Here is a 137192-nt window from a genome sequence, read left to right as displayed (position 1 = left end):
GCCACCAGTACCTCAAAGGATGATCAAACTCAAATGCAAGAGAGCTTGGTCTAACCCAAATCTGCATCCAAAGCGGATTTGTAGTAAAAATGGGTTTTGTACATTTGTGCAAACCATAATTTACAAACCCACGATCAAACAAAACTACTCCACTCCTTTCAACTCCCCTTCAGTTTTCTTTTGGTACGCAACTCTCAGTTCAATTTCCAGCATCCCACTCTACTTGTCTCCATGAGAAATTCGTCTCCTAGTGATTAACATAGAAGTATTAACTGATTAAGCTTCTCAAAATTCTCCCATCCCTACAATATAGTTGTTTCCCATTGTTCCATTTCTTTACAAGGACATGATTGTACATTTTAAAACTACAAAGACGAAATTGTAAACTCAAACAAACTGCAGAAACCAAAATGTATCTCTTCCTAAACGAAATTGGGGCATCCTTTGCGAAATCAATCTCTTCCTAAACGAAATTGGGGCATCCTTTGCAAAATCAATCGAGCCTAAATATCAATTTGCAGCATAGACTCTTTAACACAAAATAACTGCATCAATGTGTAAAAATATACCGGTAGAGAGAACCATACATGGAAGAAGAAAGGGTCATTTACAACATTCTAATGGAAAGCTACATGGTGTGAGATTGATAGCTACAGAGGAGGGTAAATATTCAGGCAAAGAGCAGATGAGGTGGTTTCTCACGCCCGAGTTCTCACGAAATGTATATGTATCTTTTGCTCAATATTAAAATTGTCAGTTTTTCCAATGAGTGGGTTACAACAAGCAACACATTAGAGGATTCTAGATTCTCATACCCAGTATCTTCATCAACAACACAGAAAGGTACAAAGGATATACTATGAGAGGCATCAAGAACCGTGGGTCTGAGAGAAGCTGAAATTCAGGATACAAAGAGGAGATGTCTGCTCCCTAATAGGCTTAAATTATTTTCCTATGGCCTCCAAACGCCCATATCTGCAACGTAAACACAAAGCAAAGTCATATTTCATAAAATGAACGACACATGTGGACTGATTGAGAATATAAAGAAGAAACCCAACATAACTACCATAAAAAGGGACCTATAGACATAACAAATAAGACCATACTGATCCAAGAATATTAATGGTCTTACAACGAATGGCAGAGTCTATCAACCCAACAAACAAACATTTATTATAGTCAGATACTCCAATGAATCTAACCCAGAGAAAATTATAGTACTGAAAGAAATTAACTTGTTTTGTAAGGAAATTTATTCCAATTTTCAAGATCAACAAAACTATTTGTTCCATATTTATTGACCACAGCGCTGACCATATCTCTTGCACAGATGACACCCATGGGGGATTGACTTGTATTCTCATGAGAGACGTAATCAACAATGTGGTCCTTAAATGTGGTATTAATCTACCAAAGATTAGATACAATGAACGAAAGATACTGAGTAAACAGATGCAAAGAAAGACACAACCTTAAATGTGGAATTAATCTACCAAGATTAGATACAATGAACGAAAGATACTGAGTAAACAGATGCAAAGAAAGACACAACCCGATAAGAAGGCAAAATTCCAATAACTATAAGCGCTTCAGCTCTATAAAGCATCTTAAAATGCCACACAGAAGTTACTAGTTACTACAACCTCTTCAAGGTTTATGGATCTCAGAGTTCTAGAATAAACTAGAAATTTTTTGGCCCAAGTTACCAAAAGCATTATACATCATAAGTACATCATACACAGAAAAATATTTTTGCAGGTCAATGTGTCTAAAAAGGGTGCTGCTTGCAACAGAAACATCACATTACACTGCCTTACTTTTTCTCTACTTCTGATTGCAGAAAAAAACACATTAAGAAGAAAAAATCAACAAATATTAGTAATTGTTTCCCATGCAGGCAGGCCTTAGGAAAATAACCTTTAAATTTGTATCCCAACTTCCTGTACACAAGGCACTTCCATCAGCTGACAAACCCAAACAGCTAATCTGGGCCTCATGTGAGTTTTGGAGGGATCCCAAGTTCAAAACCACCTGCCACAAAATGAAAGAGCAATTAGAGCCATTCCATTCAACGACATCCCTGACACAAATCCGTAAATATTGATAAAAGGATGGTAGAAAAACAAAATGCAGGATTGATAGGATCAATTTATGACATAGACATTCTAAAAGTATTACACGCATTGGAAGTATGACATTTCATATGGCAGGATTAATTTATGACTTTCGACATTTTAGAAGTATTCCACATTTATTTTTTTTAAATTCGATGCATGACATTTCATATGACGCATCATGGACAATCATAACCGTTCAAGGTGGAAGCCAACCGCTACTCTTTCTACTTTTCACCCTCTAAGGTATTGAAGTACGTTTGCTGAACTAATTTTTTTCTTCAAACTGCATGCAAGGCTATATGTAATTTAGACATTATGATATCTCACAGTATTCTTTTTTTTTTTTTGGACAAAATGATATCTCACAGTATATAGGCAGGGCATGTGGCAATAAACTTAACCCAGAAAATATTGACAAATCTGAGATGTAACTTTTTTAAAGAATAACTATTACAGACAAAAATCTTAACAGTATTTTCACACAAGTAAGAATTATATTCAGATGATCTCAAGTGCTAGAATCTACGAGAAACAGAAATCAAGGGAGAAATAAGAGCTACAGAATATCCTCTACTAAATGGAACCAGTTGAGTAGGTTGACTTATTTCATGAACAGAACACTCTGCTGTGTTTCAGTGTCAACAGAAAAATATGCCCTCGGTCACCCAGCCAACCTTTGATCCTAACTCCAAACTTATTTATCTTTTGTGACCAGAATTCATGTTATGCTTTTATTTACAAGAAATATTTTAGAAATAGAAATTAGTTTATATAACTCAAGTCTAACTTAATATACGAAGAAAATTAATTATAAATCAATTGCATGTAAATGTAAAGTACTGCCCGTTCAAGTAGTTGCCTATATACATGCTGAAGAAAATCCTTATATACTAAACTAGAATATAAAGTACAAGACAACATGATCTAAAAGGCATCAGCAGTAATAATTTCTTAGGAAACAAAGTGCGCTCAATTGATCATGCAAAAGCATATGTAGACATGTGAATCCAACTTTCTTTATATTACAAATACCTTTGCCAATAAAGTATCCCATACATAGCAATCACCGTTTGTGTATCCAGCAAAAAGAAGCCTTCCTGATATTGAGAATGCAATGGTTTTCACAGGCGGGTAGTCATTATCACCATGTTGCTGATGATACACTTGGAGTTGGTGCCCAGTCCTGATGTCAAATAACCTGCAAGTTCCATCATCTGAGCCGGTTCCAAATCTATTTCCATCTGGAAAGAACTTCACCACATTCACATCTCCTTCATGACCAGGAAACGTCCGCACTGCTCGACTTGCAACACGAGTGTCCCACAATCGGGCAGTTGCATCACAAGAACCAGAGACAAACAATCTTGAGTTGCTTTGATTGATGGATACACTGAAAGAATGCAAACAGTGAGGTGAGTGTTACATTTAGAGTACTCATGATAGGAAAGCAAAACCAAAAGGTACGGAGGCAAAATTATGGTTTGTTAAAGATTCTTTTAAACTTATTTATACAGAATAAAAAACCTTCTGTCGGGATTAACTAATGTGCAGATGTACAGGGTCCAATCCTATAATAAACAACAAGAGCTACAAATAAAGGGAAAACCACACTAGCAGCCTTCAATAACGACAATAAAAAAAACTGTACACACAGTTTCTCTCAGTACTAAATAAATTAGAGCAAACAGTTCCATTACATGGTAAAATCAATGGACATGAAAATGGACTGCCCATAACGAACCAGATAATTGCTAAATCACAGAATTTCAGAGCAGATCAATTAAAAGAACAAGTTTTTATGAGTTATAGTTTACAAGTTATTAAGTAGTTTTAATCTCTACTGTTCAGATGCACCAACTTGAAAGACCTTTTTTTTTTTTTGCCTTTTCCATTTGCCTAACAACTCAAGGCTGAAAAGTAAAATATGCAGGTATTCATTGAACACGAACACCCTGATGCAATAGATGTTATATATACAGCCATTTAAAACCACCCGATATACCTCAGTACATCTGCAGTGTGTCCAGACTGAAATTCACCTCCAAAAACTGAAGTCCTGAGTCCAGTAGTAATATCCCACAAAACACATGTTTGATCACCAGATCCAGTAATCAGGTGAGTGTCCTCATCTGGAACATATTGACAGGAGGAAACATAACCCTTATGTCCACTAAGTGTTCTTGATACAGGTAGATTCCCATCCTTGTCACAAAGGGAATTCAGGTTGAAAATAGAGCAAACACTATCAAGACCACCACAAGCAACGGATTGTCCGGTCGGTGAGAAAGCACAAGTCATGACCCATGCACAAGGCAGCTTTATGGCATGAGTCTTCTGGCTTGTTAGTGCATTCCATACTATCAAACGTCCATCTTGAGATGCACTGACAATTCGATTCTTTTCAGAGGTCCAATCTAATGAATAGACCTGCAACAGTAAGTCTTAGTGAGCATAAATCCTATTTAACCTCATCCTCTTAGACGTGGAATCATAGTTATGGTAACTAAATGTAACCTTGGTTTTATTACTTCGGAAGTCCAAAAGTAAAACAAATAAGATTGATTAGCAATTGATAGTCTGTAGTGGTTTAGGACTAGACAAGCACAACACAAGACAGCCATAACTCATAAGCAAAAGCAAAGAGCACAAGAAGTAAATAGAAAATCATATGGATTTTAACACTTCTACTCTGCAGTCTTCAGCTCAATATTTATACAGAGAGTTTCATATCATATTTGCTAATCTGTCAATAGAGAAGTAAATAAATAAATAAAAAGCAATTTTAGAATTAAGGCTTTGTAACTTTGCTGTCTATCGAACTATGATAACTGTCAGAAGGGTTTAATGAAATTATGATACCAAAAACGTGGCAACAAACCTCATCAAATTGACTGAAATCTAAGTAAACTTCCTATTCTATAATCACAATTCTTTATTTGGAAGATTGCAATGACATACACACTTTCTTTCCCATCATCAATAAGATGCATTACAACAAAGAATGGAATAAATTCTAATGCGTTCCTCCATCTTTATAGTTTCTTTAGAAGTATCAAAACAATGCCATCAATAGTCATTATACACCATGGAATGGGATATTGTCTTGCATATTCGTTGTTATACCATCCAACATTATTACATAAGGTCCCAAAATATGGAACCCTAAAAAGAGTTTGGCCCGACTTAAATGGGAAAGTGATGAGCATCTGGTGTAAACTTAAGGATCGTTATGAACAAAAGATTACACAAACAGGGAAAGTAGTTGGAAAGTAGAAGCTGCTTTTTTTACTTGGTGTGACGCAGAAACAGCGGGATAGGGTTTTCCTACTTGCATCCTACAGAAGAAGATTAGAGGAGAGGAAGTGCAGAAGAAAGAGAAAAAACGAACCATACACAGACATAATGTAACATATATTAACTTATTTCCATATCCTTGCTGTATCAGAATCCTAATTTCGGAGATTTGTTCGTATCTTCTTCGGTATCTGATATCTGTATCCGAGCAAAATAGAATCAAAAGTGGTTACCAAATCTACTTGACATAAATCGAAATTGGTGGGTTCTTTCTTAATCTTTCTTCTTCTTTTTTTCCAATAATTTCAAAGTGGGAATCATTAATTTAATTCCTGTATAATTTCCCAAGTTTCGTATATCCAATTTAATTTTATAAATCAAAGTGCCACACTGATTTTTCTCCACTCATTTTCCGTTTCTCTTTCAATCAAAATTTATTAAATAACTTAGTTAGCCACTCAACTCCAGAAAACTATAAAGTAACTTTATCTTTTTGCACCCAAAGAGTTGCTCTCTTACAACTTTAGTTTTCTTAAAGGGGAAATGTTACCCTGCAGCCATGATTTCAAAAGAAAATGAAAGAAGACATGGCTAAATCCAAACGCAACCGGCCATGGGTTCTATTTGAAAGAATTCTTTTTCTTAATTATCTTTTGGAAATGTGGGTGTAGAATGATAAAGTTCTTCGGTTAAGAAATGATGGACGTAGAGAGCTACTCTTTCGGTGTAAATCGAGCTACCCTTTATATAGGCCGTGCAACTTGATTCTTCCTGATCATTATAAGTAATCCTCTTACCTTTGGTCCATTGGTTGGACTTGTCCATCCATAGATTTGGTATATTGTTTTCACTTTCGTTCCTAAGGTATTCCAGACTTAATAATCCTGGAAAATAATTTTTATATTTACCTAAAGTGTCACTGCCTATTAATAATACTTTTGACCACTGTCTTCAATACATTTAACTTACTCCATATCCCTAATCAACCTATCCCCTTTTTTGTTTTGCAAACTTGTAAATGTCTTTTCCCCTCTTTTGTACTTAACTTGCTAAATAAAGCATCTAGTGCTTTTGTGGACATTTTGTTAGGCATGATTTCCCTCTCAAAAAATAGTCGACACTCTCCAAACTTGTCAAACCCCACTAGTACGAAGTTCACATACTCAAAATCTAAAAAAATTAGCTTTTTATTCTGAATAGCACACTTCAAACTACCAATGCCCAACAATTCCATTAACCCATATGAATGTGCATTCAAAAGAAGCTCATTTTTACAACAAACCACACAAGCACAGAAAGCATATGATGTATATGTATTGCGTATATGTATGTGTAAGTATCTTACCTTTCCTGTATGACCTTGCAAGGTTCTACAGCAAACGAGATCGGTGGGGCCAAAAGTGAGTGGAGTCTTCCCCTGAGACTTTGCATACCCAGCGACTGCAAGAATTCACCATCAAAAACCAATTAGATCTCAAACCCCAAAAAGACCAATATAATAATAATATCCATTGATAATTTAGGAAACCACAAACCCACACACCATACCATCTGTGTCGAGCAACGAGGCTCGCTTCTGCTTCAAGCGCTCCCTGAGCGAGTTGACGGTCTCGCTCGCCGCCACGTGGCGCTCTTTGAGCTCCGCGACTGACATTGCTCGGAATTCGAGCTTAGAAGCTGGTCATGGAGCGGAAGTGAAAGAGCTCCTCCGATTCAAAGCGAAATTAGGGTTTTCATTTCTTCTTCTTCTTCAATTTGAGTACGGAGCTCGAACTTGCGAGGAAGTACAGGAAGCTCTCCGTACGTGTAGGTGTGAAAGGTTAAAAGGGAGAAGGTGATGGTTTTGTTGTCTCGCCTCTGAACGAGTCTCTGAGATTGGCAGAGAGAGAGAGTGAGAGCCGTGATGTTAAGAGTTTGGTGACTTGGGCATGGGTCGTGAGGGTAGAAGCGTAATTTCGACTGGCGGCTCGGGGCCCACGTCGGTCCACTTGGCTTTCTTTTTTTGGGGAGGTGTGCTGATGGGAGACACCGTGTGAGTCTCATAGTTCCACAAGTCACAACTCACATGTGAATGCTACTATTATACTTGGATGACGTGTACATTTTTGTTGGGCTGCGCTTAATTTTGGTGTATGAACACTTTTTATTAAAACAAACTTAATCATGAGTTAAGTTTTTTTTAATATATACAAAGCGATATTGAGGGAAGAATGAATCCAACTTTAGAACCTCGGGTGACATTGGTGTGGGATTGAATTGGATTATTTCAATTAAAATGGACATGAGTCTTAATTGCTATTTAGTGCGTTGGGGACTAAACTTATTTAAATTGACAATAATCTAACATATTGTGTTTCACAAATCACACCTAGAGGGATGAGACTCACATGACTGACTTGAATTCAACTCCAATTCAATCAAAGTTTGACCACTAAACAAAGGCCTAATCACTTGAACTATAAGCTCAATGCATCACGAGGTAAGTTTTAGTATTTAGGCCAACGGAGTCTAGCCTGGTGGAAAAGGTTTTTGACTTGCAAACCAGTGATCTTATATTCGAACTCCAATGGCACTTTGACAATATGTGCGTGAGAAAACCCTCCTCCCCTAATATCACTTGGATCAAAAAAAAAAAAAAAGTTTTTGTATTTAGTTCGTGGCAAAAACAACACATTTAGTGTGTGCGCATGAAAGTCAAATGATTTTTTTTTTTCTTTTCATAATTTGGATGTGGGTATTTTTGTTATTTGGGTTCTAATAAAGAGTTTATATGCGGAGCTCCCTTTCTCTTTCCTTTTTGGTCTGTTTTATTTCTCTATTTCTTTTTCCTTTTTTTTATAAATTGCTTTGTCTCATTCTGTTCTGTCCTCATCATGTCAAATTGTTTTCCTTTGATTTCTTTTCAAACATGATTATTTTATTTCCACATTTTACTCTTAAATAAAAAAGAAAAACTAAATATATATATTTAAAAGGATGCATGTGCTATCTATCTTAGGAGATGTAGTAATGTCTAAAAATGAAGCTCTTATTCCTCTGGCACTTCTTCTACTTTCTTGAATTTTCACTATTCATAGCTGATGCAAGTTGAGGCACAGGAAATGCTAGAAATGATCAAACTTCAACTTGGGGTTCATAATCTAATTTTTTGTAATTGAATCATTGCCACCCATGATTTCCATTATCAGCCTTGAAATCTATTGTGATTTCCAGAATTATTGTCGTGGACTTCACTTTTGATCTATCAGATTCATGGTGTTGTTGCTTTGTTCTAAATGCAATTATCTTGTCATTGTGTTTGAGGTCTCATTACAATTACCTCAAATTTCATACACTACATAAACAAAGGGCGGAACTAGGAATTTTTCAACCGGTGAACTAGCTAAATACATGACAATTGCCTCTTCTATATACAGGTTGTTGCTTCTATAAAAAAAAAAAAAAAAAAAAAACAAGATTCTTTATTATGCTACAAATGATGACGTATCACACCATCAATGGTGCAGAAGCTGAGGTTTTGGAGGGGAAACAAAGTTCAGATACTCAGAAGATGAAAATATGCTTAACCTTACCTTGATGTTGTTGGCATCACAACATTATCTCTTAGGCAAAGGATGGAGCTTTTGATGTTCATTGAAGTGGATCACTCATTTTTGATCCCTTCATTTGGAGAATATATTCTCTGGGATAGCATATTTACGAAAACAGTTTGCATTGAATTTTTAACATGTATATTTCTGGTTTTGTTTGATATGTCACAAGAAGTAATATTCATACTTTTAAAAGCAGAAGAGCCTCAGAAAGACTTCCATTAAATGGGGATATCATTAATTTGCTATCTCCTGTTAGTACTGCTACATTTTCACGTTGCAAAACATTATTGATCTGAAATAGCAACACAGTAATATCTCTGTTGCAACTAAGTTTTTCTCCTCTCAATACTTGCATTATCATTTGTATGTGACAATACTTGCATTATCATTTGTATGTGACAATGTCAGGTTGCCATCAATGGAACAATAACAAAAACGCGGCCCACTCTCTTAAAACATGATTGGAGAGTGTGGGGTGCAGGGTATACGACATTTTCTATAGAGACGATTTAACCACATGATCATGTTACTTGAACACAAGGGTATATGCGACTGTCAACTGTTAATGCACATTAATGTTTGACGGTATATGTGATTGTCAACTGTTAATGCACATTAATGTTTGACGGTATATGTGATTGTCAACTATTAATGCACATTAATGTTTGACGTATGTTGATTTTGATGCATTTGGAAGCATAGGAGACTGTCTTTTTTTTTAATTTTTTTTTTTAGCTGATAGTAGTTCTTGAGTTGGGAAGTATCATTATACCAATGAAGATTCATTTTCATATCAGATTAGAGGTCTGAAATGGATTTTTCTAGCACAAGTATTTGATTACGCTTTGGAATGAAATCCATATCCATAGAGGTTAATGTAAACTTCATAATGAAATCCATATCCATCTGACGACTCTGAGTTATTCACCCTCACCATTCATGTTGCATTTTTATATATTCTTTAAACCCTCACCATTCATGAAGCAGTACATTCACATTCCCAAATATTATACTAGAGTTCTTACAATTAACAGATATCCCAATAAAAACTAGGAATCTTTACAATTAAAGGGCTATATATAATAAATTAACAACCAAAAAAGGCACACCAAGACCTTATTCCCTATATTCCGTTGATTTCTAACCTTAACAAATCCGTCACTAGATATATTAATTTTCTTTGCTTCACCATCATATAGTCATGTATTTCCACCAGGGTAAGTGCAAGCATTATAACCTGCAACCAATTGGAAGACTTAATTTAGAAAATAAAAAGCTCATAATCTTTTAGATTTCTAATCATTCACTTCATAAGGTGTGTCCCCATCATGGTCGAAATGGGCAATTTCATATATGTGCTTCTAAAGGTGAGGAAAACTTACTGGGATTTGAGGATGTGAGAGTTGCTGTCTGTGAGAAATCACAATTTAGTGGAACTGTCCCAACAGTATGATAATACAGATTCATGGCATAGGCAGCATGGGATGCTACGGTGTTCGGGTCAAAACAGGCACCTCCCGGTTGGATTGCACTGCAATCAATGCCGTGGCCACAAGCATAGTCAAGATTTGCCTGCAATTGAGCATCAGAAACGCCAGCTTTGGGCACACACCATGCTGAACTAGGCTTAGGTGAAGGAGTCACTCTTGGTGTCGATGGTGTCAATGGTGTCGACGAAGGTGTGGATGGTGTCTGAGGATATAAATATAAGGGTTAATCATTAAGCATGAAGATTGTAAAAAATAAAATGCCTGCATGTTACCCTGAACCCTAAATAGTTAACCGACAATCTACCTAGCTAATCGCCTAGATTGACAGCCAACCAATATATGTAACATATCAAAATATGCGGTAAGAGACCATTTCCCTAGAAGGTTTTAATGGTGTCACCTGGCTACTCTTTGAGAGACCAACATCATATGTCACGGTTAGATCAGGCTTGTACAGCCCAAATGACCGCTCGGAGGTCCCGCCGGGTTTCAAATCCTCATCATAGAGTGCAAAGATATAAGTCTCGACAGATTTTCCAGGCATCAGTGGAGTTCCAACCTGGGATCTAAGGTGTGCAATCAAATTGCCATTATATGCCCTTGCATTCTCAACACTAGGTCCAACCTCATTGCTATCTCCACGGTATGGCCATCCAGTCTCAGCAATCAAAATCTCAATGTCTTTGAATCCAATTGCATTCAAGGCAGACCGTACGCCATCAACCTGCACATTCAAATTGGGTCATGAATTTGAATGTAAAATCAGTGACTTCAAAATCACAAGGGCCAGCCAAGCCAAACCAAAGCTGTTGAAGCTCTCCAAATTCTAATTTAGTTAGGCAGTCATTATCAATTACATAATCTTTCCTACTGCAAACGAATCCAACGCCATCATCACAATGATTTGAATTTGTAAAGATTACCCAAGAAAACAATGTTACTAAAGTTTCACTAACATTTTGTCCAAAAGTAAGAGGTTATAGTGGTCCCAATTTGATTTATTTTTTTGTCGACGAAACGACATCACTACGAGACTTCTTCGAATTCATTCTAATAAATCCAATCTTAAATTGAAATCATATCATGCATGCACCTATCTAAAATTATTGTGATGGCCAGCCTGTGACCTTGTCAACATGCATATATGTTAAGGTCACATCAGATAAGTTTCCATGCTCCCATCATTTCACTTAAAAAAGCAAGGACAATAATACAGAGAATAACATGACTCACACTACGAAAATTTAAAACCAGAATTGAAATGATTATCAAACAAGCTGTTACATAAATAGTAGACTCTTTTTCGATTGGAAATAAAATAGTAGACTTAACAGTAAAGGGATAGTATAGTAGTTATACATTTTTCTCTCATTTTCCTTTTTAACAATTTAGATACTAAACCTAACTCTTTTTTAAAATATAATTGATAGTCTAAATTAAACGTAGTAAAATACATTTTTCTCTCATTTCCTTTTCAACCAATCCTCACCTTTCACGTATCCAATTTTCTAGGGAAGAGAAGGAATGGAAGGTACTAGAGACAAGAGAGAGGGATATGGTTCATGGTTGCAAGGACTAATAACAATAAGAACGGCCACAGAGGAGCAACAATAAGAACGGACACAATTTAAGAGCCTTAAACTCCTACGTCAATGTCGTGAACTCGTAACGTATGAGTCGTATAAAATGACGCAAAGACCAACCGTATACGATTGCCCGTTGACGATTTGACTCACAGGTCAACGTTTCAAAACGGGGTGGGCCCACGCCAATTCACTAAAAAAGCCTTGACCCGACCCACCCGACCCGTGAGAACTAGAGAAAAAAAATGCTACTCACCTGAGCATCGAACATGTTCATGTACTTTATCCCGGTCCCCGCGTCGACACGTCCCGCGTTTTGCTGAAACAAGCAAAACGCCAGCGTTTCGGGCCTCGGGTCGCTCTGGTACGCGAAAAACGGGTACGGGTTGACCGCGAACGGCGACCCATTGTCCCTCTGGAAGGCGAGGAGCCCCTTGAGGACGTCCTGCAATCCCGGGTTAAACCGACCCGACGAGGGCGGGTCGGACTGGGCCAGCAAGGTCATGGCGTGGACCGTGGAGACACGGACCTTGCCGCCGAGGGACGCGGCGGAGAGGGCAGATTGGACATTTCGCATGGCGGGGAGGAGCTGCGAGATGAGGCCCTGGTCGTTGGAGAAGAGGACCTCGTTGCCGACGTTGATGAGGTCGATGTTGCTGGCCGGGTAGAAGGCGAGGACATTCGAGTTGACCCACTGAGCCGCCGCGTTCGGATCGGAGGCGAGCGCCGGGATGTCGCCGTTGGATGCGCCGATAGCTATTGCGATTCCGGTGCCAGCGAGGGCCTTGATGATGGCCGGGTCGGCGCCGTAGAGCCGGACGCGCTTGATGGCGGTGGACTGGAGAAGCTTCGCCGTGGCCGCCGGAGGAGGGAGGTTGTCGGCGACTTGGCCGTAATTGACGCCGATGAAAGACTGCGAAGCTGCAATTAGCAAAAGAGAGAGCAGAGAGTCGTTAGATGAAACGGTGCGTTTCGGTGGTTTTACGATTTACGAGGTAACAGAAACAGAAAGTTTGATGGAGCTGAACAGTGCTATTAATTCAGTTATGGAAAATTTAAAGGTTTGTTTCTTTTTCCGGGACAGTGTTAACTTTTTTTTAGAATTTTCAGGGAAAGTTTTGGGAGGAAGTGATTACCTGCAGAATAGAAAGCGGTGAATAGGAGGGAGAGGAAGATGGGGAGGTGTGAAAGCGATGCCATGATCTGTTTGATTTGAAGCTCTGCTGCTTGTGCAGAGTGTGGAAGACAATGCAGGAATATATAAGGCAACGTCAGACCCCCAAAAAAGAAAAAAAACAATTTAAGTTTGTAAACAAAGGATAAGGCAACGGTAAGAAGGTGAGATTTATTAGAGAGAGAGGGAGAAAGAGAGTGAATTTTCAACTAGCTTAGCTGGACAGGACTTGGAGTTCTGGACTGGAGTGAACTCGTGGGGAGTGGACCCACGTGTCTCTCAAACTTCTTTTTTGGAGTATTTTTCTTACAAATGGCGGTGAGTCACCATCACGTTAATTGCAGTAAGATTAGTGAAATTCATCTAACGGTAAATTTAATTTTCCTCACCAATTACTATGGTATAGTGAGCGAAAATGTTGTCGTTCATGTAACGCCAAGGCCAAAATTTCACTTCTCTGTACTCTAATGATTAGTGACATAACATACTTTCTTCCTTCTTCAATATTTGGAAATATATGTTTATCATATTAACTTTTAACATCACCATAAAGAGCTATTCACGCCTAAATATCGAATTCATCACAAAGATATAGTTTTTCCGAATTCACGTGAGTCGATTATGAAACCTACTTTAAGTAGGGATAAATAACACTAGACTAACAACTGATAATTAGTTCACAATTACATAATATACTTGTTTGTAGTAAATTAGAAATTGTGTTGATAGACATTTCATCCTTCTTCTAGGGTTGAAGGTTTGGAATTGATCAATCATTCAGTAGTGATTATATATAATTGACCTTTCTTCCACAATCGCTCAACGTCACATTGGATTTGGTCATGCTAAGTAAACTAGTCACACTATATAAACTTTAAGAATTCGACATCTGAGTCGAATGGGTACGTTCCACATCACTCAGATTGGTCATACTTAGACAGTCGACCCAATCATGAACTTCCACGTGGCAACATCCATATGTATAATAATAAAAAATAAAAAATAAAAGAAATGTTCAAAGCTAGGATGGAGCCCGACATGGTTGCGTTCGCTGCCATTAATCTTTTCCTTAGCGAATCTCATCAGCATCAGCAACACCTACCTACCGCGTGTGGAAACTTAGAATTCAAAAGCAATGGGAAAAGGGGACTATTTGCTTAAAAAAAGTATTCCTTTACCCTTTTTTTTTTTGCAACGAAATTGTGTTGTGGAAAAGAGCTGAAAGAAAAACTTGTCCGAGGGGAAAGTACAGAATGAGTGAAAACTGTAAATTCGTGGCAAGTTACCCTTTTAATAATCTCTAGATTCAAGTCAACAGAAATAATGAAAACTCTTGAGGTTTTGGTGAATGATAATTTTATGAAATGGAAGGATGATGGAAAGTACCAGTGGGCCAACCGTACTACAAAGTTGGGGGTTGATTGGAGAAGACTTGGAGAAGACTTGGTGAGTGACTTTGAGGCTGGACGGTGAGTAAATATGCTGAGGAAATGTGGTAGCGATAGCGAAGAGACTTGGGGCCCTCGTGCTGATTATTACGCGGATGGAAGGATTATGAGGGGAAGAACTTGGATGAAATGAGGATGCCCTTGTTCCTTTGTCTCTCATCACGCAACTCCCCCCTTCCAGGCAAGTTTTTCTTGCGTGTAAAGAGGCCTAATTAAGAAGCTGGGCCATGAGACTGCTAATGGCTGTTCATTGTTTTGGCAGAGACACTAGGATAAGGGGTTATAGTGAGGAGTCCTTAATAGCCGTTTGATCCAATGCAAAGTCATTATTAAATTGTTGGATTGAACACCTCATTAAAACCCCATTGTACTGGTTGTATAAACAATTCCAGCCACGTAACAAATGCGGTTAACATTTAACAAGGATTCAACAGTTTCACATTTGCTTAACATGTTTTCTTCTACTTGGACGAGCTTTTAGCTTTTATCAGACACCTCTTGACTTTACAAATACAAATTTTTACAGTCCAACCATAAATTTAACCCCCTTCAGTAAAATAACAAATTCCGAGCCAAAAAATGTTCCATCTTTAACACATCACTTCTATGTCAAGATAATGTAGAAGATGACTACAAGCATATAATCAAGAACAAATTTTGAAATTACAAGCGCACAAATGCTCACTCCAGCTCACTCGCAGATGCAAAAACATCGCTACAACACTCATCTAGAAACAAACTTTTGAAAAATCATGCAAAAGACTCGTTGTTTACGAGACATGCAAAAGAATCCCCTGGTTTGATAGGCCAACAAAAAACCAGTGAGACTGATAAGAGCTTAACCAGCAAGGCTGTGAATGTGTCACCCTTATATACTGAAAGCAATGGTAGTAAAGGAGAAAATAGAAAGAAGCCACCCCTCAACCCATTCAAGTAAATGATTAAAATAAAAGATATGCAAGCACTTAATCAGCAACCGAAGAGTCCAAATTACCCTCCTGCTGAGTGAGAGACTGGGGTAGTTTCAAACCGACCATCCTTAAACACATGAATAAACTGTTCTGGCAAAGCATGCTCCGCCTGCAATATTAAAGATGTAAATGGTAAGCCCTAAACCCTGAGCTCAAGAAACCAACATACTAATTACTTCTCACTTCTTATTTTGATCAGAAAATATACATTTCCCATTTAATGCAGAAAATTTAACAAGGAAACTAACGGTTAGAAACTACATGCAATCCCTCATTGTCATGAAACTGAAATGATTTATATTTTTTTATATTTTTTATATTTTTTTGGTAACCCATAATTGTTAAGGAAATAAGACCATTATATGATACTCCAAATTAATATAGGTAGAAAGTGGAAATATAGTTGATTGGAATAAAAAAGAAGTATCAGCTATATGGGGCCAAAGTAGGAAATAAAGATCCTAATACATTGGAGTATGTCCCCATAAGCTAATGGTATATTAGTACCTCAAAATATCACGGTGAATTACTACGTACCTACAAAAACTAAATTATGTAGGTACCATATAATAAAAGGACTTCTTCGGGCTCTTTCACATACAAGCATGTAGATATATATCATATATTGCAAGACAATAATGCAGTCCAACTAAAAGCATACAGTATTCCTACCATTAAACACAGCATACAGTATTCCTACCATTAAACACGTGAACCCACCATTGTGGTAGACTAGTTATTTCTTAATTTTTAAGAACTTTTTATAAAATAAAATAAAAGACATTTTAAGAACACATTCAGAAACATGGACTTCAAGCCTAACCCTAAAATCCCACCTTCCACCTAACTACAGGCCAGTCACCAGAAAGTTTATAACACAGGGAAATTCACTTTGAAGAACAGATACTTGATATGGCCAGCATCCATATGAGAGATAAAAACACTCTCAGGCAACTACCAGATGGAAGCTCAACTTCAACCATCAGAGTATATCACCACTACTTAGATGCATATTAAGAAAGCTATCTACCAATGAGAGGAAAAGACAAGACTCTTGTACGCTCTACCATTTCTCAGCAATTAAATATGCAACTTAAATTTCAAGCAACACTGGATATAACAAGGGTAACACATTTAGTAATAAAGTAACACAACAATTTAGCCAAGCTTTCAGTCAAAATAAAATGTGTAGCATTTGTACAGATTTCTAGATATATTCCCCAGCTTGCTAGGTTTAGGAAGTCAAAGAACCATCTAGATTCTAAACCACTAGCTTGCATTCCAAGATAACTTTAAGTCCCAGGGAAGAACAAACAATGAAGTCTTCGAAAATGTCAAACAAATACATTAGAATAGAATAAACATGGAAACATACCCAATCACCATCAGGTCCAGAAGCAGGTACTAATATATTGACCTCACTTGACTTAGCAGTAGTTATAGATGCCCCCAGAGCATCTTTGCTTAAGTAAAATTGGCAGCCAGCTGTGTTGTCCACTGAAACTGTAGGAGCCGAGCCCTAAAATAGCAATAAAGATAGTGCATATAACAAAGATTACAAGATGGTTTTATATATATCATCACATACGAAACAACTGAATGGTGATATTTGGGATGACAACGCTACAAACATTCAATTTTGATGTCCAAAAATTATGATGGCAACATTGGAAACATCCAATTTCATGTCATAGAACCATTAAAACTTTTCATGGGAATAATTGGTACCTGGCATTGCACCTCAACACGGTTGCAATTTACGATCTCACAAGCAGCCACAACATCCTGTGTTCACAAGAGAACAGAAAAATCAGCCTAGATACATCAATATGTATTGCTTCCATTACTAATCTCACACTAACCGTAAATAAGATTCCCATCTTAGTGCATTTGTCAATTGTAATGTTGTTTACTTTCCCTGCAAATTGGGCAAACAATTTTTAGTACTTGTGTAGAACATGAATCTATAAAGTTTGTATTGAAACACAACTTGACTTTCAATGTATTTATACAATTCGGAATAAAGTTTGTCATATAGTTAAATTACCTTGAATTTGCACAACAGAGTCTTTGCATCCAAAAATATAAACAGACTGTTTCGAATCACAGTCACTAATAACCAAATCTTTCTTTCCAATCTGATTCTCAACAGCCCACCTGCCCAAGCCATAAAAATGATAAAAAACAAAATTACATACTGGAATAAATCCCTCATATGTAGTTTAACCATGGTAGAATGATCATGCTTACTCACTTGCGACCCATTTGGAGCTCAAGCTTTGGTGGTCCTGCTTTAGAAAAAGAAGGTGAACTGGTACGACTTTCTTTTTCATGGGTACCAACGATGCCAGTTCTGTCGGCCCGATTCTTTGTCTTCATATCATCTGTTACCTTTCTCAGACCTAGGGAGCAAGAAAACCAAATCACATCCCTCAAACATTAACTTAAAATTTTAATTAAAAGAAAAGAAATTACCTGTAGTCACAGGCTTGCCGGAATTAATCTCTTGGAAAACAGCTGCCATCCCTTCTTTAGGGCGTGATGATGAAGCCTGAGAAGTTTCGGAACTGAAAAGTGATGCTGATGGAGGAGGTGGAGGAGCAGGGGCACCTGCTGCAGGAGCTTTTGGTTTTGATGGAGCAGCACTGACAGCTTTGCCAGTTGAACTCCAAACTGGACCCAATGGATAGAAACTCTTAACATAATCTCTTAAACCAGGCAAATATAGTTCCTTGAGAGCTTTGGCCCACTCTAAATGATTTGGGTCTTTGGTTTTATACTCAACAAGAATCTGTATTTTACGAATCACAGAGTCAGCACCTACTCACTGGAAAACTTTACTTTGATGCAATCATTACATGATTGGAGATAATTGATAAATGCTGCAAGAGAAATGATATGTGCAATTAGAGCATGTGATTCTATTCTTTTCATGCAAATTACCAGATTCTCACAGATATGCATAGTACCTTGTTGTTGTAAAATTCAGCCATCTGCCAACTTTCTTCGACATGTGCGATAGGCATGCTCATACCTTGAAAAGGCAAAAGCATAATAAGTGATTGGAAAAATGAATGAGTTCATCTGCTTCTAACACAACTTAGAAATCATTTATTTTGCTTACCACATTCTTTCCCTGTATAGGCAATCCAAGCCAAAGCTGAGAGACTGTCAACAGCACTCTTCAAGTGGTTGAAAAAATCAGACCGCCTCCCTTCTGTCAGTGCATTTGCCTTTGTGATAACCTCATGCAGGGGCTTCAGAAATTCAGCCAACCCTGCATTGTCAGGTTTCTGCACAACAACGAGCATTCCCATTGAACATAATGAATTTCATTTCACAAGGAAAAGAACAAGATAGAAAACATTTAAAGTAGATAAGCTCACACTCCTTGCTACTACTAACATTCACAATATCCAAAGAATTGTAACATTAATCATTCGAGTCGCCCCAAAAGTCAGCAACACCAAAGTCTGAACAGGAAAATTGATTGTTGCCCAACTATGTTATTGCTACTATAATCCAAATATCGTATTTTCTTTTCCCCATCAACTGCTCACCAAGATGAAATGAACACGCACCAATCCGATCCAAACCCAACAAGATAGCACATTCCTTTCATGGTCCTTTACATAATCGTTTACGACCCAGTCAATATTTAACATCAAGCACACGTTTTTTAAAATCCAATCAACATTTCATAATCAAAACATAAACCTCGTCGAATCTTTATACTAACCAAACAATCCATAAGTAAATCTAAAAATTCAGCACCCAAAAAAAAAAACACATAAATTCACACTCAAAACTACTAGCTCAAAGAAAGCATTACGATTTATGAGCGAGACTGACCTTTGTTTGCTTCACCTGAATCAGCAGGTCCTTCTGAACAGCAAAAGCCTGCTGGAGAACCTTGGTGACGTCCAGGATCAGTCCCCCAATCTTCTCGGCCGCGGCAGAAACCCTACCCAGATACTGCCGAATCAGATCCTCATAGGCCAAAATCGACGGGTCCAGCGGCCCGTCGTCGCCACTCGCCGCCGCAGACGCCGCACCGCCCGACAGCGACAGCGACTCTAGGCGCGCCACAGCCGATTCCAGCCTCATTATAAGCTTCTCCTCCATAGCCGCAAGCTCAAACTCTCTGCGTGTCTTCTCTGTCTTTGTCTCTCTCTACAGTTAGATTAGATCTGGTGTGGCCGTTAATTAGTAGAGAAATGACTTCCTTCGCTTTTTTCTTTTTTTTTTCCTTTTATGTTTTTAATATTTGGGATTTTTTTTTTTTGGACACCGAAAGGTGAAAGGGGAATTTTGATTTGGCGGGTGTTAATCTGAGTCTTCTCGCACGGTTTAGGAGACGTGGGGACACGTGGAGGACAGAGAGCGAATCTTGGCTGTTCGTGCGTTGTTCAACACCTTGCCTGAAAGTAATTAATTTGTGCTAACTCAAATTATTATTTTTAATTTGTGGGATATCATCAGACAAAAACAACAAATTTCTGAGGGACAGTGTAAGGTGGGACCCTTCAAATTTATCTGGTCTCATTCTCTCATTTTATTTTATTTATAAATTTTTAATAGTTTCATTTTATTGTAGTGTTACCAGCACGGCAGACTAGTATCACAAATTATATATTGCCCAATCATGACGATTGACTAGAATAAAACTAGTATGTAAATGGCATCCAAAAACATAATGTACAGTAAAAAAGTTACTATTTATCGTCATGAATTCATACTCTCTAATTTTCGTATTAAAAAAATAACATAACCTATCAAATTATATAATAAAAAATATTATTATTATTGATTGAAATATATAACTCAAAAAAAAAAAAAATTACATCAATTAAATAATACAAATTTACTTATGTAGTTCCACTCGAGTTGAAACCCCTTCTATATACATTAGTGTAGTTTAAGAAAAAATGACCTAATACATTGTTTTTATACCGTCCTTCAAGTGGACCGGATGAGTCATAATAGTAATTAACCAGAGATGAGAGGGTTTGGATAGCCCTCCTCAGTGGTGGACGCACATTGGGACAAGAGGGGTCACATGATCCCTTGTGATGTCGGAAATCTGGCAGTGGACTCCACCGGCGACCCCTTGGCCGTTTTCTGAGCAACCCCTTATGTGCACATAAGCAGGGACGAACCCAGGATTTCAAATTAGGGTGGGCTAAATTTACCTTGGGTACAAGCTTTGAATGGAGGAACATAATCAATGGGATCGATGTATACAAATTTCCAATTTTTTTAAAAACACAAAACCTATATTAATTAACCAAAACTAAAACTCACACTAACCAACAAAAGAAATAAACTCATACTAATTAAACAATTACAAATGTAGAAGTTATTTTTTTTCTTTCCAAAAATGTAGAAATTTTTAGGATTAAAGTTTTATGGCGTAAACACATGAATGATTACAATTTAAAATATATTGGAATTTTAGGGGACTATAAGGGGCTGACCTACTGTCATTTGTTTATTTTTAATTACAAAATCTGTACAATCAAATGTTTTGGCCAAGCCGAAAAAGAAAAAATTACATAGAATTTTTTTAAATAAAAAATTGTAAATCCCTAATTGATACTTCATAAACTCTAAAAAGTCCCCAAATTTCAACATCAACAAATTAAGACAATAAAAGAAGATTAATAATTGAAGATTAATTTGGTTTGCTTTAATTAAGCATTGAAGGGCATTGTTGATTGGCGTGTAGCAGGGATGATTGGCTCTTTCTTAATGTTTTTTTATTTCTCCCCTTGCATTAGCAAAGGGATGTTTTCTGCGCAAGAGGGTGTGTGGGATTTGCTTGGGTAGGCTGGGAGTATTGCTATAGGCTAAAACAAATCAAGACACCTGGGCTATAGCCCAAGTTAGCCTGGGAATGGGTCCGTCCCTGCACATAAGGTGCTCGATGAAAGTCCGATGTGGGCTTGCCTTGCACAGCTCTCTAAACTTCTTCCAGATGCATTTGCTCTACTCTAGCAGCACCACAACTAGGATTGAATAAATGTACTATCTTTATGCTTTTTAGTATTATTTTTTTCAAAAAAAGAAAATTTGAGGTAATGACAATTTAGTATCCTGTAGTTATACTCTTAAGACATACTAGCCTCTCTGCATGCGCTTCCGCGCCTGCGAGAGGCTTTTTAAAAGAAAAAATTAAATTTATTTTAGAATTAAAACAGATAATGGGTAGTTGTGTTCCATAAAAAGAGGATCCATTATCTGATTTTTCTTTTAAATTAAAATTTTTTTAATATGAAAAAGTGTAAATTTACAATATTATCCTCATTTAATTAATAATTTCAATTCTTAATGTTTGCATTAATCAAGGGCATTTTTTGGTATTTTCAATGTTTCACCATTCCCTGCCTTTTGCTTTATATATATAGATTAGTCCCTACCTTTTTTATTTTTACAATTAGATATTCCGATTTTTTAAATTTGTTGCATGTCATTAAAATAACTGTTAAAAAATCTGTCAAGCAATGATGTGGCGCATGTGAAAACCCACTTTTTTGTTTAATTAAAATAGAATATTATTAAAAAACTATAATTAAATGTAATAAATAATTATTAAATATCACAAAAACCGAAAAAAACCAAAAAACCAAAAACTTCATCGCTCTCTCTCTCTGCAACTCTTTCTCTGGGGAAAATCGCTCAAACTCCATTGTCGCTGCCCAGCTCCTCCCGACGCCCAAATCCGTCGAGTCATATCTCTCTCTTTCACCAAGCCCCTAGCATGAGGACGGCGGCGATTCTGATGAGGCCGGTTCCGGAGCCGAGCAAGAGGATTTTGAGAGGTCGGCGACGCGAGTCCAAGGCCGTGAGAGTGGGGCCGAGTGGGTCGCTGCTAGGGTTCGGGGGTGGTCGAGGAGAGTGAGGAGCGTGGTGGGCGCTGGTTAGAGCCGGCTAGCCTTCCTGGCTATGAATGCTGTGATTTCAATATGTTTCAATGTCCACTTCAGAGTCAGTGTAAGAGAGAAGGATGGATTTGGGCACTGGCCATGGCGGATTTAGGCGCTGTCCATGGCGGATTTAGGCACTGTCCACGTCGGATCTGGGCATGGTGGAGGAGCTGGGCAGTGGGCGGGAGAGAGAGAGAGAGAGAGAGAGAGAGAGGTGGATTTGGACGTAGGGGAGGAGCTGGGCAGTGGCGATGTGGAGTTTAGCGACATAGTTTTGCCCAGAAAGAATAAGGAGTAAAAAACTAAAATTGTGAATGAACCCAGCCTCTGCACCTTACCCAAACTTTCCCCCACTCAATCGCTCTTTCCCCATCGCCCACATTCGACAACTCAATTTTTCCCTCACGTTCCAGCTCTCTCTCTCTCTCTCTCTCTCATGACCCTTGGTCTGAACGATTGCAGTAAAAAGCACTAAGATCGAACAATTGCAGAGGGTCTGGGCATCGGCTCTGGCTATGGCGAGGTGAGGTTTTGGATCTGGTGCAGCAATGCTGCCTGAGATTTTCACCTTCTCTTTGACTTTGGATGGGGGAGAAGAGAGAGAAGAGTGGTGGTTGGGTGGGGCTTGTCGGCTGGGATGTGGTGGCTGTGAAGGTGGATATGGGGATGGAGGAGGGGCTGCCATGGGATGGGCTGAGGTGGGGTGAGGGGGCCTGTCGAGAGAGATAAAAAAGAATGGTTTTAATTATTTTTTAATTATTCTTAATATTTTATTCTATTTAAGCAAAAAAAAAAGGACTCCAAAATTGACAACTCATCACTTGACGGAATTTTGAATGGTCAAATTAATGAGGAGTCACATTGCAATAAATTTTCAAAGTTGGGATACTTCATTGTTAAAATTGAGAAGGTAGAAATTAACATGTCTTAAGGTATAACTCACAAGGTACTAAAACCGTAATTAACCCAAAAAATTTCGTCACTTTTACATTGCGACGCCTTCAATCGAAAATCAGGATTTGCCACTGGTGCTCATCGTTGGAGCTGAGAGGGTTCGGTTCATAGCCCTCCTTGTATCACGGCGGCGCCAGCTGGCTTGTATAACATTTACACAGAATTCTACTGTCATCCCAACATCCGTTTTAAAATGCCACTGGAATTTAGACGCTATAATCTTCAAGTCATTGGCCGTGAGTGCAAATGCTTCCACTTTTGTGAGGGACTTCACAAATCTTGTGGAGATGGGTAAGTCTGAAAGCGGGGAGAATGTTGATGCCCAGGTTAGAAGTTCTTCTCCATAGAAATCACCTTTGCCAAGACACTTGGTGGTTGAAGAACCTCCACTACTTTTTCCAGCACCATTGTTAGTTGTGTAGGTCAACAAAATGCCTTGAGTGATGAAGAGCATTTTAACAAGTGGTTCACCCTCAACAATTATATGGTTGTCTTCTGTATAGCTCACTGGCTTAAGATAGTCAAAGATTTCTTTCAACACTTGATCGTCCATAACTCGAAGCATTGGCACCTAATTTTAGATGTTAATTAAGAAACTTAAACGGTACGACATGTTAAACGAAGAAAAACTAAATTATGAATTATAAAATTAATAAGAAAAGAGACGACTATTTTACAATTCCAAAAATTAAATTACGAATTATAAAATTAATAAGAAAAGAGACGACTATTTTACAATTCCAGTAACATCTCCCTTTACTAATTAGAATAACGAATAATTAAACGCTTTGGAGATGAGGGGAACTTACTTTCTTCATTGTTGGCCAGCAGAGATGTCGCTTAATAAATCTCTTTTGTTCCAAGGGAAGAATAGAGAGGATATTCTCCACATGAACATCTTTGTTTTGTTCAAGTTGTTTGTGCACCTTTTGCATGATCGTCGCCTTCATATTCTTAGGGATGTCATTTTCAGATAACCAGAGTTGTACCTCTAGATCTTTCATTTTCAGCTGCTGTATAATTCTCATCTTGGCTGATGTTCTAGTTACCAACTGCATACATATCTGTTACACGACAATCATGAGTTCTTTTAACCCTAATTTCCATGTCAACACCATCTAGCTTGGCCAATGACCATTATGTCAAACGACATCTAGTCTCTAAGTAATTTTTTTATTTTCTTTTTTATAAAAAAATATCACCATCTAGCTTTATTAAGCCAAAATAATTGTTTGATGAACTTCAAGATTGAGATCCTTAAAACAAAACTCCAAAAGACCGTTTGGGAGTAATTTTGGCCCTCCTAGAATCACTTTAGGGGATAAGCATATCTCATGTACTTCTCCATAAAATCACTTAAAAACCACTTAAAGTGATTATTTGCTTATCCAGAACCACTCCCATATGAGCCCTAAGTTAATTAAGAGATACATTATGTTTAATTTAGAAGTTCTGTCACCAACCTTCAAATTTGTAGTGAGGTATAGTAGAACCAGGAGCAAGCCACTTAGAGAAATAAAAATGGCAAAGATATTTTCCCATGTATAGTTACTCGTCTCGAGGTTTTGCCCTAGAGAACTGCAGAATCGAAACAGAGGAAATATATTCAATGTATTGCAAGTAATAAAACTCAATGTGCTGCAAGTAATAAAATATTCTAGGACCTCTCGTCTATAAAATACCATTTATACATATGTGTGTGTGATGTTAGGCAACGTAAAAGAGTAACGTTAGGAAGACCACATATTTTAAATTTAGACAATTGTAAATTTGTTCCTTCTAAAAAAATACAATAATGCAAAATTATGTTCAAACCTTAGATTTCGCAAGCCCCACCAGAAACAATGAAAGAATTTTTTCGGTAAATTTGTTGACTCCAACACACCAGACTGAACAGCCTCAACAAACATGCCAAAATCGAAGGGTGTTGCATTAGTATTGTGTGGATTTATAGAGCATAAGTCGTCCAGAAATGTGATGTTTCTGATTGTACGACCATTACAGTAGAAGGTAGTAGGTTCACATCCATTGTTATTTCGACAAGCATTTTGCCAGCAAGCCGTCTCCCGCTGGATAGCTAAAAAGTACCAGAAAGCTCCAAATACCTAAGAACATCAACAAGTTAATAAGTTAGCGAACGAACTTTTGAGAAAAGTTTCTAGAAAGTATATATAATTCATAGGAAATTAAATGATGTTTATTTTGTTCATAAATTGGTGACAAGGTTGATTAATTTGAGAAGTTGGTTTCCAGCCAAGAAATCCAACCAAAACTTGGAAACTAAATGGAGCATCACTTGAGATAAATTAATATATGAAGATTGAAACTTACATGACTAGTAAGGACGTACAAAAAGAAACTGAATGCGCCTTTAAATAAAATCCATATTTCAGTCTCTCTAGTAGGAGTCTTGTTGAGTTTTGTACACAATAAGTAGATGCGAAGAACTCGTGGTACATATTGCAACAGAGCAAGAAAAGACAAAAACTTCATCGTATTCAAAGAACTAGAGTCCATGAAAATAAGGATCACTACCTGGACACAGTACAATGGATTAAGCCAATAGTTAATTTACCTTATATTCACATATCCGAATTTCAAATACAAAAAATTTAGTTTTAAAAGAAAGATTGGTAAACCAATTTACTCATACCTGTGGAATGGGAAGAACAGCTAAAAAGTCAATTAAGATGTGTGATGAGATCCTCAAAATCCTGTTAGCCATTGCCAAAGCATCTTCAACTAATATGGCTCCTTTTGTCAAAACTATGGTATGGAGATATGATCTCCCCATGACCCTAAATGTTGGAACTTTAGGTTCGATAAAAATTTGAATAACAATGTTCACTACATAAAATAGATCCATTGTCGATCGTAGTGAAATAGCCGCTCCCTTCAAACTGTTGTCCAACCCGATGCACTTGGTTTTCTTATTGACGATAGGAATATAAAAGAATAAAGGATCTATTAAGACCCCAAATACACATGATGCCAAAAATGCCCTCTTTACTATTTTTGGCAATTTTCTACGTGGAAGGGGCTTTGGTCGCTTAAGCAAGTGGTCTCGGATTCGAGCCCTTATGGATGCAAAAAAATTTCTTATGAGAGATCTCCGCATATGCGCATGACAGTACTTCGAAGGATTAGGCCTGGGCAATGTTTGGGGATACCTTGGGAAACCGAAGATAAAAAACACATCATAGACAACATATCAAAATCAGGTACTACAAATATAGATAAATAAAACCATGGATCCATGTGTTCGTTCGTTTTTATTACCTTAGTAGTTGCAATTCTCTTGGTGCAGTATGTTCTACAATGCTGAAAAAGATATAACAAACAAATGTTGATGCACAAAATTGGATCAAAAAGGGGGAAAAATAAACGATATAGTCCACTCATTATAACACTTGTACGGTGTACACCCATATTGGATCAACAAGATTAAGGCAGTAATTAGTACAAAGAAAAGAACTGGTATCTGCCTTGTCTAGTGTGAAATTGGGCCTTTATTATGAGCCCTTTTTTTTAATCCAACCCAAAAAGAAAGAAGAAACTTCAAGAGAGTCATTGAATAAGAAGACAATCAGATCATATATAATAGCCACATCAAATGATAAAATCAAATCAAATAGATAAAATAAATTAAAAGAATCAATTAACAATTAAAAATTAAAAATAAAATTTTGAAAACTCTCTCTCCTCTCTCTGCAACTAACGACACAGGGTGGGTGGGCAGGGGTTCTGGGGTCGAGGAAGAGAGAGAAAGGGAATAGAGATAGAGGAGGGGCTGGGGGTGGGCTTTCCTCGCTGTGCGATTTGGTTGTTTGGGGTTGTATCTGGAGATGGGGTTGCGCCTGGGTTCATCCGAAGAGAGAGAGACGGTGAGGAGATGGTGGTGTGCATGGAGGAGAAGAAGGTGGAGGCAGCTAGATAATGGTTTTTTATTTTTAAGTTTATTTATTTATTTACTTACTTATATTTAAAAATGTTTGTTTTTAAATTATTTTATTTTATTTTTTTTGGTAAATTTTTTTTATTATTTATTTCATTATTGGTCAACATGACACAAATTCAGTGGATCAAAGTCACGTCATCAATTCCAAGTTCATTGACCGCCACATCATGTATTAACGGAGAACATGACGGAAATATTATCAAAAGGATGAAACTAATGGCAAAAGTAAGAAATACAATTTTATTTCTTTAAATTGAAAAAAAAGATGAGAAATTAAGAAATAATATAATTAGCAGAGTAGAAGAAACTAACTTCACAGCTGTCTCTTGGGATATCTCCATAATTGTTGAAGCATTAATAGCCCCTCCTGCAATATAGAGAATCGAAAACTTAATTAATTATACAATAAAAAAAATACATATATATTATATATAATTTTAATCTAGATTCTAGTCTGTGTAAAACGTGGGCGGATATGTGCGTCTGAATATCTGAGGCTCAGGGCAAAAATCTAAAGTGTGTTCTATAAATAATAACTAAAATTATAATTTTTTATCAACTAATAAATTTTATTAAAATTATAGCATTCATTGTTTTACAACATGAGCCTTCCCATTTGTTATTGTTTGATGATAATAATTTGAGGAAAAATGTCATGAAACTTAGAGAATAAATAGACAAAGAGAAAGGACTTACAGCTCTATTTGCTTCGTCTTGTCTGCCATGTAGAGGAAAGGATAGATAAAGAGAGAGGCTGCGATGTGACTCTCTGAGTGAGGGATTAGGTAGGTATATAAGAAAATTGAGACAAGAAGAATCTAAAACCTAGTATGGTCTGGTTTTGTTTTTTATTTTTTATTTTCGGGGCTAGGATTTAAAAACAACATATTTGCTAGGATATATGTGTTAGCACGAGCTTTTGAGAAGGGAGGATTAAACAAATATGCACGCCTAGTTATTTTTTATTTTCTTTTGTGGACTTTTAGTTTTTTATTTGTTTTGTTCTATACGTATATATGGCTTAACTTGAATTTTTTTTTTTGGGTGCCCCTTTTAATTATGGGCCCCGGGCCCAGGCCCCAGTGGCCCTGGCTACAAGGGAAAATTTATGCATAAACAAAACAAAATATATAGGGCTATTCTTTAGTGGGGACTTTTTTGGAGAATCTTTATGTGAGAACACCGTTGGATTTAATCTAATGGCTCATAAAAAGCAATTCTAAGTGAATCTGTTGTACTCTGTTGTACTAGAATCTGACCCTCAATTTGTTCTCTCTCCTCTCTGCTCCAAAACTTTTTCGGAAAATGTTTCTGCGCGGGCGCCATTTTTTCCCGCATTGTTGTCTCTGCCCTTGAACGTTGATATTTTAGCCCCAAAATTATATTAAAAAACTTAAAGCAATCAACTTTACCTTTCCAGATGACTTTTCAATCTCCATGAACTACATCCCTCTTTTCTCATCTATTTTTCCATCTACCCATATCCAGAGACGGATCAATAGACTGGCTTCCTTGCTTTAATTTCTATATAAAGCATCACTCTTCTCCTCTTCTGAAATTTTTTCGTGAAAACTATCATGACTGGCTACCAAGTACCAATCTGGATTTAGCTTTCCCTTCGGGAAAGTTTTGGGTGTGCGGGTATGTGGAAAATTTGGGGTTGTATGTGTTTGTTTGTGGGGATATGATCTTGCGGTTTTTTTTTTAATTTTTAAAATTCCATGTCTCTGCTTGTTGTCTACTCTTTGTACCAATATTTCTGATTTATGGGCTATAGAAAAGCATAGAATGGATTGAACAACTCGGCTATGTTATTATGTGTTTGTTTGATGATTAACACAAGTGAGCTCTTCTCTTTATTTTCTCTGGTTCTTGTCTCTTGCTGAGGTTATCTCCTTCCTTCCTTGCTCTGGTTAAGAAATCTGGTACAGTCCTCTTCCTTTTCTTTATTTGAACATTTAAAAATATGGTATTCTGAATATATCTCATGCAAAGACATTAATTTTGGCGAAATGGGTATTGGGTGTGCGAGTAACTATTTTGTGATGATTCATAAAAGCACCACAAAGATTTCATTAGGGCTTCAATACTTATTCAAATTTGAGAAATTGAATAAGAAAATTTGTACAAAAGAATGCAGGCTATGCAAAAGTCCACTGCAGAACCAAAATATTATCAGAACTTTAGATTCTACAAAAGGGAAGGAAATCGCATTGAAATGGAAAAACTTCCAACTTTTAAGGCAAGGAAATATGCTGAGAGAGTTGTGAGCATTGAAACAGATGATGTAATATAATCTTTCAACGTTGTCATCTCTGCCAAACCAAAAGGCAAGCTAAAAACCTTGCACCTGACCATCGTACCACCGCCACGCATCTATCCGATTATTTATTTGTTTTGACATCAAAATTGATTTAAAGCTTAAAATATGAAGTAAATGTCACAAGGAATTCGTATGATTTTTTTTTTGAATTTTTATGATTATCTAGTAAATACGTCATTTTGTTAGTTGAAAAAGACTGATTATCTACCCAATTTCCAAGTGCTAAAAAGGCTTTTAATAAGGCATACCTGTAGCAATTGCAATTAGTTTGTGAAATAGCTCGCCAATATTTGGGATTATTTTTTCGACACCGAAAAGTGAAAGAGGAATTTTGATTTGGCGGGTGTTAATCTTAGTCTTCACGCGAGGTTTTTGGGGTTTGGCCATAGGAGATGTTGGGACACGTGGAGGACAGAGAGCGAATCTAGGCTGTACATGCGTTGTTAAACACCTTGCCTGAAAGTAATTAACTTGTGCTAACTCAAATGATTATTTTTAATTTGTGGGATATCATCAGACAAAAACAACAAATTTCTTAGGGACGGTGTAAGGTGGGACCCTTCAAATTTCTCTGGTCTCATTCTCATTTTATTTATTTATAAATTTTTAATAGTTTGATTTTACTGTGGCGTTACTAGCACAGAAGACTAGTATCACAAATTATATATTGCCCAATCATGACCATTGATTAGAATAAAACTATATGTAAATGGCATCCAATAACATAATGTACAGTAAAAAGGTTACAATTTATCTCTACATTTGAGGTCATGAGTTCATACTCTCTAATTTCCGTATAAAAAAATAATATTAATATTGATTGAAATATATAACTCATAAAAAAATACATCAATTAAGTAATACAAATTTGCATATGTTGTTGCACTCGAGTTCAAACCCCCTCTATATACATTAGTGTAGTTTAAGTAAAAATGACTTGATACATGTAAGGAACCAAATGATGTCTTTCTACCGTCCTTCAAGGGGACCAGATGAGTCATAATAGTCATCAATTGGAGATGAGAGGGTTTGGGTTGCCCTCCTTGCGGGAGCTGAGAGGGTTCGGTTCATAGCCCTCCTTGTATCGCGGTGGCGCCAGTTGGTTTGAATAAGATTTGCAGAGAGATGTACCGGCATCCGACCATCCGTGCTAAAATGCCTCCAGAATTTAGACGCTATAATGTTCAAGTCATTGGCCATGAGTGCAAATGCTTCCACTTTTGTGAGGGACTTCACAAATCTTGTGGAGATGGGTAAGTCTGAAAGCGGGGAGAATGTTGATGCCCAGGTTAGAAGTTCTTCTCCATAGAAATCACCTTTGGCAAGACACTTGGTGGTTGAAGAACCTCCACTACTTGTTCTAGCACCATTGTTAGTTGTGTAGGTCAACAAAATGCCTCGAGTGATGAAGAACATTTTAACAAGTGGTTCACCCTCTCCAATTATATAGTTGTCTTCTGTATAGCTCATTGGCTTGAGATTGTCAAAGATTTCTTTCAACACTTGATCGTCCATAACTCGAAGCATTGGCACCTAATTTTAGATGTTAATTAAAAAACTTTAACGGTACAAACATGTTAAATGAAGAAAAACTAAACTACGAATTATAAAATTAATAAGAAAGGAGACGACTATTTTGGAATTCCAATACTCCCTTTACTAATTAAAATAACAAAAAATTGAACGCTTTGGAGATGAGGGGAACTTACTTTCTTCATTGTAGGCCAGCAGAGATGTCGCTTAATAAATCTCTTTTGTTCCAAGGGAAGAATAGAGAGGATATTCTCCACATGAACATCTTTGTTTTGTTCAAGTTGTTTGTGCACCTTTTGCATGATCGGCGCCTTCATATTCTTAGGGATGTCATTTTCAGATAACCATAATTGTACCTCTAGATCTTTCATTTTCAGCTGCCGTATAATTCTCATCTTGGCTGATGTTCTAGTTGCCAACTCCATACATATCTGTTATACGACAATCATGAGTTCTTTTAACCTTAATTTCCATGTCAACACCATCTAGCTTTGCCAATGCCATTTTGTCAAACGACATCTATTCTCTATGTAATTTTTTTAATTTTTTTTTATAAAATATCACCATCTAGCTTTATTAAGCCAAAATAATTGTTTGAGTACTCCAAGATTGAGATCCTTACAACAAAACTCCAATACTAAGTTAATTGAGAGAGGCATTATGTACTTTTTTTTATTTATCGAAAAGACATTATGTAATGAATGTTTTAATTTAGAAGTTCTGGTCAACAGGGTCTAGTCCAGTTGAAGAGAGTCTTGATTTGCATATTAGAGGTCTTTCGAACCCCCGTTGCATCTTAGTTGTTTGTGTGTGAAAAATCCTCCTCCCCTCCCCTGTAGTTTTGACTATCGCTTGTACTAAAAAAAAAAAAAAATTAAAAATTCTGTTTTTGGAAACGAAGAGTTAATTATTTTGTATCATCCAAGAAAGGAATGCATAATCAAGCTTTATGGCCGTGAAATACAATAGGAGATGGGTTTTCATGTTGAGGAGCTTTAAGCTTAAAAGGGGAGATAAAATTATATGTAGACTTAGCACCAACCTTCAAATTTGTAGTGAGGTATAGTAGAACCAGGAGCAAGCCACTTAGAGAAATAAAAATGGCAAAGATGTTTTCCCATGTATAGTTACTCGTCTGGAGGTTTTGCCCGAGAGAACTGCAGAATCGAAACAGAGGAAATATATAAAATATAATATCTTAATTAGCACTTAAATTCAATGTAAATTTGTTCCTTTTAAAAAATAATTTAAATAGCCAAGGATGCAAAATTATGTTCAAACCTTAGATTTCGCAAGCCCCACCAGAAACAATGAAAGAATTTTTTCGGTAAATTTGTTGACTCCAACACACCAGATTGAACAGCCTCAACAAACATACCAAAATCGAAGGATGTTGCATTAGCATTGTGTGGATTTATAGAGCATAAGTCGTCCAGAAATGTGACGTTTCTGCTTGTACCACCATTGCAGTAAAAGGTAGTAGGTTCACATCCATTGTTGTTTCGACAAGCATTTTGCCAGCAAGCCGTCTCCCGCTGGATAGCTAAAAAATACCAAAAAGCTCCAAATACCTAAAAACATCAAGAAGTAAATTAGTAATCGAACTTTTGAGAAAAAGTCATATGAAAATCATGTTTCTTGTTCATAAATGGCTGACAGGGTTGATTAATTTGAGCACTTGGTTTCCAGCCAAGAAATCCAATCAAAACTTGGTAACTAAATGGAGCATCACTTGAGATAAATTAATATAGGAAGATTGAGACTTACATGACTAGCAAGGATGTACAAAAAGAAACTGAATGCACCTTTAAATAAAATCCAGATCTCAGTCTCTCTAGCAGGAGTCTTGTTGAGTTTTGTACATAATATGTAGATGCGAAGAACCCGTGGTACATATTGCAACAGAGCAAGAAAAGCCAAAAACTTCCACGTATTCAAAGAACTAGAGTCCATGAAAATAAGGATCACTGCCTACAATGGATTAAGCCAACAGTTAATTTACCTTATATTCACATATCCGAATTTCAAATACAAAAAATTTAGTTGAAAAACAAAGATTGGTCGTAAAACAATTTACTCATACCTGTGGAATGGGAAGAACAGCTAAAAAGTCAATTACGATGCGTGATGAAATCCTCCAAATCCTGTTAGCCATTGCCAAAGCATCTTCAACTAATATGGTTCCTTTTGTCAAAACTATGGTATGGAGATATGATCTCCCCATGACCCTAAATGTTGGAACTTTAGGTTCGATATAAATTTGAATAACAATGGTCACTACATAAAATAGATCCGTTGTCGATCGTAGTGAAATAACAGCTCCTTTCAAACTTTTGTCCAACCCGATGCATTTCGTATCCTTGTTGATGATAGGAATATAAAAGAATACAGGATCTATTAAGACCCCAAATACACATGATGCTAAAAATGCCCTCTTCCACTTTGGAAGAAATGGCCGACCTCGATAAAAATTGCTCTTTACTATTTTTGGCCATTCTCTACTTGAACTATGACCTTCATTTACAGTGGCAGATTCATCGATTGCCCAACTGAAAACACATTGTAAACAACATATCAAAATCAAGTACTACAAATATACCCTAATTAAATTTTCTATGATATAAGGCTCATTATGGATCCATGCGTTCTTTCGTTTTTATTACCTTCGTAGTGACAATTCTCCTGGTGCAGTATATTCTACAATGCTGAAAAAGATATAACAAACAAATGTTGATACTCAAAATTGGATCAAAAAGGAAAACTAAACGACATGTTATAACACGTGTACAACCATATTGGATCAACAAGATTAAGGCAGTAATTTGTCTAGTGTGAGAGAGCCTTTCCATAGGCAAGAGAAATTGGGCCTTTACTATGGAACTTTTTTTTATCCAACCAAAAAAGAAAGAAGAAACTTCAAGAGAGGCATTGAATAAGAAGACAATCAGATCATATATAATATTGGCATCTAAAATAGGATCAGATTGAAATAACAAGAACATGGGATCAGATTGTTTCAATACAATTTTATTTCTTTAAATTTTTTTTTAAAAAAAAAGAGATGAGAAATTAAGAAATAATATAATTAGAAGAGTAGAAGAAACTAACTTCACAGCTGTCTCTTGGGATATCTCCATAATTGTTGAACCATTAATAGCTCCTCCTGCAATATAGATAATCGAAAACTTAATTAATTATACAATAAAAAAATATATATTATATATAATTTTAATCTAGATTCTAGTATGTGTAAAATGCGGGCGGATATGTGCTTCAGAATACCTGATCATCAGTTTAATATTTTGCAAAATGAGTGCTTCGACAGAGAGGGAACTGAAGGTGGACACAAAGAGATGGGAAAATTCATGCATAAACAAAACAATATATATATATATATATATATATATATATATATATATATATATATATATATAGCTAGTCTACAAGGGAAGACCTTAGGAGGGCTAGCTAGCCATGTTCCTCAACTTTACTAGGAAACTTCATAGTATAGTTCGTGAATTCTCTATTTAAAACTCTTCAACTTATTATCTGTCTTAATTGACTTCAGTGAATTGGTTGTCAAGTTCGGCAATCACGCTGGCCTCCACCAGTAATTAGACGTCCCCGCATTTGAGAAATGTGAAGAAATGTCCATTAGTGCGGGGACATCGGAGAATGTAAAGCACATGCAGAATGCGAAGAAATATCCACATTAACTATTTGTTCTTGTATTTTGTTCTAGTTGGCCTATATGTTATTTGTCGAATTAGCTTTGGCCTTTTTATTTTTATTTTTATTTTTCTAATAACTTATTTTGCTTGTGTCTGGATGGAACCGAGATTTGGTTAATATTTTTCTTTGTACAAAACAAAATAGTATGAATGAAAGTAGCCCCAAAATATTATTGCAAGTTGTAACTTGTATGAAGGAACATTAATTAGTGTTGGTACCATGGTTTGGGCCTCACTGAAGCTCACAAGGAAGCCCACAATGGATGACTCAAGCTATTATATAGACCATATATGTGACCTTCATATTAGCCACATCCATAGTCCATATATGACACCGTCACTATAGAATTTGTGACCTAAGTTGTTATTTCACTCTCATTTCACTCTCTCAAGCCTATGTACAATGTAACAACCGTATAATTAAAACAACTGTACAATTCAAAAACGATTAAGGGGAGGGGAGACTACCCCATCTCAAGGTCAAAGCATACCAAGGCCTCTTTGAAGACTTAGCTTGTTTAGTCAAACAATTATATTTATATGATTTTTGAAGTTCCATGGAATGTAAGTACTAGTCGAAATCATTTGTCAATATTATATCTTTGTAACAGCCCTTGAAGTCGAATTCTACTTCACTCCTTCGCCCAAAAACATTTTGTAAATTGAAATTAATATTGGAATAAAAAGATTTTGCTGCTTTTTTTGGGAGGTCAATTTAGAGAGAAGGGGATCGTCTTCAGCAGGGAAAATGGCTAGGACCTTCGGTAGCTGGGTACCCTGTAGAAAACAAAGTGGAAGAAGCAGTCGTTAAGCTTCGGATACCGGTGTGGTGCCGGTCGAAGGCTCTCCGATGCTTAAGTCAACTAAGAATGATAATTTTGGCAGAGTAACTGTAAAGGTAAGAAATTAGTTACCATTTTCGTCTTGGGTACTGTTCCCTATTTATAGGGAGGTGAAAATGGAAGGCTTGCACAAAATTTCGATATGGGACTTTGTGCAAGTTGTTGTGGTGCCGACATGTGTCTCGGAGATTAGGTTCGGCAGTTAGGAGCTTCGGCAGGTGTTGGTTACCTTGGAAAGGTGTCTTCCTTCTGCAGGGAAGAAGGCGTGTCTGCCTTGGTGCTAGTCGCTTTGGTGCTAGACATGCTCGGTTGATGATGGTGTAAGCATAAGTTGTTTTACCAGAGCAAACCATAAAAACATGAATGTTTATTATGAGATGTTGGAGAAAGCTAAACAAAATTTTATATGAATGTTTGCTATTTGCTCTAATTCTAGTCTTTTTCTAGTTATTTTGCCGGAGAAGCAACATCTCTAATCCTTTTTTCCAAGGAATTCTTTTATTCATCTTGTCAGTAGTTCATCAACTCATATACGTCAATTATGACCGAGATGCAGCAGAAGGTTAATAGATAACACTGCCAACCTTCAATATTTTTATCTAATTATGTTGTATGAAATCAAGAATAATATATTGATATCCCAATTGTTGCATGTTTCTCTCTTAAATCTTGTTCTTCCTCGTATAAGATTGTGTTGTAGTAAAATGAAACAAATTTTATGCAAAATGAATGAGATTTATGATTTGAAAAGTTTACTCCTCCCAAAGTATGCACCAAATTGAAACAGGTTTTTAGAATATTGATAATCTAAAGAGGCTTTCTTTGGATCCGGATCCTCTGTTCTAATTTTCTCTGTCATGATCTGCTTTACTTTTGTTCTTCATATGCCACCTCATTAAAATTTAATCTAAAGGACTTAAAAATTGACACATCATCCTTCAAACAAAAACTCAATTTACTCCTACTTAAAAAAGAAAAAAAAACCCTAATCCAACTAACGGCAAAGTTAACGAACTGTTTTTTTTTCTTCTTCTTCCTGTCTCACACCCTCCACATCCTGTCCTTTTTTTTTCCCCTTCTTCTTGACTATGCCTCAAAATCTCATCTCTCACCAACGTCACAAAACGTATTAACAATTATCAAATATTGAACTTCTTGGCTTTACCCAGAAATGAAAAACAAGAATTTATTCTTCTTTTTCTTGTTTCTCTGGAAGCTTTCTAAACATATTGGATTTTTACGGTTAAAAATAAATAAGTGTATCAACTATGTGAAAAATTACAAAAGGCATTAGATTTGGAAGCCTCATCACAAATTTGGCCGCTGGAATTCGGAGAAGGCTGCCACTTCGCCATAAAGCCCAGAAACACAAAAATCCCACCACCTACAATAATAGTAATACAAATGTACAAAAACACACTCTCTTAAAACGTGATTTTCCTTTTGATAGGGGAAAAAGAAGGGATTGTGATTGCAAAGGTTTTGGAGAAATGAAAGCTTGTTGTGAGAGATAAGATTTTGGGGCAGAGACATGAAGAAGGAAAAAAACATAAGAACAGGAAGTGAGACAGGGATTGAGTAAAAAAAAAGATGTGAGATAGGAAGAAGGAAGAGAAGAAAGAGGACGTGATGTTAACTTTGCCGTTAGTTGGATTAGGGGTTTTATTTTTTTATTTTTTTTATAATTGGGAGTAAATTGGGCTTTTGTTTGAAGGATGATGTGTCAATTTTTAAGTCCCTCATATTAAATTTTAATGAGGTGGCGTATGGAGAACAAAAGTAAAGCAGATCATGGCAGAGAGGCAGAGACATGAAGAAGGAAAAAAACATAAGAACACGAAGTGAGACAGGGATTAAGTAAAAAAAAAGACGTGAGATAGGAAGAAGGAAGAGAAGAAAGAGGACGTGATGTTAACTTTGCCGTTAGTTGGATTAGGGGTTTTATTATTATTATTATATTTTTTTTATAATTGGGAGTAAATTGGGCTTTTGTTTGAAGGATGATGTGTCAATTTTTAAGTCCCTTCGGTGCGTTTGGATGAGGGAAATGAACTTGGGATTTTGACAAAAGTCGAAATTTCTAAATTGACGTGAACCAATTCCCGTGTTTGGAAAAAAAATATATATAAATTTAGAAATTCCGCTTGGGAAAAAACATGGAATTTGGAGATCATAAATCCCAACTTTAAATTCCATCTAAAAGTCGTCATTTCTAAAATCCCAAGAGAAATTGAGTTTTTAAAAAGATAACTTTACAAATGAAGGTTAAATTCCGTGCTTTAAATCCATCACCCAAACAAGAAACTTTACAAATTCTAGAACATTAATTTCCATCCTTTTAAATTCCGTCATTTATGAAATCCTTTGTATTTTTAAATTTCCTCATCCAAACACACTGTTAGATTAAATTTTAATGAGGTAGCATATGGAGAACAAAAGTAAAGCAAATCATGTCAGAGAAAATTAGAGTAGAGGATCCGGATCCGCTTTGTTTTTATTGTGTAAGCTAATAGGTTCATTAATGTAAGGATAGTTGGAAAAGAAAAAAAAAAAAAAAGAAAAAAAAAAAAAAGAGAGAGAGAGCAGAAAACTCATGCAGACCGACCCTACACTTTCCCCAAGCCTAACTCTAAATAACCTATCTTTCCTAGGCCCAATTACCTCCTTTTGCATGAAATTAGGCAATTTGTGAATTTTTAAGTCCAAAAAATAATATTTTAATTGGGTTCTATTAAAAAAAAATTCCGGTCCAAAACCGAAAAAATAGAAAACTTAACCGGCTTATGGGCAAACTGGACCGCACTGAATCAGATAATTTTTTCGTTAAAATCGCACTAAATGCCTGTTTGGCATTGCGTTTTCCAGTGCCAAAATCACTTATTTGCAAATTTTTATCTTTCCATCCCGTTTGGTAAAAGTCGAGAAATTTGATTTTCTTAGGAAACCGTTCCCACCCAACGCGATTTGACGAAGCAGCTCAAGGGTTGATTTCAATTTCCGCTTTCACGGAAAGCGAATAAGGAGCCGGTGGAGGTTTAATGAAGTTTTCCGAAATGCCCATAATATCCTCATTAATTTTCTTAATTTACATTGTCTATCCTTCAACTACTTCTCAGACGTCAGACCTGTACGCTTCGACTATTACACAAGCTTACTGCTCTCTTCTCATTAAAAATTGAAATCTTCTAATGATTTGACAGAGGAAGAGAGGCAAACAACCCAGACCATTGCTTCAAATATTAGACCGGTTTAGAGCTGTGAATCTTTCCTAATTGAAAAATATCATTGCTTCAATTAGACATCTGAGAAAGGTTTCAGATTTGAGGCACAACCCAGATTGTTTCTTCAAATTGAAAAGCCATGAGCTATCGAATTTGATGTCATGAGTTGTATAGTTGGAGCTTGCTTTTATGGTGTTGGGTTTCGGTGGAATATGATGATATCGAATGCTCCCGGAATATTTGCTAAATTCTTATATGTTTTTTTTTGGTTGTCAAACTATGTTTATTTTTTCTTCTTTTTAAACAAAGGAAATTCATTCATGTTTCAAGTTTTGATTTCCAGATAGTTTGATTGGCAATTTGGCCCTCTACTGGAGGTAGCATGTTTATAAATTGCTAGAATTTATTATTTCTATGATTTGTTTTTGCTGTGAAGGTTTGATGTCCACATTATATATTCATATGCTCCAACCCATTAACCTCACCATCTAGCCTTCAATCTCGAATCACCTACAATTTCCCCTTCCTTCCTTTCCTAACTCTCCTTTTCTTTTTCCTCTTTAATTTCTTCTGTCTCTCTTTTGTTGTTGGCTGTTTAATGGAATGTCTGATAGGATCTTGGATTTGACTCTTGTAGATTTGATGGATATTATTTGTCCTACAAATTCAAGTGAATCTACATACATATGAATGAACAAATGCAACTTTTGTTTTCAGCTAAATTAATTCGTGGTTTCTTATGAACCATCTGAACATTTAAAGAGTACGTAAATGTGTAATTATGCTCATTGATATGGATGTCTTTCAAACCTCTTTCTACCACAAAGCACTTGAAATAAATGATTTATAATTGAATTTAGTCCCAAAGGCTCCAGATCTAAATCTTCTGATCTATTCAAGTTTAGGATCCATTAATTTTCACGGTCGATTATAAAATTTTCTCTGATCTCAGCGGAAACTGATAAAAAAAATGGATATATTCTTAACAGACCTGACCTTACATATAAAAGTACATGAGTACATATTTACAAGCTCCTCTATAAGTATGGACCTAAATATATCAACAAAATCTATAACATAGTAATCTCCACCTCCCTCTCTCCCTTCGTTTTTATCTATGGCATTCTTGGACTGGATATTGAACATTATTGGATGCAGCTGCACGGGAAGGGAAACGATCTTTCTGCCGAGCTGATCGAGTTTCCTGCCGCTCATAAAATAGAAAAATGAGGAAGCGGGAAGTCAAGAACATGTTAATGTGATCTTGAGAATATGATGTAAATGAGGGATCTATAATGCACTACAAAACACCAGTCTGTATAATTATTGAAAAAATTTAAGTGATACCATTAATATGTCTACAAAACATTTCAAGTGATATACTACCAGTCCATCCCTTAATAGAAGACGGGTTTTGAGATCATCAGTATGTAAGACTCATAGCATGATGCCCAGAATTGAGTCAGCATTAAAGCTTACTTAACAAATTGATATAACACCAAGTGTGACAAACTTAAATGAAAAATGGGGGCTTCTTCTTTCAAAAACCTTTCTCAACAACCTCATAATCATCTTCTTGCGATCTCTCTCTTCCAAAATTCACTCATAATCTCTCTCTCTCTCTCTCTCTCTCTCTCTCTCTCTCTTTTCAAAGTAACAATCAAGTTTTTATTTTTTTAAATAGATAAGATTTTCAAATCTTATCCAAATTTTGATTTTTGATTTTGTCGAAATGTTCACACACAAAAACTGACATATCATAATATACATTAAAGCAAAATAGCTTTTTTCAAAAAATATTAACACGTATATAAAATTATATTGAATATAGAACTCCGTATATAGAGTCCTCTTGTTGTGAGAGTGTTGTTTTTAGAGCCCCAATCATTGGGATGGCCTAAAAGTGACGAGCTCAATCTCCGGAGAAATTATAGAATGGTACGGTATCGCCACGTCAGCGGGTGATACTTCCATTTAGAATTTGCCACGTGTATTTTTTAAAAGAAAATTTATACTTTTTTTTCAGCTAGACATTGGGTTCCAATTTTACCCTTCATAAAAATTAAAAGAGAAAAAAAACTGTGTCACAGAGCCTCCCACCTCTGTCCAGTTCGCAGCCCCCTCAGCCGCGTCGCCCCTCCCAACTCCGTCCAGTTCACAGTCCCCCTCTGCAGCGCCCTCCCTCCCTATTTTTATTCCTTTCCCCAATCCTTCAATCTCCTCATCTAGGTTGTCTTCATCTCCCTCAAAAACTCCAGATCCAAGTTCTCTTTATCCAACTTTGCTCTCAATCCCGCATGGCCTTGACAAGAGATGATCCAATAAACGCCAACTATTAAATAAAGTGATTTAGAGAGAGAGAGAGAGAGAGAGAGAGAGAGATGGAGGAAAAGAAGGGGAGGGGGCGGCAGCAATGGGGTATAGGACTGCAGCCAAGGTCTTCTTTCTTTTTTTGTTTTAATTTTATTCAAAAGGGTAAAATTGAAACCTAATGTCTAGCTGGAAAATAATTTAATTAGTGGAGGGTTAAAAAGACACATGTCAATATATGAGTGGAAGTATCACCCGCTGACATGGTGATACTGTACTATTCTATAATTTCTCCAACCTCCGTGAGGCTCCCAAATATGCAACCCATACTTCAAAACGGCATCCCCAATGGGTCCGAAACAGGGCTTTAAATGCTCAAGCCTAGTTGCAAAGGAAAAGTTCATATATTTGCACTTTTTTCTTCTTCTTTAGGCTATCAAGGAAAGTTCATATATTTGGGCTCAACTATAATCATTTGTTAAGATGATATCTTTGTAACAGTCCTTGAAATCAAATTTTACAGTATTCTTCATCCAAAAATATTTTGTAATATTGGAATAAAGTGAGATTTTGCTAGCGTTGTTTGTTTTCACAAAGGTGATATTATTGTACAGTTATTATGATTAAATTTTACAAGTGTCACAAAATACTTATTTATCCCGTGGCATGGATCATGAATCATGATCATATTATTTATATCCAAAAAGGATTTTCTCAGCAACATATATAAGTTGTTTAACAAGAGTAAACCATAAAAACATGAATAGCTCATAATGTTTAACAACGTAACGGTAAAGGCATGAATAGTAAAGGAAATCATGTTAAATAGTAACGAAACTCGATACATATTTCTTTCAATAAATCCCAATTCCAAAATCTGAAAAGAAAAAAAAAACCTACTGAAAGAAGTTATATTTTCTGTTTCTAGATTTGATTACTACTCTACTTTTTATTTTTTATATGGATACACTAGTATCATTTAGTATTTGTTTATTATGAGATGTTGGAGAAAACTAAACAAAATTTTATATCAGATATGAAAACACCTAACCATCAATTTTTTATTATTTATTTGTATGGTATCGGGGAAAGGTATATAATTTTATATTTTTTCAAAGAATTTTTTATATTTGGAGAATTTAAATTATAAGATTACACTCTTGAAGTTTAGCCTAATTAAAATCAGACCCTATATGTTTAATTTATTCCTCATTTTGAGAAGGTTATTAAAAATTTATGTTGCTAAAATTTGTTACTATCTTCTCGGGTTTATTCTTATTTTCATTTATGAGTTGGGTATACTGCCGAATTGCCCCCTGAACTTGTACATAACTCTCAATTTACCCCCTGACCTTTTTTTTTAGCCAATTACAGGCTCGAATTAAATTTTATTATCAATGTTCCCCCCACCGTCAAAATTCGAACATTTCATCCAATTTGCCGTTAAATATGAGGGCAAATTGGTCATTTCATATGTTAAAAATAATTAAATACTGTAAAATACAATAGTATGACATATAAAATGAAAAAAAAAATCATTTTAATAAACAGAGGGTTGGGACCCACCCATCCTTTCTTCTTCCTCTCTGCCTCTCTCCCTACGACTCCCTCTCTCTCTGCAACTCTCTCCTCACCAAACACCAAACCTTTTCTTCCCTCTCTCCAACCAAACACCAAACACCAAACACCAAACCCTTTCTTCAAACACCCTCTCTCTGCGACTCTGCCCCTCTCTCTCTCTGCCCTCTCTATCGATCTCTATGCCCTTTCTCTCTCTCTCTCTCTCTCTCTCTCTGTCTCTCTCTCTCTCTCTCTCTCTGTCTCTCTGTCTCTCTCTCTCTCTCTCTCTCTCTCTCTCTCTCTCTCTCTCTCTCTTTTTATGCAACCAAACCCATCAGCCCCCACCCTCCAAACAGCCCCATTTTATTCAGATCTTGAATCCATTGATGAGTTGTGCGATTTAGGGTTGAGATTTTGGGAGAAGGGGCAATGAACTTGTGAGGTGAAGAGGTCTGGACCTTTAAGGCTGTGGGGAAAAAATCAAAGGGGAAAGGCGCGCGAATGGGTTTGCAGTGGTTATGGGTTCGTGTGCGGGGGGCTGTGGGTGAAAAAAATCTGGGTTCGTTTGGGGGGTGGGTTTGTGGGTTCTGGGTTCATTGTGGGGTGGGTCTGTGATGGGGGATGGGGGGAGCTCGAATGGGAAAGGGAGGGGAAGAGAGAGAGAGATAGAGAGAAAGAAAGATGAGCTTGAGAAACTGCTTTGGCAAGAAAAAAAATATGGTGGGATTTTGTTGCAGGTCAAGGGAGGATAGGTTGGAGAAGAAGACGCAGGGGGTGGGGTGGGTGGGTCCATAGGATTTTTTTTTCTTTTTTTTCTTTAATTTTTTCAAAAATATATATTTTTCTTTATATATTTTTTAAAATATTTTTTTTAATGATTTGATGGATTATTGGATGAAATGTTAATGATTTAGACGGCAGGGGGAACATTGATAATAAAATTTAATTCGAGCCCTTAATTCGCTAAAAAAAAAAGTCAGGGGGTAAATTGATAATTAGGTACAAGTTCAAGGGGCATTTCGGCATTATATCCTTTATGGGTTTATTGTTGATTTGATTTGTTGGTTATTGTGTAGTTTCAATAGGTTACGTTTAGTTTGATATTTTAGTCTGCTTTATTCTGGTGGGTTAGTTATGTCTTCTCCATTTGTCTGTTGATTCTATCACTCAGTCTTTTGTACAAGATTGGAATTGATGATATGCAGAAAAAGAAGCAAACAGTTAAAAATTGTACAAAGCCCATTTGATATGTACTTTGGCAACCACCATTGGTGGGTTCATGTACAAATTTTCTTGATTCACCCTTCTTCCAAGTTAGTATATTTATTTATTTTGCAAGTACTTGAGAGAAGATTCATTTGGCATAATTTCTCTTTATTTCATAAAAAAAATTATGTCGCATGTATAAGTTGTTAAACTACGGTATGAAATACAGACATAGGCTTCGCCATTTGGGACTCGATTATAAAATTTTCTCTGATTGCATCGGAATCTGATTATAAAAAAAAGAGGATATTCTTAACAGACCTCACCTTACATATCAAAAGATATAAGTACATATTTACAAGCTCCTAAGTATGAATCCAAATATATCAACAAAATCTATAAGATCATGGCAAAAAAATTATAGAAAATATTATATGCACATTCAAGGCTTGTAATATCTTTTCTATATACTAATGGAGAATCATGATAAGAAGTCGAATGGCCTCAGGAACCACCTCCTGTGCCAAAACATAATAATCTCCACTTCCATATCTCCCTTCATTTCTATCCATGGCATGCTTGGATTGGATATTGAACATTATCATATGCAGCTGCACGGGAAGGGAAACAATCTTTCTATCGGGCTGATCGGGTTTCCTGCAGCTTATAAAACAGAAAAATGAGGAAGCTGAAAATGAAGAACATGTTAATGTGATCTTGATGTTAAAGAAATAACACATTGGCAAGTAGGTTGCCAAAAAATATGATATAAATGATGTTGAAGAAATAACACAGCTGCAATGCATCTACAAAACACCAGTCTCTACAATTATTGAAAAATTTATATCCTACCAGTCCCATCATCAGACCAAGTGCTACCTCTCCCCCTTAATAGAAGACAGGTTTTGAGATCAAACCATGCAAAGGCAGAAATTTGTGGAGAGGGCAACTCTTTAATATACGACTCGAAATTTATGCAAAGTCATAATACTGGTGATCGACCAGACCAAGAAAATTCTAAGTGGGACAGAAACATACATGATAAGAAAGGACTTACAGAACGATAAGGGAAGTCATCTGCCTCAAGCATATGAACAATTTGCCCCATTTTTGGTCGCTTGTTGACATCTAAATCTATACAGCGGAGACAAACCAGCAATGCTCGCTTCATAGCTCTTGGAGAGGGCTGAACTTCTATCAGAGGATCTACAACCTCCTCTCCACGGCGACTTTGGATCATTCCTTTAAACCAATCAACCAGGTTCATCTGATATACACCAACTGAAACAGTTAGGACATTGTTGCATCACTTCTAGGAAACAAAGAATGAAAACTTGGCTTTACCTCTCCAGCTGGTCTGGAATAGTCAATTGGGCTTCTTCCTGTAATTATCTCCATGAGTAGAATTCCAAAGCTATATACATCACTCCACTCGTTAAGCATGCCTGTGCTTGCATACTCTGGAGATACATATCTACAGAAAATTACAGTGAAGAATCAGTCCTACAACATGGTAGAGATACCATCCAGGTAATGTATCATTGAAATATCTTCAGAATTCAAGAAAGAACTAACCCAAATGTCCCCATTACACGTGTAGTCACATAGCTTGACTCAGGTGCTAAGAGCTTGGCCAGGCCAAAATCTGATACTTTTGGGTTCCATTTTCTATCCAGAAGAATGTTGCTGGATTTTATATCACGGTGCACCACCTTGGGTTCTAACCCTTCATGCAAGTAGGCCAGCCTGTTAGAAAAACAAGAATAGGTTTATAGTGATGAAGGATAAAAAAATTTCATAGCCAAGTAAGGAGATTGTGAGAATGACAAAAGCAGTGCAATATGTTACAGATCCTGTCATACTGAGACATATAATTGCTAAATACAAGCAAAATGAACAAGAGGAATACAGAATTATCTCACCCTTTTGCTGTCCCGACAGCTATTTTCATTCGAATATCCCAGGTCAGAGGGCTGACAGGCCCAACATCACCATGCAACCATTGCTCCAAATTGCCATTGTCAATGTATTCATATACAAGCATCCTGGCAGAGCAGTAGAAGTCCCCATGGACATGTTAATTAGAGGAAGAAACAGGTTAATCTGAATTCACCTAAAAGATATGACAATAGAGTTACCTTTGAGCACCTTCAGCACAATAGCCAATTAGACCCACCAAGTTCTTATGCTTTACTTTACCAATGGCTTCCACTTCCACCTTAAACTCTGTCTCTGCCTGACCCCTATATGTAAGATGGCAAGCAGCAATTAAATTTTGAGTTAACAGAAATGTTATACAAAGACCAAGTTCAAATCTGAAAATTTGCATTCATGGCAAACAAGCAACTGCACTTCATATAATTTCACTTCACAGGAAATATTTTCAAAATCCATCATGGAGCCACGGCACTGTTTATGTTTTTGCTCCTATTGTTTCTGGTATGGTATTTTAATATATTTAATATTAAAATGGGAATGATTCGATGACAAAGTAATATTTGGTCAATCAAAAGTAGAAAATCAATGATGAAAAGTGAAAACAAGCTCCGAAGATTAGACATAACAATGAGGCATGAAGAAAGCACAAAGATGAAATTGTATATAGTAAAGATATTAAAAATAAAAAGAATGAAGAATAAAAGTGATGAAAGCGCAAAGTAATTTTCTTTCCCTCGTACAGCGGAACAAAGGGAGGCTCTTTTTCTTTTTAATCAAAAGAAAAGCAGGTCACTGAGTGTATAAACAGTGATTACTATATTAGTTATTGATTCAGTGAAGCCAACGAGGTTTACTCTAGTAGTTTAGACTATCGCTTGTATTCCACAAAAAAAAAATTACTAAAGTGAATAATTATACAGTTTTTTTTAACCAAAAGAATAATTATACAGTTCAAAATGTATACCGTTGATTATTATTATTAATTTATAAGAAAACTAATGTGAATAATGATACAGTTCACAATGTGTATACATATATTATATGCAAAACGTCTATATTGTGATGTTGCATACCAAATTAATGATACGGATTAATTATAAATTCCATTTTGTAGAAGAAAGTCTAAAGTCAAATTTCATATTATTAATTGCATTATACGACCAATTAGTTATTGATTTAGTAATTCCTTTCTTCCTAATATTGAAAGAAATCTCAAGTTCAAATTCTCTCACCTTTCACCATTGACTAAAACTCTCATGGAGTGACGTTAGTTGAATAAAAAAGCATACCAAATTATAGGACGTTTACTTAAAAGTAATGGTAATCAAAAGAAATGGAATGATTTTCATTCGCGACTTCACCACGCATAATTATACATATTAATAACAATTAATAATGGTGCACTTCGCAGTGATTTTGTTTTTGGTTTTTTGTATAAAAACAAAGTTTTAACGTAGCTTCTAGATTCCCCACCAGCCTACCTTAATGCCACTTGAGCTTAGAGAATTGAATTAAAAAATATATATCTATAACTAAACATTTTTAGCTGTTGACTAAAAATACATTATTAACCATACAGCTTGGAAAGACCCTTGGATCTAGTATGAACAAGAAACATGTTAATAAAAAATAAACAAAAAACATGTAAATTTTTTTCCTCAACCATACCTATGTATTTTTTGACCGAAAATATTTCGATGAAAAAGAAAACAAAAATGGGCAAGATTTGAAATTGAGTAAAAAGACACGTACTTGTTGTTAAGAAGGTTCTTGACCGCCACGACAGAGCCGTCCTGCAAAATTCCTCTGAAAACGACGCCGTATCCTCCTTCTCCAATCACGTTCTCTGGAGAAAATCCACGCGTCGCAATCTCCAGCTCTTTCAAGCTATACCACCGGCCCCACCCGATGTTCTGCGGACCCGACCCGTCACTCTCCAACCCGCTCCGATTCCCTTTCCCTCTTTCGATATCCACAATCTCCATCTCCTCCTTCACCTCCTTCACATTTTGATTTCCGATTTTGCCCTCGCCAATGTCGAGGACGGCGCGCGGGCTAGGAGATTTGATCTCGGCGATCTCTTTGGAGACAAGCGGGATTGAGCCGGAGCTGTGCTTGACGCGCATCTTGCGCTTTCGAGAGGCTCGGGTCGTACGGACGCAGAGGAAGATGAGGAGGGCGGCGGCGAGGAGGCAGAGGACGAGGATGGCGATGACGGCGTAGAGTTTGAGGCTGAGGAATGGGGTTGTGGAAGTGAGCTTGTGGGAGAGGGAGGTATTGTTGGAAGTCTGAGTGGTCTCGCCGGAGACCGTCATTGTTTCCGGCGAGCGAGGTCGGTGGAGAGTTTGAGCTGAGAATTTCTATAGAGAGAGAGAGAGAGAAGAGAGAGAGATGGTGGGAGTGTTTGTTTGGTTGATGGGTAAATAACTTGAAGTTAAAGTTCAGTCAGCAATTTAGACTGTTAGAGGATTGTGCAGAGAGAGATTGAGAAGTATAAAAGAGTGCGATTTCAACGGACACAAAAGCGAAAGGCAAAAGTTGAAGTGAAGGAAAGAACAGAAAAAAAAAGGAAAAAATAAAAGAAAAGAAAAAAGGGGAGTTGTAAGAGTATGGGTTTGATATTCGAGATTATTACAGAACTGGCAGTCTAGAGTGTACAGCCAGGCAAATCGCAGTGGCTCTTTTTTTATTTAATCCATTCAACAATTATATAGTTTATGAAATTAGATGTCTAGAACAAAGTGATTTCTAAGAACCGTTAGTTTTTTTAAAAAAAAGAAATTTTGTTGAGGAAATATCATAAAATGTTTACAATATCAATGGATAATCAGAATAGTTAATTCACAACTCAAACGTGACAATCAGAAATAAGAGCAGAATCTTAATTAAAAGATTCACGACTTGAATACAATCACAGAATACAAAAAGAGCAAAATTTCATAATTCTCTTTTTCAAAAATACATTCATCATGTCATTAATTTTATTCTTTGAAAATAAAATAAAAGCAACGAGAAAAGAAATACAAATATGAATTCATCCCAATAGGGTATAACCCAATAAAAAATAACCTTAACTTGCAAACCATTAATTTTATATTCGAACTCCCATAACAACTTAAAAATTTATTCTAAAGTTCAAATCCACATCGTCGTGAAAACTCACCCTAACCCAATTATAAACTTTCACAGCTGCAATTATACTTTAGTGGATCAATCAATATGCATATATATAATAAGATAATTATTTAAACTGATGCACATGGCAAACACAACACGATCAACTACTTCGATTTATTTTGCTGGACATGTTTAGGAAGAAATATTGTTGAGAGAAGGTAACATCTCTTTGTCAGCTCTCTCTTTAGTTTGAAACCAAATATTCCAAGTTTCACTAAGTTATTATAGGATATAGATCATGACGCATGAACAGTGAAACCCTTTTCGTGGTACATAATCTATTATAAGAAATTAATTTTCCTTCGAACCAAAATTTGTCCTAACTGGGTTGAGGTTTGGACGTGACTGTCTAATGTTGGCTCACCACCTAATTCGTTGTTGTAACCCTTGGATACCCTTTGCTGATAGGAATTTGATAAGAACATGCATGGGAAGAGTATTAATATATTAGTGAACAAAAAGAGGACTAGTTAGTTAGAGATCATCTTCTTTGAAATTTCAAAGTAATGAAATTCTCTAATGACGTATAGTTGTGGGATGTAGGTGTCAGTCTATCGACATTTTATACCGATCAATTTGTATTGTTAATGGGGCTAACCTAGTGGAAAAGAGTCTTGATTTGTAAATGAGTGGCCTCATGTTCGAACTCTCATGGTACATTGGTAGTATATGTGTGAAAAAACAAACCAATTATATTATATCGATTGACTGACACTCGGTTCCTGCAACTATCTTGCAATACTCATCCCGCATTGATTGTAAAAAAAACATGACGAATGACCATTTGTGAGTGAAAAAGATCAAAAAAGAGTAATTGAACACTACTAAAAAAAATGCTCAAAAGACACTGAGTGTTATCATTCTCTTTTGTTTTCTTTGGTACGGAAGAAGAACTTGGATCTAAAACCACCAATTATTTTGATAAAAATTTGGATACACTCACTCATAAATTGGGCATGGAATAAAAAAATTTGTACCAAAAGGGCTTGTTGTAAATGTTGTGCCAAATAGAGGTATTTTTATGTTGCGGTGTATTTGCCTGACTGGAGGGAGCGTGAGTAGGACCCCCTTGAGCATTAATTTTCTTCTGAAATTTTCGTGAGTTGGAACAGCCGATACATCAATGTGTTGGAACTACTTTTAAAGGAGATCATGAAAGAAATGCTTTTAATAGGACGTATGCTCTCATTCATATCATAGACGCAATTTAATACAACTTTGTAACAAAAAAAAACAAGCTGTGCAGAAATGGAATTCATCAGCTGTTCAATTTCAAAATTTTGGCAAGAAATTAAGATAGATAATTATTGTAAACCAATGTATCAAGAAACAGTCTGGCTCAATCCTCTAGCTCACTCGTATCTCACTTCCATCGTAAAACATCCCCACGTAAGTTAAGAGAAAATCTTTCTTGACACGGGTGTGATGTCTGATCCTCTCTATCTCACTCAATATTTGATCGATGAGTGTGATAGAAAGAATAAGGCATTACACCTGTGACACCAAAATATCTCCTCTCAATTTCCCTATTATAACAAATTGACATGGTACAACAAATAAATAATGAGCTAGTTCACAATTTTATGCGTAGAACTCATTTTCTTTTAAATTGGAATTTAGAAATTTTTGAAACCTACATGATATGAAATTGAATGATAAAAAGACCTTGCTAAGGAATGCTGTGGGTCCCCCCAAATAATGCTACGTTTTATCTTAATTATTATTTGTTTTATGGCATGAGAATATGTGATATTGACGATATTTTTACGTAAATAACTTTGTAGGTAAAGGTAAATGTAGAGTTCAGTATGGTTAGGGCGTAATTTTTCACATGGTCGTTATAAACTGGACACGTACAAAATTACTATTACCTTTAACGTTAATGTTTAATCCGCCACGAGCTAGCCTTCTCTCCGAATATGACGTGCAAGCAGAGAAGACAAATTTATAATTTGAACTTTGAAGTTAAGGTATTCTATAACGGCTATGTTGGTGAAAGAACAAACGATATCATTGCATCTTGTCAAACTCAAAAACCAAATTGGGTGTTTTCAGAGGATTAAGTTAGCTTCAGCAGTGCATGGAAAAAGTATATCCCAATTCCCAATTTATATTGGAAATTTGGAATTGCGCGCCTGAAGCCTCCTTCAAATAACTTGATGGATTTTCAACTTTCTTATCGTTTGTTCACCCAGTTTATGGAGAAAAACTTTTCTATTCCCGTTACATTGTCTCTTTCTTTCTATCTATCTTTTCATGTCACTTATTAAAGAATGAGAAAGATAGGAAGAAATGAGCAATGCAACGAGAATAAGGAAGTATTTCTCCGTCCATGAGATTGTCTATTTGACATTACAGATTGGGGGCTTAAATTATCTCCAACTCAAAAGGTTCAAAACCTAACTTTTACACTCTCAAATACATTTCTTCATCAAGACATAAGTTCTGAAACAGTGAGACCAACCGCCCAAATTAAGCCCATCCATTACATGGGCCCATGTGCTGTTGAATAGAAATTTATCCAAAATACAAGCTTTGGGTCCACAAGATAGGGTCTTGTATTCTTTTTGTTTCGGGTTTATCATTAGTTCATGTACCATGCGAAAACACACATCAATTTTAGTCCCCAAACTTCAAAATTACTTAATGTTTTTCTGTCCTTTTGATATAGAAAGATATCATCCCTAACATCAACTTCGTACAGAAATCCTTCAAAACAAATTACAAACATGGAACGCAATCAATTTTAAAGAGTATTTGATTAGTGTACTTCGACGATATGACTTGTTTAAAAGTTGATTACATGCGTGATTAATTACGGACTGATATGAGGATGATTACTATGAAAATGACAATGTATACACATGCTGAATTGAAAAACTTTTCACGAGGATGAACTTTATTGTATTGAATTAGATTTTGTTGGTATTTCTATCTTTATCAAATTAGCTATCAAACTCATTTACATATTTTGTCTTTAACATCTACGGAAATTAAACCTGAGACATGGTTCGATTAATTTGAAACAACTATCACTAACAACTAAATTACATGTTTTTTTTTTCTTTCTTTCATACATTGTCAACAGTGATGGATTTAAGAATTATCATTTTGGGGGCAAGAAAATCATAATATCAAGTCACTAATAATTAAAATCAATCGACTCTTAAATGTAAAAGAACACAATCATATAAATATATCCATGTACAAATTAGTATCACAAACTTTACACGTTCTATCTGGTTCCTCTACTGCACGGCACAAAAAAAAGAATGAGGAAGTGAGTCTAAAGAACAAGAAGAATAACATAAGTAGAGGAGTAGAGCAAGTTGCCCCCTTTTTTAGGCATTTAAGGTCCCCATTAAATACGCAACTTCATAGCTAACTAACATTAATTGAGTGAAGGCAAGTGCTTTCACTGGTCATGTTTTGATCCTTGAGTTTTGTTCACAAGCTAAGAAAAGAAAAGAAAAATAAAAAAATCTGATCCAATGGGCCTTTTTGCAGGGGAGTTGGTTTACTTCGTAGTGTTTGCTAGTGCATATCCAGCCCGTGGTCCCATCTAATCCTTTTATTAATGATTAATTTACTTTAAATATAAATTTTAAAGATGATATCTTCTCTGGGATCTTCAACCTTATCCACTTTGTTAAACTAGTACGCAACTTCTGAAAATGATAGCCACACCTATGGCCTATGATGATGTTTCATTTGAATGTCCCGAAAGTTCTCCGATAGGCTCTCTGTTTGGATAAATTTTGCTCTAATAACTCAAATTTAAGTCAATTATATACATATATTTCTTTTTAAACAAGCGATACTAGAGAGAGGGGGAATCGAACCTAAGATCTCGAATACATCACTTGAGTTACAACTTTCTTACAGCTAATTATATCATTAGAAACTTAAAAAAATAGTTAACATTATCTTCAAAGAAACTTAGCATAAATCAAGGTGGTTGGTGTGAGTGGTTCGGCACTCTCATTCCTTAAGAGAGATCAGGGGTTCGATCTCTGCTCTCGTATGGAGTCACCATTTTGGCTAGTACTTTATCCCTTATGGGCCGACCCGGTGTGAGCGGGGATTAGTCTGGATTGTGATTAAGACTTAAAGGTGCCACCTATAATTGGGGCCCATCCAGAACCACCTCGTGATTCAGACCCAAAAAAAAAAAAAAAAAAACTTAGCATATCCTTTTTTTTTCAACAAGACAAAATAAAGAAATGCGCTAATAGATTATCTGTGGATTCATGTGAATATATACGATATTCTAAATTTGTCTAATCTTAGCAAAAGAAAAAAAGAGAGAAAAACTTACCCAATTAAGAAAAACAAACCTTAAGCACCACGCATGGGATAATTCCACGTGTCCAGCCTGCAGTGCTTAGAAAACTGAAAAGCCGAAACTGTTCCTTTGATTTCCTTCGCCCCAAAAATGAAAAATCTAGACGCTCGTTCCCAATTGTCAAATCACCCAAATCCCAATATGGTAACCGGTGGTGCCTCCAAAAAGCGGCAGCGCGCCGTACACCCCGCCAACTCACCTACCGCCAGCAGCTCCAGCCGCCCTTGCGCCGCCGTCATCATTGACTCCGACTCCAAACGACCCACCCACCCGAACCCGAACCCATTTCCCAAACCCAGCCCAACCGCTCCCCACTCCTTCAACGACCCTTCCTCCGCCGACGTTCTCCTCCGCCTCTTCGTCGATCCCTCCCCTCTCGACCTCCCAGCGACGTCGTTTTCTAACTCCCCCACCGCCCAGTCCCAAGACGACGTCGTTCTCCACCTCCACGCCCACGCCCTCCGCCGCTGCAAGTACTTCGCCGCCCTCTTATCCGACCGATGGCAGCGTCACCCCCAAAACGACGCCGTCCGCAACATCAGCCTGAGGGTCCCACCGATCCCTGGCGCCATGGATGCCCGCATTGCCCTCCTCGAACTCCTCTACACCTCCGACCTCGCTTCCGCCATAACCACCGTATCGGCGGCGCTCGACCTTCTCCCTGTCGCCTCCGAGCTCATCTTCGAGGACTGCGTCCAATTCTGCCTTCGCTTCCTCGAGGCGGTTTCATGGACTCAAGACGAAGAAACCCGAGTTCTCGCCCTAATCCCTCATTTGAGCGAAGACGAAGCCAAAGACCTCATGGCTAGGGTTTCGGGAGCTCCCGATTCGAGCGAGGAGATGCTGTACGGCCTCATCCTCGCCGTGACTCACAACCAGAGCATGGCGTTCGTCAAGGCCTTCGTCGCGAAGCTGCTGCGCGAGTTCGGGTCCAGAGAGCTGGTCGAGCGGGTTATGGATCGGGCGTTTCAGACCACCTTCAAGGTCGTCAAGGAGGCCATGGAGGAGTACACGAGCCCTGGAGTCCGTGGCAACCATGACGAGACCGAGGCCATCCAGAGGATCAACCTTCACACGGCCATGACCAACGGCAAGCACCTTCTGTGGCTCGTCGAGAGGATGATCGAGCTCCGAGTCGCTGAGTCCGCCGTGAAGGAGTGGAGCGAGCAGCCGGCTTTCACCGCCGATTTGCAGAGGGCGTTTCGGGACGACGCGTGGAGGAATATCGTCCCGAGCCTCCCTAGCGTCTTGCTTCGCTGCACTTCGAGGCTGGTCAATGCGGTCGCTGCTGGTACCATTTTGGTTGCTGCTCAGGTATTGTATTGTTTTCTTGTTAGAGTGGTTGAATATCATGTGCTTGAATTGCTTGCTTGGGTTTTTGTTTGTTCTACTTTTGGCTATTGATTGGTTCACATGGTGCATTGCTCAATTAGTTTTGATGTTTGTGGCTCAATTTTGATGGGGATTGCTCAACATAGGAGCTTCTTTGGTTATGTTTTTCAACCCATTTTTCAAATTGCTGGTACAGTTGAATAACATTAGAAATTTAGAACAGAACAGGAAGGGGGAGCTAATGTGCTCTGAAGTGGGTTTCTTCAAATATTAGCAAAATGGCCTTTTGTGTGGAATCTTATTGGGCTGTTTGGATTTATGCTGAACACAACTGAGCTATGGCAATGGCATTGAAGTATTTTCTGTAAATGGTTCTTCAATAGTAATTTTGGATTGAGGAAAATGGAAAGAAGAGTAGAGAGGTGGAGGAAATTTGAACAGTTTTCCCATTTGGATGGTTAAATGTGGATAGAAATGGAGAGAAGAGAAGAGTCTCGCAATCTTATGTTTCGGTCACTTTTTACAACTCTGGAATTGGATTCGGAGAAAAAATGAGACTTGGATCTTGTTTGATTTTAAAAGTGGATATTTTTTTCTCCATTTGTTTCCTGTCCATCCAAACAAAAACAAAAGATAATAGAACACTTGTCTGTTTTCTCATATTTATTCTCTTTCGTTGAAGCAGAAAATACTTTGTATGTTGCTTTTTACTGAAGTGTGTATAGGCGAGATCTATGCTCTTTTTCCTCTTTGGCTGTCCTCTTTGGCTAGGTGTGGTTATTTCCTTAAAATATGTAGTAGTTATGTTTCTCTTTCTAAACCGCGCTTCAGAAATATGTTTTCCAGTTTACTTGATGATGCTTCTTGGTTATTAGCACAATTTCACTACGCATCCTTGTTTGTTAGGTGTTCAGGGGATTAACCAACTTATTTCGATTTCTACTTTTGAAGTTACTGGTGTCCCAGACAGATCAATTAACCTAATACTGGTACCTATAATTATTTTTCAGGTGCGAAAGAAGCTTGTCAAAGATTGGCTTCCAGTTCTGATTGTTTGCAAAGACAATAATGCTTCACCTCTGACACCGAGTAACAAACCACTGTACTTGGATCTGGAAGAGACATTCCTCAGAATCATCTCTACACTGCCTATGCCAGATGCACAGGAGTTGCTGCAGCAGTGCCTCAGCTTCTCCACCCGAAATGTTGAGGACTGCCCTCACTTGGTCACGGCATTCAACACCTGGTTCCGCCGTGCGACTCATCCCCCTCAGGCACAGAATCTTTGTTAGAACCACTTGGGGTTTGTCTTTTGTTTATAGATGAATTAGTGCTGCCTTATAGTCTTGCCTTGTGGATATTTAGGCTCTCTTCTGGCATTGTGCATATTACCCTGTTGCCCTAGAGAGCCAAAACTTTGCACTTAGTATATAAACATAGAACCTCTGCAACAAAAAAGAAGTTTAACTACTTTTGATGCTATTACTCGTAGCTTACCTTCCTGGCCACCTGTGGTTTTTCAGTTTACTTGAATTTTGACCAGTGGTTAAAATTTGAATTGATAACTGGATCCTGGAAAATAGATTACCCCTCTTAGGTAAATATTCGTTTTGTTCGGTCGAGGCGCTGATGCCACTCTTGTACACATTTATATAAATAACTGTTTTCAAGTTATATTTGTTGGCTCACTAACTTGAAACCAATCTTGGTGATTCTGAACTGATCTGCCATCAAATTTGGGGCTTGCTTGCTCTTGCTCCTCTATCATGTCATTTGGGTTTGAGGTTTTCAAACTCCAGATGATTTTTTTTTTCTTCTCTTTGGTCAGTTGTTCCAGGCTATCTTTGTTACTGGCAATTCATAAGAGGCTTGCGCCCTTTTTTTTCTCTTTTCAAGAAAAGCACTCTAAACAAAACCCAACAAGTTGGTGAACCATTTAACAAGAATGACGTATAAATTTTGGTCACATTCCATTCAATCAAAAATCCACTCTTATCAACTCAGAAACAGGTTTTGGGAACCTGGTGCCTTTATGTTATGTTTACATTTGAAACAAATCACCCTATTATTTCAGATAAGACATGAACCTTGATACAAAGAGGGATATGTGCGAAACTACTTAATACTTATCTGGCATTGGATTGTAGCTAAAATGAAAATATTTGGAAATTTAAATTACAGTAGCTGCCTTCTAAAGTTCCGGGTGGTGCCTTGGTAGGTTCGTATGAGCAACCCGACTCCAATGCCAACCCCGACACATATGCTCAGGCCAATCCCAACACCCACTCTCACACCAGCATTGAACCATGAAAGCTCTCCATCTTCACCTTCTGCATATGCTGTCCCCCAGTACATGTTGTTTTCTCCATTTTCCGGTTTGTAATATGAGTATTCCGACTCCTGTGAAGTTAAATTAAATTGACATGTTCGAATGGAGACAAATTAAAATGAAATGCAGAATGCTTGTTCAGCTGCACAGAAGCATAATGCAAGTGAACTAAGACTCAGCTGCACAGAAGGGTTTCGAAAACTGAAATGAATTTAGTTCTATAGGTATGCATAGTATGCAATATGGCCTCAAAAGACAAGTAAAGAAGTGATAATTTCCTATACTTTGAACCATTCCATCTCCTTAGCACAGTATCTGTTCTATTTTCTTAAATTATTATTTCATGAGCGAATTCGGGATTGGAGAATTTGCCGGAATGAAAAATCACAGGAATATCGTATATCTATACCGTATGCAACTCAAGGACATAAAAGATGATAGACCTGAGTATTATTCTATTGATCTGTAGTTTCTCAACACGAACCTGTATGGCCAAAAGATTGTATTTGCTAGTCTGGGCATCCAATATGCTATACTTGTCTGTTTTGTTTATTTTTTTATGCTGATGTAACAGCAGAGCATTGAGCAGTAACAAACCATGAAATCAGATCGGCCATGGCTAATGAAACATTAATATAACAAAGAGCAAGGCATCTCAAACTGAAATTCAAAATACATAAAGCCTACAAAAAATACCAAATGGACAGTAGGTACCTGAAAATCAAATCTAGAAGGATTGTTCCTCTGGTTTTCAGTTGCCTCATACTCTGGTATGGAATCCAACAACCCTTTCCTCACATGCTTCTTCCAAAAGCCAAGCTGCAAAGTCTTTGTTAAAATTATTGGAGTGCCCAAGAAGGACCCCGCGATGTATACCTCAATCAAAGGTGAAGCAGATTCTGCATCGGTAAATTGCTTTCCTTTAAAGAAGCCACTGCTTGCATTTATATCAGATTCACAATTCATGCTCCATCTCTGGCCATGGTGATCTGTTTCTGCATTGAAACCATTACTATCACACAGTTCTAAAACCCCAGATAGCACAACAACATCTTTATCGAAAACCTCAAACTTTACACTTCCAGTCATTCTTATGCTGTCAGTGCTCACATATGTGGCTTCTTCAGACTTCTTATCTAACCGGTCCCTTCGAAGAAGGGTTGTTGCCCCATCTGAATTGATGCTAGTTCTAACACCATTGGCTTCAAGAAGGGTATCAGGATCCAACGGAATATGATTTACTGAGAGGAATTCTGGAGCAGAATCATCGATCTCGCATTTGCTAATTCTAACATAAAAGACTCTTACATCAAGCCAGGGTAGTGATACCTGGATGCAGGGTTGGTAGTTGGATTGCCTCACAACCATTTGGCCATTATCAGTTGGCCCATGGCCATTTGATGCCTCATAAAAATTACCCATGATCCTCAATGCTTCACTTTTCCTCAATTAAATCCTTCCACCTCAATTCAGTTGATGAATAAAGAGAGTCCATACAAATGGAAATCCTATGAGCTTAAAGAACCTACATCCATATCAGTGAAAAGAGGAATTTATTTAAAGTGAAAGAACTTTCTATTTGTAAGAGAAGATAAGAACAAAACCAACTAAGACAAAGGAGAACCCAGTTCATATTCATAGAGACAAAACCATTATCAGAAGAAAATAAAAATAGTAAGACAGGAAGATAAACTCAAGTGAGAAACAGAGAACAAATCACATATGCAAGTTTTTCTGTAAGAACTCAAGTGAGAAATAGAAAGCTATTAATTTGCTGAACCTGAGCAGAAAACCATAGATGCAAGTTTTTCTGTAAGAACTCAAGTGAGAAACAAAAAGCTATTAATGGCTGAACCTGAGAAGCAGGATTCTTCCATGAATCGTGGATAGCAACCCTGGCCAACAACGCTATGACATGCATGATAATATTTCCACGTGGCATAGCATTATTGGTCTGGAATAGCAGTGCTATCTCGTTGCAACTAAGTTTTTCTCGAGCTGAAGGCCCAAGAAACACCAAAGCAAAGCAAAACAAAGAGATAAAATAAGGGATAAGATGGAAATTTTTTTTTGGAGAAAATCCAAAAACCAGAAGTCTCGAAATTTGAAACCCAAAGATTAATGGCTGAAGCCCAACATCAGGGTTAGTTTTAAAATCACACCAAACCAAAAAACAATATACAAAAAATAGAGATGGAAGATTAGAGAGACAAAGCCAAAGGATTGAACTAGAAACTTACGATATGGTAGCAGCAGAGCAACAAAGCTAAAGGGTATTCTTCTACTCCAAATTGTTGAATTAGTATAGAATTCAATACAAGCATTCAACCCAACTGCTGACTCTGCAAACTGCAAAACTGGTTATCATCATAATTCGTAACTGACTGAAGAAGAAATTAATAGACCTCACAGACCCCAACAAAATGACCGGCGATAAACGACATATTTCCCACGACATTTAACAAGCAGACAAACTGTGTGTGCGCGTTTAATCACCAACACTAACTTAGTAACGTAAAACTCACCACATCACAAACATCTCACAGGCTCCAATGGTCCAATAGAAAAATAAATAAAGCTTTTGATTCACCACAGGAAATTTGTGGCCAGAAAAAGCAAATTACAAGCTATCGAATCAGAAAATGGAGAGCTACCCAAGTTCTGGCTATGAGAAACAGAACTGGGTTGTGATTGATTTGCAATTGCTTTAGCAAGAAACATGACCAACCCAAGTCCTCAAATTCAGAAAGAACAACCGGGTTTCTCTTAATTTCGGACTTTAAATTTATAAGAAGTGGGGGCCACTCTGTATCTGATTATGATATTCCTCAGATGATCAGATGAAATCTTATCCTAGAAGGAGAGAGAGAAAGAGAGAGCATGCAGGTGGGCCAGGGTTATGAAATGAAAGGGACGTCCTAGCATTTTCGGCCGTGAGAATCTAATGGAGGAGGATCTTAATAAAACTACTTAGATTTCGACATCTTTTGCTTGCAAGTTGCAAGCTTTAAGGATGAGTTGTAGCCGTGTATTAGTATGAAGGCAAGTTTTACCAAACGATTGAGCTTGGCTAGTATTAACGTTAATGGCGGGGACCAACAAGGACGTTGACATTTAAAAACAGAGTGGAGCTGTAAATATAGGAAAAATACAACATTTCTCTGCCTTTTGCTTTATATGTATAGATAATACAGACAATATTCACTGCTGCTGACCAAGCCTTTTGGTGGATTTTCTGCCTAATCTCTGATGATTAAACTCTTTTTGGTAATAAACGAACAAAAAGAGTTTAATCGTCAAAGATTAGGCAGAAAATCAACGTTCTATTACGTAATACACAGTGGACGGTGAAATCGACCCTTTAGAGTTGAGTAGGTCTTTCTTCAATTTGCACCTTCAAATGTTCTTGTTACATAATAAACGTGTATAAGGATGAAATCACCAAATTGGAATTCCCATTCTGACCGCGGAAGTTCTCTTTGGATCTAAATCTCTAACACGCTCAAAAATGCCAAATTTGTCTCTCCATGTGTTCATCATGTGACGAAAAGGTCAAATTCTGTTTGTTAAATATACGAATTGTTCTTATTATTTTTTTTAAAATCAAACTACATGTTTTTAATTCCCAAAATTAAAACTACATGTCCTCCTCAGATATGATGATAGCGAGGACCATTTATAGACTCACCCATCACCATAGGTTTGTTCGGTTGATAAGTCCTCACATGACATGTGTCTTTGTAGCATGTGCTCTTATATGCTTTCATTCATAACTTTCACTTGGCACTCGTCACTATTAGCACTACTAGAATGTGTATGTGATCACTTAGGACTCGTTTGGCACTACTTAGTAAGCGTTCTTTTTTGTCATTTCAGAAACAATCTCAAACATACCCTTAATTGAAAATCAATCTCAGGAATTGAACATCGCATCTCCAAATTTCAACAAGTAACCATTTATCTATGTATTTTAAAGATATGGCATTAACATCTTCATCTGAAGAGGAGAACATTTGGGTCAAATTCTCATGAATCTTATGAACTTGATAGAAACTTGCTAGTCACACTAGATGGATGTTATCTTAATCAACCGAAACAATGGAATTACAATGATGCGAGAGGTTTTCACGGAAATCGTTACATCATGTGCCATCACCCATCACAAATGTCTTAACAGTTGAAGTAAAAACCAAAATTGATCACAGAAATCCTTTAAGAAATAGCAATTTATATGCCATTGGCACATAAGGAGGAGCGCAGTACAGTTCAACTCGATCGAACCGAGGCCAGGTTGCTTGGTTAAATTCGGTTCATGTTCAGCTTGAATCGAGAAGCCCTACCCAAGAATAATTTATAATTAGCCAAGGCTAAATTCTTATTAAACAGAAATCATCATTTACTAAAGAAGCATACGGAAAAAATCACACAATTAAAGTATCAAACATTTGAGGTTCTCATGTTTGAGTAGTTTAGTGGAGGTGCTTTAACCCATTAATAGGTCTTATTGCAGAGTATTAAAACATATAAACTTCACAGGTGATCAGACTATGCAATAATACCTGCAAGATTATGGTAACTAAGCAAATTTTCTGCATTCCAAATGGACAGTCGAACAATTTATCCATCACCTTGACAGGTATAGTTTCCTTTCTAACATAAAATGAGATATGCCCGGTTGAACTAGGAGGATGGCAATTGAATAGTGCCCCCACCCTTCAAGCCATGTCAGGCCTAATCACCCAACCTATCTCAACTTTTCCTATCTATATTATAGAATACAAGAGTCACCAACTATGGCTTCAACTTAGCACCACCCATCAGGGTGCTCCCTAGGGAACTATCTCAAATTTCTCTATCAGCCATTGGTCATTTTGAAACCCACGAAGAGCCGACCGAGGGAATCTCATGAACATTTGCAGGAACTCCAACCCAGCTATATTCTCCACACAACACAAGTTTGTAAATGCTTTGGCCATTTGATTGCACACAAGTCTTTTCTATTTGTTTTTAAATTCTTGATTTAACAAACCCTAAGTCCTACATTGAAGGATAGGCAAAACCAAGTTTAGCTTCACTCAATCAGTCTGAGGTCACTTATTGACACAATCTCTATAAGCGAACGCATGTGTATTCAGGACAAGAAAACACAAAAATTGTCCTCAGACGCATACCTTAGAAACGTACATGTAATATTTAAGACAAAGTGAAAACTATTATTTTGGAACATCAAGTGTATCTCACACAATGCAATTGCCAGAAAGCAAAGGAAAACGAAAAAAGGCAGAGGATGGAGTAACCAATATGCAAGCCAATTTGGTTCAAAAACTTGAAATGACCCGAGCCTGGAGTCTTTTTCACCGAGGAACTGCAGCTTCTAGAAAGTCCAATGAAGAAAATAGGAAGAGATCAGCGGATGAAGAAATTTTACCGATAAAGAGAAAAAAAAAAAATTTGTTTACTGTGAGTAGGATAAAATATATTGATGAAGGATGTGGCACGGAAGAGCCTAAGATTAATACATCAATTCAAAGGGGAATGATGACAACAAACTGCATCATATTTCAGATCAGCAGCAAATCAACAAAGTCAGTGGTTCTTTCATGGAACCAGACTTGCACTAGCCTACATCCTATAGATGTTTTGAGAACAATGAGAAGATTTTAATTTGAAGATGTCCAGCTTGTATTCTTATTTTCCTCTATCTACCTAGATGGAAACAAGAAGATCAAGTGTATACAACCTTGCCATAGTGATGTAGGACACGTCCTCATCAAATAGAATATCCCATATTTTCATACCTTCTGCTGGCAGAGGTAAGAGAATTTGGTAATGAGAAAGAAATGAACACAAACAGGTCTAGCTGAATAATGCTGTGACCTAAAATATACTTAAATTTCTCCCTTCCCCCTGACCAACAACCAGCCTAGCACATTTTTCTATTTTTCTTCTTAATAGCCATATATAGTAGTATGATCAAATATGCCATTTTTCCATCTCAAAGTATCAATTATCAAATAAACCAAGCCTAACAGTAATCTAGTTGTTTCACATTCACATTAAAGAATATACACAATATATGCAACTATGAACCATTAAAAGAAAATATATTGACGACACAGAAAGTTGCAAAGAAAAAATTAATGCATCCAAGTGGATCATTTTTATCAAACTGCAATTTCTGTGCACATTCCATGTAATTTGAAATATAAAAAAGCAGAATATCCTCAAAAGTACCACTGAACATCTAACGGAAGTTTAACGGCAGCAACTAAGTAGCTGAATTAACCAAGTTGACATAAGCTACGCAATACAGAGTCCAAAAGTTCAAGACAGGGAAGATTCTTTTTCTGTTGAGAAAGTGACACAGAAGGGAAAACCTATGCACCGATTACCTCACATAGCCAGCGGGCCTTGTCACAACGGTGATGCAAGACCTATACCACGATGCAGAAAAATGAGTCAGAAGACACCCAATGCAGAAACAAGAGGTAATCAGTGCGCCACTAGACAAGAAATGACTACCTTAAGAGCTATCCATTAATGAACAGACTGCATTAACCACATCTGTGCACTGGAAACTTGAATTAACATCGAACTTTGACACTGACCCAAGTTTTGGTTCTCAAAACTAAAGAGAAAAGAGGGCTAAAATTTATGTAACTGGAGAAAGGAGACAGCTTTGTTGAGAATTATTTCTTCTTTATTTACTCAACTATTCCAAAAACCAATAAATCCTAAATCTACTTCACACAACAATCAAAAGAAATAAAAAAAGAACTACAAAACACTCCCTACTTCCCATTACCAATATAGTTATAGGTCCAAATAACAAAACAAAATAGCCCCCTAATGAAACAGAAAAAGGAAACAGTTCCACAAGACAAACATAATTGAAAAGAGGAAAAGAGAGTAGGTGGGTTACCTTGAGAAAGGCAGCTCCAGCAGGTGGAATCGACGGCAATGTTGGATTTGAGCCGAGCAGAAGCAATGGCACTGTGAAGTGGCATCATTGACTCCATGCTTCCCAATACCGAAACAAACCTATACAAATTGCACTGACACCAATTTCAGTTATTTTGCTTGTATTCATATCTTTCTTGAGGGAAAATGGGAGACCAAAAATGGGTTTCCGAAGCGATTGAAATTGTCAAAAACGGCTGAGTTGAAGAGTTTTGAGAAGATTGTACCTTGTAGCGCAAGGGATGGTTCTGGTGGCCGAAGCAAATGGAGACGACATGGCTGCAGGGTTTAGGGAGCTTAGGGAGCTCTGGCTGAGGGTTCTTGAGCGAGCTATGGATCTCGAGCCGGCCATTAGAGCTGATCTGCAGAAGGAAGCCATTTCTTGTTTCGGGGGATAGAGTAGCAGTGTAAAGAAGCAATGAGTTGAATGAATCACAGGTCGATGATGCAGAGATGCAGACTCTCGCTTAAACCCTACCCCCCTGTTGATGCGGCTTTCTACGACGCCGTTCGGTTCGCACTAAACACCTTCTTTCTTTTCCTTTGCTCTAGTTGTTTGGGCTGGACCGAGTCCTTCTGATTTAGGGCTTGGGCAAACTTTGCCTGATGGGCCAGGTCAAGTCATTCTCGGCCTCAGGTCATTCGGATGTTTAACGGAATTGGGCGAAATGACGAAATTGGATCGTTTGCGCAGTTGGAGGATGGCGGTAACTGAAAAATGAGTCACATGTTTACTTAGCAATAATGGAGAAGCCAAAAAGTTGATCCCATTTTTTATTTTGAGAGTTTTGATTACGAATTTTAACGTGCAATTAACATAACTTTTTTTTTATTTCTTATGTGTTAGTAATAACTAGTCCTGTTCTCTTGGACTACAGCGGTCCAAGAGACTTATAGTCACCTACCCTTGAATTTAATCCAAGAGTTGAGAAAAATTTACTTTAAAATATATTTTTTATTTTAGTTTTAAAATTTAACTTAACAAAAAAGGATAAAAACTAAAAATTTAAAAACCCAAAATCTATGAACATGTTCATCTTCCTCCCATTGCTGCCCGCGTGTTCTACTTCCTCTCATCGTTGTTGCCACAGCACCTCTGACTCCTACGTCGAGAGCGAAAATACGGAGCCACCCATTCCCTCACACTTCAATAAGGTCAGTTTCTAGCGCATCTCCAACCAATATGTCAAATTTCCAAATGGACATGAAATGACAAAAATTGAGGGTTAAAGGTTCTCCAACCGAGTAGTCAAATCCTACATAGATTTGAAGGCTGTAGTATGTCAAAAATAACATATCAAAAAGCTTGATGTCAAATATTATTTTAATATTTTTTTAATCAAGGACCCAATTATCATTACCTCTTTTTAAACTTTAGCATTTTGCATTTGACATCTTGAAGGGAGACGCTCTAAGCATGAGCGGGCCCTATGTTTTCTTCCTTTTTTGTACGGCAGGCCCACCAAGCTAAGGCCCGGATGGGGGGGGGGAGAGCATATTCAAATATTCTATAGCTTTCCTTTCGCTCACTTTCTCGCTAAACGAAACACGGATGGGGAGATGGTGACAAAAGGAGAAGCGAAAGCGAGCACTCTGCCTCCACTGTCTCCGTCTCCAACTTGCCCTACTCTTTCACCAACTCTCAGGTACTCTCTCTTTCTCACACCCCAGTTCTGCCCCTGTCTTTCGTTTCTATGCTGAAATAGAATCACTCAGCTTAGTTGAATAGTTGCATTACAATCTGTTTATATGATTGCTGTTCTATTATTTGTTCTTTAAGTTGAAATTTTCTGTACTGCTTTAGTAATGAAGGCTCTGTTTCATTGTTTGTTTTTCTTTTAAACCTCAGCTGGAGGAGACATTCAGCGACGTCTGACCAAATAGGGGGTGCTGGTTACCAAGAAGGGTAAGCCAAAATTTTGCAAAAATGGAGCTCTAATTAGATTTTAGTTCAAATTTTTACGGTTTCAGAGATTTTTTTTAAAAATTTATAATAATTTTATTTGTTCTCTTTTTTTCTTCTGTGGTTGATAAATCTAGTATAACTCGAAAATGTGAAAATCATACTGGCTTGAGCAGTTTTGGTACTTTATTATGTTTCTTCTTTTTAAAATTTTATTTTTGTAAAGAAACTAAATTGAATAAAAGGAGTTCCGGTAATTTTTGGATATGTTTTTCTGCATCCATAATGAGATTGGTTAGGGACTGGCACTTATCTGCCTGCTATTGTATCGAATTCGAAGCCACATCAGCTGCACAATGGCCAATGAATAAGGCCCTGAGGGGTGAACTTTGATTACTTGCCCAACCCCCCAAGTAGTAGCAAACCCCAGAATCCAATCACCATTGCTGTCTTGAATCACCACAACAATGCCTTCAACTAGCAGTCCTCCCATTGCTAAAGCAAAAAGAACATGAAACAAGGGAAGGAAGCGATGGGAAGTTATTAGTAAAGTGTGTCTGCCTTATAAACTATTTACTAGGAGGAAATATGGAAGAGATCAAACACATTGAGAAGACTTGATTAATAACTTGTTTCATATGATGTTCCACGTGTCATATGCTTTTCATTTCCTTTTCTTCGCTATCTGTAAATGTGGGTTTGTGGATTTAACATGCTTAGGTCAGACTGTTTCTAATCCGTCTCATTGCAATGTTTACAGGGTCAACTGAGCACCGTACGTGGTTTTGGTTATGTTCAATTGTAAGTAAAGTCCATGACTGCAAAAGAGCTAAAACAACTTTGTATTGATGCTGCAACCTCACGAGCTACAAAACAAAAACCTGCGATCCAACAGGGTTAGTCTCTATTTGAGGCTTTTTTTGGGTATATTTGTATGGAACTTTCTCTTATTTGTAATTGATATTGTTCATGCAGATAAAGTTCTTGGAGGATGTGAAGAAAGGAAAGCTTGTTGCAAAGAATTTCTCGCGTGGAGCTGCTTTCGTTGAGTTTACAGAGCATCTGAATGCACTTGTGGCCTTGAGAGTTTTGAACAACAATCCTGGTAACTTAATTCCTCAGAAGTGTAATATCCATATTGACACATGACGCTGATTATTAGTATCTCTAAACTGCAGTCTCAATTTCAGTCTTATTATGTTGGAAATATATATATATATATATTCAAATGCATTAACTCCATTGTATTCTAATTTAAGGTGATGTAACTTGCAGAAATTTTGGTCCTGAGCATCGCCCAATTGTGGAGTTTGCACTTGAGAATGTTAAAAAATTGAATATACGAAATGCTAAGATACAAGCACAGCAGCATGCAGCTCATCGTAATCGGGAAAACGTGCATCAAAATGAAGGCTCAAATAGACCAGATACTCATCCAAGCAAGTAGTCCAAAAACTCGAATGGCAGGAAGGCTGGTGGTGGAAGATCATCCGAAGGAGAAACCGTGGCCATTGATGCGCAAAAATCAAAACCTTTGAGAAAGACAAATGTGCAACCTAATAAGAGGAAGCTGCAGGAGCAGAAAGAGGTAGAGGGGGGGAGAGAATGTGACGAGGAGAAAGAGGCCAAAGAAGAATAAGGACCCATTAGGGCGGGATGTTACAGATAAACTCGACACGCTGATTGAACAATATAGATCCAAGTACTCGCAACGGAGCTCCGTCCAAACTGATGGTGAAAAGCAAGGTTCCAGAAAGCTTAGTAATTTTATGTTGACTTTGTGAAATTGCATGATAAGTCTCACAAGAGAGGAGTAAAAGCAGTTGCTATAAATTTTGCACATTGTTTAACTTTTGCAATATTTGTAAGCATGAAATTTACTGTCTGGCATTTTGGTTGAAAAACTATTGATTTGTTCAATTCCACCTGACCTCAAACTTAGGCTTTTATTACTCGTAGAGATTTCTCCTAGTAATGTTTAATCTATCTTGAAAAAAAAAAAGAAAAAAAAGGGTTTTAAGATAGATTTTGACAGACTTGGTTTGGCTGGTTCAGTTTGGTTTCTTGCTTTTAAGTTTAGATTTTCGGGGTTAAGCCTTATCCCTTCATAACTTCAAAATGATGCTTATTGTATATCGCATTTCATTTCATCTGGTGTATTTATGCAGAGGAATTAATTTATGAGAATGGAAGATGGTGCTGCGTTGCTAATTCTTTGTCGGCATACCCTTTTCTTTTGAGCAAACTAAAAGGAAAATCTAAACATACAAAAAATTAGCAAGGAGAATTCAAGAGAGCAGCTCCAATTTTTTATCAAATTAACCAATTTAGAGTAAATGGACAAATAGATTCAGTACTTTTATCTATTATTTAAAAAAAAAAAAACACACAATTAAAGAAACTTTGTATCTACTAAGAAGAGAAACTAAAGCCGATCAAAATCGTGGTACAAATATATTCATCTACAGCTATCACTTGTAGAATTAGTATCTTAGATACAAGCCATGAGCTCCTTCATATATGATTCTGTCCAGTTTAAGTAGCTGCTGTCGACATTCTCAGAGTTACTTGGGCTGCAAGCATCCTCTACTTTGGTTTCACCAAGTATTTGTTCAATGTTGAAGACAGGATTGTCCTCGAAGAATGTCAGATCAATCGGATCAACATCATCATAAGAGACCACAAGTTCACCACCAGTTAGACTAGAAGAGCAGGCTTGTTCTACATGCGATGATGATTCTGCCGGTGATCCCATTTCATGATCTTTTTTCATCTTTTTGTTTGTGCTCCTCTTCTTTTGTACTTGATCTTGTGATGAACGCTTTAGATTTATTTCCTTACTCGAGGCCCTATCGTTCTTCCTCATCCGGCAAATCACGAAATCGAAATCGTAACTACGATCATTGTAGTCATTCTTGGGACCAACAAAAAGACTATATTCATCCAGTAACCACCATGTGTGCTCCTCGGACCCTTTATTCTCATAGCGGAATTTTCGTTTTCGGCCAATGGGGTTCGGGTTTCCATTGTCGTCCTCAATGAGTTTGAAGGATTCAGTTTCACTCCAGGTACCGCCGTGGCCAACGCTACGATCCATGCGCTTCGGGGTTAACTTCTTAAGCCCGGAAAGGAAATATAAGTCTTGATCAACAAGTTGAGGCCCTCCGTACTTGTTCCAAATCTCCGAAGGCTCTAACTTGTTGCCGAAGAGATTGCAGGCACGGATGAAGTTGCTGTACGGCGGCATCAAAGGACTTCTGTCGACCAACAAGGTGTGGAGAAAGGAACCCACAATCTCTTTATCAGTGGGGTGGAAACGGAAACCTAACGGCACATTCTGATGATGTGCCATTGCTTGCTTGCTTGGTGCTGCTAATTAAGAAGAGAAGCTTGCTTGGTGCTGCTAATTAAGAAGAGAAGAGAAAGAGAAATCAAGTGACGTTGTTTGTGCGTAATCTGAATTGTATTTATAGGGAGTGTCCGGTTTAGGGTTTCTTTAGTTTCCTTTTTGCGTAAGGAAATAGAATTCCATATGAAACATGGAAACTCTTTTTGTCTTTTTCTTATTTTGTTTTAATTTGAAAGAAAATTTGATTGGCCTGAGCAGTTTTGGTACTTTATTATTATGTTTCTTTTTTGTCTTTTTCCAAATCGAATTGAATAAAAGGAGATTGGCCACAATGTACGTGGTTTTGGTTAGGATCAGGAAAGGCATGAGGCCCTTGAAGGACTTGCAGAGAAGCTTGACACAACTCCATCAAGTTTTCCTGGACATGGCAGTGATGGTTGAAAAGCAAGGCGAACAAATGGATGATATTCATGGTGGAACCATTGCTCTTTTTTCTGCATTGAAGCTGTTGACTGGGCTCTTTCAAAGCAGATACATGGTAGTTGTGGCATTACTGTAAAAAATGCTCTTCTTGCTTCAGAAGATGGTACTTGTGGCATTACTGTAACTCTATTCTCATTTAGCAAACTTTTGTCTTACTGTAATGCTGTTATTGATGATTGTATCTACATCAAATGATACAAAAGCTCCGATTTTTACAGGACAAAAGGATGGAAGTGAATGATAGTAGCAGTAAAGATTTAGAGGGCGATGCTGGGAATTTCGGTAAAAAGTCCGAGCACCATGTTGGAATTGACAGCAGTCCTGATGACTCTAATACCATAGAGAAGAAAGACATCCCCACTGAAATAAATTTTGAAGAGGAAGTAGACATTGCAAGAAAAGTTCTAAACAACTTGATCGCGTATGCCACAGAACTTCTCATGATGATGATCTCGCACAGCTCCGAACGGACAAGGAGCTGTCTATTTTTTAATCTTCTGAGGAGCCCAGTAAATCATCTTTCGAGACTGCAAAAGCATCAGATGTTACTAAGCCTGAAAAGCTAAGCAAAAGCATGGCACCAAATCTTGAACAGACAAGACGAAGAAGATGATTTGCACAGAACAATTTTCAAACGCAATCTTCCTTTTGATATCAATAATGAAGATGTCAAACAAAGTTTTTCTACCTTTGGGGAAGTGCAATCTTTTTTCCCAGTCCTCTTCAGATGATTCCTACATCTTTATTGTGCTATTATGTTGTGGCAGGCGACCAAAAGGAACTGGCTTTCTCAAGATTTAAACAAAAGATGCAGCCAGTTCTGCAGTTTCAGCTGGGAATGCTGCAGTTTCAGGTGGTTATGTTTTGAACTCTTTGATCATTATGTCATGTTTGGCAGATCTATTTGATTAGGGAGCTTCAAACTACAAAGTTAGCTTTAGGATCATAAAAGGCTTCAAACTACTTAGAGATGTTACGAGGAAAGTGAAACCTTCTAATTGACAAGTTCTTTACCGTGATCTCAATAGTTTTAATCTAGACTATTTGACAATGTTGTAGAGGTTTCATTTGAAAGCTTGGAAGCAAAATTCTGATTTATTTTTTGTTGTTGTTTAGAGAAATGAGAGAAGCAGAGTAGCTGAAGATCCTAATCTTGTATTTTTTATTTATTATTGTTTAGAGAAACGAGGGTTTAAGCTAGCAAGAGAGAGGTATGCGAAGCTAAAAATATGTCAGAATAGTTCCCAAGATCGCACTCTCCTGTCAATTTTTGGAAAATTAAAGTAATTGGTCAAAATTTGAAAGCTTTAAATTTAAATGTGAACTGGTTTGACAATGTTCTTTACCATCATTTGAACATAGACAATAAGCTGTTTTGGGAGCATTCAGAACACAAGTGAAATCCACTATAAAAGTTGGCTACCACATACCAACTAGCCCTTGATATAGTGGTATGTTTCTTCCCAATGTTGGAGGATGTCTCAAATTCAAATCCTCCCTCTCCGATTGATAAAATAAATAAATAAACAATGGCTCCCACATAACCTAGTGAAAGATGGACATAACAAGCAAAAGGTTTTTTCCTAGAGAGGTGCCATTTTTACACGACGGATGTAAAACTTTCATTTGTCAATTTAAAATTTTAAAATCCTTAATAATATAGTAAGCAAAAGAAGAAGAACCTTGCTTCTAAGCTTTGGGACCAATTGTTTATTCAATATCTGGTTGTCATACTGCATACCGAGGACAAAAGCTTTTATAATGGATTCGCCCAATACGGACATGCATTTCCATTCCATTCCATCATCCCATGTATGTAATCACAGTTGGTGCACGACAAAGATTTCATTTTATGTGAAAAATAATCACCAGGCAGGCAGAGAGCTTAAGCAAACAAGATTAGAAAGAGCCATAAAGCACCAAAGGGTATACAAGAGTAGATCGTAAGTATTGAAAACCAAAGTAACCAACTATAAGATATGAATGAACCAATGAGATATCCAAATTGTAGAACTGATGTGTGGGAGGGGGGGAAGTGATCAATGGTAAGTACATCATTAATCATTATACATTAGTTTTTAGTCAATTGTAAGGTGTTTGAATCGGAATACCTAAACAAACATAAACAATGGAATGTAGGAGTAGGAGATATTGCATTACTAAACCACACATCTAAAAAAGTACACATATGTCTTAGCAGCGCCCTCCATCCTATCAACACAACAGTCGAAATATTTCATGAACCTGCGTACATCTCAAAAACTTTTAAGTTAAGAAACACGTTAATGTACACAGGGATATCAAATAAACCAATGACAATGAAAGCTAGCTAAATTAGCAATCCGTTTTTGGAGGGAAGCATGGAATGCAGGACCAACTTGTGTATATTTTTGTTTAGGAAAGTCCACACTTCATTTCGCCCTAAATGATCAGTCACGTGCCCAAGCTTAGCAAAATATATGCATTATCACATCGATCGGCTATGAATCTGATTACAAATAATAAGGAATCTACCTTGACGGAAAACTGCTAAATCTCTCTTTTGAAATCCAAAGGTTTCATGGCATCTCCCACTTCTTCAATCTTCCTTATCTGAATATGCTTATCTATAATTTGTTGTATCTGAAATGGAAATAAGCATATATGATTTGAGTCATTATTTAAGCAGCAGCAGCAGCAATGTGATTAGGGAATCTGAAAACCTGATAACAAGTACAGAGGCATATACCCTGTTAACTAAGACCTCCTCTCTTTTCTCTTGCCAGTTTGGTGTAAGGAACCAACTTCTCTTTCTGCAAAGCAAGTTTGGATTGAGTAATTGTGATAACAGTAAAAGGCAATATAAAAACAGAAAGCTATGAAGCATGCATGCATATATATATGTATATAGCTGTATGTATGTAGGCAGAATCTTTAGTTCCTTTCTTTTACCTCCTCAACCATAGGGGGAAGCCAAGGGATATAACGATAAAATTTCGAAGCACCAGCCTCAACAGCAAGGTGTGAATATTGTGGGTCTGTCCTTATGACGATCTCAGCGGAGTATTGGGTACAATTGAAGCAAAATCTGAATGTATGATCCTTCCAAACCTCCCAAAACTCCTGCAAATAATGATGCAACATGAAATTTAAACCTGACGAATTAGAAAACACCAAAGCTCTCAAAACCTAGAGCGAGAGAGAGCATCCACCATCAACAAAAATAAACAAACCCTAGAACTAGAATTAAGAGAGAGCAAAACGAGAGATGAACTGGCCAATTAAAGCTTCAAAGCACGAACAAGATTAAGATTAAAGAAGAATAATAAGCCAAGTAAGTACCTCGCCGAGGGCTTCTTCTTTGCGGGAATTCAACTTGGTGCCTTTGGCCACGACAGTGCTACAAGCGGTGCAGCGAATGCCCGAGGGAAGCATCATCACAACATTCTCAATCTGCGGGTTCTTACGCTGGGCCGCCATCACCACTTTTATATGATATCTCGAAATCGAAGGTTGGGGGAGTTTTAGGGTTGGGTTTGGGCGGGACTCAATCTGTCGAATAGGTGACTGAAATTTGAGACATATGGATTTCTTATATATATCATTGAGAAATCCCGCACTATTTAAGGATTTCTTATATATATTTATTCAGAAATTCCTCCAATAAGAAGGAATTTTAAATAGTATAGCCCCGCGGCTACACCTTTTAAATATTCGAATATATTTTAAACCGTATAGCCGGGTGGCTATACTATTAAAATTTTAGAATACATAAACAATGTATAGCCGATCGGCTATACTATAAAAATTTTCTAATATATTAATGCATTATAGCCGAGCGGCTATACTATTTAAAATATTTTAATAGTATAGTCGGCCGGCTATAATGCGGCTATACTGTTTAAAATATATTCGAATATTTAAACAGTATAGCCACGCGGCTATACTATTAAAATTTTAGAATATTTGAACAATGTATAGCCGATCGGCTATACTATTAAAATATTCGAATATATTAACAAAGTTTAGCCGCGCGGCGATACTATTTAAATATTATATATATATATACACATTTTGTTGGAGCAGATGGCATAGCTTCTGTAGAATATTTGTTCTCATTAACACATAAATCATCAAAAACATATGGAATCAAGCATTGCACTTGTGTTTTCAGGTTACTGTTCAAACAGAAAATGAAGGGTAAATTGATAAACTTGGGCGCAAAGAGGAAAGGCGACAAAGACCATCCTTGCCATATAGATTGGACCTAAAAACTTGGGGCCAATGTCATCCCAGAAATTTGTTGCATGAAACAGGGTTTCAATTAGCATTTAAAAGAATCTGATACACATTACACCGTTTTATTGGGTCTTAAACAAGAATTTTGCATGCACAACTACTGCATTTTGCAGGATTGTTTGCAAGCAATTATCAGCCAAAAGGATCAAAACAAACAATGGTTTGTGTTCCTCAAGAAGTACTCCACTGCGGTTCGAGGAACTAACAAGGTGGAAGGTCTGTAGGTGGAGGCAAGACAGAGTGATCTGAGTCTTTCCCATTTTCCACCACGAATGCAGTCTTCAAACCCCAGCTGGTATGGAGCTCCAAATGACAGTGCATGAACCAGACACCTAAAGATGATCAAATACCGTTCAAAATATTAGTGAAATATCTAAAAAAATAAGAGATATTATTCTTGCTTAATTAGTAACTTTGAAGTATAATGTAGCATGCTATTTGGTTAGTTTGATGTGTTTACCTGGATTATCAGCCCTGAACCTTAAGGCAACCCAACCACCGGTAGGAACTCCAATTGTGTTTCTTTCGGGAGGATCCACCAAGTTATACTTTGCCGGGTCCTTTTTGGGGTCGAAGTTCCCAACTCCGGTCCCAACAACAAAGAAATTGTAACCATGAAGGTGGAAGGGATGAGACTCCACTGTGAGAAGATTGGTGTCTTGTAGCACCAACTCAACTGTTGAATTGAAGGCAAGTTTGCTAAGCCGGGTGCCTAGTTTAGTGCCAAGGTTGGCAGTGAGTGGTGCACCAGTGTAATTGAAAGGTGTTGGAGGGCGGTCTGGGAAATCTGTGGTAAATACTCCCTTGGTGTTGAAATAATGAGCTTGAAGCAGTCCAATTTGGGGCATCACAAATGTGATATTGTTTAAAGAAGCAGTGAGCTGTGTTCCATTGTGGCAAGTGGTGCATTGGTTGATTCCCAACCCGATCGTGTAAAAGAGATGTCGATCAACTTTAAGAGGTACACTGGCCGGGAACTGTGCTGTGTTTAGACTTCTTAGCTTGGCATTGAAGCTCAATGCGAAAGCTGTGTTATTGAGTGCCGGAAGTTGGGGAAGAACTGGCTGCACAGTATTTGGGATGCCTTTGTACTGCAGGATTCCAGTGGCAGTTTTGTTGTCAATGGAAACCGGTGCGTCCATGAATGGCCTAGCCGCCATGAAATATCTTCCAGGCACTTGGTTGGCTTGAACGAGAACATTTGTGGTCTGGCCTGGTGCTATTAGTATTGCTTGAGATGTGAATGGTTTGGTGTATACTGCATCAATTTCTACCACTGTCAAGTTGTGACCAGCAATGGCAAAGAATAGCTCATCATTGAGTGCAGCATTGATGATTCGTAGCAGGTACGTCTTTCCCTGTTCAACCTCCAATGCATAGGTATCTGAGATAGCAAAAACAAGAAAGGATGAGAATGCAAAGTCTCATTTTTCATGTCAAAATGGCAGTCCCATAAAACAAAAGTGGTCTCAGAACATCTAGTGTCATAGATGGGAAAAGTTCTGGCATACAATGAGTGTATACAACGTAGCTCTCATAATAACTAGTTGCACATCACCATGTGCATTGTATAAGCTCATTGTAGGCAAGAACTTTTCTACAGAAGGCGGTGGTTTACGTTTTTCAGAACAGGGAAAGAGAGGCCCTGGCTTCCCATTGATGGTGTGTGCATCTGACATATTTGGTGGCAATCCCAGTTTGTTTCCTTGTTTAACAACCTCTTCGACGTCGTTATTCCACCATTCTCCTACACCATTCACAAGAAACAATACAATCATTTTCTGCATAAAGTATTAAAAAATTCTGTATACAGTTACAAATCTTATAGTTGCACCAACTCACCTAAGACAATATTAGCCTCCTTGTATGGCTGAAGAAATGGAAAACCAGTCCCTTGTTTTGGCAAGATGACAATTGCTCCATACACAGTGGCTCTTAGCCAGAAAATATGTGCATGCCACCATAGAGTTCCCCTTTGCCCTGTTATAGTGATATTGTAGGTGTAACTATGTCCTGTCTTGATAGGACATTGGGTGATATAGGCAGGCCCATCTGCCCACCCATTTCTATATTGCTTTAATCCATGCCTGCAGAATTCAATCAAAATATGACATTAATAAACCCAAATGTTCATTTTAGTTTTATGCTTGCATAATCATATGAATTCAAATATAAATTTCCTACCAATGAATTGACATATTGTATTGTGCATGGTTGGTAACATTGACAAGAAGTGTATCTCCTTCTCTAGCATAAACTGTAGGTCCAGGGAACATCCCATTTACTGTAACAATTGGCTTAGAATGGCACAACCTGCTCACATTCTTCACTTGAACCTGAAAATAATTTTTGGAACAGATAAATAATAACCAGATATAAAATGCATGCAATTTAAGTCTGCCATTTTGAAATGCTCACATCGAATCGGTATGTCTTCAAAGCTGCTTTTGCCGGAGTGGAAAAGAACCCAACTAAGCATAAGAAGAGAAGTGCAGAAGAACCCCAGCAGAAACTTTTGGTTCTTACCATTTTTCGTGACTGAATTGTTATACAATGGCAAGTTTGTAGGGATGAGACACGGTAGCAAGTCAGGTTCTAATGGTTTTATATGGATGTGCCCAAAATATAAAATAAACCATCAGTTTGTTTATGTTAGATGGAGTTGGTGTTGTCAACATTAGGTAGAGGCTGTAGAGGTTGTACATGAAAGCTTTGAAGCAAAATACAGATGGGGACTTCTAGTGTAAAGCCAACTTGAAGAGGCAAACAAAGTAGCTGAAGAACTTAATCTTGTATTTTTTTTATTGTTCAGGAAAATACAAGTATAAGCAAGAGAGCTACTTGAAGCCTAGATATGGATCTCTCAACTTTACCTTCAAGGAAAATGGTTGGCATCAAGCGTATGTTTTCTGTTCACATATACACTTTGGGTCTTTTTTTCTCTTTTGGCTTACTATTTTTGACATTGTATGTGGATTTGTTTGTTTAAAACAGGATTTAGCATTTAGCATTTAGGATAAAAACTTTGAACGAAAATCAAGTTTACCTTCAAGGAAACTCTACAGATTCCGTTGGATTCTGACAAAATGGGAGTAGGCGCAAAAGCAAGCCTAGCTGAGCTGCCGAAGCTGGTGTTAAGTGCAAATGTGTTCAGTTTTGCTGTTATGCACACCTTTACCATCAATTGATAAATCAGAAGCATGGAGAAAGGCTTTGTTGGTTCACATGTCATTCCTTTATACTGCCTTTGCTGTATTACATTTCTATAGTTTCGGAGTTTGTTCATTATTGTTTGTACATAAGAATACTACGTTTATAGGTGAAGATTCTACAGTCTTGTACTGTTCTTATTTGATTTTGGTAACAGATATTTTTCCACATGAATGTGGAATACATTGCAAAAATAGCACAAATGTACTATGAACCCAATCCTTTCATGTCCACCAGCTTGTGTCTCCAAGAGTTCGAATTGTTGGTATAATGGAATGTTCACATTGGAAAACTTTTTAACCAACTTCATTTTTGTATCTGATACACCACGATGAGATCTTAACGAGTGTACTCTTAATGGTGTTGCAAGTGGATGAGTATGTTCCTGAATGAAAGTCTTAACTACAAAATTGAACCCATCATAAACTATTGTTAACTTTGCTTTGCAATTTTCCATCATAAAATTGAACCCATTCATTCATCTAATGCATTTGCCATCACTCCTGCACTGAATGTATAATAAGAAAATTAGTATAAACATATGTAATAAACAAAAGAAAAACTTGAATGGAAGAAATAAATAAAAATTAGATTTTCACATGTTAATTAGTAACAAATTAGCATAGTTGCAAGAACCTGAGATTGAGCAGAACATGGGGCAGCCATGGGAGGAAGAAGAACACATTAGATTTGTGGATTTTTAATTTTTACCTTCTTTTTTTTTGTTAAGTTAAATTTAAAAAGTAAAAAAAAAAATTGATATTTTAAAATAATTTTTTCTCAACCCTTGGATTATTAAAATAAAGAATTGGAATCATTTCTAATAACATGATATTATAGTTCAAAGGCCATTGTGGAAAGAAAAAAAGAAAAAAAAAAACCCCCAATAAACGCGCATCTCCTGGGCCATTCCATATCAAAACGCACCGTTTACATGGTCACAACCGACTGGTGGCAAGCGACGAATCAATCTGAACTAAGCCCCGGACATCAATTCCCATTTCCATTTTATTGGCGTTAAGCCTGTGCTCGTTTCGTTCCCAACGTTTCCAAATCGAAACCCGAGTCACATAGGAGACCCATCCGACTCAGCCATCATCAGCAATGGCTGCGATCTTAGCTCGCAAGTCCCTTCAGGCTCTCCGCGCCAGGCAGCTCGTAAGTTTATCCTCTGCCCTAACTGCTCTTTTATCGTTCTCCGTTTGGTTTCTGAGAAAATGGGCAAAGCAAACCAAAAAAAAAAAAAAAAGCTTCAATCTTAATGTTCACTTTTGAATACCTATGAAAGGCAAATTTTCCAACTCTTTTACTCCTTCCAAATTTCTTGGATCAGGAGCATTGTACTGAGACTTGATTTCTTTGAGCTGAACTGAGCCATTTGTTTTATTTGTTCTTAAATTTTTCGATTGAAAATCCGATTTTCATACTTTAGCTCCACTACTGATATATAATTGTATTGATTTTTTTTTTCAATCCTATAGAGCTGCTGCTGTTTTAAATTTCAATACTGAATAGAGTTGGAAAAGGGTTGGAAGCTAATTTCTTTGCGATTTTGTTTATTGGATATTATTGTGGTTATAGACCAATTCTTGCTTTCTGAATCTGCTATGTCTTGCGACCTTTAGCGTGGTTTTTGGTAACCTAATTTTTGCACAAGGGAGGTGGATTACCTTTTTTTAGGTTCTATTTTTTCATTTTTTTAATACATGTCCAAGTGAAATTTATAGGGCTACCTGGGTATTTCATTGTTTGTGGATGACCCATGAACAAGGCATGTGGTGCACCAGAACTAATATTTAATATCGGATATTATGACGGGTATTGGAACGGACACACAAAACCGAAGAATTTATTATGCCTTGCAATGTCATTTGTTCTGAGAATTAGGGCAATTGTGGTGCTAATCAAAGGAGCTTAAAAGAATTCTGGGTTGCTCAGATTTAGGGTGTGTTTGTTTCATGGAATGGGGTTTTAAGAATCTATTCATTGGAATGAGATTTTTAGGAATCAGTGGAATTTAATGATTTTCATTTCAGTGTTTGGAAATGTTGGAATGAAAGTGATTAAGACACCAATGAAATTTTACTGTTTAGAACCAATTGCATAAGGTAATCGTTTTCATTTTGATTTTTTGAATGGCAAAAGCAGAGATTGGGGTTAGAAAGCCCACCTCGTCCCTTGGGTTAACAAAACTTTCATTTTGTGGGTTTTGGATATCTATGGGAAAACCGACACTAAATGATTTGTACTTACCAAACATAGAATAACCTCATTGCTCAGCATCTATTATGCAAATCAAACACATTCATAGTGTTTGGGAGTCCTTTGGCATGATCAAAGTATACTACAATTTGAGGTGTAGTTGACTGGTAACTTGAATTAAATTTGATTGAAAATACTAGTTATCTATTTGAATTTGGTTCTTCAATATAGAAGTTTTCTGCTAATTCCAATAAATGAACTGATTATTGTGCATTGTCACCAAATTTTGATAGATCAAAGATTGGACTTAACTACTCAATAAATAGTGTAGGAGATCACATTCATCAACAGGTTGTTTAAAAATAATCACTGTAACGTACGATTCAGATTAATGTAGGGTCAGTTTGAAGACAATGTTTCTGTTTTCCGGTGTTTCTTTTTAATCAAAGAGAAAGAGGGGAGCTGGGGATGATAAAAGAAAGAGAGATGAGAGTGGTTAGGAAATAAAGGGGATATAATATATAACATTAAAACTAAATTCCCCAAAACCTAAAAAAACCATATAAAACTGTTTTTGAGCTTTTATTGTAAAATCAATTCTGAGTTTTATTTCTCTTGTCTCCTTAAGTTATTTCATCTCTATTATCTTTTTCTTCTATCTTCCCTCTCTTTCTTTAATGAAAAAAGAAGAAGAAAACCACACAAAAAAAACATTGTCAATAGGTTCTCAGATTTTTTGAATAGTTTAATTTTGGTCCTTGTAGTTTGACCTTTTTTTTCACTTTGATTTGTCATTTTAATTGGCAATTTACTCCTGTAGTTGTATTTACTTAGCAATTAAGTCCTACAAAATTAGACAGCATGCTTACATGGTCCTGATTACAAACTTTTTGGAGAGACTAAGAATTCCCTTACATGTGGTGGTTGCATGTTGCCACGTTGACGGAGTTTACGATTTGGACTTGATTGCAAACCAAACAAAACTACATTTGAATGCCCTCACATGTGGTGGTTGCATGTTTCATATTTTTTTAATTTCAGTATAATTATAGGGAGAGCTTTCTTAAAACTTTGGGTTTATGTATAAATACCTGTCTCGTATTCTTTTTTAGCTATTGGACGTTTTACTGGTCTATTTTTTGGGTTTGTGTTTAGGCTGTACCAGGGCAAGCTTTGCAGGGTTCTTACTACTATGGACCGCGTTCCAGTTCACACTACTTCTCCACTATAAAAGGTTTGCTCTTCTGCAGGGTCATGGGTGTTGTAATAATGATAGTTTAAGATAAAATTATATCGATATCTTCAATATCATGTTATTTGGCCTTTACGGTGCTTCATCATGGTGTGATATTATCTTTTAGAATAATTTTTTTTGTACTTCTTTGTTTATGCCAACTGCAGAGGATGAGGAAAGAGAGCAACTCGCAAAGGAGATTTCGAAGGACTGGAGTTCTGGTAATCCCCCTCCCCTCAAGAAAAAAGGGAAAAAAAGAAAGAAAAAGGAAACCATTTTTGTTCTTAATTTGGTGTTATTACATTATTTTAGGCTATGCGAAATAATAGCCCGAAATTTTTAATTACTGCAGTCTTTGAGCGAAGCATAAACACATTGTTCCTCACTGAAATGGTTCGAGGTCTGATGCTGACGCTTAAGTACTTTTTTGAGAAAAAAGTTACTGTAAGCATCTTCCGATACACATTGCCAAGTTCACTTTTCATTTTTCCATGGTGAACTATGAAATCTATCTTTTGTTTTGCAGATCAATTATCCATTTGAGAAGGGCCCTTTGAGTCCTCGTTTTCGTGGTGAACATGCCCTGCGGCGATATCCTACGGGAGAAGAGCGTTGCATTGCATGCAAACTTTGTGAAGCTGTAAGAGTTGAAAACTCTTTTGTGGCTATTTTAGGTTTTCAAATATGAATTAAAGACAGCATATAAATTTAGGTTATGATGCTGAAAATTCCTGCCTGCCAAAACTGGTTAGAAAATTTCATAATTCTTCATCTAATATGTCTGGGTCAGTTTACTTGTTTCTGCTTTGATGTTTATTTTTGTTGTTGATATGCATTCCTTGAGCTGCCAATGGGCAGAGCCTGCTTTGTCATCTTGGACAATTCCTAGAGCTCGAGGCCGGACAACGCTGCCTCCTGTCACATTCAGCAAACTATATTGGATTTTTGGCCTTGTTTGGCAGCTGTGCCTCATTGATGTCTAATTACTTTCCAGATTAGGATATATTCTTGATGTGCACACATAGTGCTGTTACACTGATATTTGTGTACACGGTGTTTTTTCTGCTCTTATGCTTTATTCCTTTGCCTAGGATGTAATTCAGTCTCATGTAGAAGTATCATTTCACTGCGTAAATCCGCAACAGGCTAGCTTCATGTGTTACTATGTTATAAGGCGTGAGCAGCTGAATATAGCATTTTAACTCACAAAGCAGTTGTTTTTCTCAGATATGTCCGGCGCAGGCAATCACAATTGAGGCTGAGGCACGAGAAGATGGTAGCCGAAGGACTACTAGGTGAAGGATGACTCTCCCTTCTTCCCCTCCCCCCTCTTTTCCCTCTCAATTTCCGCCTCACACTTGTCTAGTTTTTCAGGTATGACATTGACATGACAAAGTGCATCTACTGTGGATTCTGTCAAGAGGCATGCCCTGTTGATGCCATTGTAGAAGGACCGAACTTTGAATTTTCAACAGAGACTCATGAGGTTACCGAGCATCCTTTCTTTTGACTCATAGCAACTAATCCTATGTCTTCATCTTTATTCAAATCACATTTTCTGATAACTGATCCAAGGCGCTCTTTTCTGCTGCTGTTGCAGGAGCTTCTTTACGACAAAGAAAAGCTGCTCGAGAATGGAGACCGATGGGAGACTGAGATTGCTGAGAACCTCAGATCTGAAAGCCTCTACCGCTGATTTTCCACCCCATTGTTCTTTCCTAGTTACCGTACTCGCACTTTCTTGACTTTTTGATGACGTGGAAAAATAATAGATCCATGCATGGATCTTAAAGAGGTTGTATTGTTGGTATTTTATTACCCTAATCTTTGTAATTGAGTCATTGTAAGTAATGACTCCAAATGCAGGGGATCAAGTTTTTTTCTGTAAGATCTTTAAACATGTTGAGCATGGTTGGACGTGAATTTTTACCAATTTATATACCATCCTCTAGTTTCGCTTGAACAATGTGAGTTAGTAGAGAATTTGGGTGTTGGAGAAGTTGAAGTCTAGTGACCATGATCCTTTTTACCAAAGAGTTCTTCCAAATTTTTATATTTGATCTCAATTGTACCGAGATCAATGGAAGCAAAAAGAGGGCCCACCACGGTCACTGGAATCGGGGCTGCCGGTGAGAGGTAAAGACGAAGAGGAGCACGTAGCATATATCCCACTCTGATACTTCCGAGGGTTTTATTTTCACTCGTTATTTTTTGTAACAGAAAAAAAACACGTAAAGGAAAAAAAAGAGGGAAACTCGTGAAACGGTATAATACTCCTGCCGCATTAGCAAGTTGACGGTTTTACGGACTAAATTGATAGAATAGGAAAGCGTGAGACACGGAATAATACAATACAATGAGATTGAGTCAATTCCCTTTTTTTTTAAAGCGAAGATGCCAAATCTATCGAGTTTATTTGAATAATGTATAAAATAAAATAATAAAATAATAAACCAAGAAAAGTAGAATTAGCACTGTAGAAGGAGTTCTGTGCAAATGACCCACTAGTGTAAAAGTTTGGAGTATTTCCCTCAGGCAAGGTCTTGAGTTCGAGTTCTAAAAGTCCTCAAAAAATAAAAATAAAAGGAGTTCTGGACCGCAGAAGATCCTAACAGTTGGTTTTTTAACCTCGTTTGTATAGGAAAGATCCCATACATACCCATATATTTTACACCGCATTGTTGTAGGCTCAGCACTCACTCTCTCTCGTTGGCGCCACAACACATAACACAGCCACAGGTCTCTCTCTAGTTTTCATGGAAATAGATTTTGTCTTGGTGATTAATTCAACTGGGTTTGTGCATTTTTTATTATTTTTTGTCTGATAAGTATCATCAATCTCCCTTTTTGTTCTCTTTTTCATTCATTTACTTTTTTTTTCAGTTTCATAAATTTCAACACTAAAAAGTGAAAACCATAATTCTTAAATTCATAAACGCCACTTAAAACCAAATAGTTATATTGGAATCTCAATTCAAATGCAGGTATATATCTAAATTTAAATATATATACTACCTGACTTGTTTTATTATAATGTTGTTAATGATTTGTTATATATTTGATAATTCATGTATATATTTGGCTAGGCATGATGATTGATTCACATAATTCATATATATAATTAGATTTTCTCCCATACAAATGTTATGTATTTTCTACTACACCTTCATGCTTTTTTCCCTATTTATAATGGTGTTCCCACTATAATAACGTTAGGACGTTCAGATGAGAGAAGAACTGATATTATAATTATATTGTATACAATATGTTTGTTTTATAACATTAGGTCACGGTAAATTATTGTTCTGATAAGTTTAAAAAAAAAAAACTAACAAAAGGGGCAAAATAGAAAGGTTCACAAGTATATTTAGGAGGTGTGGGTATGGTGAGTGATTTGTTGGGTGTGCGTAACACCATTCTAAAATCAAACCCAACATCACCCAAGCCCAGCCTCAGTTTCAGACTAGTCGACCTATGTGTCAACAGCGCCTCCCTTCCCCTTATTCTTCTTCGGCTCTTCTTCGATAAAACTGAATCAGTTTTCTTCTTGTGCTTCGACTCTTCTGCTTCGACAGTCAATCCTGGGGTCTTGTAGTTATCAGCATTTGGTAGGTAAGTGAATTTGTAGTTTTATTTCAGTTGGTTCATTAGTTTTCTTTCGTTGTTAATCTCATAAACCCATTAGGTTAGAACTCGTTTTTGTTTTTGGTTTTTGGTGCATATTCATTAGGTTCGGAGCCTGATTCAAGTTGTTAGGGTTAATTCAGCAATTCCCTCTTCATTTTGTAGATTCTTTCTCATGTTAATTAGCTTTTTCCTTTCCTAGTTCTTTCATTGTACAAGTTTTATGTCCAAAAATCGAACTTGCAAAAAATAAAATAAAAAATTTTCCAGAGTCACTAACCGCACTTGCAGCATTATATTCGGAATTGAAAATTTTCTTTAGAGTTCATGTAAATGAATTAGAGAATTATGACTTGACATGAAATTAGTCTCTGTATAAATGTAAAATCACATACTATAATTTACTAGGAGACTACTAGCAATATTTCAACAACTGAGCTTAAGGCTGCTGGTTTCTTAATTTTCTTCAGAGCCCAAAAACAAATGGCATATATCAATATATTACTCCAAGTTATAATCATGGTTCTGCTCATGTCAGATAGAGCAAGGAGGGAGCAATGGCAGAGGACGCGATTCTAGGATACCTGGAGAAAAACGATCATATTTCAGACTCAGGCCAGTTCGCTGCTGAACACAGAATCGATCACAACGAGATTGTCAACGTTATCAAGAGTCTCCATGGTTTCAGATATGTTGACGCACAGGTGCTCAAACTTACTTGCCCCTGATTTTTCTTTCTTCGTCATTATTTGAATAGGAGCAACAATTGGGATTCGTTTCAAGTGTTTTTGCTTAACTCTGTTCTTTTTGGTTACCAGAAGGCTTTCTTAACTCAAACTAATGAAGAGTTTATCATTGAATCTTCTTGGGTTGCATGTACTTGTTAATTCGAGCTACAAATTAACAAACTTTATGATGGATAGTTCACATTTGTCTGCGAAAGGAATTTCCTTTTGGTTGTTAGTTCTGGTTTCTTGTTGGGTTAAGTTCATTTTTTGTTTTACTTAATTGAAATTACACTAAATGTAAAATTGTGGGCTTCATGAGGGTTCTTGCTGTTGAATACCTTTTGATACTCGTTGATCTGCAGGACATTAAAAGGGAGACGTGGGTGCTTACTGATGAAGGAAAGGCATATACTGCTACTGGATCACCTGAAGTGCAACTGTTCCTGGCCATACCACCAGAGGGTATTCCAAAAGAAGAATTGCAGGTGATTATTATGGCTCTCGCCTTTAATTTAGAAAATCTGATATGATGCATGATTCATTGGCTCTATTCAATTATGTTCTGTGCTTGTAGTTTCTCTCTGTTCACGAGTTATTAATCTTTGATGCTACATGTGTTTTGAAACTGATGTTTTATTCAGAAAAAGCTGGATGCATCAGTTTTCAAAATAGGTTGTGCCCAGGCTGCAAAGAATAAATGGGTGGAGATGGGAAAACAACTTGTCACCAGAAAGGTAACACCTCACTAACGAAATCTCTATACGTAATAATGTCTGTTAGGAATGTTTTAGATATGTTACTTAGGGGCTATGATCTTCCTGGAATTGATTCTAATCCAGTGTTTTGTTCCAGTTTATCCAAATAAGTAGGCCCTTTTGTCAATTTATTTTGGCGTCATGGTTAATGAAGCCATGGATACTTGTGTTGTGTCAGGAGTCCTTCATGTTCTCCAATGAGAATCCAGCCAAAGACTTCTTGTTTATAAAATATTCATCAGCTTCGTTCTGTTTGTGTCTTTTTGTTTTGAAGTGATTCTGGATGTATGTGGAATCCACAAATGTCTGATGACGCTAGTATAGCCATGTTTTACCTCAGTTGTGCATGTATGATGTCTATGACTTGAATACTTCATCATAATTATCTCTTTGTACGTTCTGCAGATCCAACATGTGGATGACAAAGTCAAAGATTTGCTTCTACAGATACAAGAAGGGGAGGTGCATAATATTTTTCTACATCGATAATCTCACATTGGATTTCAATGATATGCACATGCACTTATGTACACTGTGCGAGTATATGCCAGCTCTAAGCTTCTGTGATGTGTATACCATAGTAACATTATTGGGGTGGGGGGATGGGTGTGTTTGTATTCATCTTTGTGGTGGGCTGGAGACTGATCAGAACCCATGGCTGTCTTGTGAATCATTCAAATGGCTGTCGGGCCTGTTTGTACTTTGATGAGCTGGGTGCATTGTGTTTATAACTTTATCGTACATGAAATGAAATGGGATGGGGTTTTTTTAAACTTTTAATTCAATACCACATTCCCTATCGGGTGCACATTTTCCATCATTCAGTAGATCATCTCTCTCGTTGTTTTTCCCCTCCATTATAAATTTATTGGAAACTCATTTGGATTTTCTTTTCCTTGTTTGTGATTGCAGGCCATCAACCAAGATGACATTAAGGCTCTCAAAGCAAGAAAGCTTATTGTTCCACAGTAAGAATCAGATGCTTTTTATGTTCTTTGCTTATACAGTTCCCTTGTTTTTCTTTTGGTGCCAGGGGGTATCAATGAAATTTCTTTGATTATGGCCGTATATTTTGTACCATAGAAGTTTGATTCTGGTTATTTCACCTGCAAAGGTTTCATACTCTGTTCATAGTGTTATCGTCTTTTTCTGTTTTCTTGCACTATAGAACCTGGAAGGGCTACTCAGTGAAAAAGGGCCCCAATTATGCTCCAAAAAGAAAGAAAGTTGCTACAGATTTGACTCGAGAGAATCTACAGAGGTAAGCACGTGATTATTATGAATGTAGATCATGATCAGTAGAATTTATGACAACAATTATTGGATGGGTTTAGTGCTAAAGTTCTCCGAAACATAGAACTCGGAAGCACCGAAATTGGATGGGCGATAAGAGGATAGGGATACGATATGATACAATACTCTTACAGTAATATGGAAATTTTCGAAAACTGGGATGTGATACATTGGCATATCCGATTTAAAAATATATATGTTATGTGCATTATTATATCAATTGTAGGCATCAATTAAATTTTAATATAGAAACAATAATAATTAGGAAGAGTGCATTTATATCCTGCAATGTATGCGTACAGACAGAAGTATTGTTTGATTTCTATCCATTTTGTTTTATTGGGTTCTTAAAAATTGAAAATAGAACAGATAGACTCTTCTCTTTAAGTTAACCCAATAAAAAAATTGTAAACTTAAAGTTTAAACCTCATGTATCTTGCCCCGATTGTTATGTCATTCCAATATGTAAGGTATTGGTATACATATCCCCACAATTAGCATATATTAACTGTTGTACACTCGTTTTTCAGCATTTCTGGCTACCATACTGACTATACATGAATTCTGTTTTCTTTTTGTTTCTTTTTTCTTTGTTTTTGCATAATGTGAATGCACACCCATTAATGAGTGCTGTTATATGCAGTTATCTAGCTGATAGCTTTAAATGATTGTTTCTGTAATATAGGGGTGATTGGAAGGAAATAGAGTTCAAAGAGTATAACTTCACCGCTAAAGGTCTGCCTACTGAAGGCGGTCATCTACATCCACTGCTCAAGGCAAGGACATAATTTCCGTTGTATCTTTTTAATAGAAGTGGCTTTGCTTTGAGTACCATAAAACCAGTATAATGTATAAGTCCTCAGTGGCAAATAGAGTTGAAAGAGAAATACAAGGTGATTCTTTTGTTTTAGCAGACTTTCAGATGATCCCTCCAAAGTCTGCAGGTGCTCAATTTGAGCTGGTGCCGTACACAATAGAAATATTACCTGATTGCATATAGCATTGCTAATTGAATCTCCCAATTTTCAGGTACGACAGCAATTGAAGGATATTTTCAGACAGATGGGGTAAGACCTGTTTCTTGTTTACTGATTTATGTGTTCTATCTACATATACATCTCCCTCTAGGCGACCTAGTTCCATGTTGGCGTGATTTCTGGCAAAATCCTGGATGCGCAACTTCATGTGCAGGATCCTTACTCTATATATGTCTGGCATTTATGTATTGTTTTTCTGCACTAACTGCAGGTTTGAGGAGATGCCTACAAACAATTATGTTGAGAGCAGGTAGCCTATCTCGTCTTACTTTTAGCCAACTTGTCTTATTTATAATTATTTCAATGTAATTCATAGCTTATAATACGTCGAGGATTTCTGGCCATACCACATTGCTAAAACATCTACTGGAAAAGGAAATTGTGGAATCTAGATGCAAATTTATAAATGGGGATAAATTCAAATTCTTCTCCAACAAAAAATATAGTTTGATTCACAAGCCTTATTCTAGGGATCTGTTTCCAAAGAACAAGATGCCAAGATTCTTTAGTCAACAAATTGAATATAATTTCTGACCCAGAAAGAAAGGAAAAAAAACATGATTATTCACAGGTTATTTTGCATTGCTCACTGATATTTCTGTTATAACAGGACAGCTCACGGAGTGAATATAAATTATTTTATTGATATTTCCGGGTTCTCTCAAACAATTGGTTTCAAAAACCGCCCATAAAGTAAATATTCAACTGAATATGTTGTACTAGACACATGTGAATTTTGCCTCTTCCTTATATCTGTCAAAGTATTTCTTTTTTAAATTCTCTCATGTTTATAGTAAAAAAGAAAAACTAAATCTCTCATGTTGCATTTTCTTCCATGGAATTTCAGTGCTTACAGCTCATTATGTATGTGGTAGCTAATGGTGAGTTACTAAAAAATGTTTATTTTTGCTTTACTTGCAGCTTTTGGAACTTTGATGCGCTTTTCCAGCCGCAACAACACCCTGCCCGTGATTCTCATGATACGTTTTTTCTACAAGGTCTTTTTAACGTTGTTGCTTTTATCATGAGCACTTCTGTATCTAGCTGCCAACTAATAGTTGTCTTGTGTTTTTTTTTTTTTTGTAGCTCCTTCAACCACCAAGGAACTGCCTGAAGATTACGTTCAGCGGGTGAAGCAGATTCATGAGTCTGGTGGTTATCAATCCCGAGGGTATGACATTTGAACTTCCTTTAATGTTTTAACCCCACAAGATTTGAGATAATGACTGTTATCTTCTCTTTTTGGCAGATATGGATATGATTGGAAAAGGGAGGAAGCAGACAAAAATCTTTTGCGAACTCACACAACGGCTGTTTCCTCCAGGATGCTGTACTTACTAGCACAGGTGTGTTTATTTTATGAATCTCTTCATGGCTTTCAATTGATCACTCACTTTTGCTGTTTTATTTACTAAACCAAAGAGGAACTCTTCTATGTTAGCTTCAAATTCTAACCTTTTTATTCAATTAATCCTACCTTGGTGCAAAATTTACTCTCCCGGCAATGCCCTTTTTGTGATGGACTGTTGCTTGCACAATGAGTTTGTAAATGTAAACCAAAAAGTATTCAATCTTGACTTAGTATCACATTTTTTACATAGCGTTATTTCTGAACATTTGAAAGTTGGAATTTTGTCATCGTAAGCTTGCATACAACTTGTAAAGTTTAGGTAGAAATTTCTTCATATTTTCCCCAGCAGGTGTTTCTTATTATTTGTAGTATTATTTCACATAGTTTCTACTAGAAACCTACCTATGGTAGTTGTAGGTTCTTTAATGTCTTCAAGAATTCGTTTTGCATGCACCTGCATAAGTAGACACACACAATCCCACTAACGCTGTCCAAAAGTCATAATTGTTTTTTTTCTTGGCATTTACAGAAACCATTTGCCCCAAAAAAGTACTACTCTATAGATCGTGTATTCAGAAATGAAGCAGTAGATCGAACTCATCTTGCAGAGTTCCACCAGATAGAAGGTATTCTTCGGTTTGTTTATATGTGCCCGAGCTAGATATCTGCATACATTCATTAGGTCCATAACTCTGTTCATCTTGGGCTCTGCTATAAAACTAAGAACTGAATTACTCTTAGAGATTTAAATTAAAATGAACAATCTGGGTCCTGGTTTTAGGTTTGGTATGTGATCGAGGGCTTACTCTTGGTGACTTGTTAGGAGTACTCCACGAATTCTTCGCACGTCTGGGTAAGACACTGGCTGGCATTCCGCTGCTGACTTGGTTTTTGTGTTTTGAAGTTGGAGATTGGGTATTGTTATAATAGGAAACTTATTTATTTTTTGTTTTTCTGTTTTTAGGCATGTCGAAGTTGCGATTCAAGCCCGCTTATAATCCATATACCGAGCCTAGCATGGAGATTTTCAGGTGATAATTAATGCTCAGTAAGGTGGAAAAGGTTGTTTCATGTTTGTAGTTGAAAGTTTGATAAATTTTTCTTTTTTTCTCAATTAGTTATCATGAAGGATTTGGGAAATGGGTAGAGGTTGGAAATTCTGGCATGTTTAGACCTGAAATGTTGCTTCCTATGGGACTCCCAGAAGATGTTCGTGCTATTGCATGGGGCCTCTCCCTCGAAAGGTGAGAACAAATTAATTATCGTTACTGTTCATCACTACCATTTTTTAGGGATTCTTGCTAGAAAAATACTCCACATGATATTGATGTTTATTCTCTGTGGACTTTAATTGGAACCAGACCTACCATGATACTCTACGGGATTGACAACATCCGAGATCTTTTCGGACATAAGGTAACACTCTACATCCTATCTTCAAGCTTAGTCGTTAGTTTTCCATTCATCTGAATTGGATTTCACCTGGTTCTCATATTTTGTAGGTCGATCTTGGTCTCATCAAGAGAAACCCAATATGCCGCCTTGGATTATAGCATATTGGAAAATTCTGCTACCGTTGCAAAATTTTTGTTTTACTGCATTTTGCTCATTACGAATACAAAATGTAGGCATTTCTTCATTAGAAAGTATGTCTGGGAAACTTGTGTGATAAATCAAATACAACAGCTAGATCAGGTTTACCTTTTGTTTCAAATTCGTTTGCGGTGATTTAATGACTCACTGGTGAGACGAAGATTGATATTACTGTATTGAATCCTTTATTGAAATTTCGAACTCCATTGTAATGATTTGTATTTGTTCAACAAACATTAAACAATACAAAAGAATACAAATACATTATAAGGGCTTCATGTGAAGAACGATCCATGACAAAAACAAATGACTAGCTAAAAATTTTGTAAACATCATGGACGTTTTGAAATAAAACCCGAATTTTTTTAAAAAAATATATGTAATTGACAAGAAAAAAAATTTCATCACAAAACATTCCTTAAGTTCATGAAACTATTAACTTTGATCATTTATGTATTTTTTCTGTTAGGGATGGTCCTCCAGTGTTAACTCTTGCATATCAGGTTGGTCTTTGCCAATCGATTTTGTCAAAAACTCTGTTAGTTTGCTGATGTGACATGTTGTGTGGATTAAATAAAGAATATATTTGAAGTAATGCTTTAAATTTAGAAAAATCATAAATAAAAACAAGAAAAAGGTGAAAGTTAAATGGACCCAAACCAGGCCCGCCCGATAGGCCATAATTCCCAAACTAACCCAAACCCTACCCCATTTGTTTTCAGCTCTCTTTCTCTGTCTACGTTTCCTTACTCATCGTCGCATCTAAGCTCGCTCACGACGAAGCCTAGCTTGGCACTCCAACAACCAGGTTTCGCTTCTCACATAATAATATAAAGTCTTATTCTTTGATTAACTTTTTGCAATTTTACTGTGTTTTGGTTTCTGGGCATTGTTTGTCTGTGACATTCTCTGTAACTTTGATTTTCCCCTTTCGAATCCATGATCTCTGAATGATGTTAAAAATGGTAATTAGATAGAATGTATCTCCATCTTTGACTGGTTTTCATTGGTTGTCTGTTGGGCACTTTAAATTTTTGTTGGAGGTGAAACAATTGGGTTCGATTCTTTTCATGCTGGGAAAGCATTAACTCTTTGTTCAGTTTGATCTGCGTTGTTTTATTTTTGTCATTTTCAATTTGAAAAATGGCACTTTCTGTAACTTTGAATTTCATTTTGGAAATTTAATTTAACCCATCCTATATCTCCATGTGCAATTTATGCATAAATAGATTTTAGTTGAGGGTTCTCACTGGTGAACTGAACTAATTTGGTTCTCAAAGCATGAGTTTGATGTGGTGATTTTCTTTTGGGTTTTTCTCATCGTATAGAAAACAACACAATGAATCTTGCAGCATCAATATGCAGTAGATTGGGTGTCAAGCACCTGGTTTCGAATACTCCTGTGTACAGCAGAGCTTCTGGTACGAGTTTCATATCAGTGAATGGGTTGTGCTTTTTTAGCTGTAACATGTTTGTGTTGTGTTGCTGCTTCTAAGTTCTGATGTTTTACTAAATGTGCTAATTTTAGATGTCACAACTGAAGGATTGAGTTTGACATTTAGGCGCTGGGCTACTAAAAAATCTGCTGGATCCACAAAGAATGGCCGAGACTCAAATCCTAAGTTTCTTGGAGTGAAGAAATTTGGTGGAGAGGTGAGAGGCTGATGCGTACTTAAAGAAAAAAAAAGGTGGAGGATTCATCAATGCTTGTTGAATTCTTTCGTTGACATGACTGAGGTTATTCTGTTTATGCTGCAGAGAGTGATACCTGGAAACATCATTGTCCGCCAGAGGGGCACCCGATTTCATCCTGGCAATTATGTTGGCTTAGGGAAGGATCACACCCTTTTTGCTCTGAAAGAAGGCTGTGTAAAATTCGAACACCACAAGCTCAGTGGACGCAAGTGGGTGCATGTCGTGCCCAAGGAAGGTCACGTACTTCACCCTGTCTATGCAGATGTTGCAACCACTTAGTTGTAGACAATGTCATACATCCTTGTAAGTTTGTTTTAGATCTTTTTAAGTTCAAACCTTTTCCCAGGTTGATGATGACAATAACAAAACCTTTGTTATGCCAAAAGTCAACAGGTTTCTGTAAATCAGAAACTCCGGATCTTAGGCGAAGGAATGTTCATCTCACTTTTACCTGGATTATGGCTTTATAGCACTAAGGTCTTTCTGTTTCTAGTTTGGCCTTTTTACTGGTTTCAGTTTCGTTGTAATTTGCCTTTAGAAGTTTTTACTGGTCCCCCGTTTGAAGTTTTCTCACCGTACTTCATGCTGTAATTGCCTGGCTCAAAACTTGGGTTCAACGAATCTTTACCATTCCTGAAGGTTAATGAAAAAAAATATTGCATACAATTCATTTTTCGCATTGAATCTCTTGCATACAATTCATTTTTCACATTGTATCTCTTGCATGACTAGCGTGGAACCAGTTTTTCTAGAGAGATTGTATACTAAAATTTTCCAGCAGCAAAGTAGCGACCGATTGTCATCTAATTTCGTAATTTCACAGCCTTTGCCAGCCTCAAGCTCGAATCCTTTACATGTGCATGCTTTAACCAGCGATTTAAATTGAAGTATACCAAATGTATTAATAATAAATAAATAAATAAGGGGCAAGAAAGGCCCCAGTATATACTTTGTATACCTTTACAAGCGTAGAGAATTTATGAATTCTAACTAGCTACTCTACTACCTACATTTCTGGCTTTGGACGAGTCTAAGAGAATACTATAAATTAAAACAGATTTCTTGAGCTATACAACAGCAACTTCGCCAAGTACTGCATGAGAAGCAAACTTGCCAACACCCAACAGCAATGGCCGCCGAAACGAACGCCCTGCACTCTCGGGCTACAGAACAGTGGAGGGAAAGGTGGTTCATTGTTTCTTCTGCTTTCTTCTGCATCATGCAGCGGATTCACTAACGCCATACGTCTATGGACTAAATGACCAACTGTTACATCATTTTTGACAACGGATGAGCATAGTTCAATAACATATAAAGCACTTGTAAAAGAAAAATATACATCATAAAGAGAACATCAAGCATAGGCTTCATACCTAAGGGCATCATCTCTCTTCATGGTTCATACTCTTCACTGTCTGGAACATTCTTTGGAGACGGCAGCCATGGATTTCCTAAGCAACAAATCTCTTCCTCTTTTGACAGCTTGACTATAACTTAAGTTTAGTTTTGTAAGTCAAGAGATTGTGACTGGTAAGTCGGAGCATTGTTCATCTTAGTGTGGTACACCTACTGCGACAAGCAGAGTAACTATAATTCTGCCTCACTATCACTGTCATCAAGCATAGTTGATTCTGCCTCACTTTCACCGTCATCAAACATAGTTAATTCTACCTCACTTTCACTTTCATCAAGCATAACTCCCTTCACAGGAAATTCATCGTCATCACCTGTTTGGGAATTAGAAACATCCTCACTTGTGACACCAGATTCAAATCTTTTGCGCCTTTCCACTATAGCCTTGACCCTCTCCTCAAACTCTTCATCTGTGCTAGCCAGCATGTAGCGTAGTTTTAAATTAATGCAATTCTCTATCAGAACCTTGTGCCTTGGAATAATTCTGCCCTCGAGGGAGTAGCTGAAAAACCTGGACATGATTTCATCATGGTCAAATCCAATAGTAGAGAAGAAAGAAGATAAATTATTATACAAATGAATAAGCACAAATTGACAAGGTAAGGTTGAATTTGAATTCCCAAAGCTTGAATTTCTGTTGTGATGCTTTCACCTTGGAAACTCAATGAGATCTTGCAAAGGGCGGACCATAGTTCTCCTCAAGTAACGGTACTTTGGACGGAGAACATCTATATTGTACCGGAGCAGCATGGGAAAATCAGCAATCATCTCACCCAAAACTCTAAGATGTATGCCAAGGGATAGAAAATATTTCACATTAACCTCAAGCTTATTCACAATGCTGCATCCCAAGAGCTCTGGTCCCAAAGCTATTACCTTTCCAATATCCCTCTCACTAACTCCAGCTTTGGTCATCAAGAATATGACCTGTATGATATTCGAGTAACATGTTACCAAAGGGGAATGCTAAAGGTTACTCCTTTTGATTAAAAACTGAACCTGGATATTAAATTTTTATCATGTAGGACCTACATAAATGCAAAAGTCCTCAGTACAGCTATCTGTTTTAATACTAACTTCTAACTATTTCATGAGTACTATCTGTAATTTTTGGGCTTTTCTCAAGTACACCTCAATCAATGAAGCAATTAAACAATTACCAGTTACATACAAGCACAACCAATACAAAATCAAATAAGTTATCAGATTTCATTTAGTCTGTGACTAAAAATAATTTACTATGCCTATATATTAAACTCAGAATGTTAGGTTCATTCATTCAATCAAATTACCTGATATTCTAATCTATTTATTTTTAGGGCTTTGAAATGAAATTAACCCATGCACCAAACAGAATTGAACCTAAAACAACACCTCACTTTAATCAGCTTACTACAATATGAAAAAGGACGTATTTCCATGTTTAACTTCTAGAAATCTATTGCTACATAGATTTTGCGGTACAGAAAGATATACATAATTGTGTGGATGCATGTGCATGGATGGTGTGTGTTTCAGAAAGGTGGGCTGGGTGGGTGGGATCTGTTCGTACAAATAACCGTATAACCTTAGGGAATGATAGGAAACAATAACAGAACTTGAAAAGAAAAAAACAAACCACTGGCCGGATTTTCTTGTAGAGGCTGTATGTTAGCAATGGAGGAAACTTTACAAGCATTTTGCCTATCGCATCATCATGAATGCCTATGTCCTGAAAAAACTTTACCTGCATGATGGAAAATAAGTGCCAAAATCATTAAACATGTAGTTTGTCTATTTAGCATAAACCTATTGTGCACATAATACATGAATAATTATGAGAACTAAACAGTAGTTGAGGGAACAACGATACCTAAAAGAGGATGAGATGGAAGGTAACCAAATGGAAAGAAGGATTCAGATAGATTAGATTGTTCAGGTTGGTATCATGATATGTAGGCATCTGAACCAAAGTTTAAGGCATGAAGTATGGCATACCTTTGGCACAATGGTTTTGTCCAAATCAACACAGAAAACCATCGGTTTTATGATAAGCATTCTCCTCATACCATCCCGAGTTATGCCATGGTAATACAAATACTTAACTAGAGGCTTCCATCTTTCCTCAATGCTACAACCCATCAGCTGTGGCCTAAATGCTAGCAATTTTCCAACATCCTCAGCACTAAGACCAAATTCCTTCAAATAGTCAACCTGGATAAACAAGAGCAGCATCTCACTACATGCATACGCAAATCAGTAAGTGTTTTTTTTTTTTTTAATTTTATGAAAATCAATAAGTTTTATATATATGTTAATACACCCAAATCAGTAAGTATTAAACTCCACATTCTCCTGAATCAAACCCTAATATATATGATTTCAATGAATCAATGATCTGCAGAAGGACTCAGCTACCTTTTGGTTCATCTCATCCAGAGTATAGTAGCCAAGTACCCGGGGATAATCAAAGACCATTGTGCCAAAATCCTTGTCATTGATACCCATATCCAAGTAAAACCCGGCCCGAGTTTTCACTTCTTCTAAACTGTAGGACAAGAGCTGTGGACATCGGCTCATGACACAGCCCATCCAATCCCTCCTAACTCCATTGCTCTCCAAATACTCAACAACCTCATCCAATTCTTCATTGCTGCGCTCCAAAAAATGATCTCCTGCCTTCACAAGTGCCACCCCAATAAATCTCCCCTTAACATGAATTGACTTCAACCACAGAGCAAGTCGTCTAATTGAGCCAATGTCTCCCTTTGACAAGCAAATGAGCTTCCCAATTTGGGGATATGAGAGTGAATTGTGCTTCAACCACCTATACAATGACACTCTGTTAAACCCAGTTGTGGACAAACAAATCCCTTTAATTCCCTACTTTTCATTCTAAGTGTTTCCTGCACACTACTAACTAATAGCTCATGTAATTGCTACAAAAAAACACATAAATTGGAAATTAAAACCCCCAAAGAAAAATACCAGAGAGAGAGGGAAGTGTTTGATTACCTGATACAGGGCACAACTTCAGAGTCTTCAATGACAGTCTTGGCGCGAAAATTATAGGTGGAGCTGGAGAACTCCGGCGAGAGTTTCATGGTGGCGGCTTGGACCATGACGTAGTCAAGGAATTCGGTCAAGGTCTCGACCAAATTGGTGGCATAGGTGATGCCAAACTTGCCCTTGGTCCTCATAACCTCCTTGAAAATCTCTGCGGTGACCTTCCTGCGAATCTCCAGGGCCCGCATTATCATCCGATGCTCATCGTCTTCATCATCAAGAGAAGTGAGAGAGGAAGAGTCGAGGGAGATGGAGCCAGGGAACTGAGGAGTGCGCTTGCGGAGGAGAGAGCGTTCCAAGAGCTTGGCTTTGTGGCCGGAAGGGTGAGGGTCTGGGTGTTGCTGGAGGTGGCTAGGGTTAGGGTTGGGGAGGTGGGAGAGGCGCTGGAGGAGGAGGGCGGTGGACTTGGAGTTGTGGTTCCGAAGAGGGAGGTCTGGGGGGTCATGGTGATGGGGTTGTGGGGTTTCGTGGAAACAACAGGTGTTGAATTTGGTGATGGAGTGTGCGTTTTGATGGAGGTGAATGTGGGGGTGGTAATGGTGATGGTGGAAAGGGAGTGGAGTGAGGGGAGAAGACAGCACCATTGTCGCTCTTTTGGGTTTGCTGTGATTTTGCTGCTCCACAGCATTTCACAATGTTTGGATTATGGGATATTATCCACCTCAACTCTCACTACAAAGTAAATCCCAACTCAATCCATAGTCATTCAAATTACCTATCTTTGATTGACTGACGTGACTTGCCCTTCAAGTAATTAAGAGAATTTATCATGTCCATTTCATTCCTTTCTTATTTCTCGATATAACTTGTATCAATAATTTAAAATAAATTATAAATAAATTAGTTAATAAATTACGCGAAAAGACTAATTATGATGTGATACTAATGTATGATCGTAAGATATAACTCGTGTACGCGTCACAATATAAAATGGATATTTATTAGCATTGCTTGGTAGTTAAAAATTTTAACATTGTCATCCACGTGTATGACTATCCTTAACATTGCTTGTTAGTTAGTGCGCATTGTGTATTTATCCATGAGCTTCCAACTCATGTGATGTTTTTTTTTTATGCGATCTCAAGTGATGTTATGATAATGTAAAAAAATTATAGATTTTAAGTTCAAATCAATTAGTATAAAATTACTGTTTTTAACATAAAATTTTAGGTCAACAGGGTCTAGCCCATTGGAAAATGATCTTACTTATAGACTAGTGGTCTCATATTCGAATCCCCATGGCACTGTGGTAGTGTGTGTGAGAAACCTCCCTCCCCTGCAATTTAGATTATCACTTGTGCTCAAAAAAAGAGGCAGCTTTGGACCAAAAATGCAACTGTGCTATGGTGTTACCGAGGCTTGTCCATGACAACACCAATGTCAAATATTTTAGAAATATTGACAGATGAACCAAGTAATATGTTTTCTTCTCTTCTTTTTTTATCCCGATAAATGGAAAGTCATAATGTTAAAAGGTAGATAGGTGAGAGCTGAACGATTCAGGGATCAGCGTCAGTCTATGTAGACTCTGGAGATAACAATTAAGAACTGAAAAGTCTCTGTATATAAAGAAGCTCTCTTCTGTTCCAATTCCCTTTTTGGTGTTGTGTTTTCCTTCTGAACCAAAATATGAAATCTGCTTTGAATGAAGTAATCTTTGACAATTACAATTTACATTGACCAGAAACTGAACAGGAACAGAACAAATCAATTACACATAAAATTTGTAGCTTGTTTTCGCGATAAACAAGCGCTCCCAACAAATACGAACCATATCCGCCGATGGCACCCCTGATCCTTCTCTCTCACCAAATTTTCTGTGAGTCCAGATTCATCCTCAAACTACATTCAACATCCCAAAGATGTAGCAATTTCATGCAACTTCAACTTCAGTGTCCCTTAAGGGAAGCTGTGGACCATGGAACCACCCCCATGTACAAAAATTGGCTTGGAACACCACCTAACTCCAAAACCAAAGAAGAGCTTGCTGGAGTACCAACAAACAGGCACTCAAATTAGCCTGCTGTATTATTAACAAAGAATCAAGAACAATCAACATGAATCGGCTAGTCCTGGTCAGGTCTCTCTACGTCTTGTACACCAGATGGTTCGGGGAATATATCCCTAGAATGCCGTCTGCGTGAGGATGAAAGTTCACCACCACCATTTGGGCCACTTCCCTGCGAACCGGTGGTTCCTGAATGTTTTAAGCCACTCCCTCCTTCCCCTTTGGTAGTGGAGGCTCCTGGTATGACCACTACCTCAGACGAGCTGCGCCAACTACCAAACACAGCAGCATTCCAAGACCCTCTGGAAGAGGTTGTTCTGAGCCTTGCAGAGCCAGAACTATCTTCCCTCACCACCTTCAAAGGATTTTCCAAAGCCTTGAGAATATATCTCATTAGGGGGCGCCTTGAGGGCTTGGGATTTAGGCAGGACCTGGCCACAACGGCCATGGCCCACACTTCCTCTAATAGGTCCTCATCCACAATCAGAGATGGATCCACAATTTTTGTCACAAGTTCCTTGTCATATATATTGATGTACGGTAACGTCTGATCTAATAATTCCTTCATTTCAGCATCACTGGAAGCACTGATGCCCAACTTACCTGTTACCAGTTCAAGTAATACCTTCCCAAAACAGTAAACATCATAGGCACATAATGCTGTCGATGAACCTGGTAATTTGAGAGAGATAAAGAATTGGGTTATTCGAGTGCAAGAAAATAACAAAAAATAGCTAAGGATCATAATTCACTATGGACTAAGATGAGCTTGAAGCCTTAGTGATAGAAACAAAAGCATAAACTACCCCGGATTTAAAAATATAAGCTACACCACTTAAAGCTTTACCAAATAATAAGTTAGTCGTTTGGAAATTAAATAGGCAAGAAGAAGATGCTTGCTTGTATTTTGGTTATGGCATTCAACTCATATAAGGGTAGGAAAAGGCTTTTTTTCTTTTTCGCCCTTAAGACAACATTTCCTGACAAAAAATAAAAAATGAAACAAATGCTTGTATTTCTTTTTAAGTTTTCTCATTTTAGTTAAAACAAACAACAGAAAATTTTGTGGAACTATTTTCCGTCCAAACATATGGAGCCTTTGAGCGTTATTAAACATTTCAGTCACTCTTTAATGCCTCAAAGATCCAAAAGCCTAAAGGAAATGTCTAATAAAACTTTTATGAAAAAAAGAAAAAGAAATTAACATGTATAGTTGGCCCAACGAGCCACAAGTCTGTTTCAGTGTTAGGAAATCAATAAAAGGACAGCAAGACATAAAAGTAAAAAGGAGTTAAAATGATGTGAAGTTTTATAACCAGATATGTACATACCAGAAGCACCTTGCTCAGATGACCTGCATTGTAAAAGGAAAACTAATAAGAACTGTATACACGCAGATCTATTAAATCTTTACAAATGATAATAAACCTAATGCAAAAGGCTACACCTAATTCAGCAAAGATGACGTAAACAAATACAATTAGGTGTATGATAATAATTCTTAGTTTGACAGGATCCACATCACGTAACCTTGTTTCAGGCTTTAGCTTCGTTTAGGGGGCAAAGATAGCTAATACCAATTAACACAAAATGTCTTATAAAAGATATGGCAGACAAAAAACATGTGTCGTGTTAACAAGCGAATAGCAGAAGGAATACCACTGAGTCAGTTAAAAATTTGTAGGGGGTGGGGTGGGGGAAGATAGAACTCATCATGTGGTCGCACCTAAGGGTTTTTCATTGGACATGCTGATATCATGAGATTTTTATTTTTTTTTGGGACGGCAGATATTATGAGAATTAAAGAAACTCGTTTAATGTAGAAGATATATTGCAAGAAACAATTACTAAAGCAATACTGGATTTAAAATTAAAATAAAAGGCAAGGAAAACATATGGAGTAAGCAACTAGGACAGCAGCAAGAAATGGATATAAAAGAAAATTTACATGATGTCTTTGCAAAAAAGACTAGACATGTCAGGAGTTACCATAGTAACTCAACAATTGACTGAATAGCAAGATATATCAAAAATAAATAGACAATAAAATATAAAACAAATAGAAATTGTTCCTCCAGGAATAGTCACAGTTTGGAAAGAGGAGACAGGTGAATAGATACAATTATGAACAGGACACTTACTGTGGCAACCGCAGCAACCTGGTAATTCTGCTTTGATGAGTATCTCCTTCTTGAGAACAGACATCAGTCAGGCTCCCTAGCCGCACTTCAAATTTATCATCCAGAAGTATACTGCTTGCTTGAACATCCCTTCATTGACCAAAAGAAAGCTATGTCACTACATGCACCACTAGGCATAAGTTCTATAATCTGGCTTGTGAGATCATCAATTGCACTAACAAGAATAATAAACTAACAAAACTGGGTTGCTCACTCTCACCTAAACAAATTGACTGTTGACAAAGTGCAAAGATGCAGCACATAAAAATCTTCACTCATTGAAGAATTTACATATATAATTAACATATGAAAATAGTAACAGTTCCAATATTTTGCTACATATTCGTTTCTACCTAAACAGTAATCATCCAAATTTATATTTTATTTTATTCTTTTAAGAACAATCTTGCTTAGACCTAAATGTCGCAATCATCAATCACTATCTGTATAACAACCATGCCTTCAAGTTGGTCAAGTTGAATTTCAAGAGAGTGCCAGGCCTCAGTTCAAAACCTCAAACAGATAAATCATTACCAGGAAGCTTATTGAACAAATTTATAGATTCCCCATCTTGTGCCTGTGACATTCATTTGAGATACAAATCTATAGCTTTCCCATCACTTCTGTACTTTAAATATGCAAACTCCATTAACTAATCCACTGCAATAGCCATCTGATACTGAATTATGTTGAAGATTTAGTCTAAAGTCAAATTGGCTTTTGACACATTCAAGCATATGACTTTATGCCTCAGGGATATTATAATCTCCTCTCAACCATAATTGATGCTCAGCTATTTTTATAAATGAAATAAAACAAGATAAAAACATTATCTTCCCCTTAAATTTGTCAAACCCATTATATAGTTTCTTGTAACCGATAAACACAGGAATATCTTGACCAATATTTGACCATCTCTGATTTTTTATTCCTGAGACTAGGAACAATGAAATTTTGTCAAAAGAATAACATATGCTATGGTTTGTCTCAGTTCAATGTACTGAGAGTGCAAAATTTGAATGAGAGAACCTCTTACAAAGGCATAATTAGTCCATTGTATCTTTAGCTTTAGTGTCATAGAGCCTCTGAAATGAACAAGTAGTTGATGCGAGTTCCTAAATGGTTTTAACTTCTAATGTTGAACAAGTAGTTGATGCGAGTTCCTAAGTGGTTTTAACTTCTAATGTTGCACAGAAAGCCCTTAGAAATCCTAAAGACGCCATTAAATTAGTGCCCTTCTTGAGGAAATGTTACAGAAAATAAACTCCATCTAAAAATCAATGTTACATATCCATCTAAAACAAAGAACTAAAGAGATAATATAAGTCAGAAATAAAGGAAATTATGAGAACCTAATTGCATGGAGAATAAATGAAAAATATCAGAAGGGGAAGAATTGAAACTTAACAAGTAGTAACTCTTAACCTACCTGTGAACGAGGGGGGGATTGCATTCATGATGCAGATAGGAGAGACCCTCTGCTGCACCTAATGCAATCTTTAATCTTGTTATCCAATCCAAGGACTGTAAACTATCATCCACTGTGTTGGTTTTCTTGTACAAGGAACTTGATAAGTCCCCATTTGGCATATATTTGTAGACAAGGAACTTCTCATTCTCATTCCCTAAACAGTGTCCCAAAAGGGGAACAAATCTTGTATGTGACACCTTATTAAAGAACTCCAATTCCTGTATGTATGCTTCCTTTTTCATTGAGCGTAAATCAATCCTTTTGATGACCACAGGGATCCCATTTTCCAAGACACCTCTGTAGAGATCCCCTGAGTGACCATTTTTAATCAAGTTTGTATTGCTGAAGTCACCTGCGGCTTGGAGCAGCTGCTGATATGTGAATGCATCTCCTACACTAGAAAAGTTAATTGATCCTCCAGGCGGTGGTGGACCGCTGCCTGTAGTAATTGGCCCCACACCAACCCCTCTTTCAGTTGTAGTGCTCCTCTTGCGTAAACGTAGTAGTAGTACCACCAAAATCAACACTAAGAGCACAATCAAACCAACTCCCCCCAAAACTGCTGCTAATATGATCACCTTTTTATTGCTCTTCCCAGGAGGTTTTACTGGAGGAGGAGGTTGTGTAGAATTTGGCTGTCCGAAATTATCAAAAGTCAAACCCCTACTAGTATAGAATGATGAACATTCTGCCAAAGTCTTTTGATTCTTCACATTTCGAAGGCAGTTGCGATCAAGAGATGCACTAGTGCCCACATAGCCTGGTACACCACCTTGAAAATAGTTTCCCGAAATATCAATAACACTGAAATTTCCAAGAAAAGGCGTAAGACTTCCATAGAACAAATTCTGAGAAATATTGAATACTGCAGCAGTGGCATTAGCATTCAAGCTAGAATTGGGAAGCTGACCAGTGAAATTATTGCCAGACACATCAAGAAGACTCAATCCGGGCATTGACCACAGCACTTTAGGAAGACCCCCCGTGAAACTGTTGTTTCTCAGAACTATGACCTGCAACTGTGTTGAAGTCGGAAACAGATTGTCTGGCAAAGTCCCACTAAGCAAATTGTCTGCAACTATCATTCTCTGCAAATTCCTTAACCCCCTCAAATCCGAAGGTACTGACCCGGCCAATATATTGGCACTGAGATCAAGGTCAACCAGGCTATCAAGGTCCCCAAGTTGAGCAGGTATTGAAGCAGACAACATGTTACTTGAAAGGTTCAAATACTGAAGCTTCATGAGGGTCCCAATGCCCGGAGGAATGGACCCGGATAAGTAATTCCCAGAAATGTCAAGCACAGAAAGATTCCGAAGATTGCCAAATGATGTAGGAATGGATCCAGTGAGCCGATTTCGCGAAAGATCAAAAATGGAAAGGCGAAACAACTGGCTCAAACTAGCAGGAATTGTCCCAGTAAGGTTATTATGAGACAAATACAGACCAGTTAGATTGGATGAATTTCCGAGACTCAATGGAATAGGACCAAGTACAGAACAAGAAGTGAGATCAAGCACTTGCAGGGACCCAACTTGTTGGCCAAACCAGTCAGGAATGGAACCCGGAAGCAAGAAATTGGAGGCATTAAACGACTGCAAAAGGGTGAAATTGGCTAAAGCATCGACTGAAAATTGTGGGTTTTGACTGCCAAGTCGAGTCCTCCTAAACCCAGAAATTTTAATCCCAACAACTCTACCATTCTGGCATTGAATCCCTCTCCAGATTAAGCAAGGGTCTTCCTTTATGGGCCAATCCCTGCTTCTCAACCCTAAGGACGATCTGAGCTCAAGCAGAGCCACTCGCTCAGTGGTTGAACCCAATGGCAATGGCTGGCTCTGTTGCTCAAATGTGGGCTCAAACAGCAACACCACCACCAAAAACAAGGCACAAGAGACTATGCTTCGCTGATCCACCATGGCTCATAAAGATCCAACCATGCCCATCTTAGCTCTCTCTCACACACACAATCTCAAACATGTACATGTGTTTGACTGCTATAGAACTCCCCAGAATTACACATGCCCTGTACACAATAACAATGCATTTCTCTTTCTAAAAGCCCCCAACTCTCTCTCTCTCTCTCTCTCTTCAAAAAGAAAAGCCAAAATGGAAGACACTTACCTCAAATTCACACGCTTTGAGTCTCCACTAGAAACTGTTGAGAGATGGAGAGAGAGGCAGACAAATCTGTCTCCACTTTCTTTGCTTTCCTTTCTTTACTCCAAAAATCTTCAGCTTCTTCAGTTGACAAATCAAGGAGAAAAAAAAAGAGAAAAGACGTAAAATTTAGAAAATGAAAAACCCATTAATTAATTATTAATAAATTTGGAGAGAGAGAGAGGGAGAGAGGGACAGAAAGTGGCTGGTCAAAGCTCAAAGAGCAACTGTGGACTATCAACAGCTGCATACAAAAAACAAAAACAAAACACAGAGAGAAAACCAAACCTTGATTTTCTCTCTTACCTTCTCTATTTTATTTGGTTTCTGTGTTGAAGGGGCTGCTGTCACTGAAAGACATGGAAAGTTGAAGTCTTCAAAATGTGGGCTGGCCAATGTGGTTGTGGCTGAATCAGCTGAGTGATTGACTCGGGGTTTGGACTCGTGACTCGGTGATGGGTCTGAACCCAGGTCCGACGCCGGTTCTGTCTGTGAGTCTCAGTGGGTTGGGTTGAATTTGACCTCCGGTAATCCCGCCCATTCCAGCTCACACCCATCCACTGTTTTTTTTTCTTTCCTATTTTTCTCCTCTTCTATGGAAATCTTATAAACAGCAAAATTTTAAATTTAAAAAAATTAAATTTAAAAGAAAAAAACGTGAACAATGGAAATGTTCTATACAATTATTGCTGTGACCCAATTGTTTAGGGAATTTACTGAAGGGACCCTTGTGTGATTTTTTTTGTGATTTCTAGGCTGTCAAGCATTGGGAATATGTGTCTATGAACAAAAATGATGCTCTGTTTTTTTTTCTCTGAGAACAAAGGGATGCTCTGTTTTTAAACACTATCTCTGACTCTGGGAAACAAAGGAATGAAATTTGGGTGAAATGGTAGGTTATTTTTTTTAATCCAGAAATGGGTAGGTTTTGGTTGTGTAAAATTGGTGTGTACTTGATGGCCTTTAATGATTCTTTGTAGTACATGATCATTTTTTCTTTAGAATTAAAGTTTGTCTTTTTAGTGAAATGATCATTTGCACCTAAATGGAAATAAAGGGTTGTTCTCTCTCTCTCCCCCCTTCTCTCTCTCTCTAACCCAACTTACCCACTTTTTTAATTAGGAAATATCTTTTCAAGGAAAATACAAGTGGGAAGAAGTGAGGCGTAAAGAAATAAAGTAAAATTGAATCTGAATGATTAAGAAACATTTAAGAATACGATGAATTTGTAAATGACCCACTAATGTAGTGGTTTGGAGCAATCGTTTCTTCAGGAAAGGTCATGAGTTCGTATAGTGTGTGTGAGTTTAATTTGCTATCGGTCCTTTCAATAGGAAAAGTCTGAAAAAATAATAATAATAATACAATGAATTTTGCTTTGGATTTCATAGATATCATGTATATGATGATTATGGTAACCAAAGAACAATTTCATCATTATCTGAGGTTTCTTTGCTTCACATAGAGAAATAAAGTAAAATTGAATCTGAATTATTAAGAAGCACTTAAGAATACAATGAATTTGCAAAGGACCCACTAATGTAGTGATTTGGAGCAATTGTTCCTTCAGGAAAGGTCCTAGGTTCGTGTAGTGTGTGTGAGTTTAATTTGCTATCGTCTCTTTCAATAGGAAAAGTCTAAAAAAACAATAATAATAATACAATGAATTTTGCTTTGGATTTCATAGATATCATGTATATGATGATTATGGTAACCAAAGAACAATTTCATCATTATCTAAGGTTTCTTTGCTTCACATAGAAAGCAAAGCATTGGGGACAAATTACTAGGGGACATGATGAAGTGGCAATTCAAATCTTTTTTGTGTTACATTAGGTAAGTGAGTTGGATTAGGTATGAATTATTATTTTTGGTGATTCTAGCCACACATGAAGAAAAATAGATTTTAATTGAAAAAGAATTACAGCTCAACAACAATACTTGTTATCTCAAAACATAATTTTCCTTACAAAGGGCAGTTTTCTGAAAACTTATTCTCAAATCAATACATGACATGAGATATATACTCTTATTTTAAAATTATGTATGTATATAAAGAACCTTTTCGTTTCTATGAAATGGTCTGCTGAGACAAGTTCAAACTATTCATGCAAACCGTGAAAGGTTCAATCAAATTCAATTTTTTTTAATTTTGTTTGTTGGATTGGATTTGAAGATAAAGAACTTATTAACTGCATTTCTTTTTCGATTTAGATGAATAAAAAATGGACTAAATCAAATCATTTCATCGTTAGCTTTTAAATTTAAAAATGTTACTTGTGTATTATGAGAGACTGCAAGTGTATGTCATTTGTCTTTTTTATTTTTTGCTTGAGTTAATTTTAATATATTTGAATGTCTGAATTTGTAATTGTTTATTGTAATTTTTTTTAATTATTATTAGGGCTCATTTGGTTTGCATAGTGGGGTGCTTAGTAGGGGTGGGCATAATTTTGGGTCAATCCAACCGAACCGCCCAATCCATTATTAAAGGCTTGGGTTGGATTAGTTTACTAATGAAGTGGTCTTGGGTTCAAAAAATCATAAACCTCTATGTGCGGGTTGAGTTACAGGTTGGAACCAAAATGTAAAGTGAGGTTAATTTTGAGTTAACCCGACCGAACCACCCAACCCAATCACAAAAGGATTGGTTGGATTGGATTGAGTTGGCCTAATAATAAGTGAATCTTGGATCCAAGAAATCATAAAACTGCTCTATTTCGAATTGGGTTACAAATTGGGACAAAAAACGACCCAACCCATTACCACCGCAGAAAAATAAAACTAAAATAATGGCCTAGTTCATAAAATAAAAAATAAAAACCCAAGTCAAGAAAGTATGTTGCATATGTGAGTTAGGCCAATTGACCAAAACAGTGTGCTTGCCTCTTTGCATATGAATTCAATCTCACTCTCCGTGATTTAGAGTAGTTGAAACTACCCAGCTTCTATTTCTTTTTCTTTTCTTTTTTAAGGTGAGAAATTAAGAAAGGATGTCAATATATATATATATATATATATATATATATATATATATATAATGGTTCGAGCTAACGTATTTATTGGTTTTTTTTATAAGTATTTTTCTCACATTTATTTCTCTACCCTACCTTTTGGTCGAACTATTCTTCAATGGGAGGTTGAATGACTAATTTTTACTAGTTCGCAAATGTATTATATTCTTATATCTCGATTTACTCACTTCAGATTGAAAAGTATAAGATAATGGCTGCTATCGTTCTGATTTACATAAACAAAGAGTGGTGATTTCCCCACTCCAATTTTGTCCATTTACACTCCATTTTATAACTGAAAAAGGAGTGTAAGTGGTCAAAATGGGAGTGGGGAAATCATTACCCAAAAATGACAATTTTCCTTCTATTCATGAAGAAATCCATTAAATAGATATCGAAAACTAGTTTGTGGGATACAAGATCATATATGAAATTCTCACAAATAAACCCATCAAATAGGAATGAAAAACTCTTCTTTTTTAAAACAAAAAACAAAAAACCTAGAACCTGTTGAAGTAAAACAAAAATGGATCTATGTCATTGAAATGCTAGAGACAATTGTTTATGCACGATTGAACGACTCAATGGTTGGAAGTTCCCTACTCATACATGGTATTGTCAAGCATGTTGACAATGAAATTCTCATTTTATCAAGCAGTGAGAGCATATTAAACCTAAAGAAACCAAAATTTTGGATGGAATTCTATATGTCTTCATAAGCACTCACCAATATTTTTTTCAAATTTTATTACCATTGACAATGTAACCAGGGATGGACTCAGAATTTTAAAATGGGATGGGCTAAACTTAGATACTAAGTAGATAGAAAGCTCAACAATACAATGTGATTTCATTGATAACAAAAAAAAAAATAACCACAAGAATAATAAAATCAATTACAAACCCTATTTGATAATTCATAACACATAAACTGAAAACCAATGCCCCAATTGCAAATCCTAATTGATACTTCATAAACTCCAAAAAAAATCCTCAAATTAGAGCATCAAGAAATTGAGAGAAGCTTACATGACGAATATTGGAACTTGGTTCACTTGAATTAAGTCTTGAAGGTGAGTGCAGCAGTAACAAGAGCGTTTTTTTTCCCCTCTACATGCGAGGGTAGGGTGGTGCTTCTTCTTTCTTTGTTTTTTTTTTTTTCCTACGTGCTGTGTGAGTTATTTTATTTTTTCTCTTTTTTTTCTTTTGCTGTGCTGTGTGTGAGTTCCCCTACACCCCAACTAGAGGAGGTTAGGTTATTTAGATTGGGTGAGCTAGGATTTTATTTTTTTGGCTAGAAAAAAGAGGCTACCTGAGCTATAGCCCAGGCGCCCAACACCACACCACACCAAACAACCCCCCCTTCTCCTCTCTTTTTATTGACTAGGAGAACTAAATTAGGTTATTTAAATTGGGTGAGCTAGAATTTTATTTTTTTGGCTGGAAAAAAGAGGCCACCTGGGCTATAGCCCAGGTTTGCCAAACTAAAAGTCCGTCCCTGAATGTAACATGGTTATATTTTGTTTGTCTTTGATATAAGCGATATTGGGGATGGGGATATCGAACTCATGACATCAAGTGCATAGGTAAATGCTCTTAATCACTCAAGCTACAAGCCCCCTTACTTTGTTATACAAATACATAAATTCACGGCGGGGTCAGTAATATATTGTTACAACAGTTTGAGATCAAAATTTCAAGATTTGGTTCGGCAATCCATCCCTATCAAGTCTGAACTAATTTTTTTTGACAGAAAAAGCAAGTGCGAATGAATTTTCTCTTGAATTGCATTAAATGCAATTTCCATCGTCGTTAAGAACAAGGAACACAAGTGCAAGTTGATCTATCAGTTATTATAAAGAAGGACCATGCAGCAGTCCCAGTCCTATACGCATGCTGTTTGTCTCCATGCTTCCACGTTGAAGGACATGAACAGCAAGTAATGCTCAACTGCTCACTTTGTTGTTGGCCTCACCACACACCACAAAATTACAACAGCGTGAGGAAAGTCTTCATTTTCCGCAGAGGCCTTCTTTCTTTGGTCAAATAAACGACTTTCTGCTAGCCAGCTTATGAACAGTGGTCCTGCCTGTGTCTGCTTGTTTTTGAAATAACACTTTTTTTAAAACTAGGGCTCTATCTCTTGAGCATTCAACATGCATGAATTTAGGGATTGGTTTTTTGTTTTTTGGTATGAAACATTTCGTTTTAGGTTAAAGTAGCGTGCATAAGGACAAATTAGATGGCTCAAGCAAGTACTGAGTGGTTTTTGTTTTTTTCATAAATAAATTTCCCCGTACAGTCGAAAGTTTAAATAAATGACAAATTTGTACAACCGTGTCTGATAAAATCTCGTTCTAAAATAACACTCTTGTATTAAAAGATGACTTGATACAATACATATTTGTGATTCGTAATTTTTATAATTTTAAATGAATAATGTTTGACTTCTTATAACATTTCTTTACAAATTGAGATGAACAATTCACAATTTGAAATGTATTGAAGGAATGACTCGTAAGTTTAATTTGTCCTAGGATTAATCTATGGATAATTAATTATTCTAGTCCTGGCAGTGATGTAATTAATTTCTTCTGTTGATCAATAAAACAACAATATAATATAATTTTCTATAATTTAAATGTAGCAAACCCTAAAGCATAGAATAATTCCCTAAACCCTAAGGGCATGTTTGGTAGGTCTCATTGGACTAGATTTGGTTAAATAGCAATTAAAACCCATGTTTGATAAGAAAGGGGACTAACTTAAATGAGACTATACAGTCCAACAGTGAAAAAAATGGCTCACTGGCTCTTATAATATAGTGAACCTAAACTGTGGTTCACAAAATAGCACCATCGCTAAACTGAACAAGCGAATCCGACACACTGGCCTGGCTTCTCTTCCCTTACGCCATTCATCACTTTCTCTTCCCACAACTTCTTTACCTCAACAAAATTGAGGTTGAAAAACTGAAGCTCCAACAAGTGTATTTTCTTGATTGAAAAAACTGAAGCTCCAAGATCTAATTGGACCCAACAACAATCGAAAAGAATGAATTTTTAGAATTTCTTCCGACCCAACTCTGGAAACCCATCTCCTCCGACCCATCGTTGTCCACTGCACTACCCCCAACCCGACAACATCAATGGCTCCCTCTCACTTCTCTGCCCCCAACCCTAACAACATCTATTGGTTTATTTTCTTTTTATTATTATTTTTAATTTTTGAATTGGGTTTCTTTGTAGAACTTATTTATTTTTAAGTCAAAATTCGTAATTAAATTTAAATATTATAAGAATTATTTTTTAATTCGACACAGCACCAAACATAGGTTTTCACTATTTTTACAATTCAGCTTCTTAGTTCGACTTATCATCAAACGTAGGTCAGTACTTAATCCAGCTTAGGTTAATCTAAGTTAATCCAAGACAGTCTCAAAATTTAGTTTAGTTCATGACAGTTCGTCGTATCAAACGAACCCTAAAAATTGGAGAAATATCTAACCGCACTACCAAAATGGATTTCTAGTTGCAGAAAGGATAAGCGCGAGTCAAAGGTCAAACGCCCATATAGTGGTCAAAACTCTGTTTTCTATTTGTATCTCTCTCTCTCTCTCTTTCTCTCTCTCTCTCTCTTCTCTGTTACACAGGTCGCAGCCACAATGATTAAAGATAGCAACACCAACAACAACAGTAAGAGAGACGCACAGAAAAAGATTGTTCGAAAGCAACCATCGGATTTTCAGTGGCTGCAACTGCTACTGAAACCCTTTCTAGGGTTTTGCTTTCCTTATTATTATTATTATTATTAAGGTAATTTTCAGTTTAGTACAGTAAAGTTTATCCAAATTTTTGTCATCTTAGTCACGGATCCGGATCCTCTGCTCTGATTTTCTCTGCCATGATCTGCTATACTTTTGTTCTCCATACGCCACATCATTAAAATTTAATCTAACGGATTTAAAAGTTGACACATCAAAAACTCAATTTACTCCTAATTAAAAAAGAATAAAAAAACCCTAACACCCAACTAACTGTAGTTAACGTCCTCCTCTTTTTTCTTTTTTTTTTTTCTCCTTCTTGCTTCAGGTTCTGTGCTCCTCTCCTTCTTGCTTCAGGTTTTGTCCTCTTCTCTTTATTCAATAGTTAACATCCAAAGCTCTTTTTTTTTCTTCTTCTTCTTTGTTCTGTCCTCCTCTCTTTTTTTTTTCTCCCATACATATTAATTAGGAAGAAAAGGATAGAATTCTTGTCCCGAGGACCCAATACATATTAAAGCTAGATTCGATACACTTACACGGGGGTGAAAAAAACAATTAAGAAAAATGTATTAACCAATAACCTCATGCTGGGTTCGGGGGTGAAAAAAAATAGAAGGGATGAGGGGTCTGTTGGGTGGGGGATTGGCCTGGGAGTGGGGGGTGGTTGTCATGGGGGAATGGGTGGAGAAGAAAACGGCAGGTGGTGGGGAGGGGTGGGTTTTGGGAGAAGAACAGAAAGTGAATAAGGAGAAGAGAAAAAAAAAAAAGCTGGAGGACAGAACGAAGCAAGAAGGAGAAAAAAGAAAAAAAAAGAAGAAGAGGGTTTAGGACGTTAACTACAGTTAGTTGGGTGTTAGGGTTTTTTTATTCTTTTTTAATTAGGAGTAAATTGAGTTTTTGATGTGTCAACTTTTAAATCCGTTAGATTAAATTTTAATGATGTGGCGTATGGGGAACAAAAGTATAGCAGATCATGGCAGAGAAAATTAAAGCAGAGGATCCGAATCCCTTAGTCACATACATGAAGTTGATTTTTTTATCACTTTCATACATACCGTCAATCTTTCCATTAACAAGTCTGTTAATTACTGACGTGGCAATAAATATGTCACGTAGACCAATCATATAGTGCCACGTGGTCCATATATTATTAATTAATTAAATAAATACATTAATTTAAAAAATAACTTAAAAATAAAAATCATCTCTCATCTTCTTTCCCAAACCCTAACACCCATCTCCTCACTCACCTCATCCCAACCCTCTCGTGGCCTCCGCCCATCTCCTCCTTTCTTTTCTCCGTCAACCCTCAGCCTAATCCATCGTCTCCCTCCTAAGAAGGCCTGAAAAAAAAGTTGAAACAAAGACCCTCTTGCACAAGTTGACCTTAGGCATTATTTGCTTGTGCTATAAATTCAGACCAAAATAGCTTCTTTGACCGCCAAGTGTAGCTCTAAGCCAATAGCAAATTAGCAAGTTGGTTAGTGTGATGTGGACCAAGTCCTTGAGCATTGCCAATTTGCCATTGTGCTTTTTTTTATTTTTTATTTTTTCTCAGTTGTCCAACTTATCAATTCAGTCAAGTCAACCACTTTTTCTTGTTCCTCATGAGGTAAGTGTATTGAGGTGCACCACTTGCCGCAATATATAATACAAGGTGCACTTGCTTTGCTCTTTTTCTTAATGTCGGCTGAAATGTCACGATCTAGCTAAGCCCACACGTTTCTGCTAAATTTCCACTTTTAACAACTAACTAAATGTATTTATACACGTGTTTATTTAGTGTTCATATCCTAAGAATTCGTCAAAATAAATGTCTACTTAAAACATAAGTTCCCACCCTAAGGATATGTGTACTTACCTAACCTTAAGAATTGGGGGAATTTAGATAAGGGAATCGGATCAACTACTCTCTCTTTGATTACGGATTTTAAGGTGAAACCCACATAATTTTTTATTCTTTATGTGTTAGTAAACGCGGGGAAGTTAGGTATTGGAATACCAATTCCTGATAAGTAAACATGTCACGTCATGTATTTTTTTTCATTTTATATCCGTAAAATTAATCGAAAAGTTGAGAGAGATGAATAACTGAATTACAAGTAGAGGAGGTCAAATTATATGTAGAAACATACTTTCTCTTAAACCATTTTATTCATTTTGCGGGCATAAGACATTTGACTAGCATATTCGTATATTTACATTTCATATTTCCACCAAATGGTCACTCATTGCCAATATTATATCCCTAGTGTTTGATGCATGTGTGGTGGTAAGATAATTGACTGGTTTAATACGATAATCACATGTTTGTCCTTTGTTAAGTACAATTTTGATGATGAGATCAAATCTTAATAATTTTTTCTTTTTCTGTTTAGATAATTGACTTGTGAACAATGATGACACATTCCATGGAGATGGGAGACCTAAACTAATGTTTGTATGGGCATGGTCTTCTCTTTTAATTACTATGTTGAAGCTAAAGAGGCACTCTTTGAAAACTTCAATCGAATAGTTCCTACTATTTATGCATCAAGGGGCTTCCATTAATAGTTATTTCATACTCTGATTTCTATCCTTAGAAATAGGTAAGTTGCAAAGGACTCATTTGTGTAGTGACTTGGAGTAATTGCTTCCCCAGACAAAATTTTGGATTTGAGTTTTAGTATCCGTGTAGTGCGTGTGAGTTTAGTATATTATCGCTCCTTTTAATAAAAAATATCTTAAAAAAAGAAATAGGTAAGTTAATAAAATACTTCTAACATATGTAGCTTTCAATCTCTATATATATATCTTTCAAAATCCAAAGTTTGTGTGCCATTGACTTCCTAATTTTGACATTTTCATGCATTAATCCTTAGTTAGGTGGTTTACATTAGGTACTTGGTAGGTTTAGACAAGTTCTTGTACTAGGTACGTAGGTTTGAGCAACGTCCGCTACTACAGGTCCCCTCTCATTCAAAGCTTACATCTCCCGTTGTTTATAAGCGCAAACCCCCAACACCGTTCCACCCAGCTTAGAATAAAATTAGCCCCCTTTAGTTTTTATTATTATTATTTTTTTGTCTGAACCACGAGGTGGTCCTAGATGAGCCCCAATTATGGGTGGCACCTTTAAGTCTTAACCACAACTCAGACTAATCCCCGCTCACACCGGGTCGGCCCGTAAGGGGTAAAGTGCTGGTCAAAGTGGTGACTCCATACGAGAGCAGGGATCAAAACCCTGACCTCTCTTAAGGAATGAGAGTGCCGAACCACTCACACCAACCACCTTGGTTAGCCCCCTTTAGTTTCACTAATACTAAGATAGCCCCTTTTAGTTTCACCTTTAATAAAATAAAATTATCGTAATATTAAGATAACCCCTAAAATTTAAAAGGCTATGTCAACTAATTTTATCCCTAAGATTAAGATAACCCCCGGATCAATTGACTCAGATCTCAGACAGTACATTGTATACGCATGCATATCTGAATCTGTCAGATTTAAATACTAGACAGAGATTCAATGAATGACTTTACATTGGCTACCTGTTCATCCAACTGTAGCGATGTGATGTTCATTTATATATATTATTTTGTTTTGGTGGGCGACTGTACAAATATTTAAAACGATAATTAATTAAAAAGATTAGAATATACTTTGGCAACTAATCAAAGCTAAATTACTTATTATTGAACGTGGGCGTTTTCTTATATCTTTGTTTATTTATGCTTTTACATCTCACACCACGTACGTTTTCTCTCTTTTTGAATTTTGTATGATAAGTTTGGAGACGAAGAGAGATTGTGTGGATACCATGTTTGATGATTTTCAGATGATTGCACTATAGCATAGGCGCTTAGTGTTAGCGGCTAGCACGCATCTGAAAATCATAGGCGTTTGTTTGGAAACTTAAGGGCGGAATTTATTAAATGATGTGTGAAAATTGGGGTATCAAATTTCCAAGTTTAATTTCCACTAAAATATGTATTATTTCACAATTTTCATAGTGTCATTTACAAAATTCGACATACATAAATCCAAACACTAAAATCTTTAATTGCTAGAAATTGAAAATATAAAAATCTAAATTCCGCCATTTTAGAATTCTATGTAATTTTCAATTTATTTATCTAAATAGAGGGACCTTTAACGGTTTGGGCTAGGGAAACTGAGCAAGAACTTTAAAAAAAAAAACAGATAATTTCAAATAAAGAAAAGAAAAGAAAAGAAAGTAGAACATTGTGCTTTGCTTACATGAATTCATTGTGACAGAATTTGATGACCAAACAATTTCGAATCTTAACAAAATTTTTGTAAGGAAACTTAAATATAGATGATTCCGATTGTTGAAATTGCACTTAACATAGAAGAAAAATTCATGTTATATGTATACATTATATATTTAGTCTTTGTAGCAACAAAATCATATGGATTAAGTCCTGCTTTTTACTTCCTTTTTTTATTTATTGCTCCTTTTAAAGGGAATGTCCAATATTCCACATATAGGAACCATATCACAATGATTATAATGTCCTTAGAAGGGTGGGGCAAACAGACTGACAATCATTTATGGCCATGTTTCACCAGAAATCGACATAAGGGCCGTATAACTGGTTCTGGATGGGGAGATGGTTCAATATAAGGGATACAAAATTTATGAGGTTTGGCAGAAATTCTGATTATCATAGTCACCCAACAACACAGCGGTTATGGGAGGTGAAAGGGGTAGGACGTGGTTTAAATTGATGAGTTATTTACATGGAAACTTCTTGAGATTTTTGGTTTTTTCACAAAACTCTTTGAGGTTTCAAAAATTACACACACACGCACTCCCTGAGGTTTCAAATTGCTTTAACAAAATCCTTTTTGTTGATTGTTCGTCCAAAAATAAATGATTTCATAAATAAATAAATAAATCTTATGCAAATGACAAAATTAACATAAACGAATGTATTCTCTAGAAAAAAGAGGTTAATGAATGTATGTGCAATTTAATCTCAAAGGCTGACTTTGTCATTCGAATACATTTTTTTTATCTATATATATAAAGCAAAAGACAGAGAATGGTGAAACATTCAAAATACTAGAAAATGCCCTTTGTTAATGCAAACATTAAGAATTGAAATTATTAATTAAATGAGGATAATATGGTAAATTCACACTTTTTCATATTTAAAAAAATCAAAATTAAAAGAAAAATTAGATAATGGCCTATTTTTATGGAATACAACTACCCATTATCTTTTTTAATTCTAAAATAATTTTTAATTTTTTTAAAAAATAACATCTCGCAGGCGCGGAAGCGCGTGCGGAGAGACTAGTTATTTATAATCATCAATCTTTGGATCAAAAAACAACACAAAGGGGTATTGTGAAAACAATTTGAAACCTCAAGGGGTGATTGTGTAATTTTTAAAATCTCAGGAGGTTTTGTAAAAAAACCGAAAACCTCAAGATGTATTAGTGTAAATAACTCTAAATTGATCAACATGTCATTTTATGATCAATAATTGGAATTAATGGCCCCATATTATTTTCTGCGGAAGGACTTGCTCCAATCTTTTTTGTATTTGTTTCCTTTTATATTAACTTAATCAGCGTGTATTTTAACAAAATTATAGAACTTGATTGTGTATAAATCACGTAAATGCACATTACATTAATTAGAAGGTCAACTTCCCATAAACATAAAAAATTAGAGGGTCAATCAATCACACAAATCAATTGCACAACCGTTTGACCCCGACCAATTGGAATTGGTTATCCCTTAATCTTTCGACGAAAAAAAGTAGTAACAAAATGTTTGTTTGTTTTATGTTGAAACTAAGATTGATCAAAGAAAAAAAAACAATGTGTCGTTATCTTTAATCTCTTGATTGTGGCCAAATCTATTTGTTTATAAGATTTTGAATTTACGAGAGTGGAGTGTTGAGGAATGTAACGCATAGACAAGTAAGAAAAGTCAATATCATCGCATTATCATATTGGATTCTACACTATAGTGAGACAATATTACTCTACTCTGTATTAGGGATAGATAAGAAATCTTATTAAATTGATTATGTTTAATGAATAGATCCGATCGCAATTGCGAATACAGAATTCATAGGGAAACTATCGAGAGTGAAATATGTTATATAGACTTGTATGTAACTATCGAAAACATAATTATGTATATCCGTACGTGTGTGCATACGTGTAAAGAAAACAAAAGAAACTTTTTGCATATTCAATTGCACATGCACAACCAACTTGGTTTTGCAGCAACTTGAAGTTTATTATGTTTGTCAAGACAAATCAAAATATCAATACCATAAAAAAAAAAGGTGATATAAGTAGGGTTTTCAGGTAGTGCTTACGTGGCACCCAACTCATCACTTCAGAGGTCCCTTTTCTTCTCCAACAGCTAAAGTCCCTTCCATTATTCCACACTTTCATGATGGAGGTTTGAAAGTAACATATACCATATACGGATAGTGGTTGAGAAACCCAAAAAAAAAAAAAAAAAAACTCCAACTGGCGCAGGTGAAAGATTTTACTCCTCCTTCCCATCCTCTCTCTCTCAATCTCATCGTAACTCTCATTCTCATCGTAACTCTCATTCGTACTCTCATTTTCCTTTATACTCTAGTATAAAAAATAAAAGCTAAAAACTAAAATTGAAAAACGGCGCTTATAATTAAATTTCCATTTGGATGCACAAGCTGTGAAACACGTATTCCTAAACATTTGCCCACCAACCTCTGTTAGTTGATTGAACTGTTAATAAGGTATATTGACCCCAAAAAAAATGTTAAATAGGTAACTCGACCGGCACTCTCGGCCCAAATTCTCTGTGTTATTTCCTGGCCTCAAGGGCAGAACTAGATGGGCTTAAGAAGTTAGAATGGGTTGGGATCATATTGTTACTTGAAACTTAAGAGGCATAGAGCCCGACACGAATAAAGGTTTGTCGTACTTGAGGTGAAGCATAAAAGAACTGTGTTTTTTTTAAAAAAGAAATTATTATTAGGACAGGAGATTCGAGCTTAGAATGCTATCACCATCTATCATTTTTACGTTGTTTGTACACATTAAGGATGTTTGTGTTGGAATTATTGACTAGTTGATATAAAATGTTAGGACTCAAGATCCTACATTGGAGAAATAGCATATCCTAGAGTGAAAGCTCTTGGGCACCCTTCCCTTACAAGCAGATTTTTAGGGGCAAGTTCTACCAGTGGTCTCTTCACATTGGTATCCGAGTTTGGTTTCATCATGCAACTGGGCCCAATTCCATGAAAGGGGCGACCTATAAGCTGGATTAAAATGATCGATGTTATGAATGGGCATGATATCGAGTCATTGGATACTGATAGTTGAGTGAAGTCGCTTCAAAGGAAGAAAAGGGCTACCATCGGGTCAGTGTCGATAGAATGGACCAACGAGAACGTTGGGTATGGAAGCATGGTGGAATGTTAGGACTCAAGATCCCACGTTGGAAAAATAATATATCCTATAGTGCTTTAAGAGCTCTTGAACACTCTTCACTTACAAGCCGGTTTTTAAGAACAAATTCTACCCAGGAGCTCTTAACAATGCAAAATAATGCAAAGAAAATAGTCAGTAGAGAAGACGCAAGCTTAAAAAGGGCATTTGGAAATGCGTTATGCATGTATTTGTTGCCGGTGATTATGATATGGGCACCCATTTGTGATTTAAAGTTGAAACCCAAATACCAGACCTGTAATTTTATAACAATCTTGGGCTAAAGCCGTAGGAAGGTTCACTTCTCTCCAATCAAAGCATAAAAACTGACACCAGCAGGCCCATATATAGCCAAGAATGCTCAACAGCCCATAAGGTCAATCAATGAACAAGAACTCTGATTGGGCCTGCAGATCATAAAATAAAAAAATTAATAAAAAAATTAATAAAAAATTTAATGTAAAGAAACATGTCGACTATAGGGCGGCGAAAGTGGTGGCACCGCACAGGGCATCTGATTTTCCCTATTTGTTTTTTGATACAAACAATATGGGGTAGAGAAATTCGAATATATGACTTTCGGTCTAAATATATAAAAATTTTAGTATTTTTTTGTTTGTCAAAGTCAAAAAGCGGAGGGATAAATTCACACCCTCGAATGCCATAGGAATTGAAATCCATAACTACTTGAAAACACATCAAAGACCAGAGCTAATTCAACAAACGCCTCATTAATGGTGATGTAACCATTTGAGTTACAAAACTCTTTTAAATGTTCTTGTTCTTATAAAAATCTAAAACTAACATTAGACTGTAAATTTAAAACATGAATAAATTAATAACACCACCTATTTGTAATCGCGTAAAATAATACCACTAGGCATTATCACATACAATAGTATATCCATGTGAGGCCATATGATGTGACCACAGGTGCATATCCGTTGAGAATTTCTTCATATCGATAGTGCCAAAGCATTAAAAAAACAAAAAAGGAACCAAGGTGGTTGGTGTGAGTGGTTCGGCACTCTCATTCCTTAAGAGAGGTCAGGGGTTCGATCCCCGCTCTCGTATGGAGTCACCACTTTGGCCAATACTTTACCCCTTACGGGCTGACCCAATGTGAGCGGGGATTAGTCTGGGTTGTGGTTAAGGCTTAAAAGTGCCACCTATAATTGGGGCATATCCAGGACTACCTTGTGGTTCAGACAAAAAAAAACAAAAACAAAAACAAAAAAAAACAACAAAGGGTCAGGGGCGCGGAGATACCAAACGAGGGCCACACAAGCAATTTCCTGCAAAAGACAAGGGTAATCCCGTACTTACACTCGCGAGATATTTTCCAAGCAGTAAAATATCTCAGCGGGGACAATCATGTGATGAGTGGAACCCACCCATAAACCCGTCCCAGTCATTTTTTTAAATTTTTTAAATTTTATCGTTTTCAACCAGAGTCCGTAACGCACCGAATGCCACGGCTCTATCCTTTCCCTGTTTGGAAACGAGGATAAATAACTCCGAACCAAACAAATCACACATCGGAAAACGTACCAAACACGATGACGTGTCCAGATAATGATTTCAAAACCGGGATAGAGATATTATAAATCCCGTAACCAAACATCATAGGTTTGGATTTGAACCCGAGTAACCAAACAAGCTAACCCTAGTTGAGGGGGAAGGGGCTCTATATAACGAGGCTTTGGGGATAGCAGTCCTTCGTGCTCTCTTGTTCTCTCCTTCCTTTACCTAAAATTCCAGTTCTCTTTTCTCCGGTTACTTTTTAGCAATGGCCTCTGCCGAGATCGAGTTCCGTTGCTTCGTCGGAGGGCTCGCCTGGGCCACCGACAATGATGCGCTGGAGAGGGCCTTTTCTCCGTTCGGTGAGATCATCGAATCGAAGGTCCGTTTGACGCAGAGATCGGATCTGACCCGATTCGGCCTCGCGGCCATCTGTTGTTCTCTCTCTGCTACTTGATCTTCTGTTTCTCTATGTTACTTGATCTATGATTCTCTGTTACTATATGATTCTTATTATTACTCACTCTCAAGATCGGGTACGTTCATCTTCATCTTTCTCTCCCAAAGATTGAAGATCGATCGGTTCCTTTTCATTTTCGCTTATTTTGTGTATTTGTTTTGATTATATGGATGGATCTGATTCGATTTGGTTCGTTTTTGTGCTTTCAGATCATCAACGACCGTGAGACCGGGAGGTCCAGGGGCTTCGGCTTTGTCACCTTCAGCAATGAGAAGGCCATGAGGGACGCGATCGAAGGCATGAATGGCCAGAACCTCGACGGCCGTAACATCACCGTCAACGAGGCTCAGTCTCGTGGAAGCGGCGGTGGTGGTGGCGGTAACGGAGGAGGTTACAGCCGTGGAGGCGGCGGCGGGGGATATGGCGGCGGCGGCGGCTACGGAGGTGGCGGCCGACGTGAAGGTGGCGGCGGTGGCTACAGCCGTGGAGGCGGCGGTGGAGGATATGGCAGTGGAGGCGGTGGATATGGCGGTGGTGGCCGTCGTGAAGGTGGTTATGGAGGTGGTGAGGGCGGTGGCGCTCGCTATTCCAGGGGCAGCGGTGGCTCTGAAGGCGGCAGCTGGAGGAGTTAAATTTTAGGTTTAGGGTTTGGGAATTTAGTGTTGCTTCTTTGATGTTTTAGGGTTTAGGTGGTTTCTGAATCTGGTTCTCTAAATCTCTCTAGTTTTGTGGTGGTGTGTTCTCTGCGCTCGATAATTTTGATCGATGACTATGTTACTTTTCCTGTATTTTTGTTCCCAAAGAAAAAAAAATGGTGTTTGAGAAATGAAGTATAGTTCTTCGTTCGCATATCTCCCGTGTTCTTTCATTTTAAATTTTCCTCTACAAATGCTAGCAAATTTCAATCGACGTTTATTGTTAATATTTCAGATCTGTAAAATCAGTAAATTCCATCATGTTAAAAGCGCAAACGCAGTCATTCTTAGGTAAATAAATTGTGTGGTAAATTTAATTAAGTTATTCTTATTGCCCAATTTATTATTACTTGTAACACTTGGAATTCTACCACAACTTTATCCACGAGGGTTTAATTTCAATAATGCCCATACTGAATTAAATACAAGTGTAATAATTCGAATCGAAGTCGAGGTTAACCAAGTAAATTTCGTTACCAAGGAACTTGTATATGATTGGATCGTTCATGTCTAATGTTAATTTGAATTTTTTTTTATAGGGATATTCTATCTACGCTTATCTTTTGAATCATTGGACCGTTCGCGTGGCATCCAACCGGTGGGGAATATTTGAGATTTATGAGTTTAGAATCTAATTAATTAATGAAAATATCTTTTGCCACCAACCAGTAGGGACACTTTCCTAATGGGATGAATTAAGTGCGGAGATTCTGGATGGCGGCCGGCCAGATCTTCAATTATTTGATTTGGTTTCTAGCTTTATACAAGATTTGATTTCAAATTCTGTATAGTTACTCGGAATGGGAGAAGTATGAGACAAGTACTCCTCGATTCAATCTGTAATTAATATTTTTAGCGGTATTATATTACGGATTTTAACGTGGAACATACATAATTTTATGAATTATAATAATTGTAATACTTTTATGTAAGTAAAATATGTGATTGGAAAATACTTCCTTTCTTACCAAGTAAGCAGGTTACCAGGTAAGTAGGAGTTTCTACATCCTTACTAATAGCAGTATCACATGTATGCAAAAGTTTTTCTTTTTGTTTTTGATGAATTATTTTTACATATGTGTCAAACTGTGATTTGCAGGAAGGAAGAATATCTCTTTACCGATAAAGAAACAAGTATATACTAAAGATTGTTGGATATGCTTGTCATTCTCTAAAGATAACGATGAAGACGGAAATGAAGATTTCTAACTTAACTTTCTAGTAACCTTTTAATGGGAATAAAATTTTGAACTTTCAATGGTTTTCAGATGGTGACAATTTAGTAAGACTGGAAAAAGTCTTCCTATCTTCCATTACACATTAACATTTTCATACTCCACCGTCTTCCCTTGTCAAAGGTGGAAGTGTGTTTGGGCTACACTTCTAGGTGGTTGCATATGGCAGGTTTAAGCCCAAGTAGCTTATAGCTTTTTTGAGAACATCTAGCCCAGCTCTCACTAGAACAATAAGCCCAAACCAATACAGTAAAAAACCCTTCCAAAACATAACCAGGTCCATTACACCAATAAAATTAGACTTCATTAGAAACCCAATTTTTTTGGTTGTATAGGGAACCCAAAGGCTGCCCTTGCAAAAGGTTGTGGTGTTTCCACCCATTGCCATGGCAACAACTATTCATATGAGATATGAGGAGAGAAATTTGTATAGAGTTTTGGTGTGGGAAGTGAAAACTATGACAAAGTATTTATTTAAAAAAGAAATTTGAAATTTTTTGTATTTTTTTAGATTTTTTTAAATTTTTTTAAATTTTGTTGTTGTTGCTAACGTCAGCAAACCCGAGCTTGAACTCGGGCTCATCTTGCCTAAGGGCTGGCTTGGTTTCATGGGCCCTAGCCTTGGCCAGCCCTTGTTGCTGGAACTGCTTTAATGAACTTTAATTCCGACCCAAAAAAATAAAATAGTAAATTTGGGGTTTCCCCTTTAAATTCATTTTTCCTTACCTACAGCCCATCCTTTTATTTTTCTATAAATTAAACCCAATTTTATAAGTAAAACCCAATGACTAGGATCCACCTAAGCAAGTTACCTAATTATGCTTAACATATTAAATGTTATATTTTTTCAATTCCTAAATTACCCTAATTGCATTTTAACGTTTTTTTTTTCCAACAAATTGTTTGCTATTCAATGTCATAATGGTGTTTCAATTTTGCATAAGTTTTGTGGGTCAGTTTTATTTATTTATTTTATATCTAATTAAAACTTGGTGTGTAATTAGTGTCGTATGTTTTTGAAATTGATTGGTTCTAATATACCTATTATGTTTTTTTTTTTTTTTTTTATACTATGATTGGTTATATTTTGTAAACGAAATATATAATTAAAACTTGGTCTGTTTTTCCAAATCCGACAACCTGATCATATTTTGTTTCAATTTCATATTAATTGGTTAGTTATTTCCTTTTATTTATATCAAAAATTCAAATTTAATAATTGTTATGGATTTGAAATTAATTTTTTTTAGGAACATTAATTTACCTACAAATATTTTGTATAACTATTTTTTCTTATAAATAATGTACCTATTGTTATGGTTTCAGTAATGCACCTATTTTTTTCTTATAAATAATGTACCTATATTTTTGTATACTAAATAATGTACCTATTTATGTATATTTGCTTATAATGGACCATATTCAATAATGAACTTATTTTTTATATATAAATAATATACCTATATTTTTGTATATTAAATAATGTACCTATCTACGTATATTGGAAAATTATAATGTACCTAGATATGTTAGATATATTAAGTATACAAAAATTGTTACACAACTATCAAAGAGACCAATATATCATTTATGCTAACAAACTCCCCAATAGAAAAAAGAGAAATAGTCAACCCTAATTAATGCTCGGGTTCAAATTGTGACTCCTAGAGGAAATTGATGGATTAAAAAATATGAGTAATGTTATTTAGACACACAACATTGACCACCTTAGTTGACCACCTTATGTGGCAACTGATGTGTCATGCGATGTCAATTAATAAATGTTGCCATGAAGCCACTTACTAGGAACGCTAGGGTTTTTTAATTTGTTTTTTTAATTGATATGGCGATCTTCATTAATTGACTTGGCATGACACATCAATTGCCACATAAGGTGGTCAGCTAAGGTGGTCAATGTTGTGTGTCTAAATAGCATTACTCAAAAAATATAGAAACCACGTTGAATGCCTAGTTAAAAACATTATTGAAATCCTAACTTTAAGGGATTTTTTTAAGAAGAAAAATGTTCAGCAACAAAGAGGGGTTGATGGCATGATTTGTAAATATGTCATAATTTATGAACACTTTGGCATCCAATTCAAAATTGGGTTTTATTTAAATGTAATAAAATAGGTGGGTTATTGTCTAGAGTATTTTAGTTGTATGGGTCTATTTTGGTTAGACCCAAAATAAAAAATACTCATTGATCTTTTTTCTTTGGGGAAATTTGCATAAATACCATCTGAACTTTTAGGCATGTGCACTATTACTACTTTAACTTTTAATTTTTATTATTAACCACCTAAACTTTAGAGAGTGTTGCAATGTACCGTCTATGTCTAACTTCGTTAAACTTTCCGTTAAATTTAAGGACAATTCCGTCGATTCACTATAACTAAAAAACTTAACATTTTTTAAACTAACAAAATTAAAAAATTAAAACAAATAAAAGATAAAGAAAAAATAAGCTAACCTAATTATCGTCCCCGACCCCTTCCAACACAAATTCTTCCACATTGCCCAATAGCCTCCTCCGCCCACCCTATGCATACACCCTACTTTCGTATCTCTTATCTCTCTCTTCACTGAATCTATAAAATATTTGGTGTGGGTTGTTGAAGAGTTGAAGGCCAACTCGAGGGTGCACTACTCAGATGGGTTTATCAGCCTATTCTTTCACTAGTTATGGTACTGTCTAGATATGGGATTCTTGCCCCATAATGATTAAGTTTTTTGTATTATGTTGCTCTTTCTTATATGGCTTTTTGTGTATTTCCGTTTTGACTTTTAAATGAAACTTCACTTTATGAATTAAAAAAAAAAAAAAAAAAAATTGAAGGCCAAATTAATTTGGAGATTTGAAGAAATCTATTTGGAATCAGCCATGAAATTCATATCCCCAAAAGGCAGGATGTTATGCCATCTCCAATCATAGGGCTAAATGTAGTTCAGGACTAAAAATTTAGCCCTCCAAAATATTAATTTTTTAAAGAATAGTGCAGGGCTAAATTTTTCCATCTCCAGCCATGCAAGGCTATATTTTAGGGTCCTTCGTATTTTATTATTTTGAGAAAAATTATGGTACAATACTCATACATTCCACAACTATATATTGTTTAATTTAATTAAACTACTATTTAGAAACAATATTCCATATATGACGTTGATAAGAACAAAGGAAACTAAAATAAAATAAAAATTAGATGGGTTTCAATAGTCTGACCTCCAATAGTCATGACCAATAATTTTTTATAATTTTTTTTGAACAACACTTGAAGAAATTTTTAAAAATGACCACATAAGCTATGAAAAAAAAGAAAAAAAAAAGAAAAAAGAAGGGTTGGAATGGTCTGACCTCAATGGTCATGACCAATAATATTTTATACTTTTGTATTAAACAACATCAATTGAAGCATTTAAAAAGGCTTTTAAAAATACATACATGTCTAGCTGATGTCATTGATGATGTCAGCGTTCTTTACTTTTGGTTGTTGAAAAGCAAATGCATGGGCCCCACAAAAATTTAGCCTAAGCCAAGGCTGGGATAAATGGCCAAATGTAGCCCTCCAAATTTAGCCAAAATTTTGTTTAGCCCATGGCTGGAGATGAGTTTTACATTATTTTAGAGCTATATTTGGAATATAGCCCATGACTGGAGATGGCCTTAGATGGCAGAGGGGTCTACTGGGCAAGGGGGAAAGTTAGTGTTGGAAGGGATGGGAGAAACCGTGGGATAATTTAGGTTAGTTTTTCATAAAGAAAAAATATATAAATTATGAATGTTAAGTTTTTTAGTTATAGTGAATTGATGGAATTGCCCTTAAATTTCATGGAAAATTTGACGGATTAAGACATAGGTGGTATATTGCAACACTTTCTAAAGTTTAGGTGGTTAATAATAAAAATTAAAAGTTCAGATGGTAATGATGCACATGCCTAAAAGTTCAGGTGATATTTATGCAAATTTCCCTTTTCTTTAGTAGTGCCTCAACTTAGAGTCTCATTAAAACACAAAACTTAGAGTTGGGTTTTGCCTATCTCATGAATGAACTAACTCAAGCATTTGTGTTACGTGTGTGATTGTGCTTTTACCGTTTAATCCGTTTATCCAGTTTCACCATAGACACAAACCAATTCAATATAAGCACAGATTAAGAGCAGGATTGAACTTAAGATTTAACAAAATATAGAGAATGAGATACACAAAGAAGCTCCTCCACTAAAAATTGATTGCAGGCAAACCAACGTGGAGCGCCCAAAACAAGGGCATTGACTTGCAATATAGGCTTTGGGAAGAAAGACAAGTTGACAGAAGAATCCATCCATGCCCCACAATATCTTGGTCTGTTCCTGCTGATTCTTGCGACGCCTAGAATCACAGAACAAGGAATGGAAAGATGATGTTTTTGTTGCCTCAAACCCAGCCACGTCCTTCTATTCTTAACATTACCCAACGTGAATGATCTTGATCTTTCAACAACTTGATAATAATTTCTTGGTGAGCCCAAAATTGACGGAAATGCTGATCGGTGGTTCATCTCCTAAACTTTGCTTCATATATATCTTTTTCAACTGATGTCAGCCACATAAGGATTATCAATTCACAACGACCCAAAAAAAAAAAAGGATTATCAATTCACAAGGTCCTTCAATATGTATCTATCCTTTTTTTTTTTTTGGGTTAAAATTGGAAGATTATTTCGTTCCGTAAGTTGATTTACATTTACTAATATCAACCAAATATTAAATAAATATCGACAATATATCATATACAATAAATTAGTACTCAATATCAATGAATGAGTGTACAGATGCTAAACTTTGAATTTTTAGGGTTAAGTTATTATTATCTAACATGGTCTCATGACTAGAATTCTGAATGTAGTCGGTTTTGGGTTCAAAACGTCTAATCTTTTCATTTCTAGTTCTTTTTTGAATTGCAAGATGCATGACAGAGCTGCATGGTGCATGCCTCTCCGCTTGTAGGATACGTGAAAGAGTGGGTCGTCGTGATTTGATATACATTGTCCGTTCCCTAATAACTTAAGTGTGTATTCCATCGTAATTACACACACAAAGCACTCCAAATTATAATAATAGCATGTTTACTAATCCGTAATCGGATTAGAAGGAATTGAATTGAGAATGAAAAGAATTTAGGAGGAGCTGGATTGAGAAAAATTAGATTGAAACTGTTTGCTAAACCATATGGATTGAGGAGAGTTAGATTCCGGATTCCTATTGAAGTTGTTTACTAAATCATAGGAAGTTGGGGTAGAAGTGGTAATAATGACTAAAATGTCATCGTTGTTGGGTTAAAGTAGATGACAAATTTGGAATTTTTAAAATTGTGCGCTTATAGATACAGTTGTTGTATCCCAATGGAGAGTCCAGATCCGAACACAAGAGAAGGGAGATGTTGGGGTAGATTGTCAAAAAATGGGGGACACAACAACATGAAACATTTAATCTCAACACAGAGCACAAGGCTTAAGCAATCACCACAGTAGGGAGAAGAACCCAACTCTCAGAGAGAGCCGTGAGCACAGCCAAACAGGCTCAAACAAAAAAAAAAATTAAAAAAAACAAAAGCAAAAGCAAAAAATAGAAAAACCGAGAATCACTATGTAAAAACAGAGCAAAACCCCAAAGAGGTGGAAGAGAAAGGGGATGAGGGAGAAAATAAGAAAAGAAAGATAAAAAAAAATCCGAAAAACGTGGAGGGTGGGGGACGAGGGAGGAAGGGGGAGAGGGTACCAGAAAAAAAAAAGAAAAAAAAGAAAAGAGGAGGAAGGGCAAAAGAAGAAAAAAACCAGAAAGAACGAAATTTGCCTCTCTTCTTGCGCCGCTAGGGGGGGAAGTGGTCACTGACCCTCCTCCCCTCCCCTCCTTTCACCCCCTCTTTCCCTCGCCCCCTTCCTCCCTCTTCATCTTATCTTTTTCTGGCTTTTTATTTTATTTTAAAAATTCCTAATGGTTAGTTCTCTAGGAATTAGAATACCACATTCCCACTCAAGGATTGAAATTCTCCAAAATAAGGAATTCAAATCCTTATTTTTTGTGGGCTCCACTTACTTTTTAATTCCTTGATGTGAATTAAACACAAGAATGCTCCATAATTGGAATTCAATTCCTGATTAGTATACACACCATAAAATTTTCAGACTACATCATTCACACAAGCAGAACTTTCCATGCATATACATTCATAAAATCCTTCCAATAAACAAATAAATCACCAATTTAAATCTCTATTTCCACAATTCCCCTTTTAATCAAAGATTCCATCCAAAAGATGATTTCTATGCTTTGCGGCCAACTTAGGACCAACAAGAGAAAGGTATGGGTGGTGGACTATTGTCCCTCACTATTGAGTAGTAGATTCCCTTCCATAGTTCTTTAACATGTAAATTAAAGGGCTTAATCTGAATGATATTTTGGATAAATACTCTCTCTATCAAGCAACCCAAATATAGAATCAATAAGCACAAAATTAGGCTAAGGACCAACATATATATAGAGTCCAGGCCTAACCACTCCAACTTGTAGGGAAGGACCACACTGAAAGAGAGGAGGGAATCAAGAGATTTGGATTTCTAATGGAGATAGACTGTGCGTGATAAGGATTCGAAATATCGATTGCTAGGAGGGCGTATGTGCTTCTCAAGCCATCACTTATTTCGTATAGATTCCTAGAAAGTTGCTCAACGTAGTTTTCAAGCTAATGATAAGTGATAGCCCCATTAGCATGTGGCCAGTATCCCATGACCCTGACTGATGCAACTTGACCATGGAGGCCGCATTTACTTTCGATGTTTCAGTACGTGCTGCAGCTTAAATCAACAGAAAATTTCTAACTGTTGGCTAATAGCCTGTTTGATGAGATAAGAGATCAATTTCTTAGGGACGGCAGGGTGGCACAAATGTGTGGAGAGCAACATGGTTTCGTAGATTAACTTTCGGCGCAAGAAACTGAATTTCAATGCACGTCATAACTAAGACAATCCATATATGTTTGTAAAGAAGAAATTATGATTTAAATTACACATCGTTGTCAAAAAGTTGCAGGAACCATACGCCCTATATTTTCTGAAATACAGAAATCTGATTTTCCTGCCATTCTAGTCCTATGATCCTATCTATGCTTCTGGAAACAAAAACTGGTTATGTGGATCTGAGAAGTCTTGAATTGACTAAACTGAGGTCTAGTTGCAGGATTTTTGCAAATGTAGACCCATAGGCTGGGGCTACCTTAACCAAGTTGCAGACTAAAGACATGGCACCACATCGCCGCCCCTCTAAAATCGGATGCCTCCGACTTAACTTTTTATTCTTAACAGATATTCTCTTGACCCAAAAAAAAATTTCTGTCACTATCATGATTGAGATACGCCTCAACCTTGTGTTGTGTTATGCATGCAAGTTAAATATGGTTCATCTGACTACTTGAAAGCTACAGGAAACCAATGCTGTTACAGCTCATGTGCCAAACAGACATGATACTAGCACACAGTTAAGGTGTTCCAATGTGTATTGTTTTGTTCGGAATGGGCTTGTTGATGATGCTAAATTTACAGGTACTCAACATATCTGATGCAAGAAATAATATGAGGAAATAATCTTAGGTGTAGCCAGCTGTATACAATATTCCTATTTCTTTTTTTCACATGACTAGTCACGTGATAAAAGAGATAAGAACATGGTTGTATACAATTGGTGATAGACACGAGGGAAAGTCAAGTTCCTATCATTAATCAGCAAATTTGGGTTCTTGTAACAATTTATAGGCTTAAAGAGAGAATTTATTCAATAAAATTAGTGGGTCAAAGACTAAAAACAACCAAACTTCCTCTAACATGGAAAAGTGAGAAGTTACAAAAATTCAAAAACCAGAAATGGGCCACTTTAACTCTGGCCAGTAAAAGATTCTATCACATTATTGCAAGTAGTTTGCCCATGAGTTCATGACTAGGATGATATCAGTTGGGATAAAAAACAGACAGCCAGCCAGACTCAAACCATTTGAGAGGTTAAAGTTGAAACACCTTTTTCTTTTATTTGAGAAATAACCAAATGTAGCAATTAGAAACAATGATTTCTGGATCAAAATTAGCTAAAATCTGAAGAACAAGTGGAGGGCTGTGGGAATTGGTGTTCGTGACTCCAATGCATCATCCTGAAGCAACAGCTAAAGACAAAGCAAACAAGATCATTATGTGTGGATAACCTTGTTATATATAGCAGGTGCAGAAATTTGTATTTCTCCATTTAACTTTAGAACTGTTTGACCCCAGAAAGGGCCAAAATCATGAACATCACAACAATAATTCATACCAATTGGTACCAGATTTGATACAATTATTTGATACCAGATTTCTACACACATGGTTTTTCTGCATTACCCTAAACATGGTTTGAAATGACAATTAAGAGGTCAATCTCAACCCTTTTCTTTCCAAATGGTACATAATTAGATGGGTTCTGATTGAACTCTGTTTAAACCAAAATGATTGAAATTTCAGGGTCTGATTGGAAGGAAATCTCTCAAGTTCAAACCATTGAACAATTTGTGAATACACCAATAGGTTTGTGGCAATAACCAAACTATGTCAGAAAGGGCCCCAACTGCTGAAGAGTTGGTGACATTATGTTGACCTTTCCTCAGAGAAAAAACACAATTGAATCATTGTACGGATCCAGCAGGCCAGCTAGAGAGCTTGGAACGTTGCTCAGGACAGAGGACACTAACAAGGTCATTTGTACCTAGCAGCACAGAGGGCTCTTGCTTAGAGAAACACTTGTATGGAACGGAGATAACACTGTTTTGCTATCCCGGCCAATCACGGTATGCCAGGCGTGATAACTTTTCCAGTTGGCATACTATGATTAGTCAGAGATAGCAAAAAAGAGGTATCCTCACTCCACACAAGTTTTTCTGCTCTTCCTTTTGCTATGAAACTGTAAAACAAAAAATGAAAAAGGAGAAGGAAAAAAAGGTTTGTGATGTACACGTGAAAGTTTAGTACGGTTATCTGATTGACTGTGGTTTCGAGCATGAGGCCCACCTAAAGATCTTGCAGAGTTAGAGAATAAAACAGAGAGGGTAATGATGTAATCTGCAGGAAATCTCAACAGATGAAGCTCTCACCTTGAGAATTTCCACTTTGTTTTTTCTTCTATTGGTATGCTTAGCTTTCAAGGCTCTAAGTCACCAAACTTACCATTTTTTTAATCCAGAAGCTGGCAAATTACATGAGGCCAAACAGCTCCAATATTTCTAATTTCTAGGTTAAGTTGATTTGCAAAATAAGCAAAGAGAACAGCTTCTAGGTTCCCGGATTTGACTGCTTTTAGAACTTATAATTATAATTTCACACTACATATAAAGTCACCGTTTATTTATTTCAGACCAATTTAAGGAACGAGTGAGCAAACCGCAAGTAGTGCGTTATTTCTTTGTTATAGTGTGGATAATAACTTATAAAAGAAAGAAAGAAAGAAAAGGACTTCAATCAACTTTATTGATTTTTTTTAATCAAAATTTCTTTGAGATACTGATTCTCCCGTAATTGTTGTTCTTCATCTTCGTCTGCTTGATTGAATAATTTTGTGGTTGCTAAGGTGACCAAATCATTCAAATTCCACATCATTTTTCCAAGATCTCTTTGCCAACTGGCACTACCCCACCTCACCCCCTCGACTCCCTCCTTATAAAGAGCATGTATTGCCAGCACTCAGCACAAAACATACCCTCCTCTTGAGTCTTGACGTAAGTCTTCTCTATTGACTATCCTCACTCTCTCCTTTGCCTTCCAAGCTTTTCCAGTTTGTTTCCACACCACCCTTTTCACTCTAGACTCTTCTTCCCCATAGTGTTTCTCAAAGACCATTTTAGTCCTAGAAACTAATGGCATCAAGTTCAATGTCCTCTTGGACTGCCAAGCAAAACAAAGCTTTTGAGAAGGCTCTGGCTGTGTATGACAAGGACACCGCCGACCGCTGGTACAATGTTGCTAAGGCGGTCGGCGGCAAAACCCCGGAGGAAGTGAAGAGGCACTACGAGCGTCTTGTTGAAGATGTCAAGCATATTGAGTCAGGCCAAGTGCCCTTCCCAGACTACAGAACCACTGGAGGCAATGGTGAGGAAAAGAGGTATATATATATATTATATACATAAATTATTGTCAAAGTCCTCCACCTAAAAGAAAATGACTAGTTATAAATATTATTATACTTAATTCCAATTTTTTGACTCAATGTGAAATTTGTGCTTAAAATACACCGAGCTTTCCTTTCCATTTTATTCCATTCCAATGCTTTAATAATACCATGTCCATTGACTTCCAAGATCACTATCCCTACCAAAGTTGAAATTAACTTGAAAAGCTTCTATACCAGAAAACACTGCTGTAACACAATTCTAGCTCTTGCCTTTACATATATGCTCAACGTTTTAGAAGCTTTCTTCCTTGGAAAACCAACACTTCCATTGAATTTTGTTGTGCTTAATTTGCAGGATGAGGAACCTCAAGCTCCACTGAAGCAGTGCAACTCCATCTACCCACTAGTTAATAAATAAAAGCATCATCGCTAGCTCTGCTCCATTTTAATATTCAATGACACTCTGGTCATGGTATAGTTTTACTAGTTTGTGAAATCACAACCTGTGATTCTTCTATGTATGTACGTGCAAGTAGTATCACTTTTTTTTTTAATTTTTGTTTTCTTGCTGCTATATAAGCTTGTGTATGTGTGCACGTACGTATGTACGTGTGCATGTACCAAAGGCATGTAAAATATGTACTCTGTGATTCTACGTGTAAGATTCAACTAATGGAATCATAATTTATGTGTCATATAATCGTATTAATTTTTATTATGTATACGTGAGACGACGGTATTTTGCAATTTTCAGATATTATATATTCTTCTCCATATAAGGCCAAATACATAAAATTACGCGAGTACGGTACAGCATGTTCTAAATGCTTCGCTATTTTTCATTTATGCTGAAGCTATTAAACATTAGCTTATTAATTATAACTAGTAAGAAAGAAAAACAAAAAGAAAACTAATTAATATGTCTGATATTAGAAATAGAACAAGTGAACTATGAAAGAGAGATGAAAGAAACGATAAGAGGCGGGAAACTTTATATTAAAAAAAGAAAAGAAGAGCAATCAACACAAAACTAGGGTGGGCATAGTCCAGTTCAGTTCGGGTTTTCTCTTGAATTAGAAACAAAACTGGAACGTGCACACAGTCCGATTTGATTAAGTTTTTATAGAAAATGTCTAGAAGAATATAATCAAACCGGACTTATGCGATTTCGGTTTGGTTTGGCTCCGTTTCCGATTTGGAAATATAAAAATATAAAGATGTGAAGAAAAGAGAAATATGATATATATATATATAGAAAAATAGGAAAAAGAGAAAAATATGTACCAAGGATAAAATAAGATAGAAAGAGGTGAAGAGATAAATATGAAGATAAATAGAAGGAAATATGGGAAAATAGAGAAAGATGGAAGGGCAATAAGAACGGATATGGTTCACTGAAAATAAAAAGAAATTGGGCTAGAGTAGTTATTTAATTGGATATAAAATTGAACAAAGACATTTTGTTATTAATTAGGCTAAAATATCTAGATATTACTTGGATTGGAGTCAATGTTATTTGAATATTAACTAGGCTTACTAATAATTTTGGATATAAATGAATAAGTAAACTTAACATAACCGGTCCGATTCGATTTATACTAGATTTTCCAAGACAAAAACCGGTCTGATGAATAAGTAAACTTAACATAACCGATCCGGTTCGATTTTCTAGCATAGATTGACTTTTTTCGGCCAACACAGTTTTTTTTCTAGTCTTTTTCGATGCAGTTCACGGGTTCAAATACCCACCCCTATAAAACACACCCTCCCCTTGACTTAAGTCTTCTCTATTGACTCTCCTCACTCTCTCCTTTGGCTTCCAAATCTTTCCAAATTTTTTTCACACCGCCCTTTTCACTCTAGACCGTCCTCCTCTTACCTAGTGTTTCTGAAAACACCATTTTAGATTTAGTCAACATATTCCTAGTAGAGTAGGGATACCAAATATATTCACTAAATTTTTATTCACCTAATGGTGTAGCATTGTTCAATTTAAACACTATTTATTACTAACGAGTATCAACACATTATATTTCGAACATGATGACTAGCATTTTTCTTCTTACAACTTTTAAAATATTGTCATTTTATCCATCACACCACATGGCTCGTACTATCATAGTATTCTATAATTTCTTCACATGGCGGATAATATTTGGGAAAGTTTTTGGTTTCCCAATTTCTTACTTGTTAGAAATAATATTTATAAAGAAAATAAAACATTATCACACCAGTTGAAGTTCAAAATTTAAGGATTTGAGATGGTGGATGTATCATTATTAATTATTGAAACAATAACACTTGTGCCACCAAATGATATATATATTTTTTCTTTTGAGTACAAGAGATTGGGGGAGGAAGGTTTACACAAATATTCATTGGGTGCATGAGGGTTTCAAACCTCTGTCCACACAAATATTCATTTTGTGGCAATGATGTTATTGTTTTATATGTTGATATATTTGGTTCAATATGAACCTCATTTATTTAACTAAGATATTGTCAAGTGGGGTCTAACCCAGAAAAAAATGGCCTTAACTTGCATACTATCTCTTGTATTAAAAATACATATATATATATATTATCATGTCATCCATGCCATAACATTTGTAAAAGAAACACTACAACATGTTCAAAATTTTAGGATTTTTGTTGGTGTGCATTATTGATTTTTGAAACAATAGCGCTAGAGCCACAAAAACTTTCTCAAATTTTGGTCACCAAATGTTGTTCATATTTGGTGATACTTTGAATTTCATCTATTTCTAACAAGTACGATATTGTCATGTTCCACCAAATCATTTGGTTTGGTAAATAACATTTGAAAAATATGTACTTGTTCAAATGAACCTTGACATGAACAACTGAAATTTGTTTTTGTTATATGTTGCATCACTTATTGTCAAAAAATTAATAGTAGCAATATATACTATTTCTAGGGTCACCAAATGATATAGCATGTGTTGCAGAAGTATTTTAGTTGCTTTGAATTTCATTAATCTTTAAGAAATAAGATATTAGTGATCCTAATTTCAATAACGTAGGTGGTTGTTTGTAGGAAATAAACGAGTTTAGTAACCAAATATAAACAAATAAAACACTACCACATAAGTTGAGATTCAAAATTCTAAAACACATTCTTATTTTACTTTGTCTTTGATGTCAGTCATTTGACTAGATTCGGAGAAATTATGGCGGTTAAAAGGGGTTTTAGAAAAGTTATTTTCGAGTGCGATTCTCTATAGATCGTTTAGTCAAACAATATGGGTAGAATATTTTCAGATATATTTCATTCTCCGAAAGGAGGTATTTATAATACAGGTTACAAACCCTAATAGGGTTTAATTAGGAAATAAGTGGAATCCTAATTACATAATATCTATACAAAAGAAAAAATAAATAAAACCCAAATAGAATAGGATATATTCTACTCGCCAACACTCCCCCTCAAGTTGGAGCAAAGACGTCACGCATGCCCAACTTGTCAAGCGAGTTGAGAAAGATACTTGTAGAAACAACTTTCGTAAGAACATCAGCTAACTGATACTCTGAACGGATGAA

General features: G+C 36.7%; 18 protein-coding genes and 1 long non-coding RNA gene across 37 annotated transcripts; 7 read left to right on the top strand and 12 right to left on the bottom strand.

The window, feature by feature from the left end:
• Positions 1–530: 530 nt before the first annotated feature.
• LOC110744997 (guanine nucleotide-binding protein subunit beta-2) lies at positions 531–7309 on the bottom strand. The gene is made up of 6 exons (XM_088245636.1): positions 6963–7309; positions 6760–6854; positions 4123–4547; positions 3153–3510; positions 1921–2034; positions 531–975 (listed from the first exon to the last, which is right to left on the bottom strand). Exons 1-6 carry the CDS (start codon positions 7066–7068, stop codon positions 940–942), a joined length of 1134 nt encoding a protein of 377 aa, XP_088101762.1. The 5' UTR covers positions 7069–7309; the 3' UTR covers positions 531–939.
• Positions 7310–9927: 2618 nt separating this feature from the next.
• LOC148292462 (glucan endo-1,3-beta-glucosidase 7-like) lies at positions 9928–13376 on the bottom strand. The gene is made up of 5 exons (XM_088245170.1): positions 13217–13376; positions 12337–13001; positions 10898–11221; positions 10390–10699; positions 9928–10244 (listed from the first exon to the last, which is right to left on the bottom strand). Exons 1-5 carry the CDS (start codon positions 13278–13280, stop codon positions 10207–10209), a joined length of 1401 nt encoding a protein of 466 aa, XP_088101296.1. The 5' UTR covers positions 13281–13376; the 3' UTR covers positions 9928–10206.
• Positions 13377–15236: 1860 nt separating this feature from the next.
• On the bottom strand, positions 15237–19966 carry LOC148292461 (cyclase-associated protein 1-like). The gene is made up of 10 exons (XM_088245169.1): positions 19526–19966; positions 18798–18966; positions 18643–18707; positions 18149–18464; positions 17928–18075; positions 17721–17830; positions 17536–17591; positions 17402–17458; positions 17049–17192; positions 15237–15782 (listed from the first exon to the last, which is right to left on the bottom strand). The coding sequence occupies exons 1-10, from the start codon at positions 19796–19798 to the stop codon at positions 15693–15695; spliced, it is 1428 nt and encodes a 475-aa protein (XP_088101295.1). The 5' UTR covers positions 19799–19966; the 3' UTR covers positions 15237–15692.
• Positions 19967–23611: 3645 nt separating this feature from the next.
• Positions 23612–26560, bottom strand: LOC110770288 (cyclic nucleotide-gated ion channel 1-like). Its single transcript, XM_021974397.2, has 6 exons — positions 26207–26560; positions 25885–26088; positions 25369–25658; positions 25017–25131; positions 24363–24617; positions 23612–24124 (listed from the first exon to the last, which is right to left on the bottom strand). Exons 1-6 carry the CDS (start codon positions 26417–26419, stop codon positions 23612–23614), a joined length of 1590 nt encoding a protein of 529 aa, XP_021830089.2. The 5' UTR covers positions 26420–26560.
• Positions 26561–30803: 4243 nt separating this feature from the next.
• On the bottom strand, positions 30804–34997 carry LOC110770297 (cyclic nucleotide-gated ion channel 1-like). Its single transcript, XM_088245833.1, has 9 exons — positions 34964–34997; positions 34476–34530; positions 34031–34072; positions 33451–33916; positions 33135–33338; positions 32649–32938; positions 32410–32524; positions 31544–31798; positions 30804–31367 (listed from the first exon to the last, which is right to left on the bottom strand). Exons 1-9 carry the CDS (start codon positions 34995–34997, stop codon positions 30804–30806), a joined length of 2025 nt encoding a protein of 674 aa, XP_088101959.1.
• A 9530-nt stretch (positions 34998–44527) lies between these two features.
• LOC110770382 (Protein kinase superfamily protein) lies at positions 44528–48725 on the bottom strand. 2 transcript variants are annotated; one of them, XM_021974513.2, is made up of 7 exons: positions 47928–48725; positions 46376–46480; positions 46160–46282; positions 45813–45983; positions 45582–45711; positions 45295–45504; positions 44528–44900 (listed from the first exon to the last, which is right to left on the bottom strand). In XM_021974513.2, exons 1-7 carry the CDS (start codon positions 48488–48490, stop codon positions 44874–44876), a joined length of 1329 nt encoding a protein of 442 aa, XP_021830205.1. In that variant the 5' UTR covers positions 48491–48725; the 3' UTR covers positions 44528–44873. The 2 variants fall into 2 exon arrangements, with proteins under 2 accessions (XP_021830205.1, XP_021830213.1); XM_021974521.2 differs by having other exon boundaries at positions 44528–44894; positions 47928–48724.
• A 5030-nt stretch (positions 48726–53755) lies between these two features.
• LOC110770097 (BTB/POZ domain-containing protein At1g63850-like) lies at positions 53756–56703 on the top strand. The gene is made up of 2 exons (XM_021974187.2): positions 53756–55011; positions 56040–56703. The coding sequence occupies exons 1-2, from the start codon at positions 53788–53790 to the stop codon at positions 56319–56321; spliced, it is 1506 nt and encodes a 501-aa protein (XP_021829879.1). The 5' UTR covers positions 53756–53787; the 3' UTR covers positions 56322–56703.
• Positions 56704–57002: 299 nt separating this feature from the next.
• Positions 57003–60239, bottom strand: LOC110770109 (uncharacterized protein At1g01500). 3 transcript variants are annotated; one of them, XM_021974198.2, is made up of 4 exons: positions 59884–60239; positions 59599–59715; positions 58073–58883; positions 57003–57429 (listed from the first exon to the last, which is right to left on the bottom strand). In XM_021974198.2, exons 3-4 carry the CDS (start codon positions 58778–58780, stop codon positions 57205–57207), a joined length of 933 nt encoding a protein of 310 aa, XP_021829890.1. In that variant the 5' UTR covers positions 58781–58883; positions 59599–59715; positions 59884–60239; the 3' UTR covers positions 57003–57204. The 3 variants fall into 3 exon arrangements, with proteins under 3 accessions (XP_021829890.1, XP_021829886.1, XP_021829895.1); XM_021974194.2 differs by having other exon boundaries at positions 59599–59707; XM_021974203.2 differs by having other exon boundaries at positions 59599–59700.
• A 1180-nt stretch (positions 60240–61419) lies between these two features.
• Positions 61420–64822, bottom strand: LOC110770466 (envelope glycoprotein). 5 transcript variants are annotated; one of them, XM_021974624.2, is made up of 4 exons: positions 64546–64822; positions 64281–64399; positions 63751–63792; positions 61420–61694 (listed from the first exon to the last, which is right to left on the bottom strand). In XM_021974624.2, the coding sequence occupies exons 1-3, from the start codon at positions 64695–64697 to the stop codon at positions 63773–63775; spliced, it is 291 nt and encodes a 96-aa protein (XP_021830316.1). In that variant the 5' UTR covers positions 64698–64822; the 3' UTR covers positions 61420–61694; positions 63751–63772. The 5 variants fall into 5 exon arrangements, with proteins under 5 accessions (XP_021830316.1, XP_021830299.1, XP_021830324.1 ...); XM_021974632.2 differs by lacking the exon at positions 61420–61694 and adding an exon at positions 62551–62732; XM_021974607.2 differs by lacking the exon at positions 63751–63792.
• A 1038-nt stretch (positions 64823–65860) lies between these two features.
• On the top strand, positions 65861–68164 carry LOC110770422 (uncharacterized). The gene is made up of 5 exons (XR_002528742.2): positions 65861–65964; positions 66168–66224; positions 66982–67117; positions 67197–67326; positions 67497–68164. It is a non-coding gene; the product is annotated as an uncharacterized LOC110770422 (long non-coding RNA).
• Positions 68165–72037: 3873 nt separating this feature from the next.
• On the bottom strand, positions 72038–73611 carry LOC110770032 (uncharacterized). 3 transcript variants are annotated; one of them, XR_002528675.2, is made up of 5 exons: positions 73375–73611; positions 72985–73155; positions 72782–72845; positions 72568–72675; positions 72038–72297 (listed from the first exon to the last, which is right to left on the bottom strand). XR_002528675.2 is itself a non-coding variant. In XM_021974111.2 (4 exons), the coding sequence occupies exons 1-3, from the start codon at positions 73510–73512 to the stop codon at positions 72786–72788; spliced, it is 369 nt and encodes a 122-aa protein (XP_021829803.1). In that variant the 5' UTR covers positions 73513–73611; the 3' UTR covers positions 72108–72675; positions 72782–72785. The 3 variants fall into 3 exon arrangements, 1 of the variants encoding a protein (XP_021829803.1); XR_002528676.2 differs by having other exon boundaries at positions 72108–72474; XM_021974111.2 differs by having other exon boundaries at positions 72108–72675.
• Positions 73612–74245: 634 nt separating this feature from the next.
• On the bottom strand, positions 74246–76900 carry LOC110770087 (laccase-11-like). Its single transcript, XM_021974178.2, has 6 exons — positions 76750–76900; positions 76516–76667; positions 76174–76418; positions 75950–76078; positions 74792–75715; positions 74246–74663 (listed from the first exon to the last, which is right to left on the bottom strand). Exons 1-6 carry the CDS (start codon positions 76858–76860, stop codon positions 74533–74535), a joined length of 1692 nt encoding a protein of 563 aa, XP_021829870.1. The 5' UTR covers positions 76861–76900; the 3' UTR covers positions 74246–74532.
• A 1612-nt stretch (positions 76901–78512) lies between these two features.
• LOC110770218 (NADH dehydrogenase [ubiquinone] iron-sulfur protein 8, mitochondrial) lies at positions 78513–82943 on the top strand. Its single transcript, XM_021974307.2, has 8 exons — positions 78513–78699; positions 80899–80977; positions 81145–81198; positions 81330–81421; positions 81504–81617; positions 82205–82272; positions 82352–82463; positions 82578–82943. Exons 1-8 carry the CDS (start codon positions 78646–78648, stop codon positions 82671–82673), a joined length of 669 nt encoding a protein of 222 aa, XP_021829999.1. The 5' UTR covers positions 78513–78645; the 3' UTR covers positions 82674–82943.
• A 1474-nt stretch (positions 82944–84417) lies between these two features.
• Positions 84418–91573, top strand: LOC110770314 (phenylalanyl-tRNA synthetase, putative / phenylalanine-tRNA ligase). Of its 3 annotated transcripts, none has more exons than XM_021974439.2 (19): positions 84418–84585; positions 85140–85305; positions 85692–85814; positions 85971–86063; positions 86490–86546; positions 86997–87052; positions 87253–87345; positions 88063–88153; positions 88407–88444; positions 88626–88664; positions 89336–89412; positions 89501–89585; positions 89664–89760; positions 90295–90391; positions 90547–90618; positions 90730–90796; positions 90884–91009; positions 91127–91181; positions 91268–91573. In XM_021974439.2, exons 2-19 carry the CDS (start codon positions 85159–85161, stop codon positions 91316–91318), a joined length of 1464 nt encoding a protein of 487 aa, XP_021830131.1. In that variant the 5' UTR covers positions 84418–84585; positions 85140–85158; the 3' UTR covers positions 91319–91573. The 3 variants fall into 3 exon arrangements, with proteins under 3 accessions (XP_021830131.1, XP_021830138.1, XP_021830124.1); XM_021974446.2 differs by having other exon boundaries at positions 84418–84589; positions 85144–85305; XM_021974432.2 differs by having other exon boundaries at positions 84420–84589.
• A 436-nt stretch (positions 91574–92009) lies between these two features.
• On the top strand, positions 92010–93719 carry LOC110769954 (uncharacterized). 5 transcript variants are annotated; one of them, XM_088245271.1, is made up of 5 exons: positions 92014–92170; positions 92673–92779; positions 92887–93011; positions 93117–93356; positions 93440–93719. In XM_088245271.1, exons 2-4 carry the CDS (start codon positions 92698–92700, stop codon positions 93330–93332), a joined length of 423 nt encoding a protein of 140 aa, XP_088101397.1. In that variant the 5' UTR covers positions 92014–92170; positions 92673–92697; the 3' UTR covers positions 93333–93356; positions 93440–93719. The 5 variants fall into 5 exon arrangements, with proteins under 5 accessions (XP_021829739.2, XP_021829733.2, XP_088101398.1 ...); XM_021974047.2 differs by having other exon boundaries at positions 92010–92166; positions 92687–92779; positions 92902–93011; positions 93117–93719; XM_021974041.2 differs by having other exon boundaries at positions 92011–92166; positions 92687–92779; positions 93117–93719.
• A 231-nt stretch (positions 93720–93950) lies between these two features.
• EMB2219 (Mitochondrial transcription termination factor family protein) lies at positions 93951–98178 on the bottom strand. The gene is made up of 7 exons (XM_021974534.2): positions 97461–98178; positions 96864–97272; positions 96444–96659; positions 96085–96192; positions 95119–95393; positions 94427–94977; positions 93951–94319 (listed from the first exon to the last, which is right to left on the bottom strand). The coding sequence occupies exons 1-6, from the start codon at positions 98093–98095 to the stop codon at positions 94641–94643; spliced, it is 1980 nt and encodes a 659-aa protein (XP_021830226.2). The 5' UTR covers positions 98096–98178; the 3' UTR covers positions 93951–94319; positions 94427–94640.
• An 874-nt stretch (positions 98179–99052) lies between these two features.
• LOC110770332 (Leucine-rich repeat protein kinase family protein) lies at positions 99053–106191 on the bottom strand. Of its 2 annotated transcripts, XM_021974463.2 has the most exons (6): positions 105637–106191; positions 105295–105411; positions 103129–105196; positions 101661–101789; positions 100851–100873; positions 99053–100191 (listed from the first exon to the last, which is right to left on the bottom strand). In XM_021974463.2, the coding sequence occupies exons 3-6, from the start codon at positions 105087–105089 to the stop codon at positions 99578–99580; spliced, it is 2727 nt and encodes a 908-aa protein (XP_021830155.1). In that variant the 5' UTR covers positions 105090–105196; positions 105295–105411; positions 105637–106191; the 3' UTR covers positions 99053–99577. The 2 variants fall into 2 exon arrangements, with proteins under 2 accessions (XP_021830155.1, XP_021830149.1); XM_021974457.2 differs by having other exon boundaries at positions 103129–105411.
• A 15078-nt stretch (positions 106192–121269) lies between these two features.
• LOC110770159 (glycine-rich RNA-binding protein GRP1A) lies at positions 121270–122389 on the top strand. Of its 2 annotated transcripts, none has more exons than XM_021974248.2 (2): positions 121270–121462; positions 121750–122389. In XM_021974248.2, exons 1-2 carry the CDS (start codon positions 121349–121351, stop codon positions 122170–122172), a joined length of 537 nt encoding a protein of 178 aa, XP_021829940.1. In that variant the 5' UTR covers positions 121270–121348; the 3' UTR covers positions 122173–122389. The 2 variants fall into 2 exon arrangements, with proteins under 2 accessions (XP_021829940.1, XP_021829947.1); XM_021974255.2 differs by lacking the exon at positions 121270–121462 and adding an exon at positions 121469–121616.
• A 10811-nt stretch (positions 122390–133200) lies between these two features.
• On the top strand, positions 133201–134331 carry RL1 (RAD-like 1). Of its 2 annotated transcripts, none has more exons than XM_021974166.2 (2): positions 133201–133609; positions 133987–134331. In XM_021974166.2, the coding sequence occupies exons 1-2, from the start codon at positions 133378–133380 to the stop codon at positions 133989–133991; spliced, it is 237 nt and encodes a 78-aa protein (XP_021829858.1). In that variant the 5' UTR covers positions 133201–133377; the 3' UTR covers positions 133992–134331. The 2 variants fall into 2 exon arrangements, with proteins under 2 accessions (XP_021829858.1, XP_021829850.1); XM_021974158.2 differs by having other exon boundaries at positions 133201–133622.
• Positions 134332–137192: the final 2861 nt, after the last annotated feature.

This window comes from Prunus avium, chromosome 8, assembly GCF_965620075.1.
Source record: "Prunus avium chromosome 8, drPruAviu1.hap1.1, whole genome shotgun sequence".
In the NCBI taxonomy this organism is placed as follows: Eukaryota; Viridiplantae; Streptophyta; class Magnoliopsida; order Rosales; family Rosaceae; genus Prunus; species Prunus avium.
Note: the sequence above shows the minus strand (reverse complement) of the source record. Positions and strands in the feature narration are given on the sequence as shown.

Coding starts and splice junctions, on each gene's coding strand:
- LOC110770032 (XM_021974111.2), bottom strand. CDS start 73,512: ATGGCGGCCCAGCGTAAGAACCCGCAGATTGAGAATGTTGTGATGATG. Junction 73,156..73,374: donor AAGAAGAAGCCCTCGGCGAG/GTACTTACTTGG, acceptor CATTATTTGCAG/GAGTTTTGGGAGGTTTGGAA. Junction 72,846..72,984: donor TTCCCCCTATGGTTGAGGAG/GTAAAAGAAAGG, acceptor CTTGCTTTGCAG/AAAGAGAAGTTGGTTCCTTA.
- LOC148292462 (XM_088245170.1), bottom strand. CDS start 13,280: ATGGCATCGCTTTCACACCTCCCCATCTTCCTCTCCCTCCTATTCACC. Junction 11,222..12,336: donor TGAACATGTTCGATGCTCAG/GTGAGTAGCATT, acceptor TTGAATGTGCAG/GTTGATGGCGTACGGTCTGC. Junction 10,700..10,897: donor GTCTCTCAAAGAGTAGCCAG/GTGACACCATTA, acceptor TTATATCCTCAG/ACACCATCCACACCTTCGTC.
- LOC110770087 (XM_021974178.2), bottom strand. CDS start 76,860: ATGGTAAGAACCAAAAGTTTCTGCTGGGGTTCTTCTGCACTTCTCTTC. Junction 76,668..76,749: donor TGAAGACATACCGATTCGAT/GTGAGCATTTCA, acceptor AATTATTTTCAG/GTTCAAGTGAAGAATGTGAG. Junction 76,079..76,173: donor GGAGGCTAATATTGTCTTAG/GTGAGTTGGTGC, acceptor TGAATGGTGTAG/GAGAATGGTGGAATAACGAC.
- LOC110770109 (XM_021974198.2), bottom strand. CDS start 58,780: ATGGGTAATTTTTATGAGGCATCAAATGGCCATGGGCCAACTGATAAT. Junction 57,430..58,072: donor CTTCTAGATTTGATTTTCAG/GTACCTACTGTC, acceptor TTAACTTCACAG/GAGTCGGAATACTCATATTA.
- LOC110770332 (XM_021974457.2), bottom strand. CDS start 105,089: ATGGTGGATCAGCGAAGCATAGTCTCTTGTGCCTTGTTTTTGGTGGTG. Junction 101,790..103,128: donor AATCCCCCCCTCGTTCACAG/GTAGGTTAAGAG, acceptor TGGTCAATGAAG/GGATGTTCAAGCAAGCAGTA. Junction 100,874..101,660: donor AGGTTGCTGCGGTTGCCACA/GTAAGTGTCCTG, acceptor TTTACAATGCAG/GTCATCTGAGCAAGGTGCTT.
- LOC110769954 (XM_021974041.2), top strand. CDS start 92,698: ATGAATCTTGCAGCATCAATATGCAGTAGATTGGGTGTCAAGCACCTG. Junction 92,780..92,886: donor TGTGTACAGCAGAGCTTCTG/GTACGAGTTTCA, acceptor TGCTAATTTTAG/ATGTCACAACTGAAGGATTG. Junction 93,012..93,116: donor TGAAGAAATTTGGTGGAGAG/GTGAGAGGCTGA, acceptor TTTATGCTGCAG/AGAGTGATACCTGGAAACAT.
- LOC110770288 (XM_021974397.2), bottom strand. CDS start 26,419: ATGGATCTATTTTATGTAGTGAACATTGTTATTCAAATTTTTATCGAA. Junction 25,132..25,368: donor TGGGGCTTGCGAAATCTAAG/GTTTGAACATAA, acceptor TCGATTCTGCAG/TTCTCTAGGGCAAAACCTCG. Junction 24,125..24,362: donor GCTGGCCAACAATGAAGAAA/GTAAGTTCCCCT, acceptor ATCTAAAATTAG/GTGCCAATGCTTCGAGTTAT.
- LOC110770097 (XM_021974187.2), top strand. CDS start 53,788: ATGAAAAATCTAGACGCTCGTTCCCAATTGTCAAATCACCCAAATCCC. Junction 55,012..56,039: donor CCATTTTGGTTGCTGCTCAG/GTATTGTATTGT, acceptor ATTATTTTTCAG/GTGCGAAAGAAGCTTGTCAA.
- LOC110770159 (XM_021974248.2), top strand. CDS start 121,349: ATGGCCTCTGCCGAGATCGAGTTCCGTTGCTTCGTCGGAGGGCTCGCC. Junction 121,463..121,749: donor GTGAGATCATCGAATCGAAG/GTCCGTTTGACG, acceptor TTGTGCTTTCAG/ATCATCAACGACCGTGAGAC.
- LOC110770297 (XM_088245833.1), bottom strand. CDS start 34,997: ATGCGGGGACGTCTAATTACTGGTGGAGGCCAGC. Junction 33,917..34,030: donor GGAGAATTGTCACTACGAAG/GTAATAAAAACG, acceptor ATGTGTTTTCAG/TTGGGCAATCGATGAATCTG. Junction 32,525..32,648: donor TGGGGCTTGCGAAATCTAAG/GTTTGAACATAA, acceptor TCGATTCTGCAG/TTCTCTCGGGCAAAACCTCC.
- LOC148292461 (XM_088245169.1), bottom strand. CDS start 19,798: ATGGAGGAGAAGCTTATAATGAGGCTGGAATCGGCTGTGGCGCGCCTA. Junction 18,465..18,642: donor CTGAATTTTACAACAACAAG/GTACTATGCATA, acceptor CGTAAAATACAG/ATTCTTGTTGAGTATAAAAC. Junction 17,831..17,927: donor GAGCTCCAAATGGGTCGCAA/GTGAGTAAGCAT, acceptor TGGCTTGGGCAG/GTGGGCTGTTGAGAATCAGA.
- LOC110770218 (XM_021974307.2), top strand. CDS start 78,646: ATGGCTGCGATCTTAGCTCGCAAGTCCCTTCAGGCTCTCCGCGCCAGG. Junction 80,978..81,144: donor CTACTTCTCCACTATAAAAG/GTTTGCTCTTCT, acceptor TGCCAACTGCAG/AGGATGAGGAAAGAGAGCAA. Junction 81,618..82,204: donor CATGCAAACTTTGTGAAGCT/GTAAGAGTTGAA, acceptor TGTTTTTCTCAG/ATATGTCCGGCGCAGGCAAT.
- LOC110770314 (XM_021974439.2), top strand. CDS start 85,159: ATGGCAGAGGACGCGATTCTAGGATACCTGGAGAAAAACGATCATATT. Junction 86,064..86,489: donor AACAACTTGTCACCAGAAAG/GTAACACCTCAC, acceptor TACGTTCTGCAG/ATCCAACATGTGGATGACAA. Junction 87,346..88,062: donor ACTCGAGAGAATCTACAGAG/GTAAGCACGTGA, acceptor TCTGTAATATAG/GGGTGATTGGAAGGAAATAG.
- LOC110744997 (XM_088245636.1), bottom strand. CDS start 7,068: ATGTCAGTCGCGGAGCTCAAAGAGCGCCACGTGGCGGCGAGCGAGACC. Junction 4,548..6,759: donor TGCAAGGTCATACAGGAAAG/GTAAGATACTTA, acceptor TTACTGTTGCAG/GTCTATTCATTAGATTGGAC. Junction 976..1,920: donor GTTGGGATACAAATTTAAAG/GTTATTTTCCTA, acceptor TTTACGTTGCAG/ATATGGGCGTTTGGAGGCCA.
- LOC110770466 (XM_021974624.2), bottom strand. CDS start 64,697: ATGGCTTCCTTCTGCAGATCAGCTCTAATGGCCGGCTCGAGATCCATA. Junction 64,400..64,545: donor ACCATCCCTTGCGCTACAAG/GTACAATCTTCT, acceptor CAATTTGTATAG/GTTTGTTTCGGTATTGGGAA. Junction 63,793..64,280: donor CTGGAGCTGCCTTTCTCAAG/GTAACCCACCTA, acceptor ATCGTGGTATAG/GTCTTGCATCACCGTTGTGA.
- EMB2219 (XM_021974534.2), bottom strand. CDS start 98,095: ATGGTGCTGTCTTCTCCCCTCACTCCACTCCCTTTCCACCATCACCAT. Junction 96,193..96,443: donor ACAAAACCATTGTGCCAAAG/GTATGCCATACT, acceptor TCCATCATGCAG/GTAAAGTTTTTTCAGGACAT. Junction 95,394..96,084: donor ACAAGAAAATCCGGCCAGTG/GTTTGTTTTTTT, acceptor AATATCATACAG/GTCATATTCTTGATGACCAA.
- RL1 (XM_021974158.2), top strand. CDS start 133,378: ATGGCATCAAGTTCAATGTCCTCTTGGACTGCCAAGCAAAACAAAGCT. Junction 133,623..133,986: donor GGCAATGGTGAGGAAAAGAG/GTATATATATAT, acceptor CTTAATTTGCAG/GATGAGGAACCTCAAGCTCC.
- LOC110770382 (XM_021974513.2), bottom strand. CDS start 48,490: ATGACGGTCTCCGGCGAGACCACTCAGACTTCCAACAATACCTCCCTC. Junction 46,283..46,375: donor TGTGCTGAAGGTGCTCAAAG/GTAACTCTATTG, acceptor CTGCTCTGCCAG/GATGCTTGTATATGAATACA. Junction 45,984..46,159: donor GCTGTCGGGACAGCAAAAGG/GTGAGATAATTC, acceptor TTTTTCTAACAG/GCTGGCCTACTTGCATGAAG.